Source organism: Neltuma alba, unplaced genomic scaffold (assembly GCF_004799145.2).
Source record: "Neltuma alba isolate B1F8T4 unplaced genomic scaffold, ASM479914v2 tig00011700_pilon, whole genome shotgun sequence".
In the NCBI taxonomy this organism is placed as follows: Eukaryota; Viridiplantae; Streptophyta; class Magnoliopsida; order Fabales; family Fabaceae; genus Neltuma; species Neltuma alba.
In genome coordinates, this window is record NW_021636337.1 from 146276 (window position 1) to 290454 (window position 144179).

Genomic DNA, 144179 nt, shown 5'->3' on the forward strand with positions numbered 1-144179 from the left:
TATTAAATTAAAGAAGTAAACTAGAATTTTTTTCCTAATATGTGTTATTTGGATTTATTTGTTTTTATTTTTATTTTGAGAACATATATGTTAACCAAATATTTTATTTTTAAATCAAAATATCTATTGTGAGATGGTGAAAATTATTTCAACTATTTATCATCTTTTTTTGCCAACATATTTATTATCATTTTGGAATGAAAATTAATTAATTAAAATTGTGTCCGGTCTGTGGAGATTCTTGCCTCAAAGTGAACAGTGATGATTGTAAGCTTTTGCTTCTGAACCGCTAGGGAGACATATCCGTTTGGAACAGCTAATAAGCAACTTATAAGCTACCTTTTAATAGTGATTTACAGAAAAAGAGATAAGTATATAAGAAGAGTTTTGTCTCGACTTACGTGAAACGAGTTTATAGAAAATTTTCACCGCTCTGTTAAATGGGGCCAATAATAATAATTATGTCCTTTTTTTGCTCTCCATTTTTTAATCACGATTCTCCACATCTGGTCCTAATTATCAGTTTATTAAATAAATCTCAACCTGATTGAGAATAAATAATTAAAATTCCTCAACCCAAGTATTTCAGCATATTGCCAAAATTAGTACAAACTCACGCCACAATGTCCTTGTATATCTGTGAGGCTGGGTTTAATTAATTAATTTTGTACATGTATTACTATTTTCAAACAATTACTAATAACATTTTTTTGACCAGCCATAACATTTAAATATATGCTTCCTCTCATCTGAAAATGTGAGAGCTAGTTAGAAAATTTATGTTGATTATAAATAAGAGTTTCATCCAATTTGTTTCTAAAATTTATAATTTTTTTAAACCATGACAATTGGTGGGACATGTTAAGAGAATTTTTATAAAAAGATGGTTCTAATACAAGTGATTAAATAGGTTATTTAAGAAAAATCAAGACATTTAATTTAACTAATTTTTAATATATGTAAATTAGTTATTACCTTCAATCTTATACAGAAGTGTTGGGTGACTAATTTATAAGCGAAGAACCACTAAGTGGGCGTGTGAAGTATGAATGTGTGGCGTCTTGTCCTACGAAAAGATAACTAATTTATAAAAATTAAAAAATAATTTATTTATTTATAATAAATATTTATTGATTTTGTTCAAATGCCTCATTCATTTACATTAGAAACTTTTTTTTTCATTGATTAAAACCCACCTCATTATATGTCATCAATATTGTTGTTTGGGAAACTAAATTCAAATTTGTGGAGCAAAATCAACTGAGTCCTGCATTTGGAATCAAAATAAATTTCTCAACTGATTTTTATATTTTAAACATAGGAGCAGAACATAAAAATAATAAATTTTGTAGACCGATGGCTAAATATGACTTTGTGATTGCATACGGTACCTATGAGTAATCACCAAATTAAGAATTAATGACTTTTTACTGGTCCCCACAACACGACACGCTGTGAACTTTGCTACTTGTCGCACTTCCGGCTTGCCCGTATGTATAGAGAATTGTGGTACCATCACCGAGTGTATTATTATTACTATTATTATTATTATTATTATTATGATCTTTTCTAATAATTAATGCAAAAACTAAATAACAAATTTAAGGGAAAAAATTCAAAAAAAATATCTTAAATATGTGTTAAATTTTTTAAATTATTTTTTATAATCATATGCACTGACATTAATATGAATATTTTTAATGCATATAAATAAGCAAAGAAATAGATAATAAATATAAAATACCTTATTTTAAGATGGGATGTTGACGTTGGGAAATCGTAAATATCATGAAACGAGAATAAAAGCGCGCGATAAATTTGGACGGGAAGTGTGTGGGTGAAGGTGTGCGATTAGCCGTTTGAGAGGCACCCACCCCTAGAGCCGGTAATATGGGTTGGACCCGCGGGTCGAACCCGCCAACCCGCCAAAAGAGGCGGGTTAGGGTTGGCTTTTGGCCAACCCGCCACCACCTGAAAAATATGAGCCCGCACTGCCATAACCCTAACCCGCGGTGGGTTGGCCCGCCAACCCGCAGGTTAACCCACCTATTTTTTTTTTAAAAAAAAATAGATAACAAAGACAAAAGTAAAGCAAATTTTTACTTCAAACTTTATTGTCATTAGAAATAATTAGATAAATAAGGTTATTCAATATTGCTCATTGGTTTCATTGAAAAAAAAAAGTGTGAACTTGTGTATTATCATGTTGGAAAATTGGACAATCATATACTATTTGTATTTTATTGTGTTGTAATTTTATTTGGATGTTTCTAATATTTTATATCATTTTTAGTATTTTTATTTTGTATTATATATAATTGCTAACATTTAAAAAAAAAGAAAATTTAAAAAAAAATAAAAAAAATAAAAATAAAAATTTTGGCGGGTTGGGCCAACCCACCTTGGCGGGTTAGGGTTGGCAAAATGCCAACCCGCCAAAAAACGGGCCTTTTGAGCCCGCACCGGACAACCCACAACCCGTCACGGGCCAACCCGCAACCCGCGGGTTGGCCCGTTTTACCAGCTCTACCCACTCCCGGCAAAAGAAGAGCCCGTGGGCCGTGTGTAGGAAATAGTATATTTGGATGTGCCTACATGTAAATTTGAGAAAGTGTAGGCCTAGGTGTCCTCTTTTCCTACGTGGTCCAACTTGGAACAACCTCTCTCTCTCTCGCGCGCGCTCTGCCTTTTCATCTCCCTATTTTAAGTCTACCTTTTTTCTTTTTATACAGTTCTCTTGCTTTGTTAATTTGGATGGAAGATATGATATTTCTCAATCCCACTTATATAAGATTGTGTAATCTAATATAATAAAAAATTACTTATACTAAATATTTTTAATAATTTTTTAATCTCAATCTCAATTTTTATCATTTATTTTCAATGTTTTGTACCAAACGTAATACATTTAGTTTTTTAATTTTATATAAGATTTTAGTTTGATTTTTTAAGTTTAAAAAGCATATTGTTGTCCTTTAACCTTAAAATTATTAGTATTAAATGATGATTTTTGTAACAATCATAATTGTTTTGAAAATTAAACTTAATATTATAGCATTTAGTAATGTCTTATCAACATTTAAAATCTCAATATTATCGTTTTTTGTTAACTGTTCTAGGGTTAAAGGACTCAAAATTTATTTTTTAAAGTTAAAAAAGAAAAATAAAATTTTATGTGAAATTAAAAGACCAAAAATATACTGTAATCCACATAATATTATTTAGGAAGAATTATCGAGAGGTTTTAAAATAAATTAATTATTAAACGACAAGTGACCAACCTCAATCTATTATTACTTCTTATTCTGAAATTTATCATTATTTACTTTTTATTTATTAATGAATTTTATGGTAATTAAATTCGCCAGATCATCTAGGTCATTTGCAACATTTTAGATAATAACTTCCTTGTAAGAATTTTTTTATTTAATAATTTATCCCTTATTAATTTATCTCTTTTTTTTTTGAGCAAAAATTAATTTATCTCTAATTGATAACCGGTTGTGTTGTCTCCTTCACACCTTCTAACACATTCACACCTCCAATCCTAGACCCAAAAATGAAATCCATTGGTGAATTCGCCATCCCCACTTCCTTCTCTCCTTCCCCACCCCCTCCTCGATCGCTGTCTCCGACACCCCTCCACCATCTCGGCCGCTCGCTCCTTTGTCACCCCCTCCACTCATGACCGCTTCTCTACAAGTGGAATAACGAAGGGGAAGTAAATATGCCCAAGAATTCCACAGGAAAAAGGCCCTGGTGGACAGGCGACTGAGAGAGGAAGCAGAAAACAACAAAGACAAAGCAAAGGAAGTAGAGAATCAGGAGTAACCACACTAAATTTCAAACTTTTTGGAAGCCAAGGTATGCGGATTCTCATGACACAAATGATCTCCTTGGCTAATCCTTTGTGTTATTAATGTTCGAATGAATCTGAGTGCTTACTACGCTGGTTGACTTGGACATTGACTTAGAACAAGACTTGGAAAAGTGGCCTGGAAAATAAGGCTAACCTGCTCTTACTTAGCTTCCTCAAATGTCATGTTAGAATGACTTTGAGTAGTCCAAGGTCTTTTGCGTCCACCGAAGTTTACCCTACGGCAAAAAGACCAGTGACAGAAACTCTTGAGTTTTATCCACAGCAACCACCTAATTTTATTATGTATCTGCCACTAATGATTTTTATCATCAGGGTCAACAAGTATAACTAGATTTTACTTCTTTTATGGAGCAATCACCAGGGGCATTATCTAAACTTAATGTGTGGTCGAAGACGTTAAGAACTTGACTGGATAATTGGAGTCCAGTGAAGAAAAAGAAGACAAGTTAGGAGAAAAAAATATGCATTTGATGTTGACGAGTTTCTGCAGATTTTAGAATATTCAAAACGCGTTTTCGATTCATATTCTTGTTATTTCTGGCACCTTTCTTCCTTTCCCTGCCGTCTTCTCCTTCTCCTTCTCTGTTTTTATGTTCATTTTCTTCGCTATTTCCATAATTCACCACCAAAAATGTGGCCTTCCCATTGTCATGAAGAAGAAACTTCTCAAATACACTTGTACTAAAATACTTGTTAATAAAATAATAATTAATGTAGGTTTCATGTATTACAACAGCAAAATTGCATCCACCCAGCGAATAGATGAAATAGACTTATTTAATGATTATTATATATGTCGACCATCAAATAAGTATGGGTAATTATTTGATGTTTATATTAGTTAACCGTTAAATAGATTTTTTTTTAATTACCAGAAATTTAAAACTATTTGATAACTTTTTTTTTTTTGGGTAAACAGCTGTCAAATATTTTTAGGTAATATACTTGACCGTCAAATATACACATTGGATTTTTTTTAAAGTAACCGTTAAGGGTCTCATTCAAATGGCTTTATGATTTTCCAATTACTATAGTAATGAAAATGCTAAAAATATCAATTTTCATCTTAAAAGGATTGGAATCAAAGTTAATTAATCTTCCACCAATGCAAAAACATTTAAATCTTTTTAGTTATCAATCTTAAATATTGGTTCTTCCAAATAATTTTTTAGTTAATGACCCATGATAACATAAATATCTTAAAAATCCTGCCCCACATTCATATAATTTATAGAGGATTAAGACAATTAAAGTGAAAAAGTGATTCTTAGAAGTAATCACAAACACCCAATAAATAAAAGCGAACAAATATAATTGTCAAAATGGTTAAAATATAAAATAGATTTTATTAGGTTTGTAGTTGAGAATATGGAAAGAACTGTATTACAGAGTTCGAAATAACTATGTAAGAGGAGTTTAATTTCGACTTATATAAAAGTGCATTTTAAAAGTGTTTTTGAAGCTTACCAAACACCCTTTCAGGTACAATAAAACTACTTTAATTTTACAATCATCATCATACTGTACGGGGAGGGAGTTGTGGCATTGAGTCATTTAGTGATCCAGCTCCATCCAAAAGTAGTGAGGTTGGAAGAGATGTATGTATCTCCCAGTTCGAAAACCCAACACCACGAAACTCTAGGTGCTTTAGATAATCATCCTTCCCATTTTCAATTTTCTGCAGAAACTCCACTACTTTATCCATGGAAGGTCTTAGCTCTCCATCCCTCTGTAGGCACTGAAAAGCTAAGTTTGCCACTGAGATTATCATCTCCTTAACCTTGTCATCAGACTCAAAACAAAGGGAAGGATCTACAAACTCAGTAAACGCTCTTTTCTGAATCTTCTTAACTGCCATATTTGCCAAATTAATCTTATCCTTGGCCCTTGTAACAATGATAGCTGGCTTAGAAGATATGAGTTCAATCAGCACGACTCCGAAACTATAAACATCACTCTTTTCAGTAAGCTCGCAGAATTGGTAATATTCGGGGTCCAAATAACCTGGGCTACCTGCTGGAGCCGTGGAGACATGAGACACAAACATGGGAAACAATTTGGAAATACCAAAGTCAGCAACCTTGACACAAAAATGGTGATCTAGAAGAAGGTTGCTGGATTTGACATCGCGGTGAATGATGCCAGAAGCATGGAGATAGGACAATGCGTTTGCTGTCTCTATGGCAATCCGCATCCTCAAGGGCCACGGTAGTGAACCAGGTTTTGCTAGATTTCCATGAAGATGACAACCAAGAGTTCCATTTGGAATATATTCGTAGACTAGGAGCAGTTCACGACTGGTACGGGAAGTGCAGCCATAAAGTGACACAAGGTTTTTGTGCCGCAAGCCTGTTAGAATCTTAACTTCATTCATGAATTGCTGTACACATGAGTTGCGCTCAAACAGCCGCTTAACAGCAACTTCTCGTCCATCTTTAAGTTTTCCTAGTCGTTTAAAATCAAACCAACACCTTTTCATCAATATCTACACTAACACAAGTTAATATGCATCTTCCCAAGCACAATAATATAACTTCAAAATTCAACTATGTAAGAATGAATATTTTTGACAGAAGAAACTCTCAATACATATTTTTAAGGTGGCTTACCATAGTAAACAGTTCCAAAGCCTCCGCTTCCAAGTTCTCTTGATCGATCAAATTTGTTTGTTGCTTCTTCGAGTTCCTCATAGGAGAAGACGGGGAACTTAAAGTAGATGTGTCTATCTTCTAGGATTACATTTGAGTGAGTATTATCAGATTCAATGGTTCTTGACTGATTTTGTGAGCCCAAAGACTTGTGTCTTCGTTTGTTCCGCAATTGAAAAACAACCAAACCAATTATAATCACAACAGTTCCACTTGTTACACCTATATATATGCCGTGTGACAGAATTTGGTGAAACAGAATAACTTGCATTTCATTGATGAGAGTTATATTCATAGAAGGAAAAATATACATAACAAACAATGTTTACAAGTAACTGAATTAGTTTTGTATAATTAGAGGAAGAGCTTTGAAACTTTAATTAATTCTAGGAATATTATGGCCACGAATACAGTCAATTAAGATAAGATTTGTTGTGCTCTTTCGTCATCAAATAAGATTTCTTGTACTTTTATAAAGATTTCATACTTTTTGGCAGCCAAAATATATAGATTTTCATGACACAAACATTATCTTCGGCCAATCTTTTGTGTTAATAATGATAGAATGAATCTGTGTGCTTACTATGTTCATTGACTCGGACACTGACCAGGATCAAGATATGGAAAAGTGGACAGGAAAATAAGGGCCAGGTCTTTGCCCTCCACCTTAAAGTTCCCACAACCACAAAAAAGAAAAAGAAAAAAGGACACAGTATTCCAGAAACTTCGAGTTTTATCCACGGGATCACGGCACCACCTAATTTTATTATTTACCAATAATGATTTTAAAAATACCCCTACTATCTGTATTCATCATCAGGGTCAACTTAAGTATAATCAAATTTTACTTCACTTTTTTTTGGAGCAATCACCAGGCACTATCTGTCCAGTGATGTTTTAGCGTTTGTATTGAATGTCTAGTCCAATAGGAAAAGAACTTCATTAAAATCTTTAATCTCTCCTCTGTTTTTCTCAAACCAAACAATCATAAAAATTAATAAAATTTAAATATTAAATGAATACTAATTTGATAATTTTTCAAAAATAATAGTACTTGGAACAATATGTGGATTTATGTTTTTAGTGGTAATTTTACAAAATGTAATGCTGTCTAGATGTTGTAAAAGCATAAATAATTCTATTTTGTTTAATTTCTGGTGCAATTCACAAGATATTTTTACCGGTTATAATATAGAAATAAACAATGACTTGTATTTTAAAATTACAATTATACACAAATATAGACAACAAATTATTTTATTCCACAAATTATTGCAATCATGAAAATTTTTAAAAGAAATCTAAAATGCAATTTGTTTTATTTTAGAAATTATTATATCTATATATAGTTAAAATATAATTAATAACTAAATAATTAATCTATTACCTATTAGCAATCCCAGCTTCCAAGCCCGTCTTTCTGTCTCAATTTCATCTACGCCACAATTAAGAGAAACAGATACGAAACGAACAAATTAGTATCGGAATTGAAAATATTAGATTTAAAACCACAAAAGAAAAACGCAGAGTCCATTTGATTAATTGGCACGCAGTTAATATGAGCCTCTGGAAAAGGATAGAGTAAATTTAACATGTTACTTAATTATTATGCGTGCCTTTGAGAAGATAAAATTATCTGGTGCTGTTGAGACGGCAGGAGCCGTTGTCAGAAAGACATAAGCAGAGTTGACAGGCATACATGTGGCCATCTAAAAACGAACGAGGAAAATTAACTGTACCAGAGAAATTCTCATTTGTTGTACTAAGTAATGCATACCTTTGAGACAATAAAATCCTCCAGTGCTGTTGAGCTTGCATATCCCTTTGTCAGAAACACATGAAGCACAGTCATTAGAAAGCTGAACTGTAACAGGGAATTCAGAAGCTATGAATGTGAATGGATCAGGAGAGAAAGCCAGCTTATTCACTGGAAGCTGAACCCTTGGACATGTTGCTAAAAGAGGTTGAGGTTCATCCTGATCTTGCGTTCGGAAGAAGATGGTCTCATTCTTACTTTTAGCACATCCTGTATAGTTCAAGAATTGCTTTGAAAGACTCTGATTGAGTGGAGTACTGCATTCGGTACATAGGTTATATATGAAAAGGAACCCAAAATTGAGTTGGGAGGAAGAGTAATATTGGAACGCAAGGCGTCACAACTATTACTTGCCAGACGCTTCTCCAAATATGCATCTCTAACGACAACTTTAGGAGTCAACCCGGCTTCTATCCTCGTCACTTGAAACATCTTTTCCCCCAATTGCACAGTTTTTTGAGCGTTGGGGTCTTCACAGCCATGAATCGGCAACATCCCACAGTCTTTGCGTTGTGGAGTGGTTAAAGGGAACGAGAGCTTCCCCAGGTTCCCACAGTCAAAGAAACCTGGGCACTCATCTCCTAAAGCAGAATGGTCAGAAAACAAGAACAAGAAAAAGAAGAACAAATAGACAGGTAGAACCATGATCTTCTTCTGAAACTCTCACTCGTAGAGAACAAGTTTAGTCTATGGAGACTATATATGGTTGTTTCAAGCAATAACCTGCTAAGGTTTGGTTGTAGCTCTACGAAATGGCAGTTGACTTAGCCGAAAGACCAAGGCCGAGAAGATGAATGTGAGAGACACGTGTCCTTTTCTCAACATAAAGCAGAGAAATTAATAATTCACGCGGTTTTTAATTTTAATATTCCCATTGCTGTTTATTTGTATAGTAATTTTAATTTTAATTTAATATATAAGCATCGCAACTCGTGGTGAACATTTTATTATTCGATGAACATTCGCAGCAAATAATCTTTTCGAAATTTGCACCTGGAAAGAAAGTATTATTAATAATATATTGATAAAACTGCACTTTTAGTTATTTAATTTCGTACAAAATTCTTTTTCCTTAACTTCATAAAGCTTCTTTTACGGGATCTAATTCTAATATTTTTACATGAATTTGAAAAAAAAAATCTATAAATACTACTGTATTGAATAATTAAAAAAACAATGATCAGTGCAAAAAATCGTCATGTTAGATTAACGGTATTAATATTAGAAAAATGGAAAAATTACTTTATTAAATTAAAGAAGTAAACTAAAATTTTTTCCTGATATGTGTTATTTGGATTTATTTGTTTTATTTTTATTTTGAGAACATATATGTCAACCAAATATTTTATTTTTTAAATCAAAATACCTATTGTAAGATGGTGAAAATTGTTTTAACTATGGATCATCTTTTTTTGCCAACATATTTATTATCATTTTGGAATGAAAATTAATTAATTAAAATTGTGTCTGATTTGTGGAGATTATTGCCCCAAAGTGAACAGTGATGATTGTCAGCTTTTGATTCGGAACCGTTAGGGAGACATAATCATAATTACGTCCTCTTTTTGCTCTCTGTTTTTTTAATCACTATTCTCCATATCTGGTCCCAATAATTAGTTTATTAAATAAATCTCAACCTGATTGAGAATAGATAATTAAAATTCCTCAACCCAAGTATCTCGAGAAATTCTTACGTACACCGGGTGCCCCGCCTCATTTGTGTTCTAGCCAATCAGAATATAACAAGTCACAACATTTTAGGGTGTGTTTAGATTGGTGTTGGGCAAAACTGAGTTCTAGTCTAACTGACTTTTGTAACTGAAATTAGAATAAAAGTCAGTTAGTGTAATACGATTTATGTTTGGATAGGTGCTTATAATAAGTCAGTTGAAAAAATTAAAACTTGTTTAGATAATTAATGAAAAAGTAAGTTTGGATGTAAAATGACTTAAAAAGATATGAATTATATTAAATAATACATATTTATATTATATGCATATAATGTAATAATTTTAAGAGAAATATTAAAATTAATTGTGAGAATGACTTAAAAGGAGTTCAAGTATTATTGAAAAATTTGTAAAATATAACTTGTCATATTTTAATTAAAAAGCTAATTTTAATAATTTTTTAGTTTGATGAGTCAAACATAAAAATGAAAATGAAAATAAAAATTATAATTTTTAATTAGTGAATTGTTTTAATTTTTTTTTTAGGAGAGACTATTAGTTATAAAAATAATAGCAACTAAAAATGAAATAAAAATATTAACATGGATTTTATTATTCATGAAAGGGGGAAGAGAGAGAAAGGGTGTGTGTGGAGGAGAAGATGGGCATGTGAAAAAACATTAGATACGATACTAAGGGGGGAGAAGCAGCAAAAAGTAGCGTTGGCTTTATTGGGTGATAAGTTGGCTATGAGCTTTTTTAAAAAACAATGACCCAAACAAGCAAAAAATCACAAATGAGCTTCAAATCTTCATTTCACAAATTCCTAAGCACGTTTGGGTCTTCAAATGATAATCTAAACAAGCTCTTAATCTTAGCTGGCTGCTCGGTCATCTCTAATTATTAAACAATTAAGATTTCAATTAAGAGAAAAACTCAGGGATTTCAATTTGCGTCAGAAAATTCCCATCGAAGAGCCCTAACCTCTAGTCCTCTACATTCGAGATTCAACGACGATTGCCCTCTTCCTGGTGACCTGAGACAAAACTTGAGCTCTTAAGGCTGGAGGTCTCTCGGTGAGTTTGCGGTGGGTAAGTTGCAAGTTGTGCTTTCCTTTTTCTTTTATTTTTGATCGAACAAGAGGCTATTTATCCTCATCTTCCTCTCCCTAGCGACCGTGTTGTGATTAGAGACGATGGTTAAGCCCTAAAGGCTGAAGGTTCTTGACGATCCCCTTGTCATGTTTTGCTTTGATTTGTGGATACAAGTGAGTAATGAAATCATGTTTGAAAGCCCAAAACCCTAACTTAAAATCAATCTTCAAAGCTTTTAATAACCCCTTTACAGTCCCTCTATCTTCAAATCAAAAGTATGAACCGTGGAAGTATTTTAGAAATCCTACCTAGAGTGTTGCAACCACCAGAGCCTCTACCGAAAAAATCATTTCACTATGATTCTTGAAGTTTCACTGAAACGAGATGTTTGTTATTTGACTTAATTCATAATGAACTGAGGTGCGATAAGACTAATCATACATATCATCAAGGCACTTGATTCAATTTATTTATTATTTTTCGAAGTACTTGCATTTTTGAAGATTATTGGGACGTTGAACGAATATCATTGTTTATAACTTTATATCTTCTACAAGGCGTTTTTATGGATGGTGAGTTTAACTATATTTGTGATTTCAGCTGCCTTGTTTTGTTTATGTGAAATCATTTTACTAGTAATGGTTACTATGTTTGCAATAATTTCTATTCAACCTGCACATCTAGATTGTTTTTCACGTACTTCAGGCACATAAATTTTGTGATGTTTATTTTGTTTCTGATTCTTTGCAGAATTTTTAGGCCTAAATTCCATTTGAGTGAGTTGTCTATGTAGATCATAAAGAAACTTACCTAGTGTCTGCCTGGCTGTCTGGCTTGATAGCCCCTGCTTTTTCATTGTAATTAACAATCAATGTTAAACCTTTTTTTTTTAACTTCAGGGGAGGAGAATTATACACCATGGCAAGCTGGGTAGGTGAGAGGAGGACGTGGCCTTGCTGAAATCATTCATTACACGAGGCATAATGGCTAACAATGTGATTTTGATATGGAAAGCTTTTGAGAATTGAAGGGGATGATGACTTTAGTTTGACTTCGATGAGTTTGGTGCTGACTAGCTAGTTTGTTGGCACAGTTTGCTATAACAGGCGGTTACTATTTAGTATATGTAACTTGCTGTCCAGAAATGTTTTATGTAATGTTGCAATTGAATGTTGTTAATTTGGTATTGTAACATGACAGTTGATTGTTTCAATGGAATGCCTTTGATTTGGTGTTTTGATGGTTGATTCTTCTCCCAGATATAGTTATGTCAAAATTCATAACAAAGAGTTCCAAAAGTGAAGGGAACAACTGTACAAAAATTCTTGTCGTGTCAAATCTGGAGAGCAAAGCAACATCTCAATTAATTGAACTTTGCTACTTTACAAAATACAAATGATCAACCATACAATGATCTTGATGGACCAGAACGATGCAATGCAGCATTTGAGAAGCAAACCAACCAAATGTGCAGAATCATGTCCATCCCTAATAAAATAATGAAACTAAATCAATCCTTCACTCCTAACTACTACAACAGCTAAGCAGAAGCCTTGACCCATTTCGGTTATTTTTCTCTGTCCATCTCGTCCCTTAATCCTGCCCAAAGTTTGCTTGGATACATGTACTTCAATCTAATCCAAACAATTGCTGCAGCATACCTCCTGCATTTATAGCAACAATATCATTTGGAGTGCACAAACAATTGAAAAAAAATATCAATCAGCAGCATTGACACAGAACATGAAGATGCATTTTCAAAATCCTTTTATAAAGCTTTTTTCCCATATGTTCAAGAATGTGCCATTAGCTGACTTTCACCAAAAGGTCGTAAATTGAGGAATGACCAAATTGAATATCAAAGACTAGAGGTTGGTTATCCATCATCAACATTTGATTGAATACTAGATCTGTAAAATTATAAAATAATCAAGAAGTTTTAGGTAGAAACAACATACCTTAATAAACTAGCAAATTAAAACATATATAAACAAATTGAAATCGAAGAAAATAATAGAAGAGAATATTGTGGCCTTCCAATGCTAATAAGCTAGAATGCACCATCATTGATTCCTCATTCAACTTCATCACAGACACTTAATGGCCCTAACCTTGTGGCCTTCAATCCTTCAACGACAATATCACGGGGATAATTTAGGAAGGGATTGGCGTGAGGTTGGATTAGAAAAAGAAGAGAGGAGAGGAAGATAAGGGAACCATTGGGCTGAGGAAGTTACCGGCAAAGGCGAGACCGACAATCAACTCCCTAAGTAATCGACGGCTAGTGCGTTGAGCGGCAAAGATTCGTGGACGAAGAAGAGTGTTGGCTGCAGAGCAACGGAAGAGGACGATCGTTAAATGTAGAGGCTAGGGTTCTTCGATGGAAATTTGAATTTGAAGTTTCTTGATGCAAGTTAAAATCCCCGAGAGTTTTTCTTATAATTATTATTTTAATTAAAATCTTAATTGCTTAATAATTAGAGATGATCTGGCAGCCAGCTAAGATTAAAATGTTGTGAGTTGTTATATTCTGATTAGCCAGAGTACAAATGAGGTGGTGCTCCAGACGCACACATTCTCAACTATCTCAGCATATTGCCAAAATTAGTAAAAACTCACGCCACAATGTCCTTATACATCTGTGAGGGTGGGTTTAATTAATTAATTTTGTACATGTATTACTATTTTTAAACAATTACTAGACATGATAACATTTTTTTAGACCAGCCATAACTTTTAAATATATGCTTCCTCTCATTTAAAAATGTAAGAACTAGTTAGAAAATTGGTGTTGATTATAAATATAAGAGTTCCATCCAATTTGTTTCTGAAATTTATAATTTTTTTAAACCATGCCAATTGGTGGGAATGTTAAGAGAATTTTTATGAAAAGATGGTTATAATACAAGTGATTAAATAGGTTATTTAAGAAAAATCAAAACATATTCATTATAAAAAATTAATTTAACTAATTTTTAACATATGTAAATTAGTTATTATCTTCAATCTTATACAGAAGTATTGCATCACTAATTTATAAGTCAAGAACCACTAAGTGGGTGTGTAAAGTATGAATGTGTGGCGTCTTGTCCTATGAAAAGACAACTAATTTATAAAAATTAAATAATTAGTTATTTATTTATAATAAATATGTGTTGAGTTTTTTTAAATGCCTCATTCATTTACATTAGAAACTTTTTTTCATTGATGAAAACCCACCTCATTATATGCCATCAATATTGTTGTTTGGGAAACTAAATTTAAAGTTGTGAAGCAAAATCAACTAAGTCCTGTATTTGGAATCAAAATAAATTTCTCAATTGATTTTTATATTTTAAACATAAAAATATTCCTCCAATTCTAAATATAAAATTCTTATATACACTATATAAAAGTTTTATATTTAAGACGGGAAGAGTAATAAATTTTGTAGACTTATGGCTAAATATGACTTTGTAATTGCATACAGCAGCTATGAGCAATCACCAAATTAAGAATTAATGACTTTTCAGTGGTCCCCACAATACGACACGCTGTGAACTTTGCTACTGGTCCCTTCCGGCTTGCCCGTATGCACAGAGAAGTGTGGTACCATCACCATGTGTATTATTACTATTGCATCTTCTATTTATAAGATTTTATTTATAGGTTATAAACAAAATCTTATAAATAAAAATAGAGATATTACTTCCTCCGTTTTTTATTATAAGAGACATTTGATACTTATAGCATATTCCTATATATAAGAGACACTTAAAAGTTGTCTCTATTTTTTTGTGTTGATTTCCTATTTTACCCATATTTATTGTCTCCAACTCACACTCTCTCTCCTTCCCACTTCTCTTTCTTTTAATAATTTAATTGTTCTCTCTCCTTATTAACGAAGGTATTTTTGAAAAAAAAATTATATTTTTTACACATTGATTGTTCTTAACTAATTTTAACTGCTTTTTTTATCAATGTAATTCGGTTATTTGTCTCTTATAATAAGGAACGGAGGGAGTATCATCATCATCATCATATCTAACAATTAATATAAAAACTAAATAACAAATTTGAGAAAAAAATCCAAAAAAATATATCTTAAATTACACTATAAAAAGAGTTTTATATTTAAGACCAAAAGAGTAGTAAATAAAACTGATTTAAAATTTTAAAATTCAAAAAATGTTTTCTTAAAATTTTTCAAATTAAAAAAATTAATCAAGTTTGTTATTTATAATAAATATGCATCAAATTTTTTAAATTATCTTTTATAATCATATGTACTGACATTAATATGAATATTTTTAATGCATATAAATAAAAAAAGAAATAGATAATAAATATAAAATACGTTATTTTAAGATGAGGTATAGACGTTGGGAAATCGAAAATATCACAAAACGAGAACAAAAGCGCGCGATAAATTTGGACGGGAAGTGTGTGGGTGAGTTCAAAGCCGATTGGCCCACACTATTATAAGCGTCAAACCATATTCTCTTTTTTTTTAAAATATCCAAATATATTTATACATGTTAAAATCAACCATGAAGAAAGTGAATGAGAACACATGTCTATGTCTTTAATTTCAACAAAATGTGCTTCATCACAGGCTCTTGAACTTGATTAATACTTCTCCGGTCTTTAATATAAGACCCATTTAACTAATTTGATTAGATTAAGGAAGTTAGGTAAGTTAGTTAATTATAAGAAATGTGACACATTTTTCCTAAAACACCATAATCATCTTTCTTAATACCTCCTCTCCCTCTTCTACTTGATATGGTTGAGGGAGTATCCATAGGAATAATTTAGAGAAAAACAATAGATATGAGAAATAGGTCTTATATTTAGAACCAAAACCAACTCAATAATTGGGTTCTATATTAAGGACCGAAGGAGTATATGCATTAGGTCATGTCCAAACTTGTCCAAATATCGCCAAATAAATAAGATCAGTTTATAGAGAATAAATCAAAGAAATAACTGGCAATCACAATATTATATAAATTTAAGTGTCTAATAAGTATGAAAAATATAAAAAGTATGAAATGAAAGTCATAAGTTCATTATGCTCTTGATGAAGGAATTTCTCACATAATGATAATTAACACGCTAATATGAATATAAAGTTTTCAAAAGGATGAATGGCCAAAAATAAATTTGTGTATTGAAGAGACATGAACCAAGCCCAAAAATGAGTCTATCAATCCCTTTTAATGGTGTGTGCTTGGTAGTATGGTTATTGTGAGTTCTTATTTTACTACCTCGGGTCTTAAATATAAGAACTAGTTGATTAATTTGAGTATATTAAGAAAATAAGTTAAGTTAGTTATTTGTAATAAATATGTATTATTTTTTCTAAAATATCTTTACTAATCAAGTTTATTGGCTAGAATTATCATTATTAAAAGAACTATCTTGGGAAAAAATAAACAAATATGAGAGACAAAATAGATTGTGGTCTTATATTTATGACTAAAATAAAAATCAAATGAGATTTTATACTAAGTATCGGGTAGTATCTTATTTAAATATGTCGGGAAAACAACTCGTATAGTGCTCAATTATTCGTCTTCTGTTGTTCTTTCCTTTCTTTGTAGTTTTCCATTCGCCAAGTTCACTTTTTTATTTCGTCTGGCAGTTTAGTCATTGCTGATCTTCTCAAACCTGGACACTGAAACACCATCTTGTTGAAGAAACGACCAGAAAAGTGTCCTAAAGGTGAGGATAATGCCACAGACACCAGGTAGAGACAATGTTGTTCCACATGTTTCAGTGTTTAAGGTAACATAGTAGTGCGTCTAAAAGCAGAACACCAATCAGGAAAGATAACTAAACACACCAAACCAAAGACAGAGCACACGATATGGGAGACAAAACACATTACAGATATCTCTCTCCCTTTCTCTTTAATAAACCAAACACTGCGTAAATTTTGATGCGTATAGCTGAAAGAAAGATAATTTAGAGCCCGTTTAGAATAGCTTATAAGTAGCTTTCCAATCATAATTTACAAAATACGAGGTATATATGTGAGAGAAGTTTTGTTTTGGTTTATGTGAAACGTGCTTATAAGTGATTTCAATTGTAATAGCAAAGAAGGCTTTAAAATGTTGAATAGTAGCATGAATACAAAAATTTTGTACTATATTCATGTTTAATATAAATATTCATGGTCGATCACTTAATTTTTGGCTTGAAAGGGCAAGGATGAGGAATAACATACAACGATGCTTCCAACGCAGCAAAACATGGACCAGGGACCATAAATTATAGAAAGCTTAGAGATGAGATGCTAAACAACTTTGCCTAATCAACTTCTCCATTTCCCCATCTCTCAATCGCGTTGTTTTGTGAAGTTGCTGACTTGAACAACTTTGCCTGAACAAAGCTTAGTGAAGTCACTGGTCTTGCATGTATGTCTGCTTTATTGTTTAAAATTTCACCACCATCACCATCTTCCCCTGCATTCTTGTCTTCTTTTTGCCCATTCTCAGTTTTCATTAAAATCTCTAAAACCTCATCAATGGAGGGCCTTGTCTCCTTATCTATCTACAAGCATTGAAATGCCAATTCTCCCACTGCAACCACCTTTTTCTTTACCTCACTATCCTTCTCAATCCCCAAACCTAGATCCACCAAATCCTCAAATTCATTCTTCTGAATCTTCCTTACTACAAGACTCCCTAATGCAATCTCATCTTTGTTCCTTCCAATATTATCTGCTGGCATTGAAGATATCAACTCCATAAGCACAATCCCAAAACTTTACACATCACTTTTGTTTGTTAGCCTAAAGCAAAAGTGATACTCGAGATCAAGATAGCCTGGTCTTCCTTGTGGTGCTGTTGAAACATGCGACACATCATCTGGGAATACCCTAGAAGGTCCAAAATCCACAACCTTAACACAAAAATTCTTGTCAAGGAGAATGTTGCTGGTTTTGACATCATGGTGGATAATGCCGGAAGCATGAAGGTAAGCTAAAGCACTGGTAGTTTCTATGGCAATTTTGATTGAAACAGGCCATGTCAGCAATGCAGGATTTGCAGAGCTGCCACGTAGGTGACTGGTAAGGGTGCCATTTGGGATGTATTCATAGACAAGAAGGACCTCATGGCTCTGACGCGAAGTGTAGCCATAGAGGCAGACAAGATTTCTGTGATGCAGGCGAGTGAGGATTTCAACTTCGGTCATGAACTGTTCCACTCACTGTAGTTGTGGTTTAATAGGTGTTTCACTGCAACTTCACACCCATCTTGAAGCTTCCCTATAAATGAAATAGCTTAAAGTTCAAAACTGCAAAATACAAGATTATATTAAAAGAAATGAGAGTGATTCATAAGATGACCATAGGAAACAGAGGCGAAGCCTCCATCTCCAAGTTTGTTGGAGGAGTCAAAGTTCTTGGCTGCCCCTTGAAGCTCCATGTGGGAGATGATTGGGACTCCGAAGAAGCGTCTACCACTGTCTGGATCCGCATCATTTGGGTATGACTCGCTCATTGTAGGCTGACATGTTTCTGTGTTTGCTTGTAGTGCTGGAAAACGAGCACCAATGCTAATACAATGATCCCAAAACTACCTGTCCAAGATCAATTCTTAAATCTCTTCCTTTTGAAAAGGGAATGTTGTCCTAGACTTTTCACCCGAAGTTTCTGCCTATTGTTTCTTGGGAACCTCATAATGTGAATGCATTTTACACTTGATAACAACCTATAATAATATATGTAGTAATACAGGCTTCTAAATAACTATGTTGGAAAGCAGATAGCTGAAAATGAAAACAGAAAATATGAAGTAAATTACCTATGATCAATCCTAGCATCAAAGCCCATCTTTTTTCCTGATCATCTAGCGTAGTTATCAGGAGCAAATATTAAATGGACTAGTTAGTATTGGAGCTCATTAGATTAGAATAGAAAGAAAATGAAATAAGCAGAGTTACGTTTATAGTTAATATGCATACCTTTGAATTTGGAACAATAAAATCCTTCGGTGCTATTGAGATGGCATATGCCTTTATTGTGATCAAAACAACGAAAACAGTCTTCAGAAAGTTGAATGCTAACGGGGAATTCAGAGGCTATGAATGTAAAGGGATCAGCAGAGAAAGCCAGCTTATTCACTGGAAGCTGAACCCTTGAACATATAAAGAAAGTGGAGGATCGTCTTGATCTTGTTTTCCGAAGAGGATCGTCTCATTAGTACTCTTACCACATCCTGTATACTTCAAGAATTGCTTTGAAACCCTGTAAGTGTGCAAACTATTACATTTGTACATGGTTAAATTTGGCAAGATATGAAAGGAACCCAAGGGTGAGCTGGGTGGAAGAGTAATATTGCAGTACAAGGCATGGCAGTCATCATTTTCCAAATAATTTTGTAAAGCTCTGTCTCTGAGGATAACTCTAATTCTATGAAGGCCATCAAATCTCCTCACTTGAAACTCCTTTCCACTGAATTGCACAGTTTTAGTTTTGTTGGGATTAGGGTCTTCACAACCTCGAATGGCCAACATTCCACATTTGTGCTTTGGCGTGGTGAAGGGGAAACTGAGCTTGCGCAGATTTCCACAGTCAAAAGGAAGATGGACAATCTCTAGAAGCAGAAGAGAGAGGAAGCACATGGTCTGAAAACAACAAGAAGAAGAAGACCGACAAATAAACAGGCACAACCATTCTTCTGAAATGCTCACTCTCACTCATGTACAGAGCAAGAAGTGAACTTGGCGTCTCAATTAATGAGAGTGTTTCAAGTAATGACTTCATGGTTTTATTCTGTAGGAAATGAAGTGAGCCGATTAGCTATTTACAGTACAAACACGCAGAAGGGCAGAACGTTGGGCATGGGATACGGCAGTTGACTTGGAGCTGCAAGTTGGAAGGAATGTTTGACCATAAGCCAATTGGCCCACACTATTATAAGAGTCAAACCATATTCTCTTTTTTAAAAAAATATCCAAATATATTTATACATGTTAAAATCAACCATGAAGAAAGTGAATGAGAACACGTCTATGTGTTTAATTTCAACAAAATGTGCTTCATCACAGGCTCTTGAACTTGATTAATATATGCATTAGGTCCTGTCCAAACTTGTCCAAATATCGCCAAATAAATAAAGATCAGTTTATAGAGAATAAATCAAAGAAATAACTGGCAATCACAATATTATATAAATTTAAGTGTCTAATAAGTATGAAAAATATAAAAAGTATGAAATAAAAGTCATAAGTTCATTATGCTCTTGATGAAGGAATTTCTCACACAATGATAATTAACACGCTAATATGAATTTAAAGTTTTCAAAAGGATAATGAGAATGAATGGCCAAAAACAAAAAGTGAGTGTAAATGATGTCAAAAGGTAAAGGAATTAATGAAGCACCAGAGAGGGAATCATATGCATTACATGAAAGGGAAAGTGAAAAATTATTGATACCATTCATAATTAATAAATAATGAATTATAGTAAATTCATGATGTATGACCCTGCGAAAGTTGAATTTGCATCATCCATACCACACATGGAATTAAAATTGATAAAGATTCACCTTTAAATAGAACTTAACCGTTCAAATTAACACTTGATCCCAAATGGAAATTCATGTATTAAGATAATATTATAAACGAAATTCATATTAACAATTAAAACTAACATCCTATATTAAGATTGGAACTAACAATCGAAGTTAAACAAATATGCCTTCCGATGAGAGTTGATATATTAAACTTCAATCTCAGAAATAATTGATATTACACTGTTGAAGATTTTTTTACACTTTAAATAATTTCATTACTGTACAAAATGCCATACTTGGCACTCCATAGTTGTTGGTTAAACAGAAAAGCATCAAGTAAGTAACATGAGGTACGTAGAGGTTGATTAAGGACTTATTTAGTGATTATTATATATGTCGACCATCAAATAAGTATGGGTAATTATTTGATGTTTATATTAGCCAACCGTTAAATAGATTTTTTTTAATTATCAGAAATTTAAAACTATTTGATAACTTTTTTTTTTTTGGGTAAACATCCCTCAAATATTTTTAGGTGATATACTTGACCGTCAAATATATATGCTCAAAATATCAATTTTCATCTTAAAAGGATTGGAATCAAAGTTAATTATTCTTCCACCGATGCAAAAACATTTAAATCTTTTCAGCTATCAATCTTAAATATTGGTTCTTCCAAATAATTTTTTAGTTAATGACCCATGATAACATAAATATCTTAATAATCCTACCCCACATTCATGTAATTTATAGAGGATTAAGACAATTAAAGTGTAAAAGTGATTCTTGGAAGTAATCACAAACACCCAATAAATAAAAGCGAACAAATATAATTGTCAAAATGGTTAAAATATAAAATAGATTTTATTAGGTTTGTAGTTGAGAATATAGAAAGAACTATATTACAGAGTTCGAAACAACTATTTAAGAGGAGTTTGATTTCGACTTACATAAAAGTACTTTTTAAAAGTGTTTTTGAAGCTAACCAAACACTCCCTCAAGTACAATAAAACTACTTTAACTTCACAATGGTGATCATGCTGTACGGGGAGGGAGTTGTGGCATTGAATCGTTCAATGATCCAGCTCCATCCAAAAGTAGTGAGGTTGGGAGAGATGTATGTATCTCCTAGTTCAAAAACCCAGCATCACGAAACTCTAGGTGCTTTAGATAATCATCCTTCCCATTTTCAATTTTCTGCAGAAACTCCACTACTTTATCCATTGAAGGTCTTAGCTCTCCGTCCCTCTGTAGGCACTGAAAAGCTAAGTTTGCCACTGAAATTATCATCTCCTTAACCTTGTCATCAAACTCAAAACAAAGGGAAGGATCTACAAACTCAGTAAACGCTCTTTTCTGAATCTTCTTAACTGCCATATTTGCCAAACTAATCTTATCCTTGGCCTTTGTAACAATGATAGCTGGCTTAGAAGATATGAGCTCAATCAGCACGACTCCGAAACTATAAACATCACTCTTTTCAGTAAGCTCGCAGAATTGGTAATATTCGGGGTCCAAATAACCTGGGCTTCCTGCTGGAGCCGTGGAGACATGAGACACAAACATGGGAAATAATCTGGAAATACCAAAGTCAGCAACCTTGACACAAAAATGGTGATCTAGAAGAAGGTTGCTGGATTTGACATCCCGGTGAATGATGCCAGAAGCATGGAGATAGGACAATGCCTTTGCCGTCTCTATGGCAATCCTCATCCTCAAGGGCCACGGTAGTGAACCAGGTTTTGCTAGATTTCCATGAAGATGACAACCAAGAGTTCCATTTGGAATATATTCGTAGACTAGGAGCAGTTCACGACTGGTACGGGAAGTGCAGCCGTAAAGTGACACAAGGTTTTTGTGCCGCAAGCCTGTTAGAATCTTAATTTCATTCATGAATTGCTGTACACATGAGTTGCGCTCAAACAGCCGCTTAACAGCAACTTCTCGTCCATCTTTAAGTTTTCCTAGTCGTTTAAAATCAAACCAACACCTTTTCATCAACATCTACACTAACACAAGTTAATAATGCATCTCCCCAAACACAATAATATAACTTCAAAATTCAACTATGTAAGAATGAATATTTTTAAGGCGGCTTACCATAGTAAACAGTTCCAAAACCTCCACTTCCAAGTTCTCTTGATTGATCAAATTTGTTTGTTGCTTCTTCGAGTTCCTCATAGGAGAAGACAGGGAACTTAAAGTAGATGTGTCTACCTTCTAGGATTACATTTGAGTGAGTATTATCAGATTCAATGGTTCTTGACTGATTTTGTGAGCCCAAAGACTTGTGTCTTCGTTTGTTCCGCAATAGAATAACAACCAAACCAATTATAATCACAACAGTTGCACTTGGTACACCTACATATATGCCACGTGACAGAATTTGGTGAAATGGAATAACTTGCATTTCGTTGATGAGAGTTATATTCATAGAAGGAAAAATATACATAACGAACAATATTTACAAGTAACTGAATTAGTTTTGTATAATTAGAGGAAGAGCTTTGAAACTTTAATTAGTTCTAGGATTATAATAGCCACGAATACAGCCAATTAAAATAAGATTTGTTGTGCTCTTTCGTCATCAAATAAGATTTCTTGTACCTGTATAAAGATTTCATACTTTTTGGCAGCCAAAATATATGGATATTCATGACACAAACATTATCTTCGGCTAATCTTTTGTGTTAATAATGATAGAATGAATCTGGCTGCTTACTATGTTCATTGACTCGGACACTGACCAGGATCAAGATTTGGAAAAGTGGACAGGAAAATAAGGGTCGGGTCTTTGCCCTCTACCTTGAAGTTCCCACAACCACAAAAGGACACAGTATACCAGAAACTTCGAGTTTTATCCACGGGATCACGGCAACCACCTAATTTTAGTATTTACCAATAATGATTTTAAAAATACTCCTACTATCTGTATTCATCATCAGGGTCAACTTAAACATAATCAAATTTTACTTCACTTATTTATGGCACTATCTGTCCGGTGATGTTTTCGCGTCTGTATTTGGATGTCTAGTCCAATGGGAAAAGAACTTCATTAAAATCTTTAATCTCTCCTCTGTTTTTCTCAAACCAAACAATAATAAAAATTAATAAAATTTAAATATTTAATGAATACTAATTTGGTAATTTTTCAAAAATAATAGTACTTGGAACAATATGTGGATTTATGTTTTTAGTGGTAATTTCACAAAATGTAATGCTGTCTAGATGTTTTAGAAGCATAAATAATTCTATTTTGTTTAATTTCTGGTGCAATTCACAAGATATTTTTACCGGTTATACCATAGAAATAAACAATGACTTGTTGTATTTTAAAATTACAATTATACACAAGTATAGACAACAAATTATTTTATTCTACAAATTATTGCAATTATGAAAATTTTTAAAAGAAATCTAAAATACAATTTTTTTATTTTAGAATTTATTACATCTATATATAAATTAAAAATATAATTAATAACTAAATAATTATGTCAGCAAAGGGAGATAGCTGAAAATGAGTAAAATGAAGTAAAAATTACCTATTATCCATCCCAGCTTCCAAGCCCATCTATGATACTGATCTTCAGTCCCAGTTTCATCTTTTACCACCGGGAAAAAAAAAGAGTAAAAGAATAAGCAGAGCTAGTTTGATAGTCCACAGGCATAAAAACGAGTCTCTGAAAAAGAATGAGTAAATTTAACATGCTACTTTGTTATGCATACCTTGAATTTGAGACAATAAAATCCTCCGGAGCTGTTGAGCCGGCATAAGCCTTTGTCATAAACACATCGACTACAGTCAAGAGAAAGCTGAATTGTAACGGCAAATTCAGAAGCTATTAATGTGGATAAATCTGCAGAGAAAGCCAGGGAATTCACTGGAACCCGAACCCTCGGACATCTTGCCAAAGCAGGTGGAGGATCTTCTTCATCTTGCGCTTGGAAGAAGATGATCTCATTGTTACTCTTACCACATCCGGTATAGTTCAAGAATTGCTTTGGAGCGCTAACTTCGAGCGTGATATTGCATTTGTAAAAGGTTGTTATGTGTTGAATTATGTAAAACGAACCCAAGGGTGAGTTAGGAGGAAGTGTAATATTGCAGCACAAGGCATCACAGCTATTATTTACCAAACGCTTCGGTAAATCTGCGTCTCTAACGAAAAATAGAATATTGGAACTGTCTATTCCTGTCAATTGAAACATCTTTTTCCCAAAGAGCACAGTTTTTTGAGCGTTGGGGTCTTCACAGCCATGAATCGGCAACATTCCACAGTCTTTGCGTTGGGAAGTGGTTAAAGGGAAGGAGAGCTTCCCTAGATTCCCACAGTCAAAGAAAGGTGGGCAATCTCCAGAGGCAAAGGATAGAGGAAGCACAAGGTCAGCGAACAAGAAGAAGAAGAAGAAGACGAAGAAGAAGAAATAAACAGGTAGAACCATTCTTCTGAAACTCTCACTCAGAGAGAAAAAGTTTAGTCTATGAAACTTTGATTATTTCAAGTAATAACTTACTTGAAGATGGTGTCATCGAGTTGGGGAATCAAGGGTGGCCATTCTTTCCCCGCGGAACACCCAAGTCCACGCTCTGTGACACGGCAGTTGACTTGGCTGAAAGACCAAGACCAAGAAGATGAATGTGAGAGACGCGTACTTTGCTCAATATAGGGCCAGTTTAGAATGACTTGCAATTAGCTCTTTAATAGTAATTTTTAAAATACAAGAAAAGAATTTCATCGTGATTTATGTGTAATGTGTTTATAATTCATTTCAAACGTCATGCCAAACAAGTCAATAATTTGCTTCACACCCTCTCTTATCAATACTAATATTTGGTTCCTAATTAATTATGCTCAAAGTTGCCAATATCGTATATTAAATAAGCCGAACAAACAACAGTACAAGTGTGAAACTAATAGCAGAAACGTGAATGGTAGAGGGAAGACCCTGAGTCAACGTTTTATAAAGCATGTCATGGTCCTGGAATGCATCAGAAATTTTGAAAAAGCTCATGTGACTATAGGATCCGTTTACATTGAGGGTAAAAAAATTAATTTATTTTTAATCTAACTTTTAGAAAAATAAAATTAGGTAAAAGTTAAATTAAACAATGTAATTTATATTTACATTGACTTTTATAAAAATTACTCCTTCTAATCTTAAATATAAGACTCATTTTACAGTGTAATTTACACTATAAAATGCTTCGCTAGATTTCCACAGTCAAAGAAAGGTGGGCAACCTGCAAAGGCAGAGGACGCAGAGCAAGAAGAAGAAGAACAAATAAACAGGTAGAACCATGATCTTCTTCTGAAACTCTCACTGGTGGAGAACGAGTTTAGTCTGTGGAGGCTATACATGATTGTTTCAAGCAATAACTGGCTAAGGTTTGGTTGTAGCTCTGCGACATAGCAGTTGACTTGGCAGAAAGACCAAGACCAAGAAGATGAATATGAGACACGTGTCCTTCTTTCAACATAAGACAGAGAATTAATAATTACGCGGTTTTTAATTTTAATATTCGTGGCGAACATTTTATTAGCAAATAATCTTTTTGAAATTTGCACCTGGAAAGAAAGTATTATTAATAATATATTAATTAAAAGTTCTACAAAATTCTTTTTCCTTAACTTCATAAAGCTTCTTTTACGGGATCTAATTCTAATATTTTTCCATGAATTTAAAAAAAATCTATAAATACTACTGTATTGAATAATTAAAAGAACAATGATCAGTACAAAAAATCGTCATGTTAGATTAACGGTATTAATATTAGAAAAATGGAAAAAAACACTTTATTAAATTAAAGAAGTAAACTAAAATTTTTTCCCAATATGTGTTATCTGGATTTATTTGTTTTTATTTCTATTTTGAGAACATATATGTCAACCAAATATTTTATTTTTTTAAATCAAAATATCTAATGTAAGATGGTGAAAATTGTTTTAACTATTTATAATCTTTTTTTGCCAACATATTTATTATCATTTTGGAATGAAAATTAATTAATTAAAATTGTGTCTGATCTGTGGAGATTATTGCCCCAAAGTGAACAGTGATGAATGTAAGCTTTTGCTTCTGAACCGTTAGGGAGACATCATCATAATTATGTCCTCTTTTTGCTCTCCATTTTTTAATCACCATTCTCCACATCTGGTCCTAGTTATCAGTTTATTAAATAAATCTCAAACTGATTGAGAATAAATAATTAAAATTCCTCAACCCAAGTATTTCAGCATATTGCCAAAATTAGTACAAACTCACGCCATAATGTCCTTGTATATATGTGAGGCTGGGTTTAATTAATTAATTTTGTACATGTATTACTATTTTCAAACAATTACTATACATGATAACATTTTTTTTTGACCAGCCATAACATTTAAATATATGCTTCCTCTCATCTGAAAATGTGAGAGCTAGTTAGAAAATTTATGGTGATTATAAATAAGAGTTTCATCCGATTTGTTTCAAAAATTTATAATTTTTTTAAACCATGCCAATTGGTGGGACATTTTAAGAGAATTTTTATAAAAAGATGGTTCTAATACAAGTGATTAAATAGGTTATTTAAGAAAAATCAAGACATATTCATTATAAAAAATTAATTTAACTAATTTTTAATATATGTAAATTAGTTATTACCTTCAATCTTATACAGAAGTGTTGGATAAGCCAAGAACCACTAAGTGAGTGTGTGAAGTATGAATGTGTGGCGTGTTGTCCTACGAAAAGATAACTAATTTATAAAAATTAAAAAATTAATTAATTAATTTATAATAAATATGTATTTATTTTTTTCAAATCCCTCATTCATTTATATTAGAAACTTTTTTTCATTGATTTAAAGCCACCTCATTATATGCCATCAATATTGTTGTTTGGGAAACTAAATTTAAATTTCTGAAACAAAATCAATTAAATCTTATATTTAGAATCAAAATAAATTTCTCAACTGATTTCTAAATTTTAAAGAGGAGTAGAACATAAAAATAATAAATTTTGCAGACCGATGGCTAAATACGACTTTGCAGTTGCATACGGTACCTATGAGTAATCACCAAATTAAGAATTAATGACTTTTTACTGGTCCCCACAACACGACATGCTGTGAGGTTTTCTGCTTGTCGCACTTCCGGCTTGCCCGTGTGTATAGAGAATTGTGGTACCATCACCATGTGTATTATTATTACTCTTCCGTACTTAATATAAAATCTATTTAACTAATTTAATTAAATTAAGGAAGTTAGGTAAGTTAGTTAATTATAAGAAATATGACACATTTTTCTTAAAATATCATAATCATATTCCTTAATACCTCATCTTTCTCTTCTACTTGATTATGATTGAAAGGGTATCCATAGGGATAATTTAGAGATAATTGATAAATATGAGAAATGGGTCTTATATTTAGGACTAAAACTAACTCACCAATTGGATCCTATATTAAGGATCGGAGGAGTATTATTATTATTATTATGATTTTCTCTAATAATTAATATAAAAACTAAATAACAAATTTGAGGGAAAAATTCAAAAAAACATATGTTAAATTACACTATAAAAAGAGTCTTATGTTTAGAACTAGCAAAATAGTAAATAAAACTGATTTAAAATTTAAAAAGTGTTTTCTTAAAATTTTTCAAATTAAAAAAAATTAATTAAATTTGTTATTTATAATAAATATGTGTTAAATTTTTTAAATTATTTTTTATAATCATATGTACTGACATTAATATGAATATTTTTGAGGCATATAAATAAAAAAAAGAAATAGATAATAAATATAAAATATGTTATTTTAAGATGAGGTATAGACGTTGGGAAATCGTAAATATCACGAAACGGGAATAAAAGCGAGCGATAAATTTGGACGGGAAGTGTGACGGTGAAGGTGCGTGATTAGCTGTTTGAGAGACACCCACCCCCACCCGCACCCGCAGAAGAAGAGCCCGTGGGCCGTATGTAGGAAATAGTATATTTGGATGGGCCTACTTGTAAATTTGAGAAAGTGTAGGCCTAGGTGTCCTCTTTTCCTACTCGGTCCAACTGGGAACAACCTCTCTCTCTCTCTCTCGCGCGTGCTCTGTCTTTTCATCTTCCTTTTTCAATTCTACCTTTTTTCTTTTTATACCGCTCCCTTGCCTTGTGGATTTGGATGGAAGACGTAGTATTCCTCAATTTCATTTATATAGGATTAGATAATAAAAAATTATTTATACTAAATAATTTTTATCTTTTATTTTTAATATTCTGTACCAAACGTAATCTCAAAAACCACATAATAGGCTAAAATATACATTTGGTTCTTTAATTGTATATAAGATTTTAGTTTGATTTTTTAATTTTAAAAAGCATACTGTTAGTCCTTTAACCTTAAAATTATTAATATTAAATGATGATTTTTGTAACAATCATGGTTATTTTGAAAATTAAACTTAATATTATAGTATTTAGTAATGTTTTATCAACATTCAAAAACTCAACATCATTGTTTTTTGTTAACAGTTCTAAGGTTAAAAGACTAAAAACTTATTTTTTTAAAATTAAGGGACCAAAGTAAAACCTTATATAAAGTTAAAAAACTAACAATATACCATAGTCCACATAATATTATTTAGGAAGAATTATGGAGAAGTCTTAAAAAAAATTAATTATTAAACAACAAGTGACCAACCTCAATCTATTATTATTTCTTATTCTGAAATTCATCATTACTTGCTTTTTATTTATTAATGAATTTTATGGTAATTAAATTCGCCATATCATCTAGGTCATTTGCAACATTTTAGATAATAACTTCCTTTTAAGAATTTTTTTATTTATTAATTTATCCATTCTTTAATCTATTCTGTGTTTAAATTAGTTTATTTGAAGTAATTTTATGTTACATAAGATAACTATATGAAAAGAGTTTTGTACAGTGAAACGTAAAAAAAAATTGATTATAGGATTTTCCAAGCACCCCTATGTAATATGTATGATAATTATTAATTAAAGGAACAAATAATATATATACTACCTCAAATTTTATGCTATATAAGATAATTATGTAAAAAAAAGTTATGGTGGAAAAAAATTAATTGATTATAGGATTTTCCAAACACCCCATGTAATATGTATGATCATTATTAATTATTAATTATATGAAGAAATATTATATATACTACCTCATATCTTGAATATAAGAACTGGATACCTAATCTATGAATATTAAAAAATTTAGTTAAATTATTTTTATCATAATTTATTTGTAATAAACAAAGGTTATTGTTTAAAATATCTTTATTAATGATATGCATTTGAATTACTCATTAACACGTGCAAATGTTATAAAGATCTTTTTGGTCAAACAATTATTATATGGATTATTTAATGGCAAAATAAATAAATATTAGAGACAAAATAAATTAAAATATTACATTTATTATCAAATTGAATTTGTCAACTAACACACACATATATATTAAGGACCTGAAAGAGTATCTAAACCAACGAGTTCTGGCACAGATAGTTAACTTTAGTTCAATCCCAAGCAACGAGCATGAAAAAAATGACAAAACTTATTTATGTGATTTCCAGGTTTAACGACTCGAGTCCTTTCTCATATAAATGAAATATATCTATACTCCTTCTATTCTTAATATAAAACCCATTTAACTAATTTGATTAGATTAAGAAAGTTAGGTAAATTAGTTAATTATAAGAAAAGTAACACATTTTTCCTAAAACATCATAATCATCTTTTTTAATACCCCTTCTCTATTTTCTACTTGATTATAGTTGAGGAAATATCCATAGGGATAATTTAAAGAAAATTGATAAATATAATAAATAGATCTTATATTTAGGACCAAAACCAACTCAATAATTGGGTTCTATATTAAGGACTGGAAGAGTATATAATATGTAGAAATTTGTATTATGTATAGAGTATGAGTAATAATTCATCACGAATCGTAGTTATACCCAAAAAATGTTTAACTAAATTTTTTTTAAGAGAGTAGCGTTGAAGTTAAGTGGGATCCTCAGGTAAAGAAAAGCAGGAACAAAGCGAGAAATAATGTCATTGAACGGAGCCCAGGGTCCATTATATATATATATACTCCTCCGGTCCTTATTATAAGACCCAATTTGACTTTTTATTTGGTCCTAATTATAAGACCCAACCCATTTTATCTCTTATATTTATGCATTTTTTTCCAAGATAATCCTTCTAATAATGATAGTTTAACCATATACTTAATTAGCAAGGATATTTTAGGAATGACAACACTTATTTATTATAAATAACCAACTTAACTTACTTCCTTAATTTCCTCAAATAAGTCAATTGGGTCTTATAATTAGGACCGGAGGAGTATATATTTTCGGACTAGAAGGGTCCATTATATTTAGGGAGTGTTTGGATAAAAACCAAACTATAGTTTCAGAAGTACTTTTACAGATTACGAAGTAAATATGTGGAGGAGGTTATCTCGTTTTACAAAAAGTTACTTCTAAAACCATGATTTTAAGAATGCCAAACACCCGCTTAACGGTGATGTAAAAGGCACACATGCTTTTCCCCTTACAGCCCCAGCACTCAGCATCGTATTGTTTAAAGCCTCACCTTTTCAAAACTACGCATTTCATAATTCACGCCATACATGCTTTTATGTTTGTATATATGTGCGCGTGCATGTGCCTAATGGATTGCGCTCACGCATCATAAATGTTGTAGCATTTTCCTTAGCTGTGCTACAAAAAAAATCTTCTAGCTCATTTGTTGACTTGTTTAGATAGATTTATAAATAATTTTTTAATCATAATTTATAAAATACGAAATAAATATATGAAAAAAAATTTATTTCAATTTATGTAAAAATATTTATAATCATTTTCATGTGTAATGATGGAACGAAAAAACTCCCCTCAGACAATTTCAATTATGTTTGATTTAACTTATTTTAAGTAATTTTGTATTGTATACTCCCTCTGATCCATAATATAATCGCTTCTAGAAGAATAACTTAATCTAAAGTATAAGTTTTTTGAAGAGTAATTAATATTTATTTATCAATTTTATCCATGTAATTAATGTTTAAATATAACTTATTGTATTTTTCTCTCTTATTCATAACCTCATTCAACATGAATAAATTTGGATAAAGTTTTTAATTTGAAAACACATTTTTAACTACCATTTTTTGATATTAATGAATTAGTTAAAATTATTTATATTTTGGAATGGAGGGACTAAATCAATTATTGGAGAGTAATTTTGTCTTATAAAATGTAAAAGTAATTTTCAAGAAGAAAAAATTAATATGTTGTTCCAAGAAAAATGTAGTAGTTATTAAAAAGTTTGGCAATAAGTGAATGAAAATAAGAAACTATAACGAAATCAATACTCTCATTTATTATTAAAATTTTTTAGTAATTATTTTCTTTCTATATGACCTCATAGTGATTTCTTTTTTAAAAAATATATCCAAACTAATAGATGGAGATACCCAACTTTCAATTTAATAAAAGATATAAGAAGTCTAATGTCACAAAAGCATAGATATAAAAAGTTTTCTCATGTTTGGAACAAACAAAAAAGTTTTCTTTATGCGTAATTGAAAATAATGTATGATCATGTTTTTAGGTAAATCAACAAATATGTTAATTGGCTTGTTAGTTGACTCTCCAAGTTTAATGTTTTTATATTTTTACCTTATAAAATCATGTTGACTTACTCTTAAACTCGTATTAGTTGTAAATTCAGTTGAACTTACAAGTTCATTTACCAAGTTTACTGTTTGTATGTTTTTAGCTTAGAAATTCAAGTCAATTCATTCTCAAACTCATGCTAAATTTTTTTAATTTAATTTATGTTTAGCAACTTTATTTATAAATTTCATGGAAATTTCTTTAATAATTATGATAAATTATTAGCGTTGATAAATTAAATTTCAAATATATTTAAATGAAATTGTTATTATTTTTACATTTTAATTATTTAATTATATATTTTAATACCAATTTATTAATAAAAATAAATTCTAACAATTTTATCATTCAAATTTACATCCCTAACAAGAGTTTGTTTAAACGCGCAAGTTTGAAAATTTTAATTATACCTATAATGTGGGAATATGAAAAATAATCATGTTGGAACTACTAGGTGAACAAAAACTTTTTACTCCCTCCTAAATAATATGAGATCATTTGTATGAGTTTTTGTTAGTTTAAAATATAAGATCTATTTTGTAATATAATTAATGAAGTATTTATTGTGTTCTTTTCTCATTAACGAGTTACAAATAATTTTTTTGTGATAGAATTTTAATTAAAAAGTTGGGCTCACTCACAAATTAGGGAAAACCCGCCAATTAATTTATATTGATACTCTCCATACAAGGAAATTTTTGGAATGTCAATTTTATTATAGAACTTCTTTAACAATTTAATATCAAATCGAGCAAAGGACTAAATTAAAATTGTTTTTTATTTAACAAAAAATTAAAATTCTATTTTAAGAATCAAATGACAAAAATGCCCTAATCTTAAAAAATCCAGCCACTAGGCCATTGAAACTCTTTAATTAAATTATGCAAAATGTTACCCAACTAGTCGGCCTCGTTTAGATCATGCGTGTGCTGCGCATATATGCCCTCTTAACTCCTCCCTAAAACATTTGACTTTTCGAGTTTGATCATGATTTGCTAATTTGGCCTGAGAAGTTTGAGGTCTGCAAATCTAAAAAGTGTTTGGTAATCCAAAATTATTTTCAGAAACATTTTTTTTAAATCGTAAAAATTTTTTTTACATATTTATTTCATATAACATAAAAGCACCTCTGAGGCGTCTTGAAACTATGGTTTTATTCTTATTCAAACAACTCCAAATCTGCTTGCAGTAAGCACTTTATAGCGATTTATCTTCCGCTGAGAGATCATCGAGCGCCGAAGAGAGACCCGTTGAGGATAATGACGGACGTTTGTATCCGAGCCGTTGTAGGAGCCATACACTCGAGCCCATTTCAGGCTGTCATCTATCTCTCCGGTGGAGCTTCGATGGTCCTCTCTCTTTCTCTGTGATTGTGTTAGTGTAGACAATGTTGACTCCGTTTGTAATCGGAGTCATGTTGAACTTGATCAGGTATTGGGTTCGTTGCTTTCAGTTCCTGGGGCCTCAAATACGGTGCTTGAAGCTGTGATTCCTTACTCCAGGATGTCAACGATCCAGTTGCTTGGCAAGGTCTGTGTTTGAACTGTTCGTCTGAGTGATCCAATTTATGTTTCTTAAATTTTCAACGTTGTTATTGTTGTCTTCGTTCTTCCAGATTCCACCTCAGTTTTGTAGCCAACAGACTGCTGAAGAGATGGCCTTGTTGGCTTACAATCGTGCTCTTAAGCTTTCCAGACCAGGTCAGCTAATAAAAATAAAACTTATCCTCTTGGGTTCATTGTTTGGTCCTCTAAACATTTGATAGTTGGTTTTGACAACATGTCGCTATTCCAATCGCTTTCTTCTTTATTATTGCTGACTGATATGGCAAAATTGCTGTCATATGAATTGGATGATTTGGACTTGCTTGTAAATATGTACATGGTTTGCCTCATCAGGATCCCCAGTTCTTGGTGTGGGTTTCACTGCTTCTTTGGCTACTACGCGTCCTAAACATGGGGAACACAGGTAATATAGAATTTTTGAGTTATCTGCAGAACGGGTTATGTGCCTGGGATTCAGCCTAGGCAAAGCTTTCAATGCTTGTTCGTATTTGCTCACTTCTCAAAGGAGTAACCTGTTGATCAGAAATTGGCATTAATGTTAGTTGCCAACTAGCGGGTTTACTGCCACTGGTGGTTCAATTCTTTGTTGGCCTAAGTTGTTAGAACTTTGATCTAATTAGGGTACTCCATGTAGGGGAGATTCTTTTAATTTTGATGGGAACAAGTCTACAAGTTAGTCTTGCAAAACTTAGCTGGAGAATTATTAATAAGGACAATTTTGTATCTGAGTGAGGGTAGAGGTTAGGTAGAAAAAGGTTAGGTGGTAATAAATCATTTTATGTGAGGATAATTTTTTCCTTCGAGAAAATAATTTTCTGCTTCACAGGAGAGATTAATCTTTTTGTTGTTGTATAATGGCATGCTGTGCTTAATTCTTGGCTTTCAGTGTGGATCATATATATTTTACTTTTTCTTTATCTGCAGCAGTGAGTATGTTGGCCATTTATAATAATGCTCCAAAATCTTGACTCGATACAAGCTGATATCAAGTGTAGTTAGAAAAAGTGTATTACCGCTATTTTAGCTTTGGATTCACTTTGACAATGAAAATATATTGTAAGGACGTTTGGCCTTGTAAATTGGTCACATCTTCTTTAAAGAGGTCCTTTTCGGATCATGCTTTCTCCCCTCACTAAATGTAGCTCCTCGTTGTATGATTTTTTTGGCCATGTAATCCCAGCTGAACTTCTTCGTTTATATTCATTTATAGGTTTTATGTGTCAACAAGAACAGCTGACCGGTTGTGGATGTCAACAGTGACCTTGGCCAAGGTACTGATGGACCTGAATGTTCTATATATTCTTTGTTTTGATCATGAACCTAAGAATATAATTATCACTTATACTGTTTATATACATATTTAAATTAAATTAATCTATTTTCCTTACTGTTCCAATTTAGGGATTGCGTACCCGAGAAGAAGAAGAAAGAGTCTCTAGTAATCTTTTACTCAAGGTGAGTGGCTGGCGTGAGGGGAAGTTGTCCACATATTAGTTTGGCATTTATGTGCACTGATGAGCTACTTCTATTTACTTAATTATGTAACTTGTTTTCATATTATGCCTAACAAACAGTGGAGTTCTCAGATGATATGACTGGAAATATTTAGCAACAAAATCACCTTTACTATTTTGGGAGAAACCTTAGTTTATTCCTTTATTTTATTTTTATTTTTTATCCTTTATCCTTTTCAATATCTTTGTTTTTTGTCTCCTGTTTTTCACCCTTTTCTACACCTCTTCTCTGTTCTGGTTGTAGGCAATTGCGAACGCATGCAAAGTTCCAGCAACATCTATCTCTGAGTTGACTGAATCTGATGTATCTGATGAATGTGAACAGCAATTCAATGAAGATCAAGAATTAGAACAACTGATAAATGGCCAAATATGCTTTAAAATCTATCCATTTTGTAGTGGTATGACCAATTTTTCTAGAAGAATGAATCTTAAGAGAGTTCAAGCTACAATTAAATTGACATTTGAATGACATTTTTTCTCCGTTTTCCCCCCCCCCCCCCTTTTTGGCAGAAGCTAATGCATCAGCAGAAAGGAAAATAATTTTGCCTGGTTCTTTTAATCCATTACACGATGGGCATCTCAAGCTTATGGAAGTTGCCACTGGGTAAACAAGCTCGTTTATGGTCATTGTTATTTATGTAGCTGATTTTAACAACCTAATACATTAACCATGTAATATATTATCCCTATTTAAGTAGTTCATTTGTGTTATTTTTTTTATATGCATATATTTTAATATATGCCTTGCAGAAGTTAACATTATTATATACTTTGAGCTTTGAGACATTAATATTTGCCCATATAACTTGGCATTAGTTGTTGAATAATTTAAATAATTTAATTTGATTAATAGATTGCAAATAATGGTGTAAAGAAACACATTTAATCTATAATAGGCTGTTCTTTTTTATGTATGAATTAACAATGTTGTCAATGTTATAATTTTCAGATATCTATCTAGTAAGGTAGCGATGGTGTGAAGTTAACACTGATATTATCATGATCTTGAACTCACCAGATTATATGTTCTTTTGAAAATTTGTTTATGATTGCTTTTTAATGGCAGCCTGTTCAAATTTCCTTGCATCTGTTGTTAATTTCAGCCTAATATTTCACTCATTAAGAGCTCATCTATGCAGCATTTGTGGTGGTGGCTATCCATGCTTTGAAATATCTGCAGTTAATGCAGACAAGCCTCCATTATCGGCGTCTGAAATAAAGAATCGTGTCAAGCAGTTTGAAAAAGTTGGTGAGCTTCATTTAACTTATGCTTGGAGATTCTTGATACGAAGTGTTGCTTAGTTCTAGATGCAATTTTGCTATAAAATATCTCTTCATGTGCTAATAAATGATGGACTATATTTCCTCTTTTATGTCTAAGGAAAGGTTCTTGCATTTTGGCCTACCGTATATATTATTGGTAGCATACAGCTGAAGTTGTGTTTGCGTGATTATTGATTCTCTGTTCCCGGTTAGCTTTTCTTTATGTTACATCTGATGCAAGTGCTACAAAGAGAAAGCAGATAACTAATGATGTAAAATTGTTTCATGCAAGTGCCGCACAGAGAGAGGAGATAACTATGGTGTAAAATTTGGTGAATAGGGGTCATGTGTTTTGTTAACGTTGAAAGTTCAGAATAAGTTCATTTGGTGATGTACGGAGATCTTTTGTTGCTATGACATGTTCTTTCAAAGATAATATTCTTATATGCTGGCAAAAGGAAAAATGTATTTCAATTATGTGTTTTAGCTTTTGCCTATCATCCTGTCATGACACCTGAGCTTTAAGATTATTGTGTTTTGTTTAGTGCTGTTTACCATATAATTTAAAGTTCTGATGTTACTGTCTCCTTCATTGGCAGGAAAGTCGGTAATAATTTCCAATCAACCTTATTTTTATAAGAAGGCTGAACTTTTTCCAGGCAGTGCCTTTGTAATTGGTGCTGACACGGCAGTGAGGCTTATTAATGTATGAGCATACCACTAGAATAAATTTTGCACTGCACTTGCAACTTCATGCACTTCTACTACGTGGTTTGTTATATTGATCTTGGCTGAGAACAAAATTGAGACATTGGGTGATATAAAATATGGCGTAGTCTAAATTGATCAGGATTGGTGGCTGTGTTGCGCATCTGTTTTTGCTTCGACTATGAAATGGTGGAAAATAAGTCGAACATATTTTCCAACAGATATGGACTTGCCTATGAATATGGATCCATGTAGCAGATGTGAATATGTAATCTTTAATTAGGGTAATCCAAAGGTAATAAGGTGAAATATTATAATAAGTCCGATGGGTAACAAGTTTTTTTAGGTCTTTTTGGTAACCTCTTAGAAACAGTATAAGGTTCATTTAGTACCATAAATATCCAAAAAGATTATAAAATTGTAGATTGAAAAAAATTCGGAAAAAGAATGGAGGAAACAGATAAAGAGAGGAGAACAGGAGATATCTGATTTTTGTTTCCCATTGTTCTTGCCTTCCCATTAGTGTTGTGTTATTGTATCTGAAGGGGTTACAGATTGGCCAAATTGTTAGTTTATTTCCCTAAATCTCAAGTTTTCAGTTTTATGGAACAAGTGTGCCTTTTTGGTAATGAATTTAATTATCTAGTTTCTTCATGTTCTTTATGATATGTAGCCTAAGTACTATGACGGGGATTACAACAAGATGTTGAAGATACTCGGTGGTTGTAAAGATACAGGATGCACCTTTCTTGTGGGTGGTCGGAATGTAGAAGGTGCTTTCAAGGTGCTTGCTGCATAATAATTTAGCAACATTGTTTCTAAACATTTTTAATTTTTGATCTTGACTTTTTTGTTTATATTTTTATTCTATGTCAGTGAGACCGTTCTATGATGCTGTAGGTTCTTGAGGATTTGGATGTTCCTGAGGAGCTAAAAGACATGTTCATCTCTATTCCAGCTGAACAGTTCCGCATGGATATATCTTCCACTGAGATACGGAAAAGAAGCGGAATGTGAATATTGGTGTAGTTCAGAGTCCTCTATGCTCACAGTAGTTATTACAAGGCGCAGCTCAAAAATAATCACGTGTCTGTACCCACCTACCCAAGGTGTGTATCATATATTTAATTATACAGGTAAAAGCAAGCCAGTTTTACGTTGGCATGTACTCTATTGAAAAATGAGAAGAAAATCCTAGGAGAGTTTATGTGTTCTAAGTTTTGAATTTTCTCTTTATTCACCAAAAAAACGAGAAGAATATCGTAAATCAGAATGGAAGTTGCAGTCTATGGTTCAAATGCCAAAGGCATGCGAGTACTTTATTTTTGATCGTGTTACTATAAAATTGTCTGGTCATAATGCTGAAAAAATCATGGTCATACATGTTCATAGAATCTCTTCAGTGGACTGGAGGATACACACTAGTATGATTTCCTTAACTAGGCTTCTTCTTCTTGCCTCTACTAGGTTTCAGTAAATGGCGTATTGCAGGAGACGCTGAATATGAATGTATAGTGCATTAAAGTTCTTGGCAATTTATCCTTTTTTTGGAGTGCTGATAATTGTCCCTGATTGAAAATAATTGCTTGAACTTCTGATATGTAATTTCTTTTGGGGGAAAAGTGAGGTTTGTTTGCATATTTGACATAGTTTGCGATATTGGTTTTAAAAAAAAAACTGGAATCTTGAAAAAGAGTCCTATATTTTAAGATTAAACGTGTTGAAATGTGCCCCAAATATTTTACTGATATATGTCTTAAATTTATTAAAGGGTGAAGGAATACATTTACCTATTGTCATATTCAAAAAGAGCACTAGACACTATAATAAAATGTTGGGTCTAAAATTACCCATATTGATTCAAAAAGAGCTTAAAAATGTTACTTCCATTTAATTAATCAATGCTGACTATTAGTTTGAAAATGTTGACCAAATTAAGTGACGTAGAGGATACATGTATATGATAAAATGTAACATGGTTGTGTATTTTGATTGGGAGAATAACATGGTAGAAAATTGGGAAGAAAAAAAAGATCATGTGCTAGCAAAAAATGAAAAACAAACTAAAAACTATGGCTCCATCATTTCCAATCTCAACTGTCTTCATCTTTTTCCCCTCCACTGTCCTCTCCATCAGCGATGACTATAGCATCATCGAAGACAACCTTTGATCATCATAAGCGGTGGTGAATTTTCTCATGATTAAGAAGGTGTTTGGATGGAAACTAAACCATGGTTTTAAAAGTGCTTTTACAGTTTATGAAGTAAATATGTGAAAGAATTTGTTTAGTTTTGCGGAAAAGTGCTTTTCAAAAGTGATTTTGAGAATTGCCAAACACTCCCTAAGACAACCATCCACAGTGTTAAGATCTTTAATGTGAGTTCTCGAATCCTGCAAGCTTTCACCAGAAGTGGCATCTCCATCACCGTTAGAGTGTCTAATGGAAACATTGTGTCAAGCTTTTGGTCTCCGTCATGAGAACTCTCCATAGAGCTCTGAACACTGAGGGAATCACAGATATCAAGGTATTCAAAATCAGTTAGTTTTCCTTTTTTTATGGCAAGGATACAACCTGGAAAATGCAAACTTTGCTTTGTTTCAGGATCATTGGAGGTGGCTATGGCGCGGCAGCGCCACCGCCAATGGTGGAGCTAACTAGAGCAAACCTCTTCCAGCATGCCATAAAGACAGTAGGCAATTAGGGGGAACAAACACGATAAGCATTGTAAAACGAATCTTAAACTAAACTTAGATAAGCTTCTGTGAAGTAGAAACAAAAAAGAAAATTCCAAAAATTCATCATATGCCCTCATATATCTCAGAGAACCGAGCTTCTCATTTATCATCATCATCATCATTATTATTTCACATTCTTATCGTATCCTATACACCTTTATTTGGGAAGGTCAAATTGCTGGTGACCTGATGAGTTTGGATTCGGATAGAGGAAATAATGAATCTGTCAACGCACTGTGAAAATAATGAATTCAAATTTTCTTGTTTGATGGTGATAGAAAGAAATAGAGAGAGAGTGTGTATGCGTGTGTGTGAAGAGAGTGGTGATAGAAAGAGTGTTAGGAGGAAAGCAATGTTGGGAGGGAAGGGGTCACATTTTTTTTTTTTTTTTTTGGGGGGGAGGGGGAGGGTGAGCTGGTATTGAGTCAAATATAGGGACATTGTGTGGGACCCACAAAAATAAAAGGTAACGGGCATTTGGAAGAATTAATGGAAATGACATTTTTGTTCTGTTTTAAAATGTTCATATATATCTTTGTACCCAATATTTTATTATAGTGCTTAACGTATTTTTTAATATTATAATACTCCTCCGGTCCTTATTATAAGATCCAATTTGATTTTTTATTTGGTCCTAATTATAAGACCCAATCCATTTTGTCTCTTATATTTATGCATTTTTTTCCAAGATAATCCTTCTAATAATGATAGTTTTAGCTAATATACTTAATTAGCAAGGATATTTTAAGAATGACAACACTTATTTATTATAAATAACCAACTTAACTTACTTCCTTAATCTCCTCAAATAAGTCAATTGAGTCTTATAATTAGGACCGGAGGAGTAGATAAATTTGTTCTGTCATCTTTTATTGAATGATTTCAAGAATGACATCGTTGGCATGTACATCGTTACAGCATTTTATTTGCAAATCAACCTTGTTTCAGAAATTTGTTTACATATTTATCATGTGAATTTCTTTTCTTTCACAGGTCCCCTTGGAATCTTGCTGAGAAATTTAGAATCCAGTTTCCTGAACAATCTGCTCAAATCTCTGTTGCCTTTGCTTGCTAGATAATTTACTTCATATTCATACTGCTCATACATAACTGGCAGGGTCATCATGCAGAGGAAAGCTGCGTAAAAGAATACATAGCAGATCAATTAGGGTTATGTTAGAAGCTTAATGACTTTACCATGATATAAATGCATCTTTTGTTATTCTTACTGATATAAAATAGATTCAGAGCTGTGAAGGAAGCCCCAACAACTGACAAGATCCAGAGACCAATGAGTGTCTGAAATTCAAGAACTTGATGTTAGTTAACAAGTTATTGGAGAGAATATTTATGAGAGAAATTGAAGAGAGTTTCTAAATACCATGAATAAGAGTTTCAGATCTTTCCCAGTTGAAATCTCAAAAAATGTCCTTATGAACCAGTTGAGTCTCTTGAATAGGTATCTCCAGGTTGATTCTGATATTCCAGCTTCATAGATACATGGAGGACTCCTGCAATACAACTAATTAATCTGCTGTATGGAGATTATAGGAGGATAGGACTTCAATTTTTCCCCCAAAAAAAAAAATATGGTTACTTTTTTTCTAACCAACAAGCACATGATTGACTCCAAGCTTATAGTTTTATTGGAAAACCGAAAAAAATATACTTGCAGTATAGGCAATTTTTTTGGGGGAAAAAAACAATTATCTGGTATATAGTACCAATATATCATAATCATGTTCAAGTGTCGCCAAGTATAATCGGAAGTAATTTTAAAATATGACTTTTTTAATTGACAAGTGTTAAATTTTTAATTTTCTTTAAAAAGAATTGAGTTCTTTCTGTTCTGCTCAATTCAACTACCGTTAATTTCTTGTTGAAACTTTTGTCCTTGTTGATAAGAGAACTACAAATGAACACCAGTATGAGGATGAGCTATACATTACCAAGTGATAAGTCCTGCAGAATTATACCAGAGGAAGAAGAAGAGAATATTGAAAATGAGGAAGTAAGAGAGCAAAGTAATAAAATGGAATTCCACCACTTCAAGCAGAAGCCAAATAGTGGACATCCCAACTAAGATCACAGCCGATAGCTTCTTGTCCTTCCACATCAATATATCAGCAACTGCAAAATCAGTTCTACAGTATCAGAAGAAAACACACTTTTACAAAAATGATAATAATATACTCCTATGGTTCTTAGTGTGAGATGCAATTAACTAATTTAAGTAGATTAAGAATATTAATTAAATTAGTTAATATGATTTTTTTCCCCCTAAAACACCCTAATCATCTTTTTTAATTTCCTCTCCTCCTCTCCTATTGAATTATTATTAAGAGAATGTCAATAAAGTTAATTTGAATAGAATTGATAAATATGTGAAATAAGTCTTATATATATAATCAATATCAACTATCAAATTTACTTTCAGCCATTGTCAGCCTTGAAGCTTTTCTCTGGTAGAGATGTTTCCAAATTGAACTCATGAACCTCTACTTATGGCCAAAAAAGAAAGAGACATTCTCCATAAAAAAGAGATGTCGTTTAAACTCAATATGATAATGTCTGATATCAGATGCTTGCATTGAAAAAAGCCATCCATGAATAAGAATGGGGTAGGAATTTTTTACATTGTAAAGTTTTTGTGTGATTCAATAGAGTTTATTTCTTTTTCTGCAAATTAATTAAGCTGCAAAAATTATCCACGTGGATTGTAGCAGAAAATATAAAACACACAAAAAAGAAAAGAAGGAATAAAAAGAAGATTAAAATTAGAAAATATCTGACCCTTTCTTCCACCAAGAAGGGCATGAAATGGCCTTTGACGGCCAAACAACCTTCCTTGACGTGAAGCTTCATATGAACTACTTGCCATTGCTGCAAAAACAGATCTCTGAAACTCTGTTGATGATTATGCTTTTTGCTTAACCAATTTATTTGTGAAAATTAATTGTGATTCATGGGGCCATCATAAAGACTATATGTATAGATAGTTATGTACACAACAAAAGATGGTAAAGTCTAAGCTTTGATGCAAAGAAACAAACTCTATATAACGAAGGAAAGGAATGACTTAGCCATGGCCTTCAAGTTTTAGTTTCACGTGCTCTTCATACATTTACCCACATTGATACTCCTTAATGAAAATCATTTTTAATTACTAAAAGTATATTATACCCACTTATGTAGAGCTGGTAATACGGGCTGGGCCCGCGGGCCCAGCCCGCCAACCCGCCAAAAATGGCGGGCTCGGGTTGGCAAAATGCCAGCCCGCCAAGGTGCGGGCTACTCCAGCCCGCACCGTTTTCAGCCCGCTCCGTCGCGGGCTAGCCCGCTTTTTTTTTTTTTTTTTAATTTTAATTTTTATATAATTTCTAATATGTTATACAACATAATTGGAGGATTTTAACCCCCAAATTTCATATTTACATCTTCTCATCCATGTAATTGCATATGTAATACATACATAAAAGATCTACTTAATTAATTTGGATAAGAAAAATAGTCAAATTAATTATTTAGAAAAAAATATGTGTTAGTTTTTCTAAAATATCTTCTCAAATTATAAATTAATCCTCACATTGTTTTATTATAATTCATTACTCAAGTTTAAAACTCCAAATCCAATTTTAACATTACAAACTAAGTCCAAACTTATACAAGTAATAATTTTTTAAAAAAAAAAAAAGTTAGGCGGGCCGGCGGGCCGGCGGGCTAGCCCGCCAGCCCGCCTTGGCGGGCTCGGGCTGGCAAAATGCCAACCCGCCAAAGTGCGGGCTACTTCAGCCCGCACCGCTTTTGGCCCGCACCGCTGCGGGCTGGCCCGTATCCGCACCGCCAGCCCGCATTCTCAGCTCTACACTTATGTCATATGCTTGTTGAGTGATTCAGATGTGCAAGGTATCGCAATTATTTTAAAAGAAAAAAAAAAGAAGAAAAGGAAAAAGTATGTATTGGTTTCATCTATGCTTTCAAGCTGACATTATTTTTATTTGTATTTAAATAATTATGATTTCCTCCTTTCAGCTAACAAAAATTGAACTGGCCACTCTCTAAATGTGGGTCCTTTTATTATTTCTCAAGTTGCTCCAATCCTTTAGTATATGATATTTCTTAGTTATTCTCTTGAACAGGTGTTAAAATTCTTAGTTCTTTTCCTGCATCTTTTTCTGATTTATTTTCTTGTTGTTCATTCTGATTAAAGGCATTTGTGGAAAAAATTTAAGACTATTTTTTTTACCTGAGAAAAGGCTATTAACTTTTTACAAATCGACTTATATTTGAGACCACAAAAATCTTTTAGATGACGTCTTAAAGATATGAGGGAGCATAATAATATTAAGATTTAACTGACTCTTCAACTTTACTTTTTCAGTTTTGGCTAACATATTAGGACCCATTTGGAATAACTTATAAGTGACTTTTGTGATTTACAGAATATAAGGTAAGGATGTGAGAGGAGTTTTGTCTCGACTTACATAAAACGCTTTTATAAATGATCTCAATCGTGATAACAAGCAGGGCTTAAGATTACTGAATTCTATTAAAATTTTGATTTGGTAAAAAACGGGACTATGTCTAATAGAAGGAGTAAATCTCTCACAATGTGGTAAACTAAAATTTAAATTCCTACTGAAAGAAGGGCTCACATTTAGTGTCTAATATTGCTTCTAATAGAATTATCCTCAACAAGAGAACATCTATGCGTTGGGAAAAAAGAAATCAATTTGGTCAAGATTTATGGGCTTAGTAGGGTTAAATTTAATTCTGAAACTGGGAGAGAGATACTGATAACCGAGTCTGACCTTCATTAGGCGCATCACCAAATCTGCCTGCTTAAGGAAAACCGATTTGGTTGGATAGTCTTTGACGGGTATTTTATCCAGTTCATAAGCATTGATTAGAAGAATGTCAATTAATTATAAATAATTAATGAATATGTTAAATATTATTTTTTTAATAAAATTTACTGTTAATAAAGAAAATAAATTTAATGATTTCTTAGTTCCTCTTTTACCGAAATATTTTGATATTCCTCTACATACTACATGCTTTTCCATTTTAATCTACATATCAAAAATGAAAATTCCTTGCATAAATCAAAATAATTAATTATTAATTTTGAAATTATATAATTGCAAAGAAATAATTAATCAAAATTAATAAGCAAGTCTACATAATTTCATCATTTTTTTAAGATTTTACAATTTTTTCATTGCATCCTTACAGTTTTTTAATTATATTTTAACATATTAGTCTCTATAATCATAATTTATTAATTTGTACAAAAATAACATTAACGGCGTAACTTTCACTTTATATACACTTTGAATTATTTTTTTGCATATGAATATAAATTAAATAAAAATAAGCCATATTACAAAATATATACAACTGTAAGGAAACAATTATGAGCAGAATGATTTATTTTTTATGTCAGTAATAATTGAATTATCCAATCATTTTACTATTAAAAACCTACAACGCACCTTAGTCGGCGTTCGCATGAGCCCAATCAGCATATTATAAGTATAGGACTACGGCTATAATCAAAGAAATTGTCAGGATCTAATAAGAAGAAAAAATTGTCAAATCCTAATTAAAAATCAGGTGAAATTATAATACAAATTAATTAATTTTCTCAATAATTAGTCCCTGAAAAATATAAGAATATTGTTATTGATGAATATGACTCATTTAAGACTTCATCCAAACCAACGTCCACCCTAATTAAAATCACAAGACTGACAATACAAAGCACGCAATTTAATGTCATGAGTGAAATGGCAGTGTCACAGCATTAATATTGTGTGGCTTCACAGATATGACATAATTGGTGGTGGTTAGTTTGGTGATCACAGCAGGAATTAATATTGTGTGACTTCATAGATATGCATATTAATAAATATGGTTGGTTTATTCTGAGCCTCAGAAGAGAACTTTGGCTTCAAAATTGCAGGCTTGATCCTAATTATTCATCAGCCATCAGTATCCCCAAGCAACGCAACCAGCAATCACAAGTCACTAATGAAACAAAGTGCAATAATCTGAGAAGCAAGCTCTCAAACTATAACATTAGAATGAGAACTTTAAGATGCAAATGAAGATAACATAGCTCATACTTTTGAAAACTAACATTAATTATAACCAGAGCAGGAAAGTAAGAACAACCATAATATACCATCTATATATATATATCTTGTTTGCAGCAGTACCCATAATAATACATTATACATCCTCCCATAGCCACCAAAATTGCGTAAGACCAATCCATGCCATATATTTCATTTCAGGCCTTTTCAAACTCTCCACCTTGTTGGGGATGGTTGAAATTGGAAGTGGCCAATCCAACTCCTTCATTCCGGTGCTTCTCCCAGCCACCAGTATCAGCCCTGGCGTGAGTGCAGTAGTACACAATGGAAGCCAACAAAGACAATAATGTCAAGGCAGCACCAGCTGCAAACACTCCTTTGCGAAGAGTTGCACAAGATAAGTTGTTTTGGCCGAAGATGCCTCGGTACTTTGTGTGGTATGCGTTCCTTGCTGATCCTGCTATCAAACATGCCTCTGCTCCCAGAAATGTAATCCTGATATTTCCATTCAAAAGATCATCTCAATTTTCGCATTCCATTTCTATCCAACGCTACATCAACACCTACTAGTTTGCAAACACAAACGAGCTAACTGATTTCCATCCACTAGTTTGAAAGATCCCACTACTTTGCATTTTCCCCTCTAGATAAACCTAATATGAAATTACCCTTCAGCTTCTATACCCAAGAGTTGACAGCAATATACCAACATCAATAGATGACTCTCAGATCTAATCTCAATATGTCGGTACTACGCTTAGGGGTTGTTTGTTTCAGTTGCTTGTAAATACTTTCACACAAGTCAAAACAAAACCTCACTTACTTCTTACATCTAACTCTGCAAAATTACTCCCAAAAAGCTAATCCGTTATTGGTTGACGGTAATATTAATCTCTGTTCCCATCACTTTGTTTTTACAGGCGCATACTATACATGCTTTGACAGAGCTCAGTTTAGTACCTTCAAGTACTCACCCTCTAGTTTCTTTCTTTCTATAAATAAAGCAATTGAAATTTCCCTTCAGCTTCTATATAGCTAGTTATAATGATAATGATTAAAAACTAGACTTTCACAATGAATAAAAAGACGTTAAAAGACAAATATATACTACTACTTTCGCAACAGCTTATAGGTTAAGAAAGAATTTGTACAAATCGCACGGCGTAAGATAAATCGAACGATTTTTTACTAATAAATTATTGACTGTACTACTCTATTGGGCCCTAATTGACTCTAATATGTGATAGAGAAGCATAGATGTTGATCAGTTTACAGATATGGAACTGGCGAAAATGAAAGATAGAGAGAGAAATAGGGGATAAGGAACATGGACTTTGAAGCGTCGAAAAAGGATTGAAGAAAATAGAAATAGAAATTAATGAGATTTACCAGGAGAAAATGAAGAAGAAAGTGGCGCAAGTGGTGGAGCAACCAGTGACAAGCCCTTTGCCGAAACAGAGGCATCTGGTGACACCGTGAACCACCACCTGGCTGACCAGCAACAAAGCAAAAGCCGCCAGACCGTACACCGTCGACGCATCGGTGTCGTAAACGCAGAAGGTCCGGTCGTCGTACTCATCGGGCACGATTTTGGCCTGGAAAAACCGAGAACACGAACAGTAGTAAGGTTTCACTACTTCATAGCATGCGAATCAGTACCAAAAAAAAAAAGAAGAAAGAACAGAAGACGATTACTTTACTACGACGGCGTTCGGCGCCGACGGCAAGAACAAAGGCGATGAGGTGGAGGGAGACGACGGTGGCTAGAATTGGGACGGAAACGGCCATCAGTTCCTCTCACTGTCTGTCTGCTTCTTCACGCTCTCTCTCTACCCCCTCTCTCTCTTCACTTCACTTTACCGTGCGTCGATGCTGCTGCCAAAGTGATGATATTTTAGTCACTTCACACGTTATTTCATTTTCCGGCTTTTCATGGAATAATAAATATAATAAATCCAAATATCTGCTCCACTTTTGTGGCTTTTCTCTCTTTATTCTTTTCTTCTTCTTTTTTCTTTTTTGTCAGTCATCTTATTTGACCAAAACTTGAAGATAATTATTTCTGGTAATTAGTTAATCATTTTTAAATTTTTACTTAATTAGTTCATTAGAGTTTTAGCTTCAATGATTTAAAAGTAACAGATTGTGAAAAAATAAATAAAAATCACTTGAATGATGAATTTCATAGTTTAAGTATAATTTCGGGGGAAACATATACTATAATTTTAAAAATTAAAATATTTATTATAAGTGCTGCAAAATAAATTTAAAAATTATATAATTCCAAACTTAAATCCATCAATCAGCTTTAGCTCCCGCTCGTTAAGTCAAATCATAGACCTCATCATTAAAAGACCCACCCCCTTCAATACCGCGCATCTCACCATATGTAAATTGAGGGGGAAAAAAAGCTAAAAACTTCTAAATTTTAGATAAATTCCACGTATTTGTTATGAAATTGTCAATGTCAATAATGAAACACATGGCATCCTATGAATGAGTTATAATTTCACAAAAACCATTATTTTTGTTTTTACTTTTTGTTAGAAGAAAACAAATAATACCATGTAAAAAATTACTACGCTACTATGTAATAAACATATTTATTATAAATAAATAATTTAATATTTTTAATATTTTTAAATTAACTAGTTAGTTCTTATGTTAAGAAGCCAAAGTAATAGCAATTTCCATTAAAAAATAATAGTCAAGACAAGATTTATAAAAAAATAAGAAGTTATTAGAACTAATTTATACTTTTAAATGTCAGGAAGGGTTAGGAAAACACAAAAGAAATTGTAAAAATTATGAAATTGAAAATTAAGTATTTTGTAAAAAAATCTATTATAATTTGTCATTAAATTGATGTTAAAACTCATACAGATTTTGTCACGAGTCCTAATCTATGATTTTGCAATTTTCACGATTTTTTTAAAGAGTTATAGACAACACATTTAAAATTCGGAAAAAATTGTTTATTACTGAAATTAGAAAATATCAAAATAATCGCTTCAACTAAAATGAGATCTCAAATTTGGGTAAAATGATCTTACTGTTACTCACTTTTTTCCTTTAAAAAGAGAATCTATTATTCCCTGTAGTTCATAATATGAGAGATTTTTTAAAAAATAATTTTAGTCTCAAATATAAGAAGTCGACGGAAAAATTTATGATAAATTTTCACTTTTACTTTTTGTCAGAAGAAAGAGAGTTATAAATGTAAAAAAAAAATATGAGAAAATTTTCCGATCACATAAAAGTAAAGCAGATGGCTTTTATTTATTTACAACACATTTAATAAATTAACTGACAATTCTTTATTTGAAAATTTAACTAGTGTCTTATATTATATAAATTAAAAAAAAAAAGTAGATTTGTAGAAGCTCTCATGTTGGCGGCAGCCGCGATAGCTACCAACAATTTTTGGTAAAACTGGTCATGGCCTGATTTGATCCCATCAATTTTTAGTTTTCCAGAACACTCCCACCATAAAACACAAAAACTTCTTAATAAAATTTTATATAAAATAAATACCAAGTCTTTTTTTTTTTTACTAAAACATATGTATCTTTCTATTAGAGGCAATCCTATTTGAATACCACGTTGTGAGAGACTAGCCCATTCTGTTAGATCCAACCCTCATTGGTAATAAATACCAAGTTTTGACCATAATACATTAGCGATTGTTTCACTACATTGATAATTCTGTTACAAGTTTAATAAAATTCTAGGGCAAAGAATTGACTACAAAAGATTACTCCTCTGCATCTATTTATAACCAGAGAAAGAAGATATTTTTTGATCCTATTTATAAGGTACTGAGAGAAAAAAATTTATATGAATGTATAATTTTACCTTTTATTTATTATTATGTTAACTTTGTTTAGATGAGGTAAAATGTATATTAAATAGGGATAAAGTTGAAAAGCTGTTAAATTTTAAATGAAAGTTAATGAAGTTTAAAATTTTTCTTAGTCTACATAAAACATGTTAAAAGTGACTTTTAAATAAGACCAAAAGAGTAGTCATTAATTACAATGTACTGATTATTAACCACAGCAAATTAACATTTACTCAATCTTTTCACCAAGTTTACAACTCTAATACGAGCTTAAGGATGTCATGGTGTAAGGGATTTAATACAACAAATTAGTCATTAGCTATCATCTAATGAATATTGGCCGTAATATATTAACAATTTCACCGATAGGCTTACAACTCTTTTATAGACTTAAAGGGTATTTGAGTAGAAATCAAATTATAATTTTAAAAGTAATTTTATAGTATACGAAGTAAATATGTAAGAAGAGTTTTGTTTCAATTTGTGTAAAAATACTTTTTAAAAGTGTTTTAGAAAGAAACCAAACACTCCCTTAAAGAAATTCTGATGTAAAGAAACTGACTATATAGTCTTTGCATTCTTTTTATAAATTATAAATAATCGAATTAGGTAGATCAAAAACTAGTCGCAACTAATTAAAAATAAAATTATATAAAAATGCAATTTAATTTTTTAAAGTAGTTATATTAGTTAGGAAAGACTATTTTGCAGATACTTATAGTTTTAAGAAAATGGCAAATAAAGACCCTCCATATGCAAAATGGCAGATAGGTCACCTGAATAAGTGAAATTGCTCACAAGGACCGGGTCTCAAATTGTCATCATGAAATCATGGCCAAATTACCAAAATACCCCTCTTTAATTTTTTTTTAAAAAAAGAATGCCACTGCCTCTTCGGAATCCGGCCGCCGGCGCCAAAGCTCCGGCACCCCGGCTGCCAACCGCCGGAGCTCCGATGCCGGCGGCCGGTTCTGGCCATTGCCGGTGGCCTTCCTTTGTTTTTTTTTTTTGCAACTGTTTTTTTTTAAATAGGGGGAAAGTGAGGTTGGGGGGATTTGATCCCCTAACCTAATGCTTCTCAAAATTAGAAATGACCATCGAGCCAACAAATTTTTGCTAACATTATAATACAAAAATATATAAGTTAACTCATTTACTCTTGTTTCAGGTGATAACAACAATACATTTGAAAATAACAAATTCTGATTATAAAATAACACGTCTAGAATGAAAATTTAACAATATGTTTTTTTTATAACAACAAATTTTCTTGCAGGTGATAACAACAATACATTTGAAAATAACAAGTTCTGATTATAAAATAACAAGTCTGAAATTAAAATTTAACGACACGTTTTTTTTATAACAACACACTTTGTTTCAGATGATAACAATATATTTGGAAATAACAAGTTTAGAATTAAAATTTAACAGCACCATTTTTTGTTATAACAACACATTTTATTTCAAGTGATAACAACAATACATTTGAAAATAACAAGTTCTGATTATAAAATAACAAGTCTGGAATTAAAATTTAACAACACGTTATTTTATAACAATTAATTATTTTATACTTTTAAAAAATAAATTATTTATAACTTATAAAAAGTATTTTTAATCTATTTAATTTGCTAAAAAAATAATTTTTATCTCCAATTTATAATCAGAACTTGAAGTATAATTTATTATGGATTAAAATTACTTTTTTATTGTTCAAATTTATAAATAAAATTTAGGGAAAATGACAACACACTTTTTTAATTTTTTTAAAAAAAATTTAATCTATATATCTATACAACTCATTATAAATCAAACTATTTCTTATAAATTATAAATAGTACAATTTGTTGTAGATTAAAAATACTTTTTGATTGCTTAAATTTATAAATGAAATTTATCTCTAATTTATAATTAAAATACTCTTTTATTCTTTAAATATAAAAACTATTTTTAATATTTAAAGAATGAAATAATAAATTATACTATAATATTTAAATACTTAATAATAAATTTTAATAGTTAAAGAATGAAATAATATAAAAATTTATACTATGATTTATAGATTAAAAATACTTAATTATAAATGTTTTATAATTTATGAGAAGTAGTTTGATTTATAATGAGTTGTATAGATATATAGATTAAAAAGCATTTTTTTAGAAAAAATAAATATATTAAAAATATTTTTATAAGTTATAAATAATTTATTTTCCAAAATCATAATATAAATAATTTTCTAAAAAAACGTGTCGTTAAATTTTAATTTCAGACTTGTTATTTTATAATCAGAACTTGTTATTTCCAAATGTATTGTTGTTATCACCTGCAACAAAATTTGTCATTATAAAAAAAACATATTGTTAAATTTTCATTCTAAACGTGTTATTTTACAATCAAAACTTGTTATTTCTAAATGTATTGTTGTTATCACCTGGAACAAGAGTAAATGAGTTAACTTATATTTTTTTTTGTATTATAATGTTAGTAAAAATTTGTTGGCTCGATGGTCATTCCTAATTTTGGGAAGTATTAGGTTGGGGGATCAAATCCCCCCAACCTCACTTCCCCTCTATTTAAAAAAAAAACAGTTGCAAAAAAAAAAAAACAAAGGAAGGCCACCGGCAATGGCCGGAACCGGCTGTCGGCATCAGAGCTCCGACAGCTGGCAGCCGGGGTGTCGGAGCTCCGACGCCGGCGGCCGGATTCCGAAGAGGCAGTGGTGTTCTTTAAAAAAAAATTAAAGAGGGGTATTTTGGTAATTTAGCCATGATTTTATAATGGCAATTTGAGATCCACTCATTGTGAGCACCTAGCAATTTCACTTATTTAGGTGACCTATCTGTCATTTTACATATTGGAGGGTCTTTATTTGCTATTTTTCCTTAATTTTATCTTATTAGTAGCTGGTCAAAAACATACTCCTCCGGTCCTTAATATAGGACTCAATTGTAAAGTTGGTTTTGGTCCTAAATATAAGACCCATTTCTTATATTTATCAATTTTCTCTAAATTACCCCTATAAATATTCCTTCAACCATAATCAAGTAGAAGAGGGAGAGTGGGTATTAAGAAAGATGATTATGGTGTTTTAGGAAAAATGTGTCATATTTCTTATAATTAACTAACTTACCTAACTTCTTTAATCTAATCAAATTAATTAAATGGGTTTTATATTAAAGACCGGAGGAGTATTTTGTTAGGAGTATCGCTTCTCCCCCTTCTAATCCAAAGACGCTTTAATTAGATGGAAGGCAACAAGTCAAAATAAACAGCTGCACCACGGTTGGCTGCAGCATATCCGCTTCCAATCCCGCCGCTTTCCTTCCCTGCTTTTGCGGCTTTTCTTCTTTTTAAATTTTAAAACATGTTATAAGAAAACCACTGTTGTCGCATTGTAAATTCGTTTAGTTTTAAATATAAATATTAGACGGATAATTAATTCACACAAATGAATAAATTAATTATTTATAAAAATAATTTGATTTTGGTAAAATATACCTTATTTTAATTATTTATATTATTTGTATTTTTTTCCTATTGACACACGTATTTCTCTGTTAGAAATAATTTTATTTGATGCACTGATAAGCTTTGAATATTTTTTGTCAAATTAAGAAAGAATAGCTCTTTTTATTAAATTCGTATTAATTGTACATACTAATATGAGTAGTTTTAAAAAAACATATGAATGAAAAGAAGATTAATGTATGTCCGAAACTCTTCAACTTTTACATTTATGACAAATAAAGTATTATTTACTTTTTTCAATATAAAGAGAGGAAGAAATATAGTAACCATTAAGAAGGAGTTTGACAACTCTCACAATTACTGAAAAAAGGGTATTTTTAAAAAACTAATTCAAAACAGCCAAATAACTGGAAAGTACTTATGGCTTATCTTTGGACAGGTTCTTATGGATCGCGTGGCAGTACCCAGAAGGTACTTTGGTCTCAAGTTTTCTGTTTTTTGGTCAAAAACTTTGGCCTCAAGTTTCACGAGTTAGAGATAGATGGCTTCTGTGATTTTTTTTAATATCAATCAAATAAGTAAGATGCTTTCCGTGTGTGGAGTTTATGGGACCCAAAGAAATCTATCAAATCACGCCCAAGCTTCAGAGGACGTCAGGGAACTTTATAACTTTTTCCACAAAATTATCCCATCATGTGAATTTATAACTTTTTGTTGAATTAATTTCTTTTGGGATTCTCATGGAGGCAAGAAACGGATCCATCTTCCGAACAATAATAAGCTCTTTTAGCCAATTGACGAGGGGAGTTTGGGTCTCAGATCTTCCAAGGTCACTAAATCGAATTCCTTAGACTCTTAAAGGCCAAATATTTTGACTTAAACTTCCCCTCAATTATTAAACTCCCATATAATTCTTTTTGGATCTAAAGATATTGCAAAGTGTGCTCATCTTATAATCAACAAATTAGCTTGGAGGGTAAGAAATAGTGAGTCAATTCTACTAAACAATCATCTTTGGTGGTCCATGTAGTTCGATCAACCACATGTAAGTCTTGTTGACAAGGCGACTAATCTATTAATGCATGTACTCTCTACGTGAAATTACTTAAAATGGAATTATCCTTTGGTTTTTTTATTTTACCCTTGGCATATTGTAAAGGATATTAGAAGTGTTTGGATAAAAACCAAATCATGATTTTAAAAATATTTTTATGGTTTATGAAATAAATATATTAATGAATTTGCCTCGTTTTTCAGAAAAATAAAAACATTTTTGAGGGTTGTTTAATCATCCGAATTCCTATCTCCATGGTTAATTTGCTTGGACTAATAGTAATTCAGAATCTTACACAGTCAAGAAGGGGTCAAAATTTCTGTACCCCCTACAATCTTCAAGCAATACAAATGATAAATTTTTTTAGCGAGTTATTTGGAAATCTCCACTACCTTTTAATTACATTCTTCATTTTTAGAAGCTTCTTAATTCTTCTTTGCCTTCTAGAGACATTTTAGAGAAGCATCGTCTTCCTGTTCATGAATTTTGCCCTTTTGGTTTTCATATTAAAGAATCTTTAGAGCATATTTTTTCCCCATTGTTTTTTGGAGCCTTATGGTTTGAATGTTTTTTTACTAGAATTTTCTCTTCGGGCTTTCTGGAATGAAAGATTTAACTTAAGAATCTTCTTTGGGAATTGCATGATTCTAATTACTTAGGCTTTGATATGTGGTATCTTATGTTTACTGGGAGTTATCTGTGGAAAGAGAAAATCAATGGCCTCCTCTCTCTTGTAAGCTTGGCTTTTGATAAGTCAAAATTAACTCCTCAAAGCTCTGCTAGTCACACTTTACTAGATGATGATTGTTTAAAGAGGCTTCATGGATGGAGTATAATCATTTACAAGTTTAAAAAGCCAAGGAGGCATTTCTGTCAATCTCTTATTTGCTGACACAGATCTAGACTCGTGTGAGTTTCTATAGACAAACAATACAAAGTCTGGGTTAATTTTTATCTCTAACTATTTGAGAGCTTCCTTGCTTTTGATCCATAATTCTAAATTATTTCATATTGAGAATTATCCGAATCTGCACATTATTTCTGTTGGAAAGGTCTCTTTTAGTATTACAGCTGCCATTAAAATGAAGCTTCATTAAAAATTCTAGCTCTTGTTCATGATTTTTATCTATTTTTTCAAGCAAATTTCTCCTAATGTATTTTCTTGTTTTCTAGAACATAGCTTAAGCTCCTCTTGTTTTAGTACTTTGTAAACTTTAAAGCTTTATATATATGGATCTCATTTTGTCTTTTATAAAAAAAAAACTTTTTTCATTTTTATTATTATTATTTTTTCATATTTTTCTTATTTTGTACATATAATATATATGTGTATGTATTATTTAGCAAAATTTATTTTTTTTGTGATTTTATAACTAAATTTATTTTTTTAGTAATAATTCAAACAACTCTATTTTTTGGGCTGATTTATTTATAAAAGTCAATTCAAATATAAATTACAATTATACAAACTAATTTTTACTCAATTTTAAGCTTACAAGAATCAAATAGAAAATAAATCATTTTTTCCACTAATCCACGGACACCCATAAATTCCTAAAGAGCCACTCTTCTAAAAAGTTCCATTAAAAAAGGAGTTTTCATTGAGTTAGTGCTAGATGGCACGGATTAAGGACATGATTCACATTGGGGTCAGACCTTCTCTGCTATCCTTTTCATCATCTTCCCCTCCACCATCTTTTTTTTACATTCACAACCATTAAATCAAAATTCTAATAGTTTAGATTTACGAGTAACATTTTATAAAAATAAATATTATTATAATTTTAGATTAAAAAAGATAAATAAATTTAAATTGGATCTAAGAAGTTCATGATTATGGTAAAAAATGATTGTAAGCTATTCAAATCAAATTTAAATTTATTTATCTATCTTTGTCTAAAATTATATAAACATTTTTTTATAAAATGTTAAATCAGTACTGTTTTAAAAGGAAGTGGAGGATAGCATAAAAGATCTAAAGGGTGTTTGGATGGAAACCAAACCAGAATTTCAGAAGTGATTTTACGGTTTACGACGTAAATATGTAGAGAAATTTATCTCAATCTACAAAAAAGTGCTTTTCAAAAATACTTCTCATACCATTTAAACACCTCCTAAGCCAGTCCAAATAGTTTACTCGTGGCCTTATGTTCACTTTTCATGTGCCTTATTTATTTGTGTTTGGACTTTGGAGGTTAGACAAATTTTAATGTTTGTTAAGTGGTTATTTTATTGCTTTGGTAATGAATTCCTTAAATTACGGAACCAAATGCCCCCATCATGCGCTAGAAATTTAGAATCTTTCTACGAAATCGATAGTCCTGTCCTAATCCCAACGTTTTTTTAATTGGGAACAATTTTTTAATATTCTATTATAAGATAATTTTTTTGGCCAAACTATTATAAGATATTTGAGTAACTGGTTAATCTGATTCAAGGTTGGTAGCTACCCCTCCTAGCACAAATATTTTCTTTTGTTTTTTTTAATATAAAAATCATTCTATTGAAGACAATCCTGTTTAAGATATTATCAGTATTAAATGTAGGCACTTTTTCCTAGGATTCAAATATTGATTCATCATTTTGTAAAGAATTAACCCGTTCTACTAAACCTAATCTTCCTTGATAGCACGAAAATTTTCTATATGACTTGAACTTAAAATTTAGAAGAATTTAATAGGGCCTTGCACCACTACATCAACTCTCTCTGTTGGTGGAACAATTTTTATTTTTGATCACTTGGGAAGTAGGAACTCTCTTTTGTGTTTTTTTTTGGGTATATCACTAATAAGAACTCTAAAAATTATTGCCCTGAGTTTTTCATATTTGAATTGTTTCTAGCTCTAAGCAATTTGATAGCTAATTTTAATTTTTCATTGCAGTTAATCACACGAATTTATCCTGATGGCTAATACTAATGCTTTTTTCCGGATTTGGAGATGAGGGACCCTCTCATCTTGTCATCGTCATTGGGCCTATGACATTTACAACTATCAGGCCAATCTTTTGGCAGATAAAAACGAGTACTAATTTTCATAATTTAATAAAAATATAAATCATTTTGAATATTAAAAAATCAAAATTTGTAGTTTAAAATTTGATAGACTAAAACCAAAAGTCATGCAAACTTGAGAGACTAAAAATTGTATTATAAATGCCAGATTCAATTATGAACAAAAAATTATGGTTATTATATCAAAAACTATTATTACCTGCTTTTCAATTATATTTTTAGAAATTTCATCCCAATGCCCTATTTTGATTTTTTTTTTTTTACCGAAACCTATTTTGATTATATCAAATATGGTTATAAATTAATTTTATAAATTCTGTTTTTCAATGTGCTCCAAACATGTAAGGATTGTTTTCCAGAAATAAACTCCTAATTTAAGCAAAATATGGGTGTTAGATTGAGGATCCTATAATTAATTTAATCAAAATATGTGTATTTGAGTGGGAATTGCAGAAATTAAGATTTCAATAAATAACTGATTTTCTAATGAGCTCCTGATTAGGCACTTAGGAATTAGGATGTGTTTGAATTGCAGTATTAAAACTGACTTTTATTCCATCTGATTTTTGCAAACTTAAATTTAGATAAAAGTCAATTAGTATAATGTGATTTATGTTTGAATTAAGTTTTGTAAAAAAGTCAATTTAAAAAATTGAAAGTTATTGGAATGATTAATAAAAAAAATTTTAGATGTAAAATGATAGAAAAAATGACAAATTTTATTAAATAATACATATCTATATTATATATATAACGTAATAATTCTAATAGAAATATTAAAATTAAATTTGTAAAAATAAGAATAGTTAATATATTATAGAGAAAATTTGAAAATATCAAAACTTGTATGAAAATTTTAATTGGTAAAAGGACCTAAATGAGAGTACTAGTAATTTACGTATACAAAACTTGTAGAATACTAATATTTTATGTGTACAAAAATTTATCAATTCCTCCTTACCAATTAAATTTCTAATGGATGTTTTTTCCTTATTTTTTCTAAATCTTATTATTTAAATTTGTTCTTCTTTAGATACTTTTATACATATCAAATTATTGGGTTTGTTGGAGTAATTTTTTTTTTCTATTGTTATTTTTTTTCTCTTTCTATATTCTCACTAATCATATTTGTTTGGCACCGTGCCTAACTTTTGTTTTAAAAGTTGGTTGGACAAAAAACCTACCCAAACAATCCTAAACCCTAAACCTACGAACCTTTGTTTTACCAATTCTAAGTCACGTTTTCTCTCTTGAACAGATATGCAAATAAATATTGAGAATCTCTGAGCCCGTACAGATTCTTAAACAGGGTATATTTCTTTTGAGGCAAAGTTTGGCTAGTTCTTAGCTCAATGAAGTGGTTACAACATGCTTAAAGGCCATTGGATGCATCAAGGAGCAGGATAAATTAAGTACTACCTTTTATAATTAATATAAAAATTAGTTAGAGATTTAATTTGATCATAAAAATAAGATTTTAATCCATTTTGCCTTCAAAATTTATTTATTTTAGCCCCAAATAATCTCTATTGTGATTACATATGTTAAAGAGTTTTCATCAAGTGATAGTTCTAATACACATGATTAATAGAGAAATTTTAGTGAAAAAAATATTTATTTATTACAAATAACTAAATTGAGTAATTTTCTTAATTATAGGGTAATACTTTTCAGGTCTTTAATATAATACCTATTTAACTAATTTGATTAGGTTAAGAAAGTTAAGTAAGCTATTTAATTATAAGAAATATAACATGTTTTTTCTAAAATGCCATAAATATCTTACTTAATATCCACACTCTCTCTCTTAGTTGATTATAGTTGAGGGAGTATTAATATGAGTAATTTAAGAAAAACTAATAAATATGAGAATTACATCATATATTTAAGATTAAAATTAACTAAATAATTAGATTTAATATTAAAGACTGAAGTAGTATGATTGTTGTTATTAATAAATGTTTTATTCAAAAGTGACAATTATTCTTAAAAAAAAAATCTGAAACTTCAAAATAACAGGTACTTTGAAACGGGAATTGCATGATATTATTATGAATCTTGAAACGACAGTTGTAAATGCATGTATCCCAGGCGTCCAACAATTTTTTTGATAAGGCACCCGGCCAAAATGTCTTTCCCCTTTTTATTATATTCTTTCAGTTTTAAATATAAAATTTATTTTGTATTATAATTTGAATTATAAAAAAAATTACAATAAGGTCCCAAAAAAATAATTATTAAAATTTTTTAATAATAACCCAAACAATATATAATAACAAACTTTTATGACTTATTTCGTAATTACTTCTCTATTTGGGACCTCATTATAATTTTTCTTAATTATATTATAAAATGGACCATACATTTAGGGTTTATAAATACCAACAAAAATGCAGATAGAAATTATACATATGAATAATAGGTATTATATGATATCCAGATGTCAAGGGACCTTTTTTTTTTTTTTTGCCTGATAGATGTCAAGGGATTGATTACACGTTTTTTGATTTAAAAAGTTGACAGGGAGAGAATGCAAGGCCTTGTTTCTTTTTGTTTTTTGTTTTAATGTTTATAGAATAGTTTCATAAAATTATTTTTAAAAAAATAAGTTTTCAAAAGAAAAAATATTTTGGATGATTATTCTAGGAATCTGCATTTGAAAAAAATTACAAAAACTCATTTAGGATAATTATTCTTAAAATCAACTTGAAAAAGTGACAGAAGGTGAGGAACAGAGTGGGAAATGCAACAATGACGGGTGGAGGGCCAGAGGACTAAGAAACGACACAGACGAGCAAAAGGGACAAAGTAGAAAGCACGACACGAGTGAAAAAGATAATTCGGAAAAATAACATGATAGGAAAAAATAGAAAATAATAAAACATGTAAAAGTTGTTTTGAGTTGTTAATAAAAACATATATATTTATATCTTTTTTTAACAAAACACTTAATTGAAAAGTAGAAACCAAAAATGCTTTTAATTTTTTTTGAAAAATATTTTCTTCAAAATAAGAAAACAAGCAAACCTTATCTATACTTTTGTTTTTAATAAACCCTTAGTATTAATCGTAGTTCACAATGATCGTGTGAAGGATTCTCTTTCAAAAGAGAGATGGGGTAACATTTCTTAATAAAAATAGGTTTTTTTTACCAATATACGATAAACAGTAAAATTATTTACTAAAATACTACACTTTTGAAACTATTTACCAATATGCTGCATTTAAAATCGTTTTTGGCAAGAATGACTTTTAAATTACATACAAGTCGTTCTTGGCGTGAACGATTTCACTTGTAATTTTTTTTTAAAATCAAAAAGTGAAATCATTCTTGGAGTGAATGATTTCTGAAATTGTTCACGCTAAGAACGATTTCACCCTTGCATGCAAAAATAAAAATCCCCGACAATACTCCCGTAAGGCTACAACATATATAGTAAATATTACTTCATCTGACTTATATTGGATTAAAATTTGAAAACCCCAGTTTTTTTTTGTTTTTTTTTTCAAATAGAGCTTGATGAAATTTTCTATCATTTCCTTTTCTTTTTATCTTTCTCATACCAAACAGTATGTAACAAAAAAATTTATGTTTTATTGTAAATTTTTAATTATAGCAATTAAGCTATAAGACTAAATTATTATTATTATTATTATTTTGGTCACAGGCATAAAAGGTTCATGCCCAATACTTGATTTCTTGTCAAACCGAACCAATGCCACATGACAGGCTTTTTTACCAAAATACTACAAACAGTAAAATTATATATCAATATGCTGCACTTTTAAAAGTATTTACTAATATATTACACTTAAAATCGGTCTTTAGGTGAATAATTCTTAAAGTCATTTATCCTGTGAACGACTTCTTCATAATCTGTCTTTGATATGCATGAGGTGAATGAAAATCGTTCTTCTGGTGAGCAACTTCAAAACTTCATCTACTGTTGAATGACTTCTCCCCTTCTCTCCTGATTAAAATTATTAGTATAATGATTTATCAATCATTTGAATGACAAAATCATAACTATATAATGAGAGAAAAATGTTATAATGATATTAAAACTAATTGTGAAATAAGTATAAGATTAAAAATAAAAAGTAATAAATAAAGTTTAAGTTTATAAAGAAAAAATTATCCACCTTACTGATAGTGACTTCCAGTGCCACATCTTGGCCTTCTTCTCATACATTGTGGGCGTTGTTGTTGTATGTCAATTTCTTGAGATTCAAATGTCTCATTTGTTTGTGTAGTTGGCGTGTTCAAATCAAACCAAGGTGATTCATTTAAATGTATAGATTGTCGAGGAGTGACAAATGCTTCATTTGATGGTCCACCATGTTCAAAAGTAGAAGCATTGTATTCAACTGAAAATAATGCAAGATTATCTAATAGAGTCATGAATGGTTGAAATTGAGAAGAATTGGTTGAGTTGGAATGGGATGATGATAAGGGTGCCATGTAATGAGATTTAAGTTGTGTAGGATCGATAGAGATGAAGGGGGATAATGGTAACGATGATATGTCAGAAGCCTGAGTAAAAATTGGAGGTTCCTGTTCCCTTGCATTTTCATTTTCAATTATAGGTTGGGTAGACAAGTAACCACCGTGTCACTTGCTTGGTCTATCACAAGGAATTTGTGGCCGAGGCAACTCAATTGTTGGTGGAGCAGGCTGAGGGTTCACATTAAAGCGTTGTTCTCTAAGTGCAAGTAAAATGTTACGTTGGTCGCGAGCAACCCTATCTCGATAATCAACACAACTAGGGCATGTTGAACGAGAATTAATTGAAAGCCTGTATAGCTCCTTTGCTATGTTAGACTGAAAAAAAATAATAAGATATAAGATAATAACACTTTTTGTGTAAAAAAAAATACTAATGGTGAAAAAATGAAAAACTTACCGCACGACCTGTATCACCACTGATACTTTGAATCCATCGTCTTGTATGTCTCTAATACCATTGCATGTACTGAGATGTTCGATCAAGTTCATCAAATGCTATAGGAGCATTAATAATTACATGTGGCCATCTATCCCATGCTTGAATGAAGTCTGCGTATTTGTCAATCCAATTTGTAATTGTTCTACCTCGTAATTGGATCGTGTGGTAATTTCTCAAATGAACAGGCATGGAAGGAATTGGTTGCTGATGACCAAATTGCCGTAGTACATGGTCAGGATGATGCCATTATATAATATTAAAACATACTAAAGGAACTGAAGCACCCCAAATTTCGGGTGTTGTCAAACAATACTCAGGAATCAATTGACGCACATAAGAAGATTCATATAGCTGCCATATTATCTCATCATCAGTCATTTTATCCAGAAAGCTCCTATATCGGAATAAAGACACAGCAAGTGGACGTGGGTTTTGTCTCACATTTTTTCATCTATTATTACAAAAAAATAATGTTAAAAATTATATAATTTTAATAATATAAGAGCATAACAAATAGTTAGTGAATAAATTTAGCATACCTAAAACCCAAAGGAGGTAAGAGAGGGTTGATATCAGATTGTGGATCTGGATATCTAGGTTGTTGTGGTGCTAGCATAGGAAAACGATCCCATGCCCATAAATGAAGTAATGATAAGCATCCTCCAATCCCATCCTTAGTTGGGTTAGTAGCATTACACAATTCTCTATATAGGTGAGCTAAAACTGCTGATCCCCAACTATATTTTCCAGCTTCTTGAAGATTATAAAGTAGTGGAAGGTACATTAGATACACCCTGCTACTCGATCTATCTGGCATGAGATATCCGCCAATCAACTTGAGGATATATGCACGAGTGAATTGTTGAACTTGTACATCATTCGCATTATCAGGTAGGTGATTAAAGTTCTCTTCCAATCAACTTATAAGTAGTCGCTGCCCACTTAGTCTATCTGCAGATGGTCTAATACCTAGAAAACATTCACACATGTCTTGCCAATTAAAGTCAGTTCAGCCAATAACTACCATTCCTTCACATGAAAGGCCCAATTGTTAGCTCCACCCTCTAATGTTATAGTGCATTCTCCACGTGTAGTGTGAAATGTATGAGTCTCAAGACGCCACCTCTCAACAAGTGCTGAGACCAAACCTCGATCATAATCAAGCTATCCTACTCGAGCAGCACCATAACATCCAGCTAATATAAGATATTCAATTATTTGATTAGGTGGGTTAATTATTTGATTAGCGTGCATGACTCGTCTAGTGTGTAGACCCCGTTAACCTATAGTGGAAAAGAAAAAAAATATTATTATAGAAACATCAATGAAATAATGTAAAAGAAATAGATTTTACTTACATTATCATTTCACACATGTTCTGAAATATGTTGGGTTTGCAAGTACAAGAGAGAGTTATCTATCCTCTGGGCCAGGATTTATCACCTATTCTGGAAGTTGTGCCATTTTAAAATGTCTCTGCATAAGGTAAAGGATAAATTCCAAATAATATTAAAAAAATCAAACTAATTATAATATAATCTTCATAAAACATAATGTTTTTATTACAAAAAGTGAAATACATAATTTATTGTCTAGATGCTACACTCTGTGGACAAGTAGAACGTTTATGACCAACTTGTCGACATAATCCACACTTGTTAGGTTCATTGGGTGTGGTCCAATCCATCTCATTTCGTATTCAACTTGAGCGAGGACGTCCTTTATCTCTAATCATTGATGGGTTAGGTGTTAGAAGAGGACAATCAATCTGCGGCCAGTACATCTCATCTCCCACTGGTTGGAACTCATTATTATAAACCATTTGCATGGTTTCCAACTGAAAAATAGGATCCACATATTGTAAATGGTCTATGCCTACTCGTGCACAAGCAGTAATGGCATGCATACATGGAAACTTTTCTGTTTGAAACTCTCCACAATCACATTTTCTGTCAATCAAATTCACGTTGCAACACCGACGAAATTGACGACATCAAACATTATATGGCTCCATAACCTCAAATGATGTTGCTATTCTGTTAAAATCTCGAACTACACACGCAGATGCACTTTGTGTTGCTATATCTAACTTCTTTGTCATTGTCTCGGAAAATACCTTACCAACCATAATTTAAGCATGAACTTGCTGGGCACGTTTGACAAAATAATTATTGACTCTATACATGGTTGCCTTAACTAAACCTGTTATTGATAGACTTCGAACACCTTTAAATACATTATTCATGCACTCTGCAAGATTAGCTGTCATGTGTCCAAAACGAAGACTTTCAAGGTCATATGCACGTGACCATTTCTCTTTTGGGATGGCTCCGATCCATCTAGCTGCAGGAGTATGGTGCAATGCTATTTCTACTAATTCTCTGTCAACAACATGACGTTCATAAGCATACCTTACATATTATTATTAGCACTTGTTAGAATGATTATAAAATCATATAGTTATAAGATCATAAAAAGTACAAAGAATCTCACCGATATTTATAAACTTCTCTTTTAACCAATTTGTTCCATGTGCTTTGTGAAGATTTGAAGCCAGGGTCGTAGACAAAAAACATGATGTCCATGTGGTGGTTGCCATCCAACTTGGGGTTGAGCAACAACAGACAAAATTGAACGATGTCTATCTGAAATTAAGCAAATTCTTGTTTTATCTTTTACAACACATTGGCATACAAGGTGTAAGAACCATGCCCAAGCAGATCTTGTTTCCCCTTCAACTATAGCAAATGCAAGTGGCACAACATTTCGATCACCATCTTGTGATATTGCCATAAGCAATGTGCCCTTGTATTTTCCATATAAGAATGTTCCATCAACTTGTATAATGGGTTTTAAATACAGAAATGCATCTATGCATGGCTTGAATATCCAAAAAACACGATGAAACATTTCAATCGGGTGACCATTTGTATTGACTTGAGAGCATTGTTTGTTTGAAAAATATATGCATGACCCAAGCATGAAGTGTTGAACTGCAGCTAACCATCTTGGGAGCAAGGAATATGAGGTCTCCCAATTTCCAAAGGCAATCGCAATTGCTAATTGTTTTGCCTTCCATGCTTTCCTATATGACACAGTATAACCAAACATTGATTGCATCCTCTCAATAATTTGTGACACTTACACATCTAGTTTGTCAGTTACCATTGCCACAATGCAGGATGATATAACATCTGCGTCCAATTTTGGATGGTCTTGAGTTAATGACGTGCTCAAGCATACGTGAGGCCCCCCATATTTTGTAATTTGCCAATAGTTTTTGCTTTTCTTTTTGCAAGCGCTCACTCTCCAATTACAATTTTCTCCATAGTTAACACAATGATATTCTTCATACTTTTACAAGAATAATAGACCTTAAATGTATGATGAACACGAACAGAATATAGCTTGACTGCAGGTCTTAAAACTTGGACATTGCTAAATATTTTCCCAACATTTAACTCTTCATTATCACTAACATGCAGAATATCTTCTAATTCACCAAATTCAGGAGTTGTAACTTACTCAACATGAATTTGTGACAATGAAGCATTTGCAACCTGATTTTGCTCATTCATCTCGTCATATTCATTGTCATTGTCACTATTATCATCCCCATACCAGCATTTAAATAAGAATCATATTCTTCCTCATCCTCTGATTCATCCATGATATTTTCTACGTGAGGAAGAGAACATGATGATATAATGTTCCCACCATCCATGGGAGTTCAAATGGTTGGAAACTTTCCATGTGATCACTAAACATAGATTCTTATTCCATCATGTTCACCCTATTGCTACTTGATGGAGGCATATTTTCAACATAATCACCTATGGGTTGTGACTCAACATGGCCATTATCTGGTAAATCACATATGTTAGCATACAACTCTGCACATGTTAATTGAGTTGAAAATCTTCTAGTCACTTGCCACATTTGTTTTATATCTGTATCATCTTCCAAATTGCATGCTTGGTATTGTGGTGGATTTATGCATGTAGGATACCTATATACTAAATTTGTCACATTTTGATGGGGAGGAAGTCGCAACTTTCATCCAATAACTTGCTTCAATTTGCCCAAGGTAATGTTTTCATCAACTTTGATAATTTTCACATTATCAGACTCAAATGTTACACCAGCTGGGCCATTAAAAATTCGTCAATTTGCAAATACACACACGAACTCCTTTCTATGATCCATTTTACTTCCTAATCATTTCATTATAATCATTAGTCAAGTAAGATTAAGTTATACAAATAAATTAACTCCACTATACCATTACTTTTTTGCAAAATCAATATTTATTATTAGCTTAGAATATCCTATATAACCAAACACATAATGAAATCTATATCTAAGGGAAAAAAATATATAATGAAAACTGCATAATTCCAAATTAGAAACTACTATAAAAGATGTGTTATTGCTATTATTATCAAAATCTGTTAAAATATAGTAAACAAACTTGATTACAAATTTAGTAATTTTCAGAACTTTTTAATAATTTTTTGTAAATTATTTATTTGCAATTAAAATAAATAAATAAGTTTAAGAAATAGAGATTTTTTTTTTTTTTTTTTTCTATTTCTATAACTTTATTTACATCAAGTATTAATTAATATATTATTGCACTATATAAAATACATTAAACATATATTTTTTTAATATTAAAATTCTTTCTTGTAATATTATTTTAATATAACATATCATGAAGATTTTTTTTATTTTACACATATATATTATTTATACCTTATAATACCTATTTATTATTTCATTATTTTTGTAAAATTTAATTTAATAAATATTAATTTATTGCATGAAATTAAACATTTAATTGGACTAAAATCTTTTAGACCATTGGGTTGAAATGAAGGATTCAAAAATAAAAATTTTTTCTCTAGTTTATCACATTCATTAAAAATTATTTACTTTGATTTCTTTTAAATTGTAAAAATATATTTCAAATTCCTAGTTTTTATTTATCATAGAATTTAAATGATATAAGTTTAAAATATTTTATAAGTTATTTCAATTTATAATTCAAAACTTTTAAACACTTCTTTATTACAAAGATTTATAAACATAATTAGTTAAATATATATTTATTATAAAAAATTAGTTAAAATTTTAATCAAATATTTTATGTTTGCCTTAACTGATTGAAATTAATGTAACTATAAAAATATAATTTAAGAATTTATTAGAATCAGAAGTAAAATAGTAAATAAATTTTATTTTAATATAAATTTCAGTTAAAAATAATATTTTTAGAATCTTTTTAGAATATTCCTATTAACAGTGTTAACTAATTGGACTAAATTATATGCTTTTAAAATAGAGGAAAGATCTATATAATTGATGCAAATTAGAATAATAGTTAGAGTATTTTATTTATGATTCAAAACACTCATATCATGACATGTCATCATCAATTAAAAAATACAACATAACAAATAGCATGGAAAAGGCAAAATGAAAAAAAGAAATTATGAGTGCTTTTCATTCATTTCAATTTTACTTACACCTTATTTTTACCTAAAAAATATGTGAAAGCAATAGTTCATTAGAAGTGGGTAGAAGACTTTTTTTTTTAATTTACCAACTTAATATATACCACATATTTGATATTTGGGGCGTATATATAATTATTTTTCAGTTTTATCTTACCAAATTTAAACTTCTCGAGAAGTATACTTTCATAAGAAAAAATAATAATCATATACCAAGAAAAAATGAAGCTTATATCAAAATCTTAACATCTTAAAACAATATAACAGATGATAGTTTTACAGTTAAAATAAGAGGCACCTAGCTTAGAAAGAGTACAAATATTCCAGATTGTTGAACCCATCACTCACTTCCTGAAAATTAGAACAATGAAATATTAACTCATCAAGGATAGTATGGATGAAAAATCAAATTGTATATCACAACTATAAATTTTTTAAAAGAAAAAATAGAAGAGAAACAACATACCCATAGTAGCAATAAAAGAGTTTGTCTTGTTTAGAAACAAGAGTGAAAAAATAATAGTATAGGAGAATAATGAAAATGAAACAATAAGTAAGAAGAAGAAGAAAAGACAACTAGGCGAAGAAGAAGAAGAAGTGAAGAGCAATGAAGCGCAAGGTGTGAAGAGAAAGAATTCACATATAATATATATAAAGTTATAGCTGTAGCCTCACGGGATTCTCGCATGCTATGTCAGAGATGCTTATAGAGCATGCATAATTGGTTGGTTTTGCATGCATAATTAACAGAAATTCAAACACATAATTAGTTGGTTTTGCATGCATAATTGGCAGAAATTGAGACGCATGGTTTTGTACCCATAATTGGCAACAATTCAGACGCATGTGAATAGGAAAAAATGAAATCATTCATGGCATGAACAGTGAAATCATTCACGTAAAAAACGATTTCTAAAATCGTTCACGCCAAGAACGACTTGTGTGTAAGTTGAAAATCATTCTTGCCAAGAACAATTTTAAGTGTAGTATATTGGTAAGTAGTTTCAAAAATGCAGTATTTTAGTAAATAGTTTTACTGTTTATCGTATTTTGGTAAAAAAGCCAATAAAAATAATTTAATTTTTTTCAGGAAAAAAAAGTTTAGATTAGACGTGTTTATGGGTTAGGCTGCGTTAGCTTTAAAAAAATTAAAAGAAAATTAAAAACTTTGATCAACAGGAGTTAAGTCTTGCAAAAAGAGTTAATCTCTCACAACGTGAAGATTCAATGTTCCAATTTCTACTGAGAGAGATGTCCATATTTAGTAGGGTGCTTCGAATAGTATTTCCTCTAATAAGAAAATACCTATATATAGCCAAAAAAAATTGAAAACAAATTACTAGTTATCAATAAAAAGTATAATCACCATCATTTAAAACTTATGCCTCTTTAAAATGATATTTAAAAAAAAGTGCATTGAGAAGGTTATCTTTTTTTTTTTTTAAATTTAGATAAATCAGCAATAGTAATATTGGATACCACAGTTATTAAAAAAAGAATCAATTGAATGGGTAAAAAACATCAATGGAGGAGTAATTAGCATTAATTGATATAGAGTACCAGAATATTATTAACCAATTTTTTTCTAAGATGATAGTTTAGATGTGTTAGAGCCTCAGACGGCTAGTTTAACCCAGATTCTTTAAAAATTTATGAATGTGTTTGGATCCAGGGTTTTAGGCTAGAAAAGCCCATAAGCATGTTGGGAATCTTCTGGCACGTTTGGAATGCTCTTTACTATTTCAAAAATATTTTAAAAGCAAAATTACATGAAAAATTTATTTTAAAATAGAGGCTTATTAAAACAAATACTTTAAAACACTAAATACATAAAAAAATAACTTTAAAATATTAGGCGACAAATAGTTCAAAAATGGTAAATACAACTTAACTCCTCTTTTCAAACTTTAGCCAAAGACGTTCCAGACTGTTCCAGGAACTTCCAACACAAACATCCTCGCCGCCAGAATGGGAACGCTTTCGTGAATCATCCGAAACCATGATAAGGTACAACTCGCGCAAGCTCAATTGCAATATGCTTTTATAGACGTTTTATTAACCCAAAAAAAAAAGAAAAAGAATTTGACCTAAATATCATCCCACTTTTATATGAAAAGGCCAACAGCCTGTTCCCAGGATCATCATGCAGGCAGGAATGAATTTTAAACTAGAACTCAGTTTAGTCCTAACGATCTTTTTTTTATTAGCATCAACATTCAAGAGTCAAAAACCCTATAAAACAAGTTATACAAGTGTCAAAAGTTACAGGCGTTTAATTAAAAACATGGGGCCACTTCGAACACCGGCAACGCAACACGCAACATTTGTACCAACATAAATTAAAGCTTGGCCCTATATACCATCCGGAGGACAAAAAAATACAGCCTGTTCTCTTTAAACACCATACCAACACAAAAAAGACAATGGTGCCTTCAAATGATGCGGGACGACATAACCACCTCGTGACAGGTATAAGCCAGCATTTCTGAAGCTTCTCACGCTCCATCCGCCCCCCATTACCCACCCCCTGAGAACCATTAATAGAGATGCTTGTCTAAAGCTTATCTGGCTGTTACTAATTCCCACTATCTTTCTCATTCCTTGCTTTATATCAGAGAACTCCCAGAAGGGCATTACACAGGGCTGTTTATGGCAATCGCTTGGTGCTGCTGCCTCTTTTTTTTTTTTTTTTTTTCCAAACCTTTTTTTTTTCCTTTTCTGTCTGCCAATTTGGTGTACTTACATGGGCCTAGCTGGTACGGAAATGGCAAGACCAAATCTTAGATGGAGAAGGCTGAAATGCCACTGCCACCTCAAGATCATCGACGGCTGAAAAACAGGAAATCTGGGTGACTGACGTGAAGCAGCCTTAACCATTCGTCCGCAAACTGTAGTAGAGAGCTAGCTAATTGGCGATCATTTCCACCATTAGGAATCCAGAGGGAACCCTTGAACTTATATGAAGCAAGGCCAAATACAGGCAAAGATAATTTAAGCCCACCATCAATTTCACCACGTCGTGTCATGATGGGAGCTTGTGATCTTTGTGAACCTGAAAAAAAAAAAAAAACTGTAATCAGTCTCTCCCTAAACAGAAAATGAACTATCACAAACACACAATACTGGTTGCCATAGACAGACCAATCACCGTAAGAGCTTAAACAGAAATAAAGTCAAAATCCCCCTACCTTCCGTGGGTGTATGAAGAGAATGATACGTCAGAAAGCATGCATCAAGATCCTTCAATGTTGGTCCGGTTGGTATCCTATAAATTGGATACCTGCAAGTAAAACATAACATGGTCAGCCACTTGTGCCTCTTGAAGTTGATTGCTAAAAGCATAGGTATAAATAGAGCATACCAGGCTATAGATATCCAGCTTGAAGAGAGTATGTCACAACTTCTGAGTGTCTTCAGCTCAGGGAAACGAAAAGCAAGGTCCCATATCTGTACCAACATAAAACAGTCTAATCAAAAGGCTACACAAAGGGCCAGTGATGAGATATGATAACTTTGTTCCAGTAAACTGCAGAGAAAGGCAAAGGGAAGGGGAGGAAAGTGCAAACAAACCTTATCAGCCAAAGGTTCACGGCTGTAAGGAGGGTCCCGTTCAAGATACTCAAAAATCAAGCAGCCTTGGGAATTAACAGATTCTCCATCGTCACTAGAAAAACCATCTTGAGTGACAGTATGGTGATCTTTCATGGACAATCTGCCCATCCTATGGTGCACCTCCTCTGACAGATGAAGATTCCTGTCCTCCCCCGTGTATTTCAATCCTCTTGCAGGTTCATAATCACTGCTAGCATCACTGCTTGAGTCCCTAAAATCGCTGTCACTGTCCTCACCAAGTTGCCTATAAGAGGAACAATCATACAATTAATATGCAAGAGAACTGAATGAAAATCATCTGAGAAAGAGAAAGCATGCTACTGAAGTTCACTAACCCACACAAACAATAAAGCACTATCACCATCATGACCCGAATTCCCGGCAATCAAAATGATTGGTAAAAACAAGTCAAAAATTGAACATTGAGCATTGAGCATTGTACTAATCCAGCAAGAAGTCCACAAACGTTGCAATGAAAGATCCAAAATCAGTACAATGCTTACCACCATTTTCCAATTGTACTCACACGTCATACGTATGAGAACTAAACTCAATTGTTTCTTCAAATCAGAAGACAAGAAATAGAATTTTAACCATAAGCAAGCATCCAATATAGCATAAAGCAAAGTAGGGGGAGCAATAAACCATTCTATCTCATCAAGCAAGAGACATAAGTATCATCGGAGATATATGGTTCTAATACCCGTTTAGCAAAGCGTATTCGATATTTATAATTACTGGAGCATGGCGTATGGTTAACACTACATTTGCAGCATTCAATTGGACTGCTTTTAGTTCTCGTGATAGTCAGAATCAGGGAGACGATAATATGCAGCCAAAAGCATGAAAGCGTGCTGCAAAAAAGAAGGGGAGAAAGACACCACCACAACAAGAACGGATGGGGATCCTCTGAAATTGAGGAACCCCTAAAGTGGTGAACTTGAACCTCCCCACTTCACCAGGCTATTTTTCATTTTTCCAAAACACAGCAAAGAAGAAAAGGCATGTAATTTCATCCATTTCAAAAAGTTTAAAAGACTAGCTAAACTTTTAGAAATATCCCGTTGCATATATTTCACACCAAGTGCCGTCCAAGTTGCAATGTTTCAGCCTAGACTTTCACATCTAAAATCATCAAAACAAGCCTTATACCTTGATTTAGCAGAGTGCTTCGGAATATCAGTATATATTTGAATTCCAGAGAGATAAGGAACATAGTATTGAACGACACTATCATTGTCATTTAGTACAAGAGGCACTCCCGCACCATAAGCACTCCACTCCCTGAATGATTCCCACAAATCGCCAAGAACAAAATAAGGCTGAAATTCCCCGCCACAAGTTCCAAAACCTCTAATGTCCGTCTGCAAAAGTCAATTCACAGTTAAAACGTATAGCAAGGAGCTATTCATTACTACAACCACACAAATACATTACCCAATGATTAATCCGTTGCAAACAAAAGCGAAAAGTCACATAATAGTTTTAATGAATCCATAAACCAAGTAAAATTACTAAAAAAGAAATAAAATGCATTATCTTTATTTACTCGCCCAGTTCCAACAACTTTTGATAGGGATAAACCAAACAAATTATAACAAAGAAAATGTAAACCATATTATCAAACTGATTATACACAAAGGCAACTGAACAAACAGACCTTAGATGGATACTGAGCAGGCACAGAAGGCGTGATCGCCAGCAAGAACCGCTCAAGATTACTCAATCGCTTCAACGCGGGTTTGGTAGCAGATGGCACAGCAGCAGGCTTCTTGGGCTCTTCAGATCCTAGCCGGCTCTCAGGTTCTCCATTTACTGAATCCACTGCTCTCTCTTTAAACAAATGCGATGGACGACTCGCGGTAACGTCACTATGCGCTCTACGGAACTTATCACTTTCCAAGCTATGCGAGGACCGCCGCGCCTTCACCGCATCATAAAATCGGTCCTCTCCGCGGGCATGCCCAAACTGTATTCCAGTACCCAACATTCCTATGCTCGATTGAAAATAAATAAATAAAAAAATACCACCAAGACCAGATTTGGTGGCTAAGCAGAAAAGAAAAAATCAGAAGTTTTTCTACTACTCCAAGAAACACCGACTGTACAGTCAACGATGTCAGGATTAAGTTTTCTTGATGAGATTGAACAAGTCTGTATCTATGGCGAACAATTCAATCGGAGCAACGAAGAATGAAAGGATCTGTAATGTGGAAGGGGTTTTGGTAAAGAGAAAAAGGTTCAAAAGTTCCAGTGAATCGGAACCAGAAGAAAAGAGAGATGCAACTCTCGAGCTAAATAGAAACTCCAAACGAAGAAGACGAAGCGAGGAAGTGGATCTGGTTCAAGTGAGCAGTGGACGTGGATGGAAACGAAGGCCAAAAGGGTTAATTAAGCAACACAGAGGCTAAGTCACAAGCACAGAGAAGAGGCATTCAATTCAATTCTCAATCAATCAAAGGCAATGAATCGAAGCGAAGCAATCAAGGAAGAAAGAAGAAAGAAGAAAGAGACGTGAAACCAGGCTCTGAATAAAAAGGGGGAGGCCACGAAGAAGAAAACAATTTTTTAAGTATTTGTTTAAAAAAAAATTCAGAAAGATATTTATTAATATTATTTTATTTTTTCTCGCACAAGATAACTTTGGGGTCCCGGGTTATAAGTCGAAAAGACAAATACACTCCGAAATGAAGCAAGTTTTGGAAGGTGAGGAGAGTAATAATTGGTTTGCAGGAAGGGTATTTCTGGGAGATTGGGTCGATTGATTACGAAGCATGATCTAAGTGAAAAGATCTAGAGAGTGACAAACGGAAAGCTGTGATTGGTGTAAACTAAGGCCTTCGGATTAGTCCCTTCGAATGGGGCTGAAGTAGAGACACGTGTGAGATGAGAGGAAAGAAGGGACACGTGTATGGTGGCGATTAAAGAGAGTAGAATTGGTGAGGCTGTCTCTTTCTTATCCAATTGGAATTAGAATTTAAAGCCGCCTACTTTATTGTTAATATTATACTCTTATTTTTTGGCCAGAGTTATTATTATTATTATAGTGAAAATGAAAAAGATAAAAGGCGGCCTTGTTTATTTGAAAAAAATTTTAATGAAGCGATGCGTGGGACGCTGAGAAACGCAGCATCGTGGCGCGTCAGAAGCGAGCCAAACGCGTTTGCGATTCTCGCGGGAGTAGTTGGGGAGGCACGTACGTCGCCTTTTTTTTTTTTTTTTCCTCCCTTTTGTTTGACTGAGGTAGATGAAAGATTTTTTAATTTGACCCCAAATAAAATAGCCTTTCATTGGATAGATATTAAAATTAAGGGGGAAAAAAGAATTGGGTCTATTGGAATGAATTATAAAATTCTTAAATATGAAATGTGAACTTAAATTCTTCTAAATATAAAAAAAACATACTTGAAAGAGATGCTTTTAATTAGGGCCATCAATAGTCAATGCTCAAATATGTCTTATAATATTACTAGATCTCATATCACTGCATAAAAAAATTTAAGAAAATGACACATAAAAAACACTTATATTTTTTTAGTAAAAAAATAACAGCTAATTTTTATAATTAATTAATATATTACAAGACATTAAAATTAATAATCCTCGGTCCTTGATATATAACCTAATTGTTGAGTTAATTTTTTGTTTAAATGTAAGATCTATTTCTTATATTTATCAATTTTTAAATTATTTATATAAATATTCTTTCAAGCATAATTAAGTAGGAAATAGAGAGTATATTAAAAAAAATAATTATAGGTTTTTAAAAAAAATTATATTTTTTATAATTAATTAACTTATCTAACTTTTTTCATATAATCAAATTAGTTAAATAAGTTTCATATTAAAGATGAAGGAATATGTAGAATATATTTATTATGTTTTAAAAGAACATGAAAGATATGTGTCAATTTTTAAAATTTAATTTCATCACTGAATTATGTACAATATTTTTTTTCATTATAATAGTCTTATCTTTCATTTAAAATTTTCTCCTTCGTGAGAAACTTTGAATCATTAATATTTATAAAAATATAACAATAGTTGTCATTATCTTGTTGTACTAATATTTTTAGAAAAATATACTTAATTTGAGAATTTCTGAATTTCCTATGGCGACTTCTAGTCGATATCAATAACCAGTAATCAAATAAAATAATAATAACGCGGCATCACTTTCAAATTAAGTTAACTATTTTTTTAATAATGTATTAAGTTAACTATTTTCACTTACACTAATCTGATTGAGTAAAATAGACTCAACTAATGAATAATAAAAGAAACATAAATATTGAAATAAGTAAAACCGCCTCAACATGAATGAACGAGTCAAACCGGTTTGATTATGGCGATCAAACCATGTGCATGCCGCAGATGAGCAGACCTTATTGAACACCTCTTTGTGGTAAACCATTTTATAAATTTTTGAATTATTATTTTTAGAAGTGGCAAATCGTTCGATGGATTAATCATTATATTCAACTATTGCTGCACTTTTAACATTTTTTAATCAAAACATTTCTATAGTAATATTATAATACTTATCTTTTTAATCCTCCGTCGCTATCCTTATTTAATATGGTATTAAAAAAACTAAAAATACTTTCTAGAAAATACCTTGTGTGTGCATACTCCCTTAGTCCTATTCATTGAGTAGAGACAAGAAATTTTTTGATCCGATTAAATAGAGGGAAGAGAAAAAAAAATTTATATGAATGTATAAATAAGATAAGAAGACAATATTTAGCGTATAGGTCCGGATAGAATTATTTTCTTTTAGATAATGCATGAATAAAGAGGTCAACCTTGGAACTAAATTTGAGGAATTAAAATCAGATATAATATTTTGGGGAAAAAAAATCACATACTCTCTCTGGTACATAATATAAGTTGCTTCTAGAAGAATAACTTACTACAAAATACAAATCACTTGGTAAGTAATTAACGCTTATTTGTTAATTTTTTCTGTAATTAATAATTAAATAATGTAACTTTTTGTGTTTTTCTCTTCCTCACAACTTCATTTAATATAAGTAAAGTTAAAAAAAAAAAAGACGAATTTCAAATAGGGACAGATTTAATAAGTTAATTATCATTTTTTACAATTAATGAATTAGAAAAAAGGACTTATATTGTACACCGAAGGATTACAATGAATGCAATAATATACCCCAAAAGTTTATTTCAAAATATAAGTCACTTGTAGTATAATTAATGATCTTTTTCTAATTTTACTCCTATTAATTTAATAAAAAATTAATTAATTTCTCTCTCAACTTCTCATTTCCTATACAATCGATCCCCTCCCCCCTCTCTCTCTATCAACTTTTAATAAAGATAAATATGAAAAAAAAATGATTAATTTAATGTATTTCTTGGTTTGAGGGTTTAGGATACATGTGACTTATAATAAGGGATAGAACGGTATACCAATTCTAATCTCAAGGCATTGATTGTCAATAATAAAGATTTCTCCAGGGAAGTTAATATCATTATTGCCATAATAAATGCTGCTTATGAAACCAACTCAAATTTGATCCTATAGTAACTGGTAAGGGAGGCCTAGCTATATATGGTATGTATTCTTAAGAAACACAAAAGATAGAGCATATAGAAATGGCTGCATGTTTGAAGAAATCTTTGCTTTTGCTGTTTGCCATGGTTGTTTCAATGTTGAAAGCAGGCAAGGGCGATATAACAGTGCAAATCATCAACGACTTGAATCAAAACCGGAACTTGACGCTTCATTGCAAAGATAGGGTGTATGATCCTGGAGAGATCCATCTCAAGCACGGAGAAGAATTTTCTTTTGATATCAAAGAAGATCCATTCAAGAGCACCTTGTATTTCTGCAGCTTCTGGTGGCCATCCCTGACTCGTCGTTATTACTTTGATATATATGTAGCGAAACGAGACGAATGCCATTTATGTGGTTGGATAATATATGAAACTGGTCCTTGCACATCTCAGGGACTATGCTATCCTTGGAATCCTCCTCAACCACTTGAGTCCACGGTTGCTCCTCTTAGTGTTGCTGCAAACAATACTCATCAACCTCGTGTTTGATTACTAATTAAGATCATGTATTCCATGTAATAACCCTTTTTGTGATATATATATATATAATGAAAGTCGTGTATATCAAATTTGTTTTCGTTTTAAAGCATTGAATTTTAATGTGGTATGAACTAAATAATCAAATTAAATGTTATAGGACATAGTTTAGAAGGAATTTTTAGTTCTAAATATAAGATATTAGCCAACTTATTAATCACTACTTTTCAATTTTACTCTTGTTAATAATTAAGGTTTAATGTTAAAAAGCTCATTAAAATCTATGTTTATCTATCTACATTATTTGAGTTGAGGGTAGTCTTGAAAAAATTTATCGATATGGGACAGATTTAATGCTTTAACTGTTATTTCTTGATATGTGAGCATTAGTTGAGGATGCCCTACAACAAGGATCAGAGGGAGTATATTAAATGCAATACAATTCTAATCTCAAGGCATTTATTCTCAAATACTAATAATAGTAAAGGTTTTTCCATCAAAGCTAATATCATTATTGACATAATAAATGTTTCCTAGCTATCTGTTTTTTTTGTGGACAAGTCTCCTATAACTGAGTATTGGATGAAACTAACTCACCCTTGGCCCCATAGTAAGAGATATCTACGGTGTGAACTCTAAAGAAACACAAGATAGATGGCTCCATATATGAAATCTTTGATTTTGCTCCTAGCCATATTGGTATCAATTATTATTGAAAGGCAAGGGCGATTCTCCACCTTTTACAAAAACTATAACTGTGCAAATCATCAACGAGTTCAATCACCACCAAACCTTGACTCTTCAATGCAAAGATAAGAATACTGATACCGGAGAGGCGACTATCATCTATAGAGCTCAATATTTGTTCAATTTCACAACAAATCCAATTATAAGGAGAACCTTGTTTTTCTGTAGCTTCTTGTGGCCATCAACTTCGCTTCATTATTTTGATATATATGTACAGAAATGAGACAAGTGCCGTTTATGTGTTTGGAGAACATATGAAAATGGTCCTTGCAACGATGGTGGACTTTGCTATCCTTGGAACTGTCAAGCACACTATTCAACGGTTAGTCCTCTTAGTTTTGTTGCAACTGATAATACTAATAATAATAATATCAACAAAACTCAACCTCATCTTTAATGTAATAGTCTTGTTTATTATGATATAGTATGAAAGTGATATCAATCCACAAGTCAAATTTATTTTCGTTTAAAGCACTGAAATTAATGGAGTCTAATAATGGCTGTGAGCATCTCTCTATTGATCTTGGGTCTAACTACATCAAGCTTAAAACCTTGATTGTTGTAATATTTCATTTATTCCATCATAGTATTAGCTACATTTTTGGGTTTTCTAGGTGTACAAAGGTGTTGGGTTTTGGGTAGCATTAACATCTCGTTGACATGCTACAATGAGTAGCGAAATTCAATGTTTCGCTTCTAATTCATTTTTCATGTTCATATGTTTTGAATTGGTTTAGTGAATTTAAATTAGTTAATAAATAGGCTGGACTACCTAAACCAACCCACGAATCCGGCCAACCAAGTTTCATCTAACCCAACTTCCACTTTCTTCTGGACTACACCAGACAATAAGTTGTCTTATTCCACTTGAGGTCTTATATCCAAATCGGACCTCAAGTTAATGAGTAGCTCAGTCTGATCTGATCTTTACACACCACCACTGAAAATGATCTAAATTAAGATAAGCTGCTCCTTGCTATCTATGAGCTTGAAATGTGCTCCTTCATAACCAACTATTCATTTTGGAAGAAAAAAAAACTGTAAAAGTTTGGTCATCCTTACATACCCCACGCATAGTTTAACATACTTACTATATTCATTACACATATTCAAATTGTATATAGATGTTAATACCTGAAGTATTTTTATGAATGTTTTATGTTGATAATGTAATTTAATGAAGAAATATATTTTTAAAGGCACAGATACTACAACTTGTATCTCAACCTATAGATTGATGCCTCAGATCTTCTGAGATTAATTTTATATATCGTTGTTATTGCGTACACGAATGAAAGCAATTATGAATATTCTTCCCATTAAGAACGTGAATGACAGAGTAGGATTACTCAACGTGACAGCCTCATTGAAAATTTGAAAAAAATGGAACTCCTAATAATACTCCTCCCGTTCTTAATATAGGACCTAATTATTGAGTTAGTTTTGATTCTAAATATAAGACCTATTTCTCATATTTATCAATTTTTTCTAAATTATCCCTATAGATACTCCCTTAACCATAATCAAGTAAAAGAGGGAGATGTGGTATTAAGAAAGATGATTACGGTGTTTTAGGAAAAATGTGTCACATTTCTTATAATTAACTAACTTACCTAACTTTTTTCATATAATCAAATTAGTTAAATGGGTCTTATATTAAGAACCAGAGGAGTATATATTAAACTACTATGTCATTGTTTTATGCCCAATAATAATACCCCCCGTGTTTTCCTTGACAATGATCTCACATGTTAACTAAACACAGAATCAGTTTTAAGAACACAATGGCATATTAATTAATTGTTCTTTATGGCATATTGTCGACATTAAAGAAAATGCTTTAGGACACGATCAACTGAGCTGTTCCTTCACATCACATGCATTCATATATTTTTGTATTTCAAATTCAATTTGTCTACCAGACACTCACACACACACACTCTCTCTCTCTATATATATATAGAGTGTTTGTGCGTGGTGTGTCTGAATTAGCCCACATGGGCAAGTGGTATTCATAATATACCCATATTATTCATGTACGTTGCCAAAAGTTTAATAATAATAATAATAATAATAAAGATTAATATAATTTTTTATCTTTCAAATTTGCCTATAATTTAACAAAAATTTAGATCATTTTGCTCCTTAACGAAATAAAACATATTATTTGAAATTTGTAGGACTAAAACAAAAATATGTACAAATTTGAGATATCAAAGATTTTATCAACCTTAATAATAATAATAATAATAATAATAATAATAATAATAAAAGATTGGTTGTATAAAAAGGAAGCATTACGTGAGAAGTCATTGACAAAGGCAATCCACCTTGACAACGAGGGAAAAATATCCATTAATGTATCCCCCGCCATTTCAATTTTCAGCCCACAGGTCACAATTCAACTTCTCGTCCATTTAATTATTTTTTAATTTAATAGACTTTATATTCTTTCTTAAATTTATTCAAATTAAATTTTTTATTTTTCTAATCTTATATGAATGTGTCCCATAAAATGATTTCTTTTTAATATTTTTAGTCTGAGTTTCGTTTTTTATTAAAAGATTCTAGGTTTCAAAATGCATTGTTGAAAAAATATATATGCTTCAACGGATGGAGGATTTTTTTTTTCATTAAAAAATTTAGAATTACACTAAAGTGTTGGTGACTTTTTATTTCAAGAAAAATTGTGTATGTTTTTAAAACAAATGACTAATTTTAATAAATTTATTCACAACTTTTATGAATCCAAATATTTTTTCAAAAAAGTACTTAGTTAAGGAAAAACCATATTGAGGTATCTATACTTTCTTTTAATTTTTAATTTGGTACCTATATGTTTTTTTCTCTCAATTAAATCATTTCATTTTACATTTTTAGCAACATTAGCTATTGTGATTTTGTTTTGTTAGTATTAACGATTTTCATAAGACAAAATTAAAGATTTAATTAAAAAAAACACATAAATGTCGAATTGAAAATTTTAAAAGAATGTATAGGTACCCGATTTTTTCTTTATTAAATTTTGCATGGTTTTTGTAGTGATCGTGCCTCCACTCAACATACTTCCTTTTGTATGCTCCCTCTTTTTCTTTTTTCTCTGCATAAAAGATTCAAATTTTTGAATTAACCCCATCCTTTTTATAAGACACGGTTTGGAGTTATCTAAAAATTAAAGGCGTTAACTTCAAACAAAAAAAATGCAGTATTATCAATCTTATCCCTAATTAATTGTATTATTTTTTTCCATACATTTTTTAATCTTTTTTCCCCTCACTGTTTCTCTGTCTCACCAACTTTTTTTATTAGGAATGAAAGTAAACCAGGTTTTTATTGAGAGCTTACAACCTAACCGATAAAAAAATCTAGCTTAGCCTATTTAGTGAATAGGCTAGGCTCATATTCATGTCTGTTTAGGTAAATAGACCAAGCCTAATTCCATAGGCCTGGTGTATTTAATTTTTTAAAATTTGCTCTATTATATATGATATAATATAAATTAATTTTATAAATTATTTATAAAATTGCAAATTTTAGTTTGAACATAAGTTTCATATCACAACATTTTTATATAAGGTTAGCTTCCTTTCCTTCATCAATCATTCACCCCACCTTTATTCTTCTTGATCGCTTAAGATGACAATATTAGCTCACCTCTTCTACTTCAATTTATGTTATTGGCTAAAGCAGCACAATAATTATTACATTTTTTTTCTTCGAGTGATGCCTGAATAAAATATTAATAGAAAGAGTTTGCCACAATTTATACGGAAAAAAAAAGATAAAATCTATTTTTACATATCACTTGTTGTGTTTAGCTAATTTTAAAAAATATATCTATTTAATTAACAAATGATTAGTTTTTCTTATTCCTACTTGATTCGACAATTGTTGCCACCTTGTATTCTTTTCTTTTTATTACTAAACTCTCACATTACAAGTGAGAATAGATTATAGACTTTTAAGATATATTATAGGCTATTAAATAAATAAATAAATCTAAAAGGTTATATATAAACTTAAAGTCATAGACTTTTAAGCTTATTTAAAAGTTTACATTTTAAGTAGGCTTTTAAAAAAATTTTAGACTTCAAAAAAAAATCTGTATGCAGGCAGACCTAGATTCATTTTTATCTGAAAAAAATTTAAAAAAAAATCTGGAGGAGATGGAATCCATTTGTGGCTAATATTAATTGGGAAAAAAAAGAAGAAGTTAAAGTGGGGTGTGATATCAATGGGCATATAAATGAAAGCACCGACCAAATGGACTCGTCAAACAATGCTGAACCACCATGTGGGCCAAGCCCTGCTCATGGTCATAGATTTTTTTTAATAATTATTATTAATATATTTTTATTTTTATTATTTCCGCCAAATTTTGTGGTCTTTATGATTGCCTGAGAGAGACATGTGGAAGACACACACGCTTACGATCTGACAACGACCCTACCTTCCTTCTCGCCTGTGATAAGTATAAATCTTTTAAATTTATTACCATCGCATCAGAAAGTGTGAAGTGTGAACCAATTTTAATAATATTTAAAATCAGATTTTACCTTCAAAATAAGTTTGGTATTAAAATCGAATTAAAAAATATTAAAACAATATCTGTTAAATTTTAAAATAATATAACGATAGTCAATATTATTATAAAAATATTTAGCATGAATGATTAATTTTTTTAAATTCAGTCTATATTTTTTATATTTTTAATTCAAATTTAGTTTTTGAGTAAAAGAAATCAATCTCTTAACCAATTTAATTAACAGATTCTAAATGAGATGACCAAGTTAAATTTACAGTTTTTACTCCTCAACGTGTATTTGAAAAATAAGTTTTTTTTGGCTCATTATTTTTAATTAATTTTAATTAATTTTTTTACCTTCATACTCAATTAGTTTAATCTTATGACAAAAAAGATAGGTGTCTAATCCCAACAACTTGATAAATAAATAAATGTATTAAAATGTTTTCAAAATTGACAATTGATTGCAACATGATTTTCAGCCGAGCCTCGAAACTTTCATACAGAAAATTGAAAACTTATTTTCAGAATTAAAAAGAATAAAATTAAATCTCTATTTCATTGATAAAAAAAATCAACACAGGAGAATTTTCACTAATTAAAATCCAGCCCAATTTAAATTCAAATTCATTGATAATACGAGACACTATATATTTTATTGCCAAACAAAAAAAAACCATTAATTCATGGAAGAAACAAGTGGGATTCTGAGTTCAAATGAAGTGGGAATTGGAGGAATTTTGAGGCCTTTTATAGAAATGGACGTATTATAGCACAGTTGTGGGACTTGCGGTTTTTGTTTTAACTAAGTCATTATCAGCAATTTTTTATTTATATGTGTAATTTCTGGTTAAAAAAGATTTATTTGTGTAATTAATTTGCATCCTTTTTGTTAATTGCTAGCTTATTTTGCCACTTCACCTAAATAAATTTTGGGAAAATTAGGGAGAAGGACCTAAAAAAATTAGTATTTATTAAGAGGGATCTTAAAAATTGTAATTAATTTGAAAGACCAAAATTAAAATAAAATTTTACAATTATCAAATTATCCCTTATCAAATCCCTATATTATCTCTAACACCCTCCTATCTCAATTTGACAATTAATTATCAACTGAACTTGATTTTTCTCTCTCTCTCTCTGTATTTCTTTTTGATGCACCCAAAGTTTTTATCAATAGCAATTGTCTTCTTGTAAATTTAGAACAAAGAAGACAAATTAAAAAGAATCAACTAGTAAACTATTTATTGGACGGTATGTATATTCTGAACATTATTTTCTCTCCTTTAGTTTATTTGTACCAAATGTTTTCTAATTTTCTCATCGCCTCTATATAAAGGCTTTTTGGATGAATATAAAAGTATATATTTGTACCTTCCTTCAATTCCAACTATACATACATATGAACACAATCACACTACCTATACAAAGCTTCTTAGATGAATATAAATATAGTTCTTTGTGTTAACCAAAATATGAAAATCAAGTAAATAGTACCTATTCGTAACCTAAGCTTCACTAATAATTTTTCCAACCACATCGGAATGAGGGGCAAAATTGCCGTTGCGCAAGCTGGAAATTTTTCCAGCCATATTGGAATGAAAGGCTAGTAGATGCAAATATGAATGACTGAAAAATAGGACTCTATTTGTTGTCAATTGCTATATTTAGTTTTTAATTTTAATGAGGGGCAATTTAGTAATTATAAATTTATCTTTTAATTGATAACTGATAGTCAAATATTGAAATGATTCTTGAAGATAATGTAGGGATTTGACCAGTGATAATTTCGTAATTGTAAATTCATATTTAAATTTTTTTAGGTCCTTCTCCTCAATTTTCCCATAATTTTTTGGGGGAAAAAAAAGGTGTTGGCTCAGTTATCATGGGTGCAAACACGCAGCGTGCTGGCGACTTTTTCTGGCCCACGAAGGGTTAGGATTCAATATTTTATTTTATCTTTTTACCCTTAGAATTCTTAATATAAAATCTAATTATCGAGTTGATTTTAATTTTAAATATAAAATTTATTTTTCATATTTATTAATTTTTTTAAAATTATTTCCATGAATACTCCCTCAACCATAATCAAATAGAAGAGGAGAGAAGGATATTAAGAAAGAAAATTATGGTATTTTAAGAAAAACATGGCATATTTCTTATAATTAACAAACTTACCTAACTTTTTTAATCTAATTAAATTAGTTAAATAGGTCTTCTATTAAGGATTAAAGGAGTAATTTTCTTGTTATTGCGTTAAGATTTACCTTAAATCAAACACGTAGCTGATGAAACACTATTTATGGTGGCACCGCCAACAAAGGAACTCATTGAATTATTTGTTTGGGAAAAAATCAAAAAAATGTAATCTAAGACTAGTTTAGGTGATAAGAATGAATAAGGACAGTGTGTGATATATTGATATGTATATAAATCTAAAGTTCAATTTTCTAAAATAATCCTGGGCAATTTTTTAAATAATTTTTTTAAATAGAGTCATAAAGTGGGATGGTATGTGATTTGAATGGTAGTTGTTGTGTTTATTTTTAATTAATGAGGGTGGTGATGTTGCTTTTATGGTTTATGATAATGTTGTTTTGGAATTCACATATTGGAGTTGAAAGACAACAATATTATTTGAGCCAGAGTCCTCCTTTTATTGGTCTTTGGAATTACTCCCTTCTGTCTTTTTTATAAGATCCCGGAATTTGAATTGGTTTGTTTTTTTTTTTTATAAATAATATCATAATTAGATGTGTTTGAATATTAAATGTCTTTTGACCACTTTTACTCCTAATTAATTTTTATTCTCTCTCATCATTTTCTTCTCATAGTAGTATTACATTTGAATTGGTTTTATCAATAGAGATTATCTGTCTCCATTTAAACAAAGCTATAGTTGAAAATTTTTAACTGTTTGCTTCTCATAAGTGAAAGTAAAATTAAAAGTAGACCCCCTTTTTTTTCCACAGAAAGCACAAAAAACTGATGGATTATATGACACACATTTTGCTTCTTCTACTTTATTCTTCATGTTTTCTGTCCCTTTCCTTTCTTCTTTTCTTGGGCTTTTTTTTTTTGGGACCTGGGTCTCTTTCCTTTCTAAATACACTTTATGATAATGGCTAAAAATTTGGAAGTGCTTTGTATACAATTTAGATTGTCTTAAGTCGAAACAAATTTGCATGAGGTGGATTTAGATAGAGATGGAAGAAAGAAAAGGAAAGAGAGTGAATGAATACTAAAACAAAAATTGCTTCACATTTTCATCTTTTTTTTTTATTTGAATATATCCAATTTTTATTTTTATAATTATAATCCATACCTTAGTTAAAGAGATTAGGCCCAATTCAAAACCAATACAAGTTTATGTGAGCCCATATTGCGTTTTAGGCCCAACCCAAAAATGATTTTCTTTGGAGATAAGAAGTCGCGGTCACCAGACACGCGCAGAGAGAAAGTCAGAAAACACAAGGACATGGTTATATTTTTTTATTTTGAAAATATTTTTGTTTGTTGAAAAGTATATTTTTAATTATTTTTTAGAAGTGATAAAAATTTCATTCTATAATAATGAAGTTAATCTTTTTGTTAAAAAATTGCTAAGTAACAAATAATTTTTTTAAGAAAACAAAGATCAGATCAGTTATTAAACTAATTCAAAGATTAGTGATCTAATCATGGTTAAATCAAACTGAACCCAATTATGGTTAAAATAATATAATTTAATTAAAATAGATAAATATATTTATATATAACCCCAAAAAGAACAATATTGAAATAGAAAGTGTTAATTCATGAGTAAATGAAATATTCATGTATAGACATAATCCAACAAAACAACATTACTAAAGCATAATATGGTCTGTTGCTGTTGTTTTTCATACAAGGGATATAAAACAAATAGACTACAAAAAGCAACAAGAGGACTATTCGACTAGTGTATTGTTACATTCTTTTTATAATTCAAAATAATGTCAATTTAAGATCAACGAGAAAAGAAAAAAATATTAAAAAAATTCAATTGGACTATGCAAAACTCTTGATCAGATCAATTAAAAATAATTAAGTTCTTAGTTTGATTGGCCAACCCAAATTAGGTTTTAATCTCAAAACCATTTTACTATTGATAAATTATTAATAATGAAATCTAATTTACCTTTAAAAATAATTAAGTCCCATATTTAATTTAAATATTCCAGCAAAATACAAAAGAAGGAGAAGGCCAGAAGAAACAGAAGAAAGTTGGCTAATAAATTAAGGATAACGGGTGCCAAACTGCCAATGGCGTACGAGTTATGGGAACTCTCAAGTCTCACATGATCAAGATGAATGTGACCGACAATTAATTAATGAAAAAGACTTACATGTTTAATAATGGATGCCAATGGAATTTGTGATACACGGGCACTGATAAATCCCAATCAATTCGGTTGAAAACTTCATATGTAAGAATCCCAATCAATTCTGACTGCCAAAAAAGGAAATCCCAACCAATTGTAATGAATGTTCCCATGCACTCTGATAAATACTCCGTACATAACACTCTGTTTTTTATTGAGAGAAATTATATTTTGATATAAAAAAAACCAATTTTTTTTTTGTAGATCTACAAAATTCACTTTGAGATAATTTAAGAAAGTTTTTTTTAAAAAATAGAGAAGCCAGATTCATAATTACAACAGTAACGGTTTTCAATTTGGAGCTCGATTCTCTCATTAACTATATAAAAATGCATAATTAGCACCTTTTTATAATTTTTATGTTATATGTAAATATGGAATTGTAAATGGCTAATAAAAGGGAGCAAGATGCGCGTAATGGGTGAGAGTACAAAATGTTTATTTAGTTATTTATTTATTTTTTCATGTCTTTTATTGTAATTAAGTTCTGTATTTTGTCTGACAAAAAATAAGTTCTAGGTTTTGAAATATTAAAATGTTTCTATCCAATGTTATTACTTTTTGTTTTTGTTTTTGTTTTTTGGACCATGCCAATGTTATTATGTTTACTTATCATAAAATCTCTTTTTCTTTTGTGGAGATAATATATTTGGAAAAAATTGAATATATGCACACACACAAGTTAATAAAAAATATTTCAAGAAAAAAAATAATACTGGGATTTGATTAAAACGTTAGAGGACTTTCATCTTTCTTTTTTTTGTGTAACAGAGGAATTTCAACTTTAAGAGAACACTCTTGCATATTTTTGAAATATTATTTTCAAGACCATAAAATATCAATACAAAGATGGAAGGGAATGATGCAATTTACCCTCCATTATATTATAAACCATTCCCTTAATCCTGTTAATAAAATGGAGAAATAATATATTTTTGTCCCATAAGTTACACCATTAAATTTTTGAGATGTCTCCCTTAATTTATTATTGTGTAAATTATTTGTTTTTTGAAAAGTGTATATATTAACTAGAAGTAAAGTTAAAAAATTGTTAAAATTTAAGGTTGAGTTAATGAATTTAAATATTTTTCTTAGTTCTAATTAAAAATATTAGAAGTGACTTATAATTAATATTAGAGAAGCACTTCCTCCAATCCTCACTATTATAGAAGAAATTTTTTTAGAAGCAAAATGTTCAAATTTATAAGAGATATTAATTGACAACTCGTCTAAAATTTTGAATATTATTTTTTTTCCTTATTAATTATTAGTAATTTTCACTATATTAATTATCCTATTGGCTTATTCTTTCATCCACTCGCTCACTCTTCACACATAACATGACTTTTAGGCTCTATTTGGTTGGAGGGGGGAGGGACGGGAAGGGAAGGTGATAAGTGTGTTTGGTTGGGAAAAATAAAAGGAAGAGGAGGAAAGAAATTTGTATTTTAGCGCTCCCCTCTCCTCTCCACGCTCCCTTCCAAATTTGGGATTTTTTGAAGGGGAGAAAAATATTGTGCCTAATATTGACCAAACTACCTATACTAACTTTTCAATATTCCAAATTTGTCTATCTTATTAAAAATCTTTTTTTCACTTCTTTTTCTTTTTAGTCACTAATAATATTTGAAACAGTTTAACTAATTGAGTTGCATTTTCCAAATTTCTCTTTTTTTCACTTCTTTCTCTTTTTAGCCAAATTTGATTTACATTTTTTCCTTCATATTGACTGTGTTTAATTAATTAGAAACGGTTGGGCCTAAAAAAAAAAATTGAAACGGATTTTTTTTATTTAAAAAATTTCATATGGAGCAAAAAAGATAGTCAAATATTGGTCAATTCCTCTTTTTGGGCTGAGAATTTGGGAATTAAAAAATAGAGATGGGGGCTTTTTTTTTTTTGGGGGGGGGGGTAGTTAAAAACTTAGGAAAGAAAAATGGTTGATGAATGATGGATTTGCGTGGTCGGCTTGAAATGGTTCCATTGACCTTGAATTATTCGTTCATTGTCGTTGATATTTGCTGTGTCCAAAAAAAAAAAAGAAGAAAAGAAACATCCCTCTTATCCTTAATATAGAACCTAATTGTTGAGTTAATTTTAATCCTAAATATAAAATCTATTTATCATATTTATCAATTTTTTTAAAATTACCTCTATAGATGCTTCCTCAACTATAATCAAATAGAATGGAGATAGGAGATATTCAGAAAGATGATTATGATGTTTTAGAAAAAACATGTCATATTTCTTATAATTAACTAACTTACCTAATTTTTTTAATCTAATCAAATTAATTAAATAGGTTTTATATTAAGAATCAGAGGAGAATTGTTATGGGATTTTCCTCCGCCACACTTACAAATGGTATTTTGTCAAAAAGTGTCAATTATCTTGTAATCTAATCACGTAAAAGCTTCCGCTTTTTTAAGTTAAAAGGCAATTTTATTATAAAAAAAATAAAAAGATCGAGATAAAAAGTCGGCTGGTTACCAAAAAAAAAAATTGAGCAGAACCCGAACAACCAACAGACACAGGCCCACTTAACGTAAGTCAAAAAAGTAACAAGATAGAAAAGAGAGTAAAATCAAAGTAGCTCAGATTGAGACTCAACAAACCCAACATCCACGACATAAAAACTTCCATATAAAGAGAAAATTGTGATTGCGGGGAAGTTGCCATTTCGGGCGGGGGTTTTGATGCTTCTTGTGATGTCCCAACTCCCCACGTTTCAAAAGTACTTTTTATTTTTTTATTAATATTTATATTCTATATAAAATGAATGATATTTTGATATTTTCAGAACTAAAATTTTGAAGTTTTTACGATTTTGTAAAAGATTCAAATTGTGCCGTTTTATACCTATTCAAATTTTGCCGTTTTATACCTATGAAATATCAAAATTTCACTAATTTTATAAGTACTCAATATAAAAGTTAGTTTAACTTTTAATTTGATCCTAAATATAAGATCGTAATCCACTTTATCTCTTATGTTTATTCTTTTTTTTAAAGTAATCTTTTTATTAGTTGCACACGTTAAATGTTTCATCAAATAGTAGTTTTAGCTAATACATATAATTAGTAAAAGTGTTCTAAGAAAGATGATATATGTTTACCATAAATAACTAACATAACTAATTTTCTTTATTCCTTCAAATTAATAAACTTGGTTTTAATATAATATTACTTTTAATTGTAATTATAAGATTTTGTTTATAATTTATAAATAAAATATTATAATTAAGAAGTGATATGATATCTGACAATCGCATCACAGAGGCCATTGAACAGCGTCACATTAGACACGGCTCGCCCAGTCATTTCAATCCTGCTCAGCAGTACCTATCCTCCCTCTTTGACAAAAACCAAAAAGAGAAAAATCCATGTCTTCATCATGCTAGCCAGGGGATGAGGATGTCGGCTATGATATTATTGGCCACGTCAAAACTCGGTAACTCAATGAATGAATTGGAGTTTCCATTTCATTTTCGAATCAATCCTTTTTTCTTAAATCATCCTACCAAGTACTAATGTCATGGATTCAAAGGACGTGAACTCATTTGATGACTCGTATTAGTTGGATCATGGTGACACGAACCCTTTTGATTACTCGTATTTGTTGGATCATCGTCCAAGAAAGGCCATAAAATACTCCTCCGATTCTTAATTAATATAAGATTTACATATTAAGTTAGTTTTGGTTTTAAATATAAAACTAATTTTTCATATTTATCAATTTTCTCTAAATTACCTTTATAGATATACCTTCAATCATAATCAAGTAGAAAAGGAAGACAAGGTATTAAGAAAGATGATTATGATATTTTAGGAAAAACATGTCATATTTCTTATAATTAATTAACTTACCTAATTTCTTTAATCTAATTAAATTAGTTAAATGTGTCTTATATTAAGGACCGGAGGAATACTACTTCTTTTTTTCGGCCGGCAAAAAATGCTCTAATTTTTTAACTATGACATTTTTTGTCGTATATTTAGTACCAAATAAAGCTTTAAATTTTTGCCATATTATCACCAGATAAAATAATTATTATTGACATATATTTGAGACCAAAGGGAATAAGTAAAATGACCAAACTGCTATTCTTTGTTTCTGAACAATTTTACATTTTATTTATCATTATATAAACTTTGTGCATATCATGCATGCGTAAAGTTACAAATTTATTAAGTTTTAAGATATAGTTAATGAGATTTAATGATTTTCTTAGTTATGAAAAATATAACCTATTCTTTTCTCTTTTTGGGTTACTAGCCATCCGTTAGGGGTTTTTGGGTTTAATAACGATAGTTTAGCAACAAATTTAATAAATTTAAGAGTAGTGCTAAGTGTATTGGTCTTTTTTTTTGGGGGGAGGGGAAAGAAAGTATGTGCCAGTTGTTTATTTTCAAAACAGGTAGGATTCAGTCAGCTGCACTTTTTTCTCTCTTAATAAATATTATAAAAAGGTTGCATGATCTCATAATTATTTTTGCTAACGATCTCCTAAATTACTTATGAATGAATTATGAATGAATTATTAAAAATGTTAAAACTGGGTTATAAATAAAATCAAAATACTAGTCAAGATAATTATTAGAGATGTTGGAACTAGGAGCCATTGGGATGGGAGGCGCTTCCCTTCTTAAAGTGGAAAAAGTGAAAACCATATAAAAGGGAATAAAGTTTGTGGCCGTGAGTTGATCAAGTTGTCTCCACTTGCTCGCATATAGGTTCCAATCTGGCAAATCTTCTGCGCACATTCAATTCATTCAACCACCCAATAAAAGTCCAATTTAGAAGCTACACAAGAAGTTAAAGAAACTACAGGCGGACAAATAAAGTCCCCATTTTTCATGGTATTTGAAATATTAAACTAAAACCATCTAAATTCAATTTAAGCAGTCTGGAAGAAAATAAACTAATAAATTTTAATTGAAACTTATATTTAGAAAAAAAATAAAAAGAATAAAATTGAGAGAATACACAAAGATATACATATCAATATAAACATGTAATTATGTACACATGCCCACACATGTGTACACACACACGTGTATCTTTGTTTCCTCACAATGTGTGTATATATATTATATATACATATACCTATATATAATTTCTATTTCTAAATAGAAGTCTTTTTTAACGATTAACACGTACTAATTAAAAAAGTATAAAATTAAATTTATTATAAAATTTAAATGATTTTTGACACTATTCTTACTAAATATACTATTTTTTGTATTAATTTATTTTTTCTTAGTATTTTTATTAAATAAAGTATTTAATATATTTCAAAACTATTAAGTTTTTTAAAAAGTTTAATGAGATATTTGGATAAAAATCAAAATATAGTTTAAAAGTGATTTTATGATATAAATAAATATAAAGTATAATGTATAGATATGGATATGGATATGGATATGTCCATGTAAAGGCAAGTGGGAGAGGATGATGAATTTGCAATGAGCATTCGAATTTCAGGTCAAATCCTTTGTCATATCTTCATTCAAACTTCAAAGTTCCACCTCTTTGTGTTATCGTTAATTATCCATTATTATATTCATTATAACAATAATTGTAATTCTCTTCTCTCTCTCTCCGCTCTCCCTCGCCTTTCCATATCTATCGCCATATCCACACTCTGACATGACACAGCCCAAATGATCCAAAACCGCCACCTCTTCCCATCTTCTTCCTCCTCCTTCTTCATCATCGTCTTCCTCTGTTCGCTGGCCAGATTCACCTCGTGTTCATCTCTGAACCCAAAGTTCGAAGCTTGTCAGCCCGCAACCTGCGGCAACCAAACCATAACCTACCCTTTTTACATCGAAGGCCGACAACAACCCTTCTGTGGCTACCCAGGTTTCGGCCTTTCTTGTTCCGATAATGCGTTCCCAATCCTCAATATCTCCCATACCCGCTACATCATCCATGAAATTTCTTACATCACGCACTCAATTCGAGTGTCCGAAGCTGCTTTGTCTACATCAAACTCCACATCATCAGCATCATCCTGTGCGATTCCTCGTACTCACAACATCACTATCGAGGGGACAAGATTCAGTTACGCTCCGAACCAGAGGAACCTGTTCTTGTTGTTCGGATGCAATCTGGGGTTGCTGCCGGACAATCTTCTGAATTACAGAATTGGGTGTTCTGCAGACAACGAAACGAATCCAGTTTTGGCCATGACGGAGGGGAAGGGTGGAGATTTGAGGTCTGCGACGGAGAAGTGTAATAATACGGTGGTGAGGACGAAGATTAGTGAGAATCAAACGAGAGGAGAGATTAACATGGATGTGGTGAGAAGAGGTTTTGTGTTGAATTGGTTAGTGGCGAATTGCAGTTTGTGTTCGAAGACGAGAGGCAAGTGTGGGTTCGACTTCAGCAAAAATGTTTACAGTTTCAGATGCTATTGCCCAGATAGAGATCATGCCGTCAGATGCGATACCGGTTAGTGGTCTCTATCCTTTTCAAGTTACTGCAATATACTAATTTTCACCTTTCTATAAAATTTCGAGTTATTTAATTTTTTTTTTTTTGTTAAAATATTGTCACTAGTAGTATTTGAAAAAAGTTTTGATTTTCATAATTGATGATATTAATTGGGACTAAAGACGATAACTTAGGCCAACGACGGTTTAAAATTCAATGGAAAGAAGTGATTACATCTAGCGATATTGATCAGATTGTCTCCATTAAGAAAATTTAATAAGATAATTAAACTAATGAGATAGAAGGGTCTAATGGATGGAAGAGTCTTCTGAGAAGGATTAACGAAACATATGAAGTTTATTTAGGAGTCTTTTGATTAATAATTTATTTAAAGATTTTAGTGTAACTGAAGTATAATGGCGCTGTGTTATCAATGTGATATGATTGTGTTGACTTTTCTATAAATGGTTTAATGGCCATTGGCTCTCTAGATTACAAAGTTTTGGCCTTTTTCAGATGAACATGTGATGGTTTTACTTTATCTTGTTTTCATGTGAAGAGGCCGGACCAAAAAATCTATGGTGTTTGGGAGATTAATATTACCGAAGGAAGTAAAACGTCAATAGATAAAGTAAGGCTGCACAATTAGACAGACTGAACTAGATTAGAACTTAACTTGAAGTTTGGTCTAATTTTTTGTTGGGCTGAATTTGACAGTTTGTAGTTTGGTTTAGTCCAATACTCACTCAGGTCAGGTTAGATTGGATTTGGTCTCCTAGACCGATGGACTAGTCTAGGCAATCCATGTTCCCAATCTTTTTAAAAAATTTTTTCTTTATGAAAAGCAAGATTTCGACATGATATATACAATTAAGTCAATGCAAAATGCCTATAATTAAATAAAACACATTCTAAAATATTGTGCTTAATCATAAATAAATAAAAATATCTAAAAACATTACATTGCTTATTTGGACTAGACTGAATAAGATTGGATCACCTCAAGTTGGATTGGACTGAACCAAACTAGTCCAGGTTGTTTGATTACTTGGTTTGGAACCCAGTCCAACCCGTCGGTTTGGTTTAATTTTATTATATAGCTTATTTAGACTAGATTGAACCAGATTGAATCACAGCACTGCACCGATCACTAGATTTTTGCACACCTCTAATACAAAGGATTTGGTTACGAGTATAATAATGGACGCGAAAAGATGCAAGAGTAAAAGTAAAAGGCTAGTCGAATGATGTTAATTATTTCATTAAAGAAAGGGCATCTCGAGTTAAAATAATTGAACTTATTCCAATATGTTTTTTTTAAAAAAATCATATTGGGAATTTTTTTTCTGTTTATCTATTATTTTAAAAGCCCAAGAGAATAGTTACTTTTTAATTATCCCAAACCAAAAAACAGAAGATAATACCACTCCTTTTTCTTGTTCTTGTTTAGGAAGATTTGGATTCTTGATTTTTACCCACATCCATTCTTCTTCATCATCATCAGCTTAATTATTGGGTAAGAGAGATAATTATGAAAATAGAAAAATAAAATAACTTAAGAGTATATTGGAGAGTACAATGCTTACATCAAGTTCTTGTATCCATTATGTTAAATTCTTCAATTAAACATGACTTTATGTTCTATTTTTAAAATATTAATATTTAATAACATTTAATTATTAATCCACATAAGATAAAAAAAGACATTTGAAAATTTGATATAATATATATAAGAAACTTGACTTAAGTTTTTTTTTTCCTATAATAGAAAATATAAAAATTAATGTTAATATATTAAGTATATTTTTAATTTTTGTGTTATAATCCTAAAAGAGAGATGAAAAGAAAGTGGATTATTTAGTTATAGGCAAATATAACTCGGTTACATATTAAATCTTCCCATGTCTTTTTTTTTTGTTGGTGCTCACATAATTAATTAAATGCAAAGAAAGTTCCACGAGGTAAAAAAGTTTTTGGTTGGAATTTCCAGACAATTTTTTATTCATCTAATTTAATTTTTGCAAGCTGTATAATGTTTGTCACTTGTATTAAGAAGGAAGATGTTGACTCAAAGAAAGAGATTGGTGTTTGCTACTTTTTGAATTTATTTCGTTTTTAGACTCTTCAAATTTGGGTTTCCTCGCACCAAAAACAAAAACGAAAAAAAGTGGCAACCATTGACATCTTGATTTTTTTTAAAAAAATATAATTAGTCAAAAATAGATAACTATTTCCGTGTTAGAAGGCAGTCAAAATTGAAAATTCGAAGTAGTCAACCATGTATTTCTGGTTTAATTAAGTTCCAGATTAGGCGTGCTAATTGCAGTGATAATTACAGATAACATAATTTAATTTCCTGTGAACCTAACGTATCCAAAGTTGCCATAAAAAATAATATAATAAAAACAGTAATTAATATGTTACTTTAAAATATAAAATTACGCGCTTATGTTTCAAACATTGATGACACGTACTTTACTTTGAATAGTATTCAGATCCATGGATTTTTTTTTTTGGGGTGAAGATCAATGTTACTTGCATACAGTAATTGAAAAACAGAGAAATAAGAGTTTTCAATATGTCTCTATTCATGATGGCAAAATAAATAAATAATTATATGTATCATATAAGCCCAGAATGTTCTTTGAAGGAACACATGATTTTGTTTGTATATTACTCCTCTAGTACTACTTAATGTATGAGCTTGTTAAGAAGCTAAGCTAACTTGGATAATAAATTTTTAATTCACTTAATCTTTCATATTCATCATTTTGTTTTCAAACTAATTTATCTAACTTATAAATTGATATATAATATAATGCTACAAGGATATTTTAGGAAGATCATATATATATTTATTATAATTAAATAATTAGTTTTCTTAATATATTCAAATTAATTAACTCTTAGGACTAGAAGACTATATATATGCATTATTTAGAGAAGGCACACTTATGTTATTGTTCATGCTGGTCAATATTAATTGGAGTGGAAGATTCCACTTATTTAAGAATGTTTTATCAGAAAATTGCCTGTTTTCGTTCATTCTAGCACTTTGTGTTCGCTGTTTCAACGTCCCATCTTTTCCTGAAAGTTTCAATCTTTTTTTTTTCCCCCCTTCCTTTCAAATTAGAATCCACAGATATACCAAAACATTCAGATAGAGAGACGCAGATTGAAACCAAAATGGTTTGCATTTTCAAGAGTCAAAGTCTTTTTGCTGCTAGTCAACAACCAAAACTTGAAATTGCTTTCCCTTCTACTTTTATTTAATGTAATCCTTCACTCTGATCAAAGGCAGACTTTAGTAAATAAGGCCATAGCTTAGTGGATCAGATTATTCCCTTCTGTTGATTTGAGGGTGTGGCTTCAGTTTTTGTCTTTAGGATCATCTTCTTGCTTTTATCCATTCTTCCACTTCTTGAAGCTGTAGAATCAACATGTCCTACTTCATTTGACTGTGGATATCTGGGAAAGATCCAATTCCCTTGGACCACCACAGAACACAGAGACTGTGGCTTATTTGTAATACAAGGTTGTCATGATCCTGATGTTCCCAAAACTCTGTTAAGCAACAAAGGAACAACCTTTAAGGTTTTAAGTGTCAGTTTTTCTGTTTCTGCTGAATCTACTATTGTTATCAGAGACTTGGATCTCCATGAGCGTTTAAGAAGCAGAACTTGTGAAGCCTTTGTTAGTAACTACACTCTTCCTCTCACCTTCCCTTCTCCTCTGGCTTCTATCAAGATCAGAAACAATGGATTCTTCTTTAGATGCAACCGAACCCTCCACATCAAACCCCTGCCTTCTTCTTTCTTCAATTTTACCTGTGGTGACTATGATATCATTTATGATCTTGCATATCGAGAGAGGAATCAGAGCCATAGCTTATTATCTTCATGTTCTGTTATTCAGTTTCCTGTTAAAGACCTCCCTGATTCTGATGATCCTTTTACTTTCATAACTTCCACGGTCGTTCTTCAAGTACAATTACCCAATTATTGTAGTAAGTGTCATTATGACAGAGCAGGCTGTTGTCAACTTGATCCCAACAGAATCTTTAACTGCGGTGGAGGTACAATCTAATTAGTTGTTTGGTCTATGGATATTCTAGTCCAAAAAGATGTGCTTTGTTCCAAGTGGCAACAGGATAATAACATCTTCAACGGCTCAAAAATCATGCAGATATTGCATTTTATTTCTTACTGTCTCCTAAAATCTTGATAAATTAACAAGAGCTGGTATGGTTCTAGATTGTTTTTGAATTATTCAAGTGACATTCCTTAAAGGTAAAACTGAGTCTGAGATTCTACCTTTTTATCCAGTGAGCTTAACATGATTCTCATTATTGTCTTTTGCTTTAGATTTTGTTGCTTAAACTAAAAACTCTCTTCTTTTTAATTCCTGCTGCAGAGGATAGGAGCAGGGTTCTGAAGCTGGGACTAGGAATAGGTAATGTTTACATATTCATCATTCATTAGTTACTTTATCGTCTTAAATGACTATGAATTTGTAATATTTGAGAAGTAAAATTCTATCACATGTTAAAGATGGAGATTCCCTGCTGCAACAGGATTAGGCATTGGGCTTCCGGTCATTCTGATGACTGTGTGGCTCATTGGACGATGGTGTTACAGGCGAAAACATGGTTCTGATGATGATTATCAATTCGAACCCAGAAACTCTTTTTCTGCTGATTATTCAAACTCAGACCCAGAAAATGGCAATATCTACTTGGGAGTTCCACTTTTCTCTTGCAAACAGCTTCAAGAAGCAACAAACAACTTCGACCAAGCAAGAGTACTAGGAGATGGCGGCTTTGGAATTGTTTACTATGGTAAGCTATATATTCTCTCACAGATCTCCATATTTTCTGCCAAATCTCCAACCATAGACTCTGACATGAACTTTAATGATTAGGAAAACTCAGTGATGGACGAGAAGTTGCTGTGAAACGTTTATATGAACACAATTACAGACGAGTAGAACAGTTCAGAAATGAAGTGAAGATCCTAGCACGCTTACGCCACAAAAATCTTGTGTCTTTATATGGCTGCACTTCACGGCGTAGCCAAGACCTCGTCCTTGTCTACGAATACATCTCAAATGGCACTGTCGCTAGTCATCTTGAAGGTGACTTATCGAACTGTACATCACTCTCATGGCCTATTCGAATCAAAATCGCCATAGAAACTGCAAGTGCTTTGGTCTACCTTCATGCTTCAGACATCATCCATCGTGATGTCAAAACCAGCAACATCCTCTTAGACAGCAATTTTAACGTTAAAGTTGCTGACTTTGGACTGTCTAGATTGTTCCCCAATGATGTGTCGCATGTTTCCACAGCCCCACAAGGAACTCCAGGATATGTTGACCCAGAATACTACCAATGTTACCAGCTTACTAGTAAGAGTGATGTGTATAGCTTTGGGGTTGTGCTTATTGAGTTGATTTCTTCTAAACCTGCGGTGGATATAAGCAGAAGTAAGGATGAAGTGAACTTGTCGAGTTTGGCGATGAAGAAGATTCAGGAGAGTGCGTTTGTGGAGCTGGTGGATCCAAGTTTGGGGTTTGAGGATGATAGTGAAGTGAAGAGGATGGTGGTTTCTGTGGGGGAATTGGCGTTTCAGTGTTTGCAGAGAGATAAAGATTTGAGGCCTTCCATGGAAGAGGTTTTGGAAGCGCTCAAGAGGATTCAGAGTGGGAAAGGTGAGGTTGAGAATCTTGAAGATGGCGGTAATGTGAATCCATTGGCACCGCCGCCGCCATCGCCGCCGTCAGTGTCACCGGAGAAGGAAGAAGTTGGCTTATTAAAGAAGGTGAACCCACCTCCTTCTTCGCCCAATACTGTGACTGAAAAGTGGACGAGTGAATCTACCACCCCTAATGCGAGTGCTTGATTCATGTTGATGTTTCAGGAGAAAAAATGTAGATGAGACAAATTGGGTTATCAATTCCTGATCCATCCTTCTATTTTTTCAAAGGATGATAATATCACAGTCGTCATCATATACTCATAGTTGAGGCTTGAGGGAAAATGCATGCACAGTTGAATTATATTCCTTCCAGTATTGATAAGCTTTAAATAATTAATTTACAGGTAACGCATAATCAGTTAAAATTAATTAAAAATAATAAATAGGTTATAAATATGGTTTTGTTTCTAAATGTGTTTTTCTAATAAATGAGAAAAAAGAATAAAAAAGAATGTTTAGAAAAATGTGATGAAAGGTGGTATCACGAATGAAAGAGAATACATAATTTAAGACAAAATTAAAAAGAATATTAAATGTTAAGAAAAACTCAAATTAAAGCTTATAGAAGAGACTATATTCTTCTTCAAATTTGAAGCTTATAAATAGGACTGAAGGCGGTGTAAAGCAAAAAAAAGAAATAAAAAAGAAAAAAAAGTAATGGGAAAAAGAGATACAAATTGTACATGTTTCAAAAAATAAGCATATGATTTTCCTTTGAAGAGCAATTTCTTACTTTTTTTGTGTGGTGTATAAGTATTTTTCGAATTGATTTCGTCCAATTATGGGCAGTAAAATCATTGGGCCAGTTGGTTAGTGGCTGACTTAATCAAATTGACTGTCAAGTGTCAACTTTAGTTAACATCAAGATTTTGTGAGAGATGGAGATGCATAACCTTTTTTTGTTTTGGATAAAAAAAGTTAATGTGATAAGCCACTACTAAACCATCCAATTAATATGGTTGATCAAGCACCACACATCTTTCAAGAGACTGAACATGATTAATTAATTAACGATTGACAATTTGATGTTTCATGTATCACCTTGTCACATTTACTCGATCACAACCATTGAAATAAGCAAATCTCAAGAAGATCTCATCCAATAACCTAATGTCATAATTTTTTATTGCCATTCATACAGTTAAATTGTTATTTGGTTTCATTACCAGACCTCTGCATTTCCCTTTTCCCCGTTCAAAAGGCAACATAAATAGGCATATCTAGTATGAAAAAGAAAAAGTGATGCAGCCTCTTCATTAGGTAACACAGCACATGAGCTTTTGCACAAGTTCTAATGCGTTCCACGTCCACCCCACGCTTTATCAAACTTTGAGTCGTCTCGTCTTCCCTCCCTCATTCACTTTTCTGCTTCATTATTAATTCCTCTGCTTTTTACACTGTGATGAGCATAATCACTTAAAAAGAACCAGACATTTAAGAGAATGTATGAAGCACATTATTTTGAGAGAAGGACTCGTGTCTCAGAGCTTCCATTTGTGCTGTGTTCCACGTAGAACGAGTTGGTACGCTTAATTCCCCAACTGGATAAAACCTTCAAGCTAGTTGTTATAGCTTGAAACAATCACAATCTCTTTCTCTTTGAGTGAGACCTTCAGAAGAATGGTTCTACCTGTTCATTTGTTCTTCTTCTTATTTTTCGCTGACCATTCTGCTTCAGGAGATGAGTGCCCCCCTTTCTTTGACTGTGGGAATCTGGGCAATCTCTGGTTCCCCTTAACGACTTCACAACGCAGAGACTGTGGAATGCTGCCCATTCATGGTTGTGAAAACCCCCAACGCTGAGAAAACTGTGTAGTTAGGAACAAACATGTTTCAAGTGACAAGGATAAGACACAAGTTCAATGCTGAAGTTTTCATTAGAGACGCAGATTTACAGAAGCGTCTGGTAAATGATAATTGTGATGCCTTGTGCTGCAATATTACCCTTCCTCCAAGCTCGCCCTTGGGTTCCTTTCATATATTGCCAAATATAACCATGTAGAAATGTAATAGTTCGCTCAATTACAGGCTTCCAAAGCAATTCTTGGACTATACAGGATGTGGTAAGAGTACTAATGAGACCATCTTCTTCAGAACGCAAGATGAAGATGATACTCCATCTTCTTTAGCAGCATGTCCAAGGGTTCAGGTTCCAGTGAACATGTTGGCTTTCTCTGCTGATCCATTTACATTCATAGCTTCTGAATTCCATGTTAACATTCAACTTTCTCCTGGTTGTGGTCGATGTTGTTTTGAGAAAGGCTTATGCCGGCTCAACAGCACTGGAGGATTTTATTGTCTCAAATTGAAAGGTATGCAGAACATAGGTTAGAAAAAAGAAGAGAATTTCTAAGGTCCAACAAGTGAAATTTACTCATTCTTTTTTAGAAGCTTGTTTGTCTTGTTGTTGTTCTTGTTGCGTGGATCTAGTCTAAGCAACCCCAATACTAACGCACTCTAATTAAATTGAGACAGAAGATCAAAATAAAAGACGGCCTTGGAAGCTGGGAACCATAATAGGTAATTTTACTTCATTTTTACTGTGTTCACATTATGAGGTTCCCAAGAAACAATAAAGATGATCTTCAAGTGAAAGATTTAATTAAACATTTTCAAGGACTTGACGCTTGGGCAGGTCTTGGAGTGGGATTGGGAATTCTGATATTAGCGTTGCTGCTCTGCTTCGGACTCCACAAACAGAAACAAAATGCTCTGTCCCATGTCAGAATAGGATCAACGAATCAGTACCCAAGTGATGCAGACCCAGATAATGGAAGACTCTTCTTTGGAGTCCCAATCTTCTCTTATAAGGAGCTTCAAGACGCAACAAAGAACTTTGATCCTTCCAACAAACTTGGGGATGGAGGCTTTGGCTCTGTTTACTATGGTCATCTAATCAATCACTCTCATTTTTTTTCCCCTATAATCTATTATTTTCCTTCATAAAGTTTTAATCTTTAAGCTATTTCATTTATAGGGAAGCTTCCAGATAGGCGTGAAGTTGCAGTGAAATACCTATTCAACCACAACTACAAGCGAGTTGAACAATTCATGACAGAAGTTGAGATCCTCACTCGCTTACATCACATAAATCTTGTCTCCTTCTATGGCTGCACTTTATGTTAGAGCCGTGAGCTTCTTCTTGTTTATGAATACATCCCACACAGAACCCTTGCCAGTCACCTCCATGGCAGCTCTGCAAATCCTTCATTGCTGACTTGGCCTGTTCGAATCAAAATCGCCATAGAAACTGCAAGCGCGCTCTCTTACCTTCATGCTTCCGGCATCATCCATCGTGACATCAAAACTAACAACATTCTCCTTGACAACAATTTTTGTGTTAAGGTTGCTGATTTTGGACTTTCTAGGTTGTTCCTAGATGATGTGTCCAATGTTTTCACAACACCACAAGGAACACCGGGTTATCTTGATCTTGAATATTACTTTTGCTTTAGGCTAACTGACAAAAGTGATGTGTATAGTTTTGGAGTTGTGCTTATGGAGTTGATATCTTCAATGCCGGCTGTTGATATGGGAAGGAACATAGATGAGATTACGTTGGGGAGTCTTGCAGTTGGGAAGATTCAGAGGAATGAATTTGAGGAGCTGGTGGATAAATGTTTGAAGATTGAGAAGGATAGTGAGGTGAAGAAGAAGGTGTTTGCAGTGGGAGAATTGGCATTTCAATGTTTACAGGTAAATAAAGAGATGAGGCCTTCCATGACCGAGGTTTTAGAGATTTTGAAAGAAATAGAGGGTGGGAAAGAAGACGGTGGAAATGTAGAGGAAGATAAAGCTGATACAGATACACGACCTTTGGAGACTCCAATAAGCTATGATCATGCAAAGTTGTTGAAGGCATCGTCTTCACCAAGTAGTGTCACTGTAAAATAGAGTAGTGAATCTACGGTTAATTTCAGTGTTTAATATTTAGGAGGTGTTTGAGAGCTCCTAAATGAGTTTAAAAAGGTGCTTTCACAAAACAAAATTTTTTTTACATGCTTATCTTATCTGGAGTTTCGTAAAATTACTTTTAAACTTATTTGTAGTTCACGGTCCATTTTGTGCTGCGATCATTTATACTAATTGCATCTTACTTCTTGCTTCTTAAGTTCAGAAGTTGTGTCTTTATATGGTTGCGCCTCACGCCGAAGCCAAGACCTGTCCTCGTCTTTGAATGCATCTCAAATGGCACTATCGCTGGTCGAACTCATAGTCACTGCCACTGTACTTCTGGTACGAGGGAGATGGAGTGGATGTGAGGTTAAATGAAAATTTTAATAAGTTAAATTTAAAAAATTAAAAAAGTGAGTGAAATTAAAAAATTGAGGTTAAAAACTTTTAATTGATATTTATTGTTTTTTATTTTACATATTTTTTATTAAAATTTTAAAATTTTATTTTTTTAATTTTTTAAATTAAACTGATTAAAATCTTTCCTTCCTTCTCCTTCATTTTCCTCCTGTCGCGTAAGGAAGGAACCTTTTTACTTCCTTTATCATCCACCCCTACTTTTTTATTCTCATCATTAAATTAATTTTGGAAGGTTGAGATTCAGTATCCTATGAAAATATTATTTTAATATCGAATAAAAAAAATATAAATAAATTTAAATTATTAAAATTCACATATATATACTTTCATTAAAATACTATATATATATTTACGTCCTAAATATAAAATCTATAACTTTTGTCATAAATACAAGTCAGTTATAAGAAAAAATTTTAATCCTAAAAGTATATTTAATACTTGTTTTTTTAATTTTACCCTTATTTGATTCTTATTGGAAAGAGAGAAGTGAGAGAGAGATATGAGAATAATTGGTAAATGTATAGAGAGAAAGAAAAACTTTAATAAGGGTAAATTGAAAAATTTTGTTAATATCATGCATTTTTTAGTATGCAAATATATGTACAAGTGACTTATATTTATGATAAGAGGTACGTAGTATTAGATTTTAACAATTCAAAGTTGACGCAATCGTAAGAATACAGAAGTGGAGGGAAGTGAATGGTAAGAAAAGTGGAGAGGTTTTCTTTCCCATTGGCATGGCCTATTTGCGTCAAAATCGTCAAAGAAACCACAAGTGCGTTGGTGTACCTGTGCAAGATTACAAAGGAAAGAGAAATAATGACAATTGAAACAAGCAAATCCTAAAAATAACAGTGACGCAAAATGACTTCATTTCTATAAGGTCTTTAAGAACTGTTCTAGAAGTAACTTTTTGTGGGGTCAAATTACCTTGTTATCTTTATGCAATAGGAAAAAACTCCCTCCATCACTAACCATCGAGTCCCAATCAAATGGTTGGAGCTCTGGTGGCTATATGATTAGAGAATTAGTAGGAAAATGGTGGCTCGAAAATAAATGATTATTTCAGCTTAAGTAAGAACTTTATGCACGTCTTAATTGGTTCCATGTATAATTGTCATTAACGAATGATCAAATTTGAGAGACATGGATATTAATTAGCCAAGAACATATATGTCGTACTTGTATATAGGCCACTGCTTCTTTCTTGATAAAGTATTAATTTAAAAAATAATACTCTATATAAGCTTTTGGGTTTCAAATTTTTGCAATAAATTCTTTATATCATGTAACTATTTGAGCATTAGTCCTTAAACTATCATTTGGTTAGTATTGAAGCTCTCTAGAACCTCCATGTCGTTGTAAGCATTTTTCTCAATCTCCTCCTCATCAAATCCTTCTCAAATAATCTCATGAAACAAAAGCATTGATCAGAAGCAAAAACGTAAGCTTTTCAAAACTCTACAGTTGAAGACAGTTTAACTAATTCCAAAATTGATTGATTCCACAGGTACAATTACAAATCATGAAGGTATACCCAGATGAGTTCTAATGGAGCAGGAATATTTGCAAAGCCAATGAGTGCGTGTTCATTATTCATTTGCACTATTCATCAATCTCAGCCTTAATGTAAAGTTATATCTTCATAAGCATACAAACGAAATGTTGTTAAACATAGTTAAAAATTGCACTTTCATTCCATATTATCCCCATACGATATCATCTTTTACTTGTATGGGCATGGCGATCAAAAGGAAACATGAATATGCATATCTAATCTGAAGAGTGACGCAGCTTCTTTATTAGGCAACGTAGTGCCCGTTTGGTAAGGCGTTTCAACAGGTAAGCAGTAATTTATAGGTGTGATAAGTCTATTTGTAAATTTGATGAGAACGGTTTATAACAATTTTTGACCGATCTAATTTATGAGTCAAAAGCGGTTTTTTTAGCACGATTGCAAAAACACTTAAAACTTACTTACGACTTATGAAAAAACAGTTTTTTGGACTTATATATTTTTTGTGCTATGTAATCAATTTTTAGTTATTTATTTTTAATATTCTCTTAAGCAAAAAATAATTTTAACAATTTTTATAATATTTTTAATTTTTAATATTATTTTTCATATTATATTTACATAAATCATGCTGAGTATATCATTCAATTAATTATGTATTATTATTTGGTTAAAAACATTTCATATTACTATGATTTCTAATTTAAGTATATTTTATTCATTAAATATAACTTCTTCCTATTATAATAATTTTAAATTATTATATTTTGTAAGTTTATATTTTTAATCATTTTTTTATTGTTTAATAAAAGTCATATCTATTTTGGTCTTTTGACAAACTAACTTAGTTATCCAATGATAATCCAAACAATTCTTTTACTTTACAAATTACTCCTTCGGTCTTAAATATAAGATCTATTTTTTAGTGTAAATTACACTATAAAATGAGTCTTATATTTAGAACCGGAAGGAGTAACTTTTATAAAAGTCAATCTAAACATAAATCACATTGCCTAATTTAACTTTGACCTAATCTTATTTTTCTAAAAGTTAGATTAAAAATAAATTATTTTTTTTACCCTCAATGTAAACGGATCGTATAGTCACATGAGCTTTTTCAAAATTTCTGATGCATTCCACGACCATGACACGCTTTATAAAACGTTGACTCAGGGTCTTCCCTCTACCGTTCACGTTTCTGCTATTAGTTTCACACTTGTACTGTTGGTTGTTCGGCTTATTTAATATACGATATTGGCAACTTTGAGCATAATTAATTAAGAACCAAATATTAGTATTGATAAGAGAGGGTGTGAAGCAAATTATTGACTTGTTTGGCATGACGTTTAAAATGAATTATAAACACATTAAACATAAATCAAGATGAAATTCTTTTCTTGTATTTTAAAAATTACTATTGAAGAGCTAATTGCAAGTCATTCTAAACTGGCCCTATATTGAGCAAAGTACACGTCTCTCACATTCATCTTCTTGGTCTTGGTCTCTCAGCCAAGTCAACTGCCGTGTCACAGAGCGTGGACTTGGGTGTTCCGCGGGGAAAGAATGGCCACCCTTGATTCCCCAACTCGATAACACCATCTTCAAGTAAGTTATTACTTGAAATAATCAAAGTTTCATAGACTAAACTTTTTCTCTTTGAGTGAGAGTTTCAGAAGAATGGTTCCACCTGTTTATTTCTTCTTCGTCTTCTTCTTCTTCTTGTTCGCTGACCTTGTGCTTCCTCTATCCTCTGCCTCTGGAGATTGCCCACCTTTCTTTGACTGTGGGAATCTAACGAAGCTCTCATTCCCTTTAACCACTCCCCAACGCAAAGACTGTGGAATGTTGCCGATTCATGGCTGTGAAGACCCCAACGCTCAAAAAACTGTGCTCTTTGGGAAAAAGATGCTTCGAGTGATAAGAATAGACAGTTCCAGTACGGTAGTTTTCGTCAAAGATGCAGATTTACAGAAGCGTTTGGTAAATAATAGCTGTGATGCCTTGTGCTGCAATGTTACACTTCCTCCTAACTCACCGTTGGGTTCGTTTTACATATTTCAACACATAACAACCTTTTACAAATGCAATATCACGCTCAAAGTTAGCACTCCAAAGCAATTCTTGAACTATAACGGATGTGGTAAGAGTAATAATGAGATCATCTTCTTCCAAACGCAAGATGAAGAAGATCCTCCACCTGCTTTGGCAAGATGTCCAAGGGTTCGGCTTCCAGTGAATTCCCTGGCTTTCTCTGCAGATTTATCCACATTAATAGCTTCTGAATTTCCCGTTACAATTCAGCTTTCTCATGACTGTAGTCGATGTGTTCTTGACAAAGGCTCATGCCGGCTCAACAGCTCCGGAGGATTTTATTGTCTCAAATTCAAAGGTATGCATCACAAGTAACATGTTAAATTTACTCATTCTTTTTCAGAAGCTCCTTTTTATGCCTGGGGACTATCAAATTAGGTCTGATTATTCATTTTTTTTGTCGTAAAAGATGAAACAGAGAGAGAAGATCAGAATAACAGACGGGCTTGGAAGCTGGGATTGATAATGGGTAATTTTACTTCATTTTTACTCATTTTCAGCTATCTCCTTTTGCCCACATAATTATTTCGGATCCTGTGTCTGCATAGGTCGTTATAAAGTCGTAATTGTATTCACACCATGAGGTTCCCAACAAACATTAGAAGATAATATTTGAGTGAAAGAATTAAGTAAACATTCACTTTTAAAAGGAAGAGTTTTAAGGACTCGACGCTTGTTCAGGTATTGGAGCGGGATTAGGAATTCTCATATTAGCGTTGCTGCTCTGCTTCGGACTCTACAAACAGAAACACAATGCTCTGTCTCACGTCAGACTCCGATCAACAAACCAGTACCCAAATGATGCAGACCCAGACAGTGGGAGACTCTTCTTTGGGGTCCCAATCTTCTCCTACATGGAGCTTCAAGACGCAACAAAAAACTTTGATCCCTCCAACAAACTTGGAGACGGAGGCTTCGGCTCTGTTTTCTATGGTAATTTGATGAATCATTCTTATTTTCCCCCCTATGATCTCTTGTTTTCCTTAATACAATTTCAAACTTTAAGCTATTTCATTTATAGGGAAGCTTCAAGATGGGCGTGAAGTTGCAGTGAAACACCTATTCAACCACAATTACAAGCGAGTGGAACAGTTTATGACTGAAGTTGAGATCCTCACTCGCCTACGTCACAGAAATCTTGTCTACCTCTATGGCTGCACTTCACGTCAGAGCCGTGAACTCCTTCTTGTCTATGAATACATCCCAAATGGCACCCTTGCAAGTCACCTACGTGGCAGCTCTGCAAATCCTGCATTGTTGACATGGCCCGTTCGAATCAAAATCGCCGTAGAAACTGCCAGTGCTTTGGCTTACCTTCATGCTTCTAGCATCATCCACCGTGATGTCAAAACCAACAACATTCTTCTTGACAAGAACTTCTGTGTTAAGGTGTCAGATTTTGGACTTTCTAGGTTGTTTCCAGATGATGTCTCGCATGTTTCTACAGCTCCACAAGGAACACCAGGCTATCTTGACCCAGAATATCACTATTGCTTTAGGCTGACCAATAAAAGCGATGTGTATAGTTTTGGGGTTGTGCTTATGGAGTTGATATCTTCAATGCCAGTAGTTGATATGGGAAGGAATAAAGATGAGATTACATTGGCGAGCCTTGCAGTTCGGAAAATTGAGAGGAATGAACTTGAGGAGCTGATCCGTGTTTGGGGATTGAGAAGGATAGTGAGGTGATGAAGAAGGTGTTTGCAGTGGGGGAATTGGCATTTCAGTGTTTGCAGGTAAATAACGAGATGAGGCCTTCCATGGATGAAGTTTTAGAGATTTTGAGGGAAATTGAGAGTGAGAAAGAAGAAGGTAGGGATGTAGAGGAAGGTGAGGCTAATGCAGATACACGATTTGGGGGGACTCCAATAAGCTATGATCAGGTAGAAATGGTGAAGGCATCGTCTTCACCAAATAGTGTCACCGTAAAATGGAGCAGTGAATCTACTGCTAATTTCAGCCTTTAATCTGTAAGCTTATTTGTAATTCATGGTCCATTTTCTACTGCGATCGTTTATACTAATTGCATCTTCTTGCTTCTCAAGTTAAGAAGTTGTGTCTCTATATGGTTGCACTTCAAGCCTAAGCCAAGACCTCGTCGTTGTCTATGAATACCATCTCAAATGGCAGTGTCACTGGTCATCTTCAAGGGCACCAAACTGTACGTCACCACTAGGGCCTATTTGAATCAAAATAGTCATAGAAGCTGTAAGTGTATTGGAGAACCTATGGGGAAAACATATAATGACTTTGGAAATAAGCAAATCCTAAAATTATTCAGAAAAATGGCTTAGTTTCTGTAAGGTTTTTAAGGACTATTTTGAAATTAATTGATTTCTTTTTGAAATAAATTACACCTTATTAGTTATTATCTTTATGTTAGGGGAGAAAAGAAACTTCCTCTATTGACGGCCATGGATTTGTGACAGCCGGTTGTCGGAATTTTGGTGCTTGTGACCAGAGAATTATTAGGAAAATTGTGACCTGAAAATAAACGATTATTTCACCTTAAGAAAGAGTAAATCTAATTATACGAAATGATAACAAAATTATAAAAAACGACAAATATCATATACTATCTATGATTCTTAATACAAGGGCTAGTTATAAGATTAGATTTGATCCTAAATATAAAATTTTAATATATTTTATCTCATATATTTATAATTATTATGTAAACTAATTTAACTAAATTATAAGTTGATCTAATGTTATATATGAATATTTTAAAAAAATTATGTCACATTCGTTACAATCAAATGATTGATTTAACTTACTTAATCTATTTAAATTAGTCCACTAATACTTATACTAAAGACCGGGGGTAGTATTTATTTTAAGTAGCTCCATATAATTGTCTTTGTTGGATGATCAAACCTGAGAGCTAGCATGATTATTAATTGTCATGCTTATTTCTTGGTCAAGTGTTATTGCAAAAAAAGGCAAGCTTTTCCATTTTTTTTTGGGAAGATAGTGTTAATTAATTCCAAAATGTGCGCATCTAATTTGAAGAGTGATCCAGCTTTCGTATTAGGCACGGCATAGCACACGAGGTTTTCCAAAAGTTCTAATGTGTTCCACGTCCACGACACGCTTTATCAAACGTTGAGTCAATGGTTTTCCCTCCATATCATTCACCTTTCTCTTTCTGCTTAATTATTCATTGCTCTGCTTCCCCCCCCCCCCCCAACATTTACAATCCCTTATTGGCCTTTTGCCCAGTATATTTGTCCCTATGAAGCCTGATAGTAGTTTTACACTGGTGCTGTTGATTATTCGGCTTATTTATTGGTAGGTGATGTTTGCAACGGTGGGCATAGTTAAGAACCAAACATTAGTGGCCTGTTTGGTTCGATTACATGATAAGGGATTACATGTAATCCTAATGTAAGCAGCTGATTCAAATGTTTGGTTGAGTTCATGTAATGTAAATGAGATTATATTTTGTAATGCTGATTACATTAAATGAGTGCATCATGATCACATTGAGAGGACTATGAATAGGGATGCAGACCTCTTGTAATTGAGTTAAAAAGACAATGTTGCCCTTATAATTTTAAAATTGACTTTATTCTCCCTTGAACTTCTTTCTTCGTCTTCCTCTTTCCACACACCCTACTTGTCCCCACTACCGCGGGACGTCCTATGCATTCACCAACGCCACTCGCCATTTTCATCTCCAATGAATAGATCTAGCAACCTTTTTCATCTATCTTCCTCACACCATCAAACCTCATCACCGTCATCATCTACCATCAAGACGAACCCAAATGCACATCGCCATTTTTTAGCAATGAGCCCAATCGGATCTGTGATGAGGGAGAATGGATGAGAAGCAACGAATCTCCTTTTCCCTTTTGTTAACGTTTCCCTCACTCTCCACAAGACACTCTTCATCAACACCATTTGTAGAATACTGATTCATAGGTAGGATATTGATGTTTTATGGTGTTGAGAGGCGACGGTAATAACTGAAGATGAAGGAAAACAGGTGACGGCAGGGGACAAGGTGAAGAGGAAGGAAAGAGGATGGACTATTTTAGTCTTTTTACTGATATTATTATTCAATTAACTAAATAAAAGTTCAATTTATTATTATTATCTTTACTGTCATACCAAACAAACTTATGTAATTATTACTACATTACATTCCATTCTTTATCATTACGTTACATTGCATTCCCTCTAATTCAATGAACCAAACGGGCACTACTATTGATAAGGGAGTGGGGGAAGCACATAATGTTGAGAGAAGGACACGTGTCTGATTCATGTTATTGGTCTTGGTCTTGGTCTTGGTCTTTCAGCCAAGTCAACTGCCGTGTCGCAGAGGTTCAACTTGCGTGGAGTCTTCCATGCAGAAGAAATTGCAAGACTTGCTTCTCCGACTGGATAAAAACTTGAAGCAAGATTTTGCTTCAAACAACAAGAGTCTTGTACATTAAACTTTTTCTCACTGATTGAGAGTTTCGGAAGAATGGTTGTGCCTGTTTATTTGTTCGTCGTCGTCTTCTTGTTCCTGTCGGTTGACCATGTGCTTCTTCTATCGTTTGCTTCTGGAGATTGCCCACCTTTCTTTGAATGTGGGAGTCTGGGCAAGCTCTCGTTCCCTTTAACCACTCCACAAAGCAGAGATTGTGGAATTTTGCCCATTCATGGCTGTGAACACCCCAACGCTGAGAAAACCGTGCAATTAGGAGCAAAGCTGTTTCAAGTGACGGGGATAAGACATAGGTTCCATAATAAAGTTTTCATTAGAGACGGAGATTTACAGAAGCGTTTGGTGAATGATAGTTGTGATGCCTTCTGCTGCAATATTACCCTTCCTCCAAGCTCGCCCTTGGGTTCCTTTCATATATTGCCAAATATAACCATGTACAAATGTAATAGTTCGCTCAATTACAGGCTTCCAAAGCAATTCTTGAACTATACAGGATGTGGTCAGAGCAAGAATGAGACCATCTTCTTCAGAACGCAAGATGAAGATGATACTTCATCTTCTTTAGCAGCATGTCCAAGGGTTCAGGTTCCAGTAAACACGCAGGCTTTCTCTGCTAATCCATTTACATTCATAGCTTCTGAATTCGGCGTCAGTATTCAGCTTTCTCCTGATTGTGGTCAATGTCGTTTTGAGAAAGGCTTATGCAGGCTCAACAGCACTGGAGGATTTTATTGTCTCAAATTTAAAGGTATGCATAACATATAGTACAGAATATGAGAATTTCTTAGGTCTAACAAGTAACATATGAGAATTTTTTACTAGGTCCTTCGTATGCCTGTCAACTAATCAAATTAGCTCGGCTTATTTCTTTTTTTCCCCTTTTTGTGAACCTAATCTAATGAACTCTGAGGCTGATTGGTTCATTTCATATCTGCTTCTCTAAATTGTGGCTGAGACAGAAGATGAAAATAAAAGACAGGCTTGGAAGCAGGGATTGCTAATAGGTAATTTTACTTCGTTTTTACAGTATTCACATTATAAGATTCCTATGCAATAAAGATAATCTTTCAGTGAATTAAGTAAAAATTCTTAAGGACTTCACGCTTGATCAGGTTTTGGAGCAGGATTGGGCATTCTAATGTTAGCTTTGCTGCTCTGCTTCGGACTCTACAAGCACAAACAGAATGTTGTGTCCCATGTCAGACTCCGATCAACAAATCAATACCCAAGTGATGCAGACCCAGACAGTGGCAGACTCTTCTTTGGAGTCCCAATCTTCTCCTACACGGAGCTTCAAGGCGCAACCAATAACTTTGACCCTTCCAACAAACTCGGAGATGGAGGCTTCGGCTCTGTTTTCTATGGTAATATGATCAATCACTCTCATTTCTTTTCCTATAATCTTGTATTTTACTTCATAAAGTTTTGAACTTTAAGCTCTTTCACTCATAGGGAAGCTTCAAGATGGGCGTGAAGTTGCAGTGAAACACCTATTCAACCATAACTACAAGCGAGTGGAACAGTTTATGACCGAAGTTGAGATCCTCACTCGCCTGCGTCACAGAAATCTTGTTTGCCTCTATGGCTGTACTTCACGACAGAGCTGTGAGCTCCTTCTTGTCTATGAATACATCCCAAATGGCACTCTTGCCAGTCACCTACATGGCCACTCTGCCAATCCTACATTGCTGACGTGGCTTATTCGAATCAAAATCGCCATAGAAATTGCCAGTGCTTTGGCTTATCTTCATGCTTCTGGCATCATCCACCGTGATGTCAAAACCAACAACATTCTCCTTGACAAGAACTTTTGTGTTAAGGTTGCTGATTTTGGACTCTCTAGGTTGTTCCCAGATGACGCCTCACATGTCTTTACAACTCCACAAGGAACACCAGGCTATCTTGACCCAGAATATCACTATTGTTTTAGGCTAACCGATAAAAGTGATGTGTATAGTTTTGGGGTTGTGCTTATGGAGCTGATATCTTCAATGCCAGCGGTTGATATGAGAAGGAACAAAGATGAGATTATGTTGGCGAGTCTTGCAGTTAGGAAGATTCAGAGGAATGAATTTGAGGAGTTGGTGGATCCATGTTTTGGGGTTGAGAAGGATGGTGAGGTGAAGAAGAAGGTGTTTGCAGTGGGAGAATTGGCATTTCAGTGTTTGCAGATAGATAAAGAGATGAGGCCTTCCATTGATGAGGTTTTAGAGATTTTGAGGAAAATTGAAGGCGGGAAAGTAGAAGAAGAAGACAAGGATACAGGGAAAGACGGAAATGGTGGTGAAGTTTCAAAGAATACAGCAGATATACAAGCACAAGCAATGACTTCAATAAACTTTGATCAGATAAGGTTGTTCAAGTCAGCATCTTCTCCAAACAACATGATCCAAAAATGGAGAAATGGAAAAGTTGATCAAGCAAAATTGTTTAGCATTTAATCTCTGAGAAGTTTTGGGCACATAATTGTTCTTTTTTTAATATATAAATGTTTAGGTGAGGAATTAGTTGGGTCTTGAGACTTATCAAAACTAGGACAACTATATAATTTATAAGTTAATTTTTCACTAACTGAATGAATTTTTGTTGGCAATTGTTGAATACTCATATTATACATGAAGACATTGCACTGAGTTCACCCTTCTTTGTAAGTATCATGCTCCTAGCTATGTAGACTTTCCTTTCATCTCGTTCCAATCAGATTACACATATAAGATCCCTCTTAGTGCCTGCTTACTTCAAGGAATATCATAGGCAATTTAGTGTAATAGAAAAATGATTATAGAGCATTTGTTTGATGTATCATTAAAAATAATGAAGTTTTAATTTTGTCTAAAAAATAAAAATAAATGTGAAATGATCTTTGAAATTCTATCAATTAGGCTAAAAATGAAAAGTATAAATGTGTAAAGAAATTCATGGAAGATGTAGATGTCCATACATTAATTCATGCAAGATTGAATATGTATTATATAGTTAATAATTTATGTAATGTTGATTATATTATCTAATTTATGTTTATAGACCTCAAAATCAGGAAATTATGTTTCAAGGCCTTCCTTCTCGGCAAAAATTAAAAAAGACATCTTGACCAAAATGCCCCTGGATTAATTGAAAGAAAATTCCCCTCCTTCACTCTGTTACCACCGGCGGAGCTTCCGTCATTGATGGGTGTTTGATCTGATGGCTAAGGAGTGGAATTCTGTACAAGTTCTTCTAAAATTTTTTAGAAATCGCGGATAGGAAATTTCAAATTTTAATGGTGAAACTTTCAATTTCAGAAGTCAGGTCAATTTAAGGTGCTCAATAACTTGTATGTCACTTTTCTTATGAAAAAACAACATAGAAGTCAAATAAAAAGAAATTTAGTACTACCTCCGGTCCTATATATAAGACTTATTTTGTAGTGTAAATTATACTACAAAATGGGTCCTATATTTAGGACCGGAAGAGTACTAAGGCAAGGCAAAGATTCCCCCCCCAATTGGGATAGTCAGTCAACTGATGCAATAGCCTACAGCAAAGTTTATCATGAGAAGTCACGGTATATTGGATTAAGATACTATTATAAGAAAGATTTGATTATAAATAAAATAATCTCCATAAATTATATAAGATTTGAATTAAATCTTTTAGATCCTTTAATGAAAAGTTTCACAAGAGAATTGATGCTGAATCAAAGGGAGTGGAATCGAAGCTTTGTAAATCTTGATCACTAAATTAATTCACCAATCAACTCAATTTACACCTTAATACTGGAAGTGGTGAGGGGAATTAAACCTAAAAAAAAAGCACTATCTTAAAAAAAAGCACGTCTTAAAAATATTGTACACAACTTTCTTTTTCAATCTCTGCTCCTCGCTACATTTCAAAAAACCATTGCCACAAACAATAACATTTGACAAATGTAATATTAGGCTCAAGGTGAGCTCTTCAAAGCAATTCTAGAACTATAGCCCTGCTTATTCTAAGGAACTCCGACAATAATTTGTCCATTTCACATCTACTTCTTTGAATTTTGTAAACGATATAGCACTTCCTTTTTACTCATTTTCAGCTATATCTCCTTTATCCCACATAATTACTTGGACCCTATATAACTTACGTACTATTTATATTCTAAAGTAAAACAAGTTGTTCGTATAACATGAAAGAAACAAAACCTGTTCTTTAGATTTTAATTTGCATGAGTGCAACAACCATTCAACTGAAATAAATTGTTGTCTATATTTCAGTATAACCATAATTCTAAAGTAAAATAAAAATAAGTTGTTCTTTATTTCTATCTTGTAACCATCCTGTGCTTTCCATCAGGAATAAAAACATAATCATCCATGCTTTCACATTATCTAAACAAATGACAAAATCGCGTCTTGAATACTTTAAAATAATCTTCAGAGCCCTGTCAACATCGGAAGCATCTTGTTTCTCTTTACTTCTCTTCTTTTTCTTGATCGGACTCCAATTATCCAGTCAAGTTCTTGATGTCCTGGGCCACACGCGTAAACGTTGTGTACAGCTGAGGCCCGGTGATTGCTTCATAAATGAGTGAAGGGAGTAAAATTTAATTATATACTTTTTGACCCTGACGACGACTATACTAGGCTACTTTTAAAATCATTATTGGTAACTAATTAAAACTTGGAGTTTCTGTCACTGGTCCTTTTGGCGTTGTGGGAACTTCAAGGTGGGGCAAAACCATGGACTATTGTTCAAGGCATGCTAACATGACATTTGAAGGAGCTAAGTAGGAATGGATTATTATTCAATCAAATTAAAAGTCAGTTCTTATATTAACAATCGAAGTTACTATTAATTCCTCTACTTTTTGAGAGAAGGACACGTGTCTCTTATTCATCTCCTTGGTCTTGGTCTTTCTGCCATGTCAACTGCCATGTCGCAGAGCTACAACCAAACCTTAGCAAGTTATTGCTTGAAACGATCATATATAGCCTCCATAGACTAAACTCGTTCTCCACCAGTGAGAGTTTCAGAAGAAGATCATGGTTCTGCCTGTTTATTTGTTCTTCTTCTTCTTCTTCTGCGCTGACCCTGTGCTTCCTCTATTCTCTGCCTCTGCAGATTGCCCACCATTCTTTGACTGTGGGAATCTAGGGAAGCTCTCCTTCCTTTTAACCACTCCCCAACGTAAAGACTATGAATGTTGCCGATTCATGCCTGTGAACACCCAACGCTGAAAAAACTGTGCTCTTTGGGAAAAAGATGTTTCAAGTGACAGGAATAGACAGTTCCAGTATTCTCGTTTTCGTTAGAGACGCAGAGTTACCGAAGCGTTTGATAAATAATAGCTGCGATGCCTTGTGCTGCAATGTTACACTTCCTCCTAACTCACCCTTGGGTTCGTTTTACATATTTCAACACGAAATAACCTTTTACAAATGTAATATCAGGTTCAAAGTTAGCCTTCCAAAGCAATTCTTGAACTATACAGGATGTGGTAAGAGTAATAATGAGACCATCTTCTTCCAAGCGCAAGATGAAGAAGATCCTCCACCTGCTTTGGCAAGATGTCTAAGGGTTCGGGTTCCAGTGAATTCCTGGCTTTCTCTGCAGATTTATCCACATTAATAGCTTCTGAATTTCCTGTTACAATTCAGCTTTCTCATGACTGTAGTCGATGTGTTTCTGACAAAGGCTCATGCCAGCTCAACAGCTCCGGAGGATTTTATCGTCTCAAATTCAAAGGTATGCATAAAAAGTAACACGCTAAATTTACTCATTCCTTGTCAGAAGCTCGTTTTTATGCCCTGGGACTATCAAACTAGGTCTGATTATTCATTTTTTGTGAGGTAAAAGATGAAACTGAGACAGAAGATCAGAATAACAGACGGGCTTGGAAGCTGGGATTGATAATGGGTAATTTTACTTCATTTTTACTCATTTTCAGCTATCTCCTTTTGCCCATTTATTATTTGGGATCCTGTATCTGCTTAGGTTGTTATAAAGTCGTATTTGTATTCACAAAATGAGGTTCCCAAGAAACATTAGAAGATAATATTTGAGTGAAAGAATTAAGTAAACATTCCCTATTAAAAGGAAGATTTTTAAGGGCTCGACGCTTGTTCACGTTTTGGAGTGGGATTAGGAATTCTCATTTTAGCTTTAGTGCTCTTCTTCGGACTCTACAAACAGAAACAGAATGCTCTGTCCCATGTCAGACTCCGATCAACAAATCAGTGCCCAAATAATCCTGACCCAGACAGTGGGAGACTCTTCTTTGGGGTCCCAATCTTCTCCTGCATGAAGCTTCAAGACGCAACCGATAACTTTGACCATTCCCACAAACTTGGAGACGGAGGCTTTGGCTCTGTTTTCTATGGTAATCTGATCAATCATTCTCGTTTCTTATCCTATAGTCTTGTATTTTCCTTCTTAAAGTTTCGAATTTTAAGCTATTTCATTTATAGGGAAGCTTTAAGATGTGTGTGAAGTTGCAGTGAAACACCTATTCAACTATAATCACAAGCGAGTCGAACAATTCATGACAGGAGTTGAGATTCTCACTCGCTTGCATCACAAAAATCTTGTCTCCCTCTATGGCTGCACTTCGCATCAGAGTTGTGAGCTGCTTCTTGTTTATGAATATATACCAAATGGAACCCTTGCTAGTCACCTCCATGGCAGCTCTGCAAATCCTTCACTATTGATGTGGCCTGTTCGAATCAAAATTGCCATAGAAACTGCAAGCGCGCTCTCTTACCTTCATGCTTTCGGCATCATTGACCGTGATGTCCAAACCAACAACATTTTCCTTGGCAACAATTTTTCTGTTAAGGTTGCTGATTTTGAACTTTCTAGGTTGTTCCCAAATGTTGTGTCGCATGTTTCTACAGTATCACAAGGAACATTAGGTTATCTTGATCCTGAATATTACTTTTGCTTTAGGCTAACAAACAAAAGTGATGTGTATAATTTTGGGATTGTACTCATGGAGTTGATATCTTCAATGCCAGCTGTTGATATGGGAAGGAATAGACACGAGATTACACTGGGGAGTCTTGCGGTTGGGAAGATTCAAAGGAATGAATTTGAAGATATGGTGGATCCATAGAAAGAGTAAACAATACAAAGAAGATAAATGAATATTCTGAGGCACTGTAGCGGCTGTGCTCAGATTCCTTTAATATATATAGGACGAACTGATAGGGTTTCTATGAGCTATACAATTATAACCATACACGTGTAGGGAGGAGATATAAAAGATACAGTTGTACAAGTATTTAACCATATAAACAATGAACAATATAATTATATTCTAACATTGCCCCTTAAACGAGAGGGCGTAATTCACATCCCGAGTTTGTTTCTGCATGACTGAAAAAGAGCTTGAGTAAGGGGCTTGGTAAAGCAATCTGCTACTTGCTGAGTTGAAGGAATATATCTAATGTCGAGCTTTCCTGCTAACACCATATCTCGCACAAAATGAATGTCTATTTCGATGTGTTTGCTTCTAGCATGTTGCACCGGATTTGCTGCTAAGGCCTTAGCACTGAGATTATCACACCAAATAAGGGATGGTCTCTTTATGAACAGACCCAATTCGAAGATTAGGGAGTTCAACCACTGTAGTTTAGCTGCTCCATCAGCAAGAGCTCGGTACTCTGATTCTGTACTTGATCGAGCAATAACTCTTTGTTTCCGTGAGGACCAACAAATCAATGTACCTCCAAAGTATACACAAAAACCACCCATCGATTTTCTGTCATCAATGTTTGTTGCCCAATCAGCATCAGTAAAGGCATGTAGCTGTAAAGACTTGAGAGGTTTCAAATGTAATCCAAAATGATAAGTACCCTTTAGATACCGAAGAATCCTCTTTACTGCTTGAAAATGAGTGGTCCTTGGTTGAGAAAGAAACTGACTAAGCTTATTTACAGAGTAAGCTATATCAGGACGTGTAGTAGTTAGGTACTGTAGAGACCCAATTGCTTGCCTATACAGAGTCGGATCATTCATCAATTCACCATCATTCATTGAGTATTGTCTCCCAGTGACCATGGGAGTAGTGACAGGTGCACAATCAAGCATATCAAATTTCTTCAATATATCAAGTGTATATTTAGCCTGATTAAGATAGATACCTGAACTATCTCTATAGACCTCAAGACCAAGGAAGTAATATAGTGGACCAAGATCCTTCAGGGAAAATAGAGTATTTAGTCTTTTCACAAAGATTTTCAAGTAATTCGGATTGTTTCCAGTTACTAAAATATCATCCACATAGATCAAGACAAATACTGTTAGCTTGTCTGTCCGTAAGAAGAAGAGAGAGATATCACTCTTAGCATTTTGAAATCCCCAATTGATTAAAGTGCACCGTAAGCGATCAAACCAAGCTCTGGGAGCTTGTTTTAAACCATAAATTGCTTTGACTAACTTACAGACATGGTTCGGTCTCTACTGGTCGATAAAGCCCTCTGGTTGTGTCATGAAAACGTTTTCTTGCAGAACACCATTGAGAAAGGCATTATTTACATCGAGTTGCTGGATCTCCCAGTTGAATGTGATGGCAATTGTCAATACTACACGAATCGTCGTCGATTTCACCACTGGACTGAAGGTTTCTCCATAATCCACTCCAAGAGTTTGTTGAAATCCCTTTGCCACAAGACGTGCTTTCGGCTTTAGGAGTGACCCATCTGGTTGGAACTTAGTTTTGAAGACCCATTTGCTATCAACAAGTTTTTGACCTCTGTATGGAACTAATGTCCAGGTATGATTTCTCTAGAGTGCATCAAATTCTGCTGCCATTGCACGACGCCAATGAGAGATGGCTAGGTCATCCTTGACTGACTTGGGTTCTGAGCACTTGGACAAGGAAATTGGATCTTCAAAGTTAAGAAGCCCAACAAAAGGATATTTGGGCTTAAAGACACCAGCTTTGGCCCGTGTTGTCATGACATGAGTGTTCACATCTCTTGGTGGACTGACTGAAGGAGATGGGCCATCATTTGAGACTTGGGCCGATGAAGAATGGACATGAGATTCACCTGATGTTGCCGGTTGGTTTGCAGCTCGGTCCAAAGAAGTATGATCAGTAGCTTGAGGACTACTGGACTCATCACTATCAACTGAAGAGATAGATGGATTGGGCTCATGGACTGGATCAGCTGTGTTATGAATTCTTGGTGATTGAATAATCAGAGGCTCAATAATAGATGGAGAGACAGAGCCCAATTTGCGATTAAGAAAACCTGTGGCAAAAGGAAATAGAGTGGGATAAAAAACAATATGTCTAGAAACAAAGATCTTCCCAGAAGCGCTTAAACACCTGGATCCTTTATGTTGAGTGGCTGGTCCGAGATATACACATCGTTGACTGTGAAACTGAAATTTATGCTCGTTGTATGGTTTCAAACAAGGATAACATGCACACCCAAACGGTTGAAGACTCTTATAATCTGGATCCTTTTTATATAATTTGAACAGAGGAGTTGAGCCATTAAGCATTGGTGTTGGAAGTCTATTAATCAAGTAAACAGCCATATAGAAAGCATCCACCCAGTATGTGAGAGGCATTTGAGGATGGGCAAGCAAGGTTAGTCCAGTTTCAACTATGTGTCTGTGTTTTCTCTCTGCTCTACCATTTTGTTGAGAAGTGTAAGGACAAGTAAATCTGATATTAATACCAGCAGTTTGAGCAACAGGGATAAATGGTTTATACTCTGATCCATTGTCACATTGTAATGACTTTATTTTGGCATCAAACTGATTTTCAACAAGAGCTCGAAAATGATTAAAGGCTGTGATTGCTTCTCCTTTATGTTTGAGTGGATATAACCACGTGTAGCGACTAAAATCATCAACAAAATGAATATAAAAGCGGTAACCACTAACAGATTGGACCGGAGATGGTCCCCAGAGATCAGTATGAATTAACTCTAGAGGAGAAAAAGCTTGAGAATGAGACTTAGGAAAAGGTAACAGCTTCGATTTTCCAAATTGACACGCTTCACAAGTATAATTTTCATTCACATGGATATTCAATTTACACTTATTTAAAACTTGCTTCAAAACTTTAGAACCAGGATGTCCAAGAGTGTGGTGCCAACGAACAAAATCTGGAACTGAATGCGTGTCTGCGACATGTGCTTGTGGCCGAGGAGATTTAAGTCCTATTGGATACATTTCGTGCTTGGGTGTTCCCTGCAACAGAGGATGTCCTGTCTTCTTGTCCTTCACAACACAACCATTGTTAGTAAATTGAACATGAATAGGATTGTCTCCAACCAACCTATTTACACTCATCAAGTTCTTAGTGGCAGATGGAACAAGTAACACATTCTTAAGTAGAAGATTAGACTGAGAATGATTGCAAGGAATAGTAGTAGAACCGACGCCCAAGATAGGACTCCTTTGTCCAGTACAAGTGTATAGATGAGTCTTACCTATGGGAGCAACATAATCCAGCTGATCTGAATCCGGTGTGACATGATAGTTTGCTCCACTATCTATATACCAAGCTGGGTCAGCAACTGAGTGGGGATTAGCATAGTAAGCTTGTTGGTTATAATGATCTGGAGCCCGAGAACGACGAAAACCAGAGGAGTAGAAGTTAGGTTGAGGAGGCGGGTATGCATTTTGCTGATCCATCCGATCATAGCATGTTGCAGCAAAGTGTCCATACCTTTCACAGTATGTACAGAACGGGCGACCACTATGGCCTCTACCACCACGGCGTCCTCTGGAGCGACCACTACGGCCTCCACCACCACGGCGTCCTCTGGAGCGACCACCGCGAAAAATGCCACGGCCACGCCAGCCACCACGATTATTGCTGGAGTTAGAAGAGCGACGGCCTTCATCAGACATATCGGCCTTTTGTGCGATATTGGCACTGGGTTGAATGGTCAAAGATGACATTTGACTGAGCTGCTCAACGCGACTTTCAAAAGCTAACAAGGAGGCCTGCACTTCGACCCAGCTGAGATGAAGTTGATCAGATAGCTTGACTACAATGGCATTGTAATCAGCATCGAGTCCATTGAGAGTGTGCAGAATAAGATCTTCTGTCGACACCGGTGCTCCAGCTAGTGCTAGCTGATCTGAGATATTTTTCATCTTACTCAGATACTCTTCCATTTTCAGATTTTTCTTCCGTGTGCTATGGAGCTTAGTTTTGTGAATCATAATCCGTGCCTTGGTTGAAGCACAGGTAAGACTTTTGGCAGCATTCCACAACTCTTCGGCTGAACGACAGTGGAGCAGCTGTGCTGCAACATCTTGAGTCATCGTATTTCTTAACCATTCGACAAGCATACGATCTATAGAATACCAGTTTTCATATTATGGGTTTGATTTTGCCCCAGTAGTATCGCCGGCGACAGCAGGAATAAGACGAGAAGGAGCACGACCGAGACCATTGATGTGGGATTCCAGCTTGTTTCCCTCTATTAGAGGTAGGACGACCGACTCCCAGACAAGATAGTTGGTGCGATCCAGCTTGATCGCAGAGGTCTGAGAGGATGAATTAAATAGACTATAAGTCTTTGTGACCGTTGAATCAGAAGCATCAGACACATTGGGAGACGCCATTTCCTTGCTCTGATACCAAGAAAGAGTAAACAATACAAAGAAGATAAATGAACATTCTGAGACACTGTAGCGGCTGTGCTCAGATTCCTTTAATATATATAGGACGAACCGATAGGGTTTCTATGAGCTATACAATTATAACCATACATGTGTAGGGAGGAGATATAAAAGATACAGCTGTACAAGTATTTAACCATATAAACAATGAACAATATAATTATATTCTAACATCCATGTTTAGGGATTGAGAAGGATGATGAGGAGAAGAAGAAAGTGTTTGCAGTGGGAGAATTGGCGTTTCAATGTTTGCAGGTAAATAACGAGATGAGGCCCTCCATTGATGAGGTTTTAGAGATTTTGAAGGAGAAAGAAGAAGGTGAAATTTTAGAGGAAGATAAAGCTGATATAGATATAGGACCTGTGAAGACTTCAATAATCTATGGTCCGGCAAAGCTGTTCAATTCACCATCTTCATCAAATAGTGTCACTGTAAAATGGAGCAGGGAATGTACTACAAATTGCAGCGTTTAATAATCTTTAAGCCTATTTGTAATTCTTGGTCCATGTTCTGCGGCTATCATGAGTACTTGTCATGCTCATTTATATTCCCCTGCTTCTTTCTCGATCACGCATTATTACAAAAAATTAATATTTTTTTTCGATAGTGTACCTCAATTTATAAAGAAGCTTCTGGATTTCAAGTTTTTGTAATAAATTCTTTATATCATTTAATTATTTGAGCGTTAGCCTCTATTTCAAACAAAAGCCCAGAGGCAAAAAGGTAAGCTTTTCAATACGCTACAGTTGGAGATAGTTTAATTAGCTCCAAATCGTTGATTCTGTACAGGTACAAATCATGGAGACAGTTAAAAGAAGGAATTTTTGCAAAGCCAATGAGTGTATTTGTTATTTATTTGCATTTATCCATCTCAACCTTATACGACATAACAACAAAACATTCATGAGCAAATGAGATAACCAAATAAGTACAGATCATCAAAACAATCGAGTGGCAACAGAAGCCAATATTGATTGGCTTTTCATTTTTCGTTCTTTAATTCTTAAGGAGAATCTAATGCAGAACCAGATGTTATAACTACGACATTAGCTGTTCTGCAAAATGCAACATAGCATAAAAGTTATATATTCATAAATCATAACCATGCAAACGAAATGTTGTTGAACATAATTAAAAATTGCACTTTTATTATCAATAAGCTATTAGTTTAGATGGTAAGTGGTTTTACTCCCAAAAGGAGAATGCAGGTTTAATATTTTGAATTATAAAAAAAAAACATTGCACTTTCATTCTATAGACTATCCTCATGTGATGTCATTTTACTCGTATGGGCATGTCGATCAAAAGGTAACATAAATGTGCAAATCTAATCTGAAGAGGGATCGTGCATCTTTATTAGGCAAATTATCACACGAGCTTTTTCAAAAGTTTCTAATGTATTCCACGTGTACAACACGCTTTATCAAAGGTTTGAGTCAAGGTCTCTTCTCTATATCATTCACCTTTCTGCTTAATTATCAATTTATCTGCTATCTTTTTCACATTTACAATCCCTTTTTTTTTTTTTGCCCCCTCCCACTTTTGAGAACCAAACATTAGTATTGATAAGAGTGTGTTTGAAGCACATTATGTTGAGAGGACACGTGTCTCTCATTCGTCTTCTTGATCTTGGTCTTGGTCTAGTTCCTTTGGTTAGTCAACTGCCGTGTCATAGAGCATCGACTTGGGTTGTGTGTTCCACGGGGAAAGAATTGCCACCCTCAATTCCCCAGCCGGATAGAGCTTTCAAGCTAGTCATTGCTTGATGAAGCAATCAAGGTCTCGTACATTAGAAGTTTTTCTCTGAGAGTGGGTTTCAGAAGAATGGTTCTACCTCTTCACTTGTTGTTGTTCTTCTTCTTCTTGTTTGCTGAGCATTCCGCTTCAGGAGATGAGTGCCCAAGTTTCCTTGACTGTGGGAATCTGGGCGGGCTCTGGTTCCCTTTGACCACTCTAGAGCGCAGAGACTGTGGGACGTTGCCGATTCATGGCTGTGAAAACCCCAACGCTCAAAAAACTGTGAAATTGGGGGAAAAGATGTTTCCAGTGACGAGGATAGAACCCGGGTTGCTTCCTAAAGTTGTCGTTAGAGACGCATGTTTGGAGAAGCGTTTGGCAAGTAATAGTTGTGACGCCTTGCGTTCCAATATTACTCTTCCTCCCAACTCAGCTTTGGGTTCCTTTCGTATCTGGCCTTATATAACCATGTACAATTGCAGTACTCCACCCAATAAGAGTCTTCCAAAGCAATTCTTGAACTATACAGGATGTGCTAAAAGTAAGAATGAGGCCATCTTCTTCCGAACGCAGGATCAGGATGACCCTCCACCTCCCTTAGCAACATGTCCAAGGGTTCAGCTTCCCGTGAATATGCTGGCTTTCTCTCCTGATCCCTTTACATTCATAGCTTCTGAATTCCGTGTTACGTTTCAGCCTTCTCCTGGTTGTGGTCAATGTCTTTTTGACAAAGGCTCATGCCGTCTCAACAGCACCACGGGATTTTATTGTCTCAAAGGTATGCATTACTTAGTACAACAAATGAGAATTTCTTAGGTTCAGTTAATTTTACTCATTCATTTTTAGATGGCCATATGTACGCCTGTCAACTCTCCTTCTAGGATGCAATCTAATTAATTCTAATTAAACTGAGACAGAAAGACGGGCTTGGAAGCTGGGATTAAAGATAGGTAATTTTGCTTCATTTTCACTCATTTTCAGCTGTCTTTCCCGCATAATTATTTAGGATCCTGTATAATATAGATTTTATAATCTTCTAATTGTCCTCACATTATGAGATTCCTAAGAAACACCACAGATAATCCTTGAGTGAAAGACTCATAATTGTACTAATAGGTTTTGGAGTGGGATTAGGCATTCTGATATTAGCGTTGCTGCTCTGCTTTGGACTCTACAAACACAAACAGAATCCTATATCCCATGTAAGACTTCGATCAACGAATCAATACCCAAATGATGCGGACCCAGACAGTGGCAGACTCTTCTTTGGAGTCCCAATCTTCTCCTACACGGAGCTTCAAGGCGCAACCAACAACTTTGACCCCTCTAACAAACTTGGAGACGGCGGCTTCGGCTCTGTTTACTATGGTCCCCTTCTCAACTGCTTTAGTCTCGTACTCTTCATGCCAAAGTTTTTAACTTTAAAGCTATTTCCTTTCATTTATAGGAAAGCTCCAAGATGGGCGTGAAGTTGCAGTAAAACACCTATTCAACCACAACTACAAGAGAGTAGAACAGTTCATGACAGAAGTTGAGATCCTCACTCGCCTGCGTCACCAAAATCTTGTCTGCCTCTATGGCTGCACTTCACGTCAGAGCCGTGAACTCCTTCTTGTCTATGAATACATCCCAAATGGCACCCTTGCCAGTCACCTACGTGGCAACTATGCAAATCCTGCACTGTTGACGTGGCCTATTCGAATCAAAATCGCCATAGCAACTGCCAGTGCTTTGGCTTACCTTCATGCCTCCAGCATCATCCATCGTGATATCAAAACCAATAACATTCTCCTTGACAAGAACTTCTGTGTTAAGGTTGCGGATTTTGGACTTTCTAGGTTGTTCCCAGATGATGTCTCGCATGTTTCTACGGCTCCACAGGGAACACCAGGCTATCTTGACCCAGAATATCACTACTGCTTTAGGCTGACAGATAAAAGTGACGTGTATAGTTTTGGGGTTGTGCTTATGGAGCTGATATCTTCAATGCCAGCAGTTGATATAAGAAGAGACAAAGATGAGATTACGTTGGCGGGTCTTGCAGTTAGGAAGATTCGGAGGAATGAATTCGAGGAGTTGGTGGATCCATGTATGGGGATTGAGAAGGATAGTGAGGTGAAGAAGAAGGTGTTTGCAGTGGGAGAACTGGCATTCCATTGTTTGCAGATAGATAAGGAGATGAGGCCTTCCATTGATGAGGTTTTAGAGGTTTTGAGGAAAATCGAAGGTGGGAAAGTAGAAGGAGAGAAGGATATAGGGAAAGACAAAGATGGTGGTGAAGTTTCAAAGAATAAAGCAGATATACAAGCACAAGCAATGACTTCAATAAGCTTTGATCAAGTAAGGTTGTTCAAGTCAGCATCTTCTTCAAACAACATGATCCAGAAATGGAGAAATGGAAAAGTTGATCTGGCAAAATTATGTAGCGTTTGACTTCTAAGAAGTTTTGGGCATGTGATTGTTCTTTTTTTAATATGTAAAGGTCTAGGTGAGTAAGTAGTTGGATTCAAAGACTCATCAAAATTAGGACAACTCTATGGGTTATAAGTTGATTTTTCACTAACTGAATGAATTTTTGTTGGCAATTATTGAATACTCATATTATATATGAAGACGTTGCGCTGAGTTCACCCTCCTTTGTAATTATCATGCTTCTAGCTATATAGACTTTCCTCTCATCTCATCCCAATCACGTTACACACATATAAAATCTCTTTTAGTGCCTGTTTGCTTCAAGGAATATAATAGGCAATTTAGTGTAATAGAAAAATGATTATAGAGCATTTGTTTGATGTATCATTAAAAAATAATGAAATTTTAATTTTATCTAAAAAATAAAAATAAGTGCCAAATGATATTTGAAATTCTATTAATTGGGCTAAAAATGAAGAGTATGAATGTGTAAAGAAATTCATGGAAAATGTAGATGTGCATACCTTAATTCATGCAAGATTGAATACGGATTACATAGTTAATAATTTATGTAATGTTGATTATATTATCTAATTTATTACTATAATATATTATAATTAGTATATATTAGCTTTTAAATAAGAGGAGAATTTGTTAATTATGTTCAATAGGCCTCAAAATCAGGAAATTATTTTCAAGACCTTCCTTCTCGGCAAAAAAAAAAAAAAAAAAGAAATCTTGACCTAAATGCCCCTGGATTAATTGAAAGAAAAATCCCCTCCTTCACTCTGTTACCAGCGACTTTCCCAGCGGTGGAGCTTCCGTCATTGACGAGTGTTCGATCTGATGGCTAAGGAGTGGAATTCTGTACAAGTTCTTCTAAAATTTTTTAGAAGTCGCGGATAGGAAATTTCAAATTTTAATGGTGAAACTTTCAATTTCAGCAGTCAAGTCAATTTAAGGTGATTAATAACTTATATGTCACTTTTCTTGAGGAAAAACAATGTAGGAGTCAAATAAAAAGAAATTTAGTACTAAGGTAAGGCAAAGATTTTTTTTTTTCCCCACTGGAATAGTCAGTCTACTTTTGCAATAGCCTACAGCAAAGTTTATAATGAGAAGTCACATTGGATTAAGATATTATTATATGAAGGGTTTGATTATAAATGAAATAATCTCCATAATTTATATAAAATTTGAATTGAATCTTTCAAATTTTTTAATGAAAAGTTTCACAAGAGCATTGATGTTAAAAGCATCAAAGGGAGTGGAATTGAAGCTTTATAAATCTTGATCACTAAAGTAATTCAGGAATCAACTCAACTTACACCTTAATATTAAAATTGGTGAGGGAATTAAACCTAAAAAAAAGTACTATCCACGCCTTAAAAATATTATACACAACTTTCTTCTTCAATCTCTGCTCCTCGTTACATTTCAAAAAACCATTACCACAAACAATAACATTTGGCAAATGTAATATTAGGCTCAAAGTGAGCTCTCCAAAGCAATTCTTGAACTATAGCCCTGCTTATTATAAAGAACTCCGACAATAATTTGTCCATTTCACATCTACTTCTTTGAATTTTGTAAACGATATAGCTGAGACAGAAGATTAAAACAAAAGACGGGCTTGGAATGAAGCTATGATTGCTTATAGGTAATTTTACTTCCTTTTTACTCATTTTCAGCTATATCTCCTTTATCCCACATAATTACTTAGACCCTATATAACTCAAGTACTATTTATATTCTAAAGTAAAACAAGTTCTTCGTATAACATGAAAGAAACAAAACATGTTTTCTAGATTTTAAATTTGCATGAGTACAAGAACCATTCAACAAAAATAAGTTGTTGTCTATATTTCAGTATAACTGTAATTCTAAAGTAAAATGAGGAGTTGTTTATTTCTATCTTGTAACCATCCTGTGCTTTCCATCAGGAATATAAACATAATCATCCATGCTTTCACATTATCTAAACAAATGACAAAAACGCGTTTTGAATAATCTTCAGAACCCTGTCAACATCAGGAGCTTCATGTTTCTCTTTACTTGTCTTCTTTTTCTTCATCGGACTCCAATTATCCAATCAAGTTCTTGATGTCCTGGGCCACACGCGTAAACATGGTGTACAGCTGAGCTCCGGCAATGGCTTCATAAATGAGTCAAAGAAGTAAAATTTAATTACTCCTCCGGTCCTTAATATAGGACCAAATTCTTGAGTTGGTTTTGATCCTAAATATAAGACCCATTTCTCATATTTATCAATTTTCTCTAAATTATCCATATGAATACTCTCTCAACTATAATCAAGTAGAAGAGGAAGATGTGATATTAAGAAAGATTATGGTGTTTTAGGAAAAATGTGTCACTTTTCTAATAATTAACTTACTTACCTAACTTTCTTAATTAATCAAATTAGTTAAAGGTTTTATATTAAAGACCGGAAGAGTATAAACTTTTTGACCGTGACGACGACTATCACTACGGAAAAAAAAAGACTTCAGATGATGACTTTCGGCGACGACACCAAAAAGTCGCCGCTGAAACTAAGACTTTTAGCTGCGACATTTTGAAAGTGGACTTTTGCTAAAAGTTCGTTGTTGAAACTAAAACTTTCAGTGGTGACAAAAGTGTTGCCGTTGAAAGTCAGACCTCCAGCGGTGGCACTAATAGTTTCCGCTGAAAGTCAGACCTCCAGCGGCGACTATCAAGTGAACCCAATGATTCTCAAAGGTATACTTTCAGTGGCGATTTTTTTTGTCGCCGTTGAAAGTATACCTTTGAGAATCATTGGGTTCACTTTCAGCAGCGACTATCAGTGTCGCCGCTGAAAGTCTGACTTTTAGTGGCGACTTTATAATGTCACCACTGAAAGTGTAATATAATAATATATATTTTATTTTACAATATTAATAAACAAATTCAATCTGGTTTGGTGACAAGAAGATTGGACACGAAAGGAGGTGGTCATGAGTTTGAACCTTGAAGAAGACACATTTAAGGTGAAAATATTTGGACGATGACGTGGCCGGGAGGAGTGATATGACAATGACGTGGAGGTGGCTAGTGATGATGTGGCGGCCGGCGTATTGACGTGGCGCCCGGGCGGTGATGACGTGGTGTTGGTAAAGCCAATTCTTCTTAGGCATTACTTTTAGCGGCGACTTTTGTCGCCGTTGAACATCCCTTTTGGCAGTGACAATTTGTCGCGGCCGAAAGCGTTTTCAAGGGTGACAAATGTCACCGCCGAAAGTGTCTTCTAAAACTTCTAAAAGTCGCTCAATGGCGACCTTTTTAGTCGCCGCTGAAAATTAATTTTTTTGTAGTGTATACTAGGCTACTCTTAAAATCATTATTGGCAACTAATTAAAACTTGGAGTTTCTATTACTGTTCTTTTTGCCGTTGTGGGAACTTCAAGGTGGGGCAAAACCATGGACTATTATTCAAGTCATGCTAACATGACATTTGAGGAAGCTGAGTAGGAAGGGGTTAGCCCATATTTTCCGAGCAACTTTTCCAAGTCTTGTTCATAGTCACTGTCCAAGTCAACGAACGTAGTAAACGCACAGATTCATTCGACCATTACTGACATACATGTTCTGAGTACTACATTTAGTATCCTCCCAAACACGCTAGTCAGTGGCCCGACCCTTCAAAAGAATGTTCTCTTATCCAACTTCCATTGGGACATCAATCTCATGGCTCAACCAACACATCCTCATCCGATGGAATCTATATTCAAGTACATCTATCTCTCTCTTGTTTGGATTGTATTTCCAGCGGAGGGCAATGTCTACTTGATGGCAAATGCAGTGTCAATGGTACAGGCACCTTGATTAATTGTGATCATTCAGATAACTTGATTTCTCTTTAGCTTCTTCAAATCTTGTTTCTTTTTGATATTTTCCTTGATGATGACTGACAACAAGGAAAACGATTCCAATTCTATAACAACAGGTAATGCATTCCCGTATCAGCCCCAAGTAGACAAGAGTCTCGTTCTTTTCCATATCATATATCTTGAAATCTTATTTGTTGATCTTTAATATCCTTGATGATGACAAGGGCACAAGAGAGTCGATCCCAAGTCTTTAACAATAGGCAATGCATGGCCATATTGACCCCAAATGGACAAAGAGTCTCGTTGTTTTTCATTTATGCCAGAGTGCTATTTCTTTTTATGATCATCTATTATTACCATATATATATTATTGATAGACGTTAACTACTATTTTATTTATTTATAAGTGTTTTTCTTAAATTTAGTTTAGATATTGGACTTGACTAATTTCTTTATCCAATGAATTAGGAAATGTTTATATTGTAAGTAAATGAATAACAAGAGATCTTAACTCTTGAGGGAATCACTTCTATCAAATTCTTATTCGTTTACCGCAAGCTTATTTCACAAAAATATTTTGCTCACTATCAATTTTTAATTCGTTTTACTCCTGAATAATTGAATATTTAAAAAGTTCTAAATCAACCTAAGTATACTATTCACTCTGATTAGGATTTGAGGTTGTGCTTCTGAATTGAGCAGACGATTAAACACAAGGAACAAAAAACCGGATCGGATAATGAACCGGTCAAGACACTGGTTTAAGGGTTAATGGGTCAGACCGGATTAAACCGGTAATAATTAAAATAATTTAATTTAATTAAAATTAGTAAAAATATTTATATTCTAATTATAAAAAATACTCCCTCCGTTCCTTATTATAAGAGACATTTGATGCTTATAGCATGTTCCTAAATATAAGAGACACTTAAAAGTTGTCTCTACTTTTTTGTGTTGATTTCCTATTTTACCCATATTTATTGTCTCCAACTCACACTCTCTCTCCTTCCCACTTCTCTTTCTTTTAAGAATTTACTATTGTTCTCTCTCATGCTCTCTCTCCTTATTAATGAGGGTATTTTTGGAAAAAAAATTATACTTTTTACACATTCATTGTTCTTAACTAATTTTAACTGTTTTTTGATCAACGTAATTCGGTTATTCGTCTCTTATAATAAGGAACGGAGGGAGTAATATTTAATTTTTTAATGGATAATTATGTTGCAAAATATTCATGTATATGAATTTTTTACTTATCTTTTTAGTTTTTTTTCCTTTTCTTTTCTCTCATCTGACCCAACAGAATCTTTTTTTTTTTATATTGTTTTTACCATTTCTTCTCTCTCCCACGTGCAGTCCACATTTTCCTCCCTATGTCATGTCTCACGGAGTAGTTCTTCTTTCCTCTCTCCTCCTTGGACAATGAACAAGTAGAGTAGTGGAGTAGAATAGGCAGGGGGAGCTCATCTTACTTCCTAAATACGCATGGTCATTTGCCTCATTTCTCCCTTCGTCGTCTAAAGTGCTTCCTACCTTCCTCACTTCCTTTTCTTTCTCAAATAGAGAAATAGCGAATAATGGCACCATTTTTTCTCTCTACATTTTATTCATTCATTCTATTCTCTCTATTATGTTTCTGCTTGCCTTCCAATCTTTCACGAGTATACTTCAAAGTGGCACAAACAAAGTTCTGTCTTCCTTCACTTTAATGATCTCCTCTTCTTCTACCACTTATCTTCACAGTGTCCATGGTCTCCACAAGCTGCGAGACGTCCGGCGAACAGTGAGAGCAAGAAAGAAGGGGGGAAAAAAAGCAACCGGCCAACCCAGTCAAGCCGGCAGTTTGCCCGGTTTTTATCGGTTTTTTCCGGTTCATTCCGAGTTGCTCCGGTTTGACTGAACACTGGTTTTCAAGCTAAACCAGATCGGATCTCAGACCGGTTCATCGGTTTTTCGGTTGAACTGGCCGGTCTGGTCTGGTTTTTTTCTCCTTGATTAAATGACATGTGTTTTTGCTTTTTCAATCGTTTGCTGGCGTCAAAATCTTACTCATTTAGTTAAGTTTTCCCCTCTATTTCATTCACCTTTCTGCTTAATGATTACTAGTACTTAACTAAAAACCTAGTTAACAAATTTGAGAAAATTAAAAAAGTTAGTTAAGTTAGTTATTTGTAGTAAATAAATGTTGTCTTTTCTAAAATGTCCTTATTAATTATGTATGGTCAAATTACAAATTAATAGTAACTCTTTAATATATGCAACCACAATAAGATTACTTTGGGACAAAATGACTATATATTGGAAACAAAGTAGATTATGATTTTATATCTAGAACAAAAGTCAAACTAGCTATTATATTAAAAATTGCATTTACTATTAATTCCTCTGCTTTATGTTAAGAGAAGGACACGTGTCTCATATTCATCTTCTTGGTCTTGGTCTTTCTGCCAAGTCAACTGCTATGTCGCAGAGCTGCAACCAAACCTTAACAAGTTTTTGCCTGAAACAATCATATATAGTCTCCATAGACTAAACTCGTTCTCTACCATGAGAGTTTCAGAAGAAGATCATGCGTAATTTTATTTCATTTTTACTCATTTTCAGCTATGTTCTTTTTCGCACATTATTATTTCGGATCCTGCATCTGCATTGGTTTTTATAAACTCGTAATTGTATTCACATCGAGAAGTTCCCAAGAAACATTAGAAGATAATGCTTGAGAGAAATATTCATGTGAACATTCCCTTTCAAAAGAAAGAGTTTTAAGGATTCGACGCTTGTTCAGGCATTGGTATGGGATTAGGAATTCTCATACTAGGGTTGGTGCTCTGCTTCGGACTCTACAAACAGAAACAGAATGCCGTATCCCACGTCAGACTCCGATCAACCAATCAGTACCCAAATGATGCACACCCAGATAATGGAAGGCTCTTCTTTGGGGTCCCATTCTTCTCTTATGAGGAGCTTCAAGAAGCAACAAAGAACGTTGATCCCTCCAACAAACTTTGAGACGGAGGCTTCGGCTGTCTACTATGGTCATCTTATGAATCACGCTCATTTTCTGTCCTATAATCTTGTATTTTGCTTCATAAAAATTTAATCTTTAAGCCATTTCATTTATAGGGAAGCTTCAAGATGGCTGTGAAGTTGTAGTGAAACACCTATTCAACCACAACTACAATCGAGTTGAACAATTCATGACAGAAGTTGAGATCCTCACTCGCCTGCGTCACATAAATCTTGTCTCCCTCTATGGTTGCACTTCGTGTAAGAGCCGTGAGCTTCTTCTTGTTTATGAATACATCCCAAACGGAACCCTTGCCAGTCACCTCCATGGCAGCTCTGCAAATCGTGCATTGCTGACATGGCTTGCTTTAGGCTAGTTGATAAAAGTGATGTGTATAGTTTTGGAGTTGTGCTTATGGGGTTGATATCTTTATTGCCGGCTGTTAATATGGGAAGGAACAAAGATGAGATTATGGGTGGATCCATGTTTGGAGATTGAGGAGGATCGTGAGGTGAAGAAGAAGGTGTTTGTAGTGGGAGAATTGGAGTTTTAGTGTTTAAAGGTAAATAACAAGATGAGGCCTTCCATTGATGAGGTTTTAGAGATTTTAAAAGGAAATAGAGAGTGAGAAAGAAGAAGGGGGAGATGTAGAGGAAGATAAAGCTGAGACAGATACACGACCTTTGGAGACTCCAATAACTATGATCAGGCAAAGTTGTTGAAGGCATCATCTTCACCAAATAGTGTCATTGTAAAATGGGGCAGTGAATCCACCGATAATTTCAGTGTTTAACATTTAGGGGGTGTTCTGGAAGTAATTTTAAAAAATATTTTTATGCAAATCGAGATAAAATTTTTCTGACATATTTAGCTCGAGCTACATAAAATCACTTACAAGCTTATTTGTAGTTCATTTATACTAATTGCATCTTGCTTCTTGCTTCTGCTGCGATCATTTATACTAATTGCATCTTGCTTCTTGCTTTTCAAGTTAAGAAGTTGTGTCTTTATATGGTTGCGCCTCACGCCTAAGCCAAGACCTCGTCCTTGTTTTTGAATACATCTCAAATGGCACCATCGCTGTTCATCTTTAAGGGAACTCATAGTCATTGCCACTGTACATTTGGTGCGAGAGAAATGGAGTGGGTGGGAGGGTGCATGGAAATTTTAACGAGCTCAAAAGAATGAGTTAAATTGAAGAAGTAAGGTTAAAAGCTGATTTTTTATCATTTTTTATCGTATATTTTTTTTATTAAAATTTGAAATTTTCACTTTTTCAATTTTTAAAATTAAGCTCATTAAATTCTCTCCATTTCCGTCATATGGTATTACAAAAAAACAGTTCTTTACCAACAGAATTAGCGACAAAAAATTATTCTGTTACTAATTTCTGACATATTACTAATAAAAATTTTGTTGCTAAATTTAGCAACAGATTAGCGATAAAATTTCTGTTCGTCACTAAATTTTATCGCTAATTCGTCAGAACATCCGTCAGCAAATATTTAGTGACGGAATTTTTTTGTCAGAAATTTTTGTCGCTAATTCTGTTACTAAATTGTTTGTCACAGAAGTTTTGTTGCTAATTTCGTTGCTAATCTGTCACTAATTTTAAATTTCTTTATTTTAGATTATAATCTTACAAATATTTATATAATAACATTATTAAGAATATAATGATTTAAATATATTTTTAATTATAAAATAAATTAATATATTTATGGAGTTAGTGTTAATAAAGGTATCATCATCATTCATGTCATCATTAGTTATATACTGAGAATAGGAAGATAATATTTTAGAAAAATTATTTACATTTCATTAAAATCAATTCCTCTTGATTACTAATAATAATTAAAAAATATAATAAGAATATTAATAACTTTCCTATACAAACTGATATAAGAAAGACGTAATTTTTATTATATGTACAATATATTGAAAGATATAGTATATGATAGAAATTCAAAACCGAAAATGAATTTACATGAATACAAACTAATATTGAAATGAATTTTGAATTTTAATCATTGAACAATAAAATCTAATCATGATATAATTAATACCCATGATATAGATCGATTTTGGTCTTCAATGTAAAAACAAATGGTATATACAAAGAATTTTAAGAAAATAAATTACATAAGATAGATATACAAGTAGAAGAATATTGTTTATCATAATCTATTCAAATCATTTAATTTTTTATGTAGAATAATTTATTAGATTTTATTATAGTAGCTATTTTTTGAATAACAAGATTTTTGTAAAATAAATATTTAAAAATTATTTTGTCCTTAAAATAGTTATGATTAAAATTATCATATATTTTATTTTTAGTTTTTAATAATATATATGTATGTATAATTGTTTGTATAAAAGAATATTATATATATATATATTTAATTATGCATAATAAGTCAATAGGTTTATTGCAACTTAACTGATAAAGCTAAACGCGCCTACAGACAAGGTCTTGTGTTCGATCCATGGAGAAGTCACTTTCAGGAGGAAATTATGTGGTGGCGACAAGTGGGCTTCACAAGGTGACATGTGAGGTGGCAGGGACACGTAGAGATGGTCGGTGATCGTCGCTAGTGATGATGTGGCAACTGATAAGGCATCATGTGGCATTTTAATTTTTTTAAAAAAATTGGGTTAGTGCGGAATTTTCCATCGCTAATCCAATTAGCGACAAAGGAATTAGTGATGAAAGAAATTCCGTCGCTAATCCGTCACTAATTCTGTTGCTAAATAAAAACTTCCGTCATTAAATTCTGTCGCTAATAACATGTTTTTTTTAGTGTGATAAGGAAGGAACCTTTTCACTTCCTTTGTCATCCACCTCCTCTTCCTTCTTTATTCTCATCATTAAATTAATTTTGAAGGGTTGAGATTCAATATCCTATAAAAATATTATTTAATACTCCTTCTGTTTCTTATTATAAGAGACATTTGATGCTTATAGCATGTTCCCATATATAAGAGACACTTAAAAGTTGTCTCTATTTTTTGTATTGATTTCCTATTTTATCCCTATTTATTTTATCTCCAACTCATACTCTCTCTCCCTCTCACTTCTCTTTCTTTTAATAATTTAATTGTTCTCTCTCATACTCTCTCTCCTTATTAATGGGGGCATTGTTGGAAAAAATATTACTTTCTACACATTAATTGTCCTCAACTAATTTTAACTGTTTTTCTTATCAACGTAATTTGGTTATTTGTCTCTTATAATAAATAACAGAGGGAGTATCAAATAACAAAAAATATGAATAAATAAATTTAAATTATTAAAATTCATATCTGCATACTTTCTTTAAAATATTATATATATTTACTTTTTATAAGATATCACCTTCATTCCTAAATATAAAACCTATCACTTTGGTCATAAATATAAATTACTTGTAGGAAAAAAAATTTGGTCCAAAATGTAAGTTACTTGCAGTATATTTAATGTTTATTTTTCAATTTTACCCTTATTTAATTTTCATTGAAAAAAGAGAAGAGAGAGATATGAGAATAATTGGTAAATGTATAAAGAAGAAAAAACTTTAATAAAAATTGAAAATTTTTGTTAATTTAATACATTTCTTAATATGTGAATATATGTACAAGTAACTTATATTTAACATCAGACATAGTATTAAATTTTAATCGTTAAAAGTTGACGTCATGATAAGAATAAAGAAGTGGAGGGAAGAGAATGGTAAAAAAAGCGAAGAGGTTTTCTTTCCCATTGCCATGGCCTTTTTGCATCAAAATCGTCATAGAAACCACAAGTGCGTTGGGGTAACTTTATTTCTATGAGATCTTTAAGAGCTATTCTGGAAGTAACTTTTTGTGAGTCAAAACAGAAGAAACTCCTTCCATCACCGACCATCAAGCCCAAATCAAATGGTTAGAGCTCTGTTGCCTGTATGATTAGAGAATTATTTGGAAAATGGTGGCTTGAAAATAAATGATTATTTCAGTTTAAGAAAGAACTTTATGCATGTCTTAACTGGTTCCATGTATATAATTGTCATTAACGATTGATCAAATTTGAGAGACATGGCTAATTAGGCAAGAACATATATGTCATGCTTGTATATAGTCCCCTCTGCTTCTTTCTGATTAATTTAAAAAAATAATATTTTATTTCCTATAGTTTGACCTCAATTCGTAAAGAAGTTTCTGGATTTCAAATTTTTGTAATAAATTCTTGGGATAATTAATCTACAGCTCCTTATAGTTTCAACTAATTTTGAATCAGGTTCTTATAGTTTTTTTTCTTTTTATCAAGTCCTTATACTTTCATCTGTTTTTAATTAGGTCCTTGTATTTATTTTTCTTTTTATCAAGTCCTTATAAGTTCACCTTATTTTTAATTAAGTTCCTGAATTTTTTATTCTTTATTTTATAAATTCTAATAGTACTATTATATAAACATAAAATAGTATATATTATTTAATATTAGTTTATAAACAATAATATTCTAAAGATATTGATTTATTATAAAGATTTTAATTTTTCAGCAAAAAATTAATTGTTCTAAAAAATTTTCCTGAATTCATTAATTCTATTACTTTTTATTACATAATTATTAATTTAATTTAATTATTAATATTTTATATTCCAGTATTAATCTATTTAATTAAGCTTATATTTAATTAATAAATAAAAATTAAAACTACATGGACCTGATTAAAAATTTAGTGAAATTATAAGGACTTAATTAAAAGAAAAATAAATACAAGGACCTAATTAAAAAAAGGTAAAAGTATAAGGATCTGATAAAAAAAAAACTATACTTAAACTTTCATTTGGTTTGGTTTGCAATGAAGCTCTGTAGAACTCTATGATGAGTATAAGCCTAAGAGGAGAACCCATCACAATAGACTAGTCTATTAGGAGGGAGAACCACTTGACCTTATAAACCCTACAATACTTATGAGATTTCCCAACGTGGGACTCATAACAAACCTCCATGTCGTTATAAGCATCATTCTCAATCAAATCCTTCTCAAATCATCTCATGAAGCAAAAGCACCGATCAGAGGCGAAAACATAAGCTTTTCAAAACTCTACAGTTGAAGACAGTTTAACTGATTCCAAAATTGATTGATTCCACAGGTACAATTACAAATCATGAAGGTATACCCAGATGAGTTCTAATGGAGCAGGAATATTTGCAAAGCCAATGAGTGTATATTCATTATTCATTTGCACTATTAATCCATCTCAGCGTAATGTAAAAGTTATATCTTCATAAGCATACCAGCGAAGTGTTGTTAAACATAGTTAAAAATTGCACTTTCATTCCGTATTATCCTCATACGATGTCATCTTTTACTTGTATTGGCATGCCGATCAAAAGGAAACATGAATATGCATATCTAATCTGAAGGGTGATGAACTTTTTCAAAATTTCTGATGTGTTCCACGTCTGTGACACGCTTTATCAAACGTTGATTCAAGGTCTTCCCTCTATCATTCACCTTTCTGCTATTAGTTTTCCACCTGTACTGTTGATTATTCGGCTTATTTAATTAAGAATCAAACATTGAGAGTGCGGGTGAAGCACATCATGTTGAGAGAAGGACACTTGTCTCATTCATGTTCTTGGTCTTGGTCTTGAAGCCAAGTAAACTGCCGTGTCATAGGGCGTCGACTTGGGTCGTTTGTTTTGTGGGGAACGAATTGCATCCCTTAATTGCTCAAATGGATAAAACCTTCAAGCTAGTTATTGCTTGAAACAATCGAAGTTTCATAGATTAAACTTTTTCTCTATGGGAGGATGAAGGATTTCAGAAGAATGGTTCTACATGTTCATTTGTTCGTCTTCTTCTTCTTGCTCGCTAACCATTCTGCTTCTGAAGAGTGTCCACGTTTCTTTGAATGTGGGAATCTGGGCAATCTCTCGTTCCCTTTAACTACTCCACGACGCAAAGACTGTGGAATGTTGCCGATTGATGGCTGTGAACACCCCAACGCTGACAAAACTGTGCAATCAGGAAAAACCAAGCTTCAGGTGAAGAGAGTAGATTTTTCCAATAATGCAGTTTTTGTTAAAGACGCAGCTTTACAGAATCTTTTGGTAAACGATAGTTGTGATGCCTTGTGCTGCAATATTACTCTTCCTCCCAGCTCACCCTTGGGTTCTTTTGATATCTTTCCATACGCAAAAACCTTTTACAAATGTAATATTAGTCTCAGAGTTAGCCCTGCGAAGCAAGTTTTGAACTATACAGGATGTCGTAACAACGAGACCATCTTCTTCCGAACGCAAGATCAAGATGACCCTCCATCTTCTCTAGCAACATGTCCAAGGGTTCAGCTTCCAGTAAATATGCTAGCTTTCTCTCCTGATCCTTTTACATTCATAGCTTCTGAATTCCCCCTTACCATTCGACTTTCTGATGACTGTGGTCGATGTTCTAAGCACAACAAAGGCATATGCCTTCTCGACCGTAAAGGAGCATTTTATTGTTCCAAATTCAAAGGTATGCACAACAAGTATCATGAGAAATTTACTCATTCTTTTCTACTAGATCGGTGTGTGCCTGTCAACTATCAAATTAGCTCTGCTTATTCTTGGTTTTTTTTTTTTTTTGCTTGGTTGATCTAATCGAAGTAACTCCGATACTAATCTGTCCGTTTCTTATCTACTTCTTTGAATTGTGGTAAACGATGAAACTGAGACAGAAGATCAAAATAAAATACGGGCTTGGAAGCTGGGATTGATAATAGGTAATTTTACTTTTTACCGTATTCACATTATGAGATTCCCAAGAAACAATACAGATAATCTTAAACATTGCCTTTGAAAAGGAAGAGTTTTGAGTAAGAAATTGACGCTTGGTCAGGTTTCGGAGTGGGGTTAGGAATTCTGATATTAGCGTCGCTGCTCTGCTTCGGACGCTACAAAAAGAAGCAGAATGCTGTGTCCCATGTCAGACTCCGGTCAATAAATCAGCACCCAAATGATGCAGACCCAGACAGTGGCAGACTCTTCTTTGGAGTGCCAATCTTCTCCTACATGGAGCTTCAAGGCGCAACAAACAACTTCAACCCCTCCAACAAACTTGGAGACGGAGGCTTCAACTCTGTTTACCATGGTCATCTCATGAATGCCTCTCATTCCTTTTCATATAATCTTATATTTTCCTTCATAAAGTTTTGAATTTTAAGCTATTGCACTTATAGATAAGCTTCCAGATGGGCGTGAAGTTGCAGTGAAACACCTATTCAACCACAACTACAAGCGAGTGGAACAGTTCATGACCGAAGTTGAGATCCTCACTCGCCTGCGTCACAGAAACCTTGTCTATCTCTATGGTTGGACTTCACGCCAAAGCCGTGAGCTCCTCCTTGTCTATGAATACATCTCAAATGGAACCCTTGCTAGTCACCTTCATGGCAGCTCTGCAAATCCTGCATTGTTGACGTGGCCTATTCGAACCAAAATCGCCATAGAAACTGCCAGTGCTTTGTCTTATCTTCATGCCTCTGGCATCATCCACCGTGACGTCAAAACCAACAATATTCTCCTTGACAAGAACTTTCGTGTTAAGGTTGCCGATTTTGGACTTTCTAGGTTGTTCCCAGATGATGTTTCACATGTTTCTACGGCTCCACAAGGAACACCAGGCTATCTTGACCCAGAATATCACTATTGCTTTAGGTTGACTGATAAAAGTGATGTGTATAGTTTCGAGGTTGTGCTTATGGAGCTGATATCTTCAATGCCAGCGGTTGATATGGGAAGGAAGAAAGATGAGATTACGTTGGCAGGTCTTGCGGTTAGGAAGATTCAGAGGAATGAATTTGAAGATCTAGTGGATCCATGTTTGGGGCTTGAGAAGAATAGTGAGGTGAAGAAGAAGGTAGTTGCAGTGGGAGAATTGGCATTTCAGTGTTTGCAGATAGATAAGGAAATGAGGCCTTCCATTGACAAGGTTTTAGAGGTTTTGAGGAAAATCGAAGGTGGGAAAGAAGAAGAAGAAGAGGATATAGGAAAAGACGGAGATGGTGGTGAAGTTTCAAAGAATAAAACAGATATACAAGCACGAGCTATGACTTCAATAAGCTTTGATCAAGACAACATGATCCAGAAATCGGGAAATGGAAAAGTTGATCAGGCAAAATTGTTTAGCGTTTAATCTCTAAGAAGTTATGGGCACGTGATTGTTCTTTTTTTAATATAACTATGTGGGGTTAATTTTTTACTAATTGAATCAATTTTTCTTGGCAGTTGTTGAATACTCATTATATATTATATGTGAAGATGTTGCAATGAGTTCACCCCTCCTTTGCAGGTAAGGGTGGAAATAGGCCAGGCGGCCTGTCAGGGGCCTGTGGCCTGGCCTGTAAATGGCTTGGCCTGGCCTGGCCTATTTAGATATTAGACCAGGCTCAGGCCTGTAAAAAGGCTTGTTTGCTTTATCAGGCCAGGCTCAGGCCTGACAGTAAGCCTGTTAGGCCTGTCAGGCGGCCTGGGCCTGTTATCTTTTTTTTTTTTTATGTTAAAATTATAAATTGATAGGAGGGATTTTGTTATTCTAATTGGTTAATTGAGAAAACTCCATCCACATAAACATGTTATCTAGAGCCTATTGCATGCGACATTTCATTTCCATTCTCTATAATAAAAATAATTGATATATGTATAATGACACATATTTAAACAGAGAAAGAAAACATAAGTGCATTTAAAAAAAAAAAGCATCATTCATTTATTTGATCCATGCTTATAGAATATATATATATATAGAGAGAGAGAGAATTGACCTATTATGTTTTAGACCGTGTATATGTGTGCTCAATCTAATTCTTATTATAATAGTTACTTAATTAATTTGAATAAATAAATAAATTATAATAACTGTAATATTTTTTTTTTAAAAAAAACAACCATGTGTAACAACAAGATCAAATATCATTTTGTTAGTAAATTAGTCTGAATAAATGATAAATTTAAAATATAAAAGGGATTAAGGATGTTTCATATTTTAAACTAGATCTAGTCATCAACTAATTTTTATACTAGAGATAGGATGAAGTGATATTTTTATATCAAATGAAATTATGTTTTCTAATAATTTTTCATATTAGATTTTTTTTTTGGGCCTAAGGGGACATGTTTTACAAATTGTGTTAATTTGATAATTTCATATTTTTTGTTTGTATTTTAGATCAATTAGGTTGAATTATTATAATTTTGAATTGATTTATGTGTGTTTAAAATTTATTAAAAAAATAGGCCTCTTAACAGGCCATAGGCCAGGCCAGGCCTGATTACAGGCCAGGCTCAGGCCGATTAAAAGGCCTTTCACAGGCCGCAGGCCAACAGGCCTCACCACAGGCCAGGCCTGTTAAAGGTGAGGCCTGACTTGGCCTGGCCTGTTTCCACCCCTATTTACAGGTATCATGCTTCCGGCCGTATCTCATTCCAATCACATTACACACACATAAAATCTCTCGTGGTGCCTGTTTGCTTCAAGGAATATAATAGGCAATTTAGTGTAATAGAACACTGATTATAGAGCATTTGTTTGATGTATCATTAAAAAAATAATGAAAATTTAATTTTATCTAATTAAAAAGTAAAAATGTGAAATGATCTTTGAGATTCTC

General features: G+C 32.9%; 10 protein-coding genes and 2 long non-coding RNA genes across 17 annotated transcripts in view; 6 read left to right on the plus strand and 6 right to left on the minus strand.

Moving 5' to 3' along the window:
• Positions 1–5249: 5249 nt before the first annotated feature.
• LOC114716954 (LEAF RUST 10 DISEASE-RESISTANCE LOCUS RECEPTOR-LIKE PROTEIN KINASE-like 1.1) lies at positions 5250–8721 on the minus strand. Its single transcript, XM_028902034.1, has 4 exons — positions 8699–8721; positions 8309–8601; positions 6490–6765; positions 5250–6325 (listed from the first exon to the last, which is right to left on the minus strand). The coding sequence occupies exons 1-4, from the start codon at positions 8719–8721 to the stop codon at positions 5397–5399; spliced, it is 1521 nt and encodes a 506-aa protein (XP_028757867.1). The 3' UTR covers positions 5250–5396.
• On the plus strand, positions 8720–19651 carry LOC114716973 (uncharacterized). Its single transcript, XR_003737672.1, has 3 exons — positions 8720–8890; positions 14178–14186; positions 19642–19651. It is a non-coding gene; the product is annotated as an uncharacterized LOC114716973 (long non-coding RNA).
• Positions 10990–12349, plus strand: LOC114716972 (uncharacterized). The gene is made up of 2 exons (XR_003737671.1): positions 10990–11105; positions 12008–12349. It is a non-coding gene; the product is annotated as an uncharacterized LOC114716972 (long non-coding RNA).
• A 2091-nt stretch (positions 19652–21742) lies between the features above and the next one.
• Positions 21743–23024, minus strand: LOC114716955 (LEAF RUST 10 DISEASE-RESISTANCE LOCUS RECEPTOR-LIKE PROTEIN KINASE-like 1.2). Its single transcript, XM_028902036.1, has 2 exons — positions 22715–23024; positions 21743–22578 (listed from the first exon to the last, which is right to left on the minus strand). Exons 1-2 carry the CDS (start codon positions 23022–23024, stop codon positions 21743–21745), a joined length of 1146 nt encoding a protein of 381 aa, XP_028757869.1.
• Positions 23025–24162: 1138 nt separating this feature from the next.
• On the minus strand, positions 24163–25169 carry LOC114716956 (uncharacterized). The gene is made up of 3 exons (XM_028902037.1): positions 25133–25169; positions 24344–24969; positions 24163–24219 (listed from the first exon to the last, which is right to left on the minus strand). Exons 1-3 carry the CDS (start codon positions 25146–25148, stop codon positions 24163–24165), a joined length of 699 nt encoding a protein of 232 aa, XP_028757870.1. The 5' UTR covers positions 25149–25169.
• Positions 25170–28918: 3749 nt separating this feature from the next.
• Positions 28919–38946, plus strand: LOC114716969 (uncharacterized). Of its 2 annotated transcripts, XM_028902051.1 has the most exons (13): positions 28919–28922; positions 33631–33663; positions 33746–33844; positions 33930–34014; positions 34213–34282; positions 35090–35150; positions 35281–35334; positions 35638–35794; positions 35907–36000; positions 36536–36645; positions 37259–37365; positions 38041–38151; positions 38268–38946. In XM_028902051.1, exons 2-13 carry the CDS (start codon positions 33661–33663, stop codon positions 38382–38384), a joined length of 1068 nt encoding a protein of 355 aa, XP_028757884.1. In that variant the 5' UTR covers positions 28919–28922; positions 33631–33660; the 3' UTR covers positions 38385–38946. The 2 variants fall into 2 exon arrangements, with proteins under 2 accessions (XP_028757884.1, XP_028757883.1); XM_028902050.1 differs by lacking the exon at positions 28919–28922 and having other exon boundaries at positions 33531–33663.
• Positions 38947–41052: 2106 nt separating this feature from the next.
• Positions 41053–42985, minus strand: LOC114716957 (reticulon-like protein B14). The gene is made up of 5 exons (XM_028902038.1): positions 42898–42985; positions 42054–42234; positions 41486–41615; positions 41334–41403; positions 41053–41241 (listed from the first exon to the last, which is right to left on the minus strand). Exons 1-5 carry the CDS (start codon positions 42983–42985, stop codon positions 41072–41074), a joined length of 639 nt encoding a protein of 212 aa, XP_028757871.1. The 3' UTR covers positions 41053–41071.
• A 3163-nt stretch (positions 42986–46148) lies between these two features.
• LOC114716971 (uncharacterized) lies at positions 46149–48007 on the minus strand. Its single transcript, XM_028902052.1, has 3 exons — positions 47898–48007; positions 47592–47797; positions 46149–46697 (listed from the first exon to the last, which is right to left on the minus strand). The coding sequence occupies exons 1-3, from the start codon at positions 47988–47990 to the stop codon at positions 46400–46402; spliced, it is 597 nt and encodes a 198-aa protein (XP_028757885.1). The 5' UTR covers positions 47991–48007; the 3' UTR covers positions 46149–46399.
• A 22214-nt stretch (positions 48008–70221) lies between these two features.
• Positions 70222–90998, minus strand: LOC114716967 (uncharacterized). Of its 2 annotated transcripts, XM_028902048.1 has the most exons (7): positions 90994–90998; positions 73316–73479; positions 72808–73019; positions 71614–71899; positions 71405–71490; positions 71232–71323; positions 70222–71095 (listed from the first exon to the last, which is right to left on the minus strand). In XM_028902048.1, coding segments are annotated over exons 1-7 (1074 nt in total). In that variant the 5' UTR covers positions 90995–90998; the 3' UTR covers positions 70222–70862. The 2 variants fall into 2 exon arrangements, with proteins under 2 accessions (XP_028757881.1, XP_028757880.1); XM_028902047.1 differs by lacking the exon at positions 90994–90998 and having other exon boundaries at positions 73316–74180.
• A 1986-nt stretch (positions 90999–92984) lies between these two features.
• On the plus strand, positions 92985–99879 carry LOC114716964 (LEAF RUST 10 DISEASE-RESISTANCE LOCUS RECEPTOR-LIKE PROTEIN KINASE-like 1.2). Of its 2 annotated transcripts, none has more exons than XM_028902041.1 (4): positions 92985–93840; positions 98224–98274; positions 98396–98659; positions 98743–99879. In XM_028902041.1, the coding sequence occupies exons 1-4, from the start codon at positions 93048–93050 to the stop codon at positions 99720–99722; spliced, it is 2088 nt and encodes a 695-aa protein (XP_028757874.1). In that variant the 5' UTR covers positions 92985–93047; the 3' UTR covers positions 99723–99879. The 2 variants fall into 2 exon arrangements, with proteins under 2 accessions (XP_028757874.1, XP_028757875.1); XM_028902042.1 differs by having other exon boundaries at positions 92987–93840; positions 98236–98274.
• A 1522-nt stretch (positions 99880–101401) lies between these two features.
• LOC114716965 (LEAF RUST 10 DISEASE-RESISTANCE LOCUS RECEPTOR-LIKE PROTEIN KINASE-like 1.1) overlaps positions 101402–144179 on the plus strand; it is a 59693-nt gene continuing 16915 nt past the window's right edge. The window contains exons 1-6 of one of the 3 annotated variants that reach the window (XM_028902044.1): positions 101402–101484; positions 101607–101890; positions 102054–102098; positions 126408–126659; positions 126739–127686; positions 142668–142719. In XM_028902044.1, the coding sequence (XP_028757877.1) occupies positions 101441–101484; positions 101607–101890; positions 102054–102098; positions 126408–126659; positions 126739–127686; positions 142668–142705 (1611 nt within the window). In that variant the 5' untranslated portion in view covers positions 101402–101440 and the 3' untranslated portion in view covers positions 142706–142719. Of the gene's footprint in view, positions 101485–101606; positions 102099–102213; positions 102466–102555; positions 102690–126407; positions 126660–126738; positions 127687–142667; positions 142720–144179 lie in introns of those variants that run through there. The other 2 variants (XM_028902043.1, XR_003737670.1) reach the window with 2 other exon arrangements.
• LOC114716968 (LEAF RUST 10 DISEASE-RESISTANCE LOCUS RECEPTOR-LIKE PROTEIN KINASE-like 1.2) lies at positions 112698–114649 on the plus strand. The gene is made up of 3 exons (XM_028902049.1): positions 112698–112944; positions 113053–113304; positions 113393–114649. Exons 2-3 carry the CDS (start codon positions 113079–113081, stop codon positions 114379–114381), a joined length of 1215 nt encoding a protein of 404 aa, XP_028757882.1. The 5' UTR covers positions 112698–112944; positions 113053–113078; the 3' UTR covers positions 114382–114649.

Coding starts and splice junctions, on each gene's coding strand:
- LOC114716954 (XM_028902034.1), bottom strand. CDS start 8,721: ATGCATATTTGGAGAAGCGTCTG. Junction 8,602..8,698: donor CATATTTGGAGAAGCGTCTG/GCAAGTAATAGT, acceptor TACCGAATGCAG/TACTCCACTCAATCAGAGTC. Junction 6,766..8,308: donor TGGAGGATTTTATTGTCTCA/AAGGTATGCATT, acceptor AAATTCTGTCAC/ACGGCATATATATAGGTGTA.
- LOC114716955 (XM_028902036.1), bottom strand. CDS start 23,024: ATGCAAGTTATTCCATTTCACCAAATTCTGTCACGTGGCATATATGTA. Junction 22,579..22,714: donor TTTTGGAACTGTTTACTATG/GTAAGCCGCCTT, acceptor TTAAACGACTAG/GAAAACTTAAAGATGGACGA.
- LOC114716956 (XM_028902037.1), bottom strand. Junction 24,220..24,343: donor TTTATTGTCTCAAATTCAAG/GTATGCATAACA, acceptor CGGTGGTAAAAG/ATGAAACTGGGACTGAAGAT.
- LOC114716969 (XM_028902050.1), top strand. CDS start 33,574: ATGACGGACGTTTGTATCCGAGCCGTTGTAGGAGCCATACACTCGAGC. Junction 35,151..35,280: donor CAACAGTGACCTTGGCCAAG/GTACTGATGGAC, acceptor GTTCCAATTTAG/GGATTGCGTACCCGAGAAGA. Junction 35,795..35,906: donor AATCTATCCATTTTGTAGTG/GTATGACCAATT, acceptor CCTTTTTGGCAG/AAGCTAATGCATCAGCAGAA.
- LOC114716957 (XM_028902038.1), bottom strand. CDS start 42,985: ATGGCAAGTAGTTCATATGAAGCTTCACGTCAAGGAAGGTTGTTTGGC. Junction 41,616..42,053: donor TCTGCAGGACTTATCACTTG/GTAATGTATAGC, acceptor GTTGTATTGCAG/GAGTCCTCCATGTATCTATG. Junction 41,242..41,333: donor TCTGAATCTATTTTATATCA/GTAAGAATAACA, acceptor TCTTTTACGCAG/CTTTCCTCTGCATGATGACC.
- LOC114716971 (XM_028902052.1), bottom strand. CDS start 47,990: ATGGCCGTTTCCGTCCCAATTCTAGCCACCGTCGTCTCCCTCCACCTC. Junction 47,798..47,897: donor CCGAACGCCGTCGTAGTAAA/GTAATCGTCTTC, acceptor CGGTTTTTCCAG/GCCAAAATCGTGCCCGATGA. Junction 46,698..47,591: donor TTCTTCTTCATTTTCTCCTG/GTAAATCTCATT, acceptor TGGAAATATCAG/GATTACATTTCTGGGAGCAG.
- LOC114716967 (XM_028902047.1), bottom strand. CDS start 73,645: ATGTTGGGTACTGGAATACAGTTTGGGCATGCCCGCGGAGAGGACCGA. Junction 73,020..73,315: donor CTGCTCAGTATCCATCTAAG/GTCTGTTTGTTC, acceptor TGACTTTTGCAG/ACGGACATTAGAGGTTTTGG. Junction 71,096..71,231: donor TCTTCATACACCCACGGAAG/GTAGGGGGATTT, acceptor TTTTTTTTTCAG/GTTCACAAAGATCACAAGCT.
- LOC114716964 (XM_028902041.1), top strand. CDS start 93,048: ATGATCCAAAACCGCCACCTCTTCCCATCTTCTTCCTCCTCCTTCTTC. Junction 93,841..98,223: donor TGCCGTCAGATGCGATACCG/GTTAGTGGTCTC, acceptor TCTTCTTTTTAA/TTCCTGCTGCAGAGGATAGG. Junction 98,275..98,395: donor GAAGCTGGGACTAGGAATAG/GTAATGTTTACA, acceptor CTGCTGCAACAG/GATTAGGCATTGGGCTTCCG.
- LOC114716968 (XM_028902049.1), top strand. CDS start 113,079: ATGTTAGCTTTGCTGCTCTGCTTCGGACTCTACAAGCACAAACAGAAT. Junction 113,305..113,392: donor CTTCGGCTCTGTTTTCTATG/GTAATATGATCA, acceptor TTTCACTCATAG/GGAAGCTTCAAGATGGGCGT.